We start from the raw sequence: 144,179 nt of genomic DNA on the forward strand, positions 1-144,179 counted from the left end.
ATGCTATCTTTAGTGGACAGCATGTTAAATTGCACTGATACGTTCAGTAGTTATTGAAGTGTGTTGTAATGCTATCTTCTGTAGACGGAATGTTACAATGCACTGATACCGTGATACGTTCAGTAGTTATTGAAGTGTGTTGTAATGCTATCTTCTGTAGACAGCATGATACATTGAACTGACTACTGATACGTTCAGTAGTTATTGAAGTGTGTTGTAATGCTATCTTCTGTAGATAGCATGATACATTGAACTGACTACTGATACGTTCAGTAGTTATTGAAGTGTGTTGTAATGCTATATTCTCCAGACAACATGTTACATTAAACTGATACGTTCAGTAGTTATTGAAGTGTGTTGTATTCTTCTGTAGCTAGCATGGTATATTGAACTGATACGTTCAGTGTATTGCTTATTGAAGTGTACAGCTGTCTGTACAACTGTATACAGCAGCTTGTTACATTGCACTGCACACCGTCGACGTCCTATACGATAAATATAAATTTAATACTCCGTTGGTGAGCGACGGGCGAGTGGTAGTGAGCGACAGGCGAGTGGTATTTCACTGAACGCAAGAAAAGGAGTTCTATCTGATTGGCTAGCAATCGATCGCTTAGGTCGCTCAGTAGTCAACTACAAACTCAATGCATTCAATTCGATTGAAATCGATTATTCTATTATTGACGAAGATAAAGAGCGTGATAGTGTGTCAATAATGTACATTGTATTGCAGCTGGATTTTACATGCATTCTTTTATATAAATTTTTTCTCAAAGAGTTGAATATGATCAAAAATTTTACTCAGGATTTCAAATTTTTTACCCGCAAATTGCAGTTAAACATATCCACAGCAAAATACCGGTCCTCACTAATTAGTACATTTAATTTCCAGTTAGTACATTTAAACGAAACCTGTGATTTATGTGACAACAAATAAAATTTTCTTACAATAGAAATATCATATGGGATACTGATATGGTAGGCCGCAACCGCCACAACGTGGAGCTGCTACGCGTAGCTGACTTTTTGTTCCGTGGAGCCAAATTGACCAATCATGTTAGAGTTTTTCATTACTCGGAGGTAAAACTGACCAATCAAGTACGACTTACTCATTACGTGAAGCGAATTTAGTCATTAAGAATTTGCCAGACGAGCTTCACGTAGTTGCAAGATATCCTCGGTCACGATAGTTATGATTCAAAAAGTAATTTATGAAAAGTACGAACCGACTTATTATTAAGATGGACATGCACTCACAAGAAACTCATACAGTATTGTACACAACTATATAGCTAGGCAGAGTGGTGGTAAACCATGCACACAATTCTGCGATCTGCAGTGTATCGCCGGGAGCTGATTTGTACATCTTGCGCGGCGTGGCCTGCGGAATTCGACCTTCAGCAAACCAGTTCGGATTTACTTTATATACTAGTAGTAGGCCATACATACTGTAGTTACGGTACTGCCCGTTTTCCTATACACAATACTCAGTGCGCTCACCATTGACGCGTGACCTAGTGTATGTTAGAAGTATTATGCCATTGCCTATATGACGTCACTGTGTAAAAAATAACCAGTCAATATTTAAAGTATTCTCTGAAATTCTAGAAAATATAGTTTTGTAACATTTCCTAAATTTTTAGCTAATTTAGGTTTTTGGAAATATTGGTACTTTTGTGTTTTAGGAAGGATATGTAAACGACAGATAACACCAAAAAATATGAACAAATTATTTCTAAACCGTGTTAAGTCTGCAAACCATTATGCTTCTCATTTTCAAGAACGCTGGTTAACAATAAGCAGACTATTGTCTCATTTCGTAAACAAAAGCCCAGACAGTATTGTTACCTTGCGTTCGCTTTATAATCATTCACCCAACTGAAACTATAATACCAGCTCATTGTTCATTGCACAGGTAAAACAGACACAAGTGCAGTGTGTATTTAACCAGAGAAGATCTGATGTAACATAGTTGAGCTGTTTTCATTGAGTGTTATCTTGGTTTAATAGCTTTTAATGGGGTTTAAGTCCTTCAAAGGTCGTGGTGAATTCTACTGTAGACATGACTGCATCATGATTATTTTAAAGTCAACAACATTCAACAATATGATCACCGTGATAGTATGACAGTATCAGTACCGTGGGTGTCAGTGATCCTGGCCTGACACAGTAGACAAACAAACAAACACGCCACACACATGGCACATGCATGCAAGGTAACATTGACTATACACTAATCAAACAATGGTATTGATCCTGTACAACTGTTGGTGGTTTATTTACATTCGATTCATTTAAATTCCACATAGTAAACATTAATTTTGGCAAGAGTTTTCTCTCTCTGGAACGATGATGCATCAACTGGCTCCGCGTAATGAAAAGATCTAACATGATTGGTCAATTTAGCTCCGCGAAGCGAAAAGTAAGCTACGCGTAGCAGCTCCACGTTGTGGCGGTTACGGCCAGCCATATACTGATCATGCGAAAATCGTAAAACATAGAATAGAAACAGTGTGGCCGGCTCTCAAAATCTCAAATTGTATGCATAGCCTGAGTCGCACGGCCTATCTCGAACAAAATCACCATGCGTAGTTGTTGAAAAACGTGAGGATTTATCGTACTACCACGGCAATTTTTAACACGAAGATATAGGGATGATGACGGTGTGCACTGTAGCAGTAGCGTATAGCCCTTTTAACGGGGGCGCGCGCCCCGGGTATCAAAAAAAGAAGAAGAAGATAAATCGGTGAAAAAGATGAGAGAAACGCATGTGTAGGCTGTATGCATGTGATTTTGATGATAAAAAAACAAATTTAGGCCTGCTTCACGCGAATTATGTTCCAATTTTAAACCATATTTGACCTTTAAGCTTCAATATATATTATATTTACATGTTTCATGATTATTTCTTAGCTCACCTAGAAATTCGCGCCCCCGGTTGCTGGATTTCTGCATACGCGCCTGCTGTAGACAGTATTTTCATGAATTTTCATGAAATTGCAATCTCTGTAAAATTTAATGATCACAGAAAATGTTTAGAAGGGTAGGTTTTCATTTAAAATGTTAATCCATTTAATTGAATCTTCGTTTTTACTCGATGAAAGTACACAGCTGGTATACTTATATCAAATTAAACGGTATTATGTTTAAAAATCAGTAAAATATTAATTATGAAAATGAAAAACTCATACAAACTCTGTATTAAATGTTGCATAAAATACACAAAATGTGATAAGATTTCTGTAATTCCGCAATTTAAGGGCTGGGGTATGAACGTTTGGACAGTATTTATTTTGGGACATTAGAGCACATCAGACATATCGAATTGCATTCTGAATACGAAGAATGTCATTCTGATATCAAATAATTTTGATTTTTGAAATTCGCAATTTGATACACATTTTATGGCAAATCATTAAAAATTGATATTTTTGATATTTAACAGTACTTGAAGTAAACTTTATAAATCTGATGATTTATACTTAAAGTGTATGTAGGTGGGATGAAAAGCCGACGATCAATTGAACATTTTGACCTTTCGTATTGAAGATATGGATTTTTTACCCAAAACACCAAAACAAATTAGGTCTTTTTGGGAAAAAATCGATATCTTCAATATGAAAGGTCAAAATTTTCAATTGACCGTCGGCTTTTTCCTCCCTGCTACATACACTTTAAAATATATCATTAGATTTATATAATTTACTTCGAGGACTGTTATATATCAAAAATTTGAAAAATATCAATTTTTTTATAATTTGTCATAAAATTTGTATTATATTGTGATTTAAAAAAAGAAGAAAATTATTTGATATCAGAAAGACATGCTTCGTATTCAGAATGCAATTCGATAGGTCTGAGGTGCTCTCATGTCCCACAAAAAATACTGTCGAAACGCAATAAACGCTCATTTTGGATCCCTTAAAGCCATATTATAACATTTGCTGAGGAGAACGCCCTCAAAAAAAAATTTAATTCTGGTTTTTACATGATTGTAATGTACTTTAGTCAATAAAGATACTCTACAAAAATCAAGACTTTAGGTGCTAGCTGTAGTTTTGTCAAAATCCAAGATTTTGAATAAAACGATGGAACCGGCGTTTTATTATTACGATGGAAATATTAGTCGAACACGTATGGACAGTACGTACACGACGTGCGGGATACACATACACACACACCCGAGGATCGTGCCGTATTACAACCGCGGGAGTAACATGCATGGGCGCTGGTAGTAAATTCCAATTTTCTATGCTTTACTTCACTTGTTCGGCTCAAAATTAAAAGGGGACATATCTGACAGTAAAAGCTAACATTTTATGGAAAATAAATACTAATATATTTTTACTGAAATGTTATAATATGGCTTTAAGTGATTGCAAAGGTGCAGAAAAAAAAATCGGCAAAGTTACATTCAAATTTCACAATTATGAACGAAACGTCTTTAACTAATTTACTAATTATCATGATTAAGCAGCAATGCTTTTGTTCTCTGATTATGATTCCGGTGTATTAATATGTCGCAAATAAATTATATGGCCATAAAGGGGGGGGGGGGTGGTCTTGAGCATTTTGAGGAAAGCCGCTCTTTTAAAGCCTTAATCTTTTCTCAGAATATACCTTCATTTTTTTTCAAACCCGATTTTTTGACATATTTGTAATACTTACACATGTTCCAACTTAAATATATGAGCAAACTGTCAAATTCGCCCTATTTGTAGTAAAACGGGATGATTTTCTGTTGGTCCGACATATTATCATAATTTTTCAGATTATGATAATATTTCGGAAATACGCAAATCGTAGTCTCCTACGAAGCCAGTTTGGTTACGCTCCCTCCACACAAACAGTCTGCCAATTACCACGTATACGCCGTTTCTGATTAGCTAAGAGGGCAACAATGCAAAGTCTATGAGAACCTGATCAGAAGCGATGCATCCGGGAACTTGATTGCCAGTGGGTTGAACTTCTGGCTGAATAATCAGATACACGACAGCACGTGCTGAATGATGTCATTGAAAAAGTGCTAGCCAAGAATATATGCCGTTATTTTTGGACTTGCAGTTGAATATGTGATACAAAAGAATATGGTAATCTCCTGTCAGTGGATTGAACTTCCAGTCAGTGTATTAGAAACAAAAACTGACCAAAAAAAATCGAATTTTCTTGAGTTGGAAACGAAAAGGATAATGAGTCATTTCAGATCGTGAACCGTTTTATCGTATATAGTGGTGTGCTTAGCCTGAGTTGTTCGACCTATCTCGAACAAAAAAAGAAGAACTAGTGGATTCGCTCTACTATCACGGCAATTTTTGACACGAAGATAATGGGATGATGCATGACGCTGTGCTATGTTCACTCCTCGCTAAAAATGAGGAAAGTCAGACAAAATTTGACCTCATAATATATTTTAATATAATTCATAGACAGCGTGTACAGTAAGGCACTATTTGCATACCGAGTACTGATATGGTTAAACCAGGGATATGGTTAAACCCAATGATATCCAAATATAGACAACCATGGCAGCGGGTGCAAATCAACTCGTTTGTGTGGACGATTATGAGAAGAAAGCGGGACAATTGCTTCCTAAATTTGCGTTCGATTTCTATGCTGGTGGTGCCGATGATCAACAGACATTGCAGGACAATAAGGAAGCATTCACACGGTACGTACAATTAATATTTCACCTTCATCACGCCCGGGCATCGCGCCTGGCAATTTTCTCCATTGCAAAATCAGTACTACATAACCCTACCCTAGTAATATAGCATAATTTGTCACACATAGTACCCGTTCTGAAATGTTTGAATTTCTTGTATGCATTTTTTCTGAATGATTTACATCGGGCCTTACATGGAGTATTGCAAGCGTAAAAAAGAAGTTCCAACTATGCACACGTGAAATACTACCTTCATCATAAAAATGTTTTGCTTCTTTGATCTTTAGATTCCGATTGCGCCCCAGACTGATGCGAGATGTCAGCAATAGGGACATGTCCACTACCATATTAGGTCATCATTTGCCTCATCCTATTGCTATTGGACCATCGTCTTTCCATAAAATGGCGCATCCAGACGGCGAAATAGCAACAGTTAAAGGTAGTGTATAATTTATAATTATGTAATAATGTTAGTAATTTAGAGAACGTTCTCTAATCAAGTCATTTATAGGTTTGATAATAAATTATTCAAATTCATTTAAAAGGATAGTATGGCATTAAGTTTGAATTATGAAGTGCTAGCCCCTGTAGGGCAAATAAAAACTATAATAATAATCGGGCCCAAGCACCAGATCTGAATCATGAATGGTTATGTTACAATTTCCGCTAGCGAGTCTTAAATCATCTGAATCATCTGAATCATCCAAGTCTTTTGTTCGAGAACTGCATAATGAAAGTTTTGTCTTCTTCTTCAATTAATATAACTCCTAAATTCTATTATATTTCACAATTCTTTAAAGGAAGGTGACCTGATATATTTGGAAAATCAAATTCTTTAAAACTTATGTATAACATAAAATGTTGTCCCTTGCAATCATTCATGCAAAACAACCATGTAAATGTTCCTTGTAAATGCGACTAATTCTTTATGGAATTACTGACATTTAATACCGCGTAAAACTGGTAGTCTACAGTGTTTTTATAAATGATAATCATCATGATCATGTAATAAATTGATATCAAATAAAAGATTTTACTTTTCTCATTAACATATTGAAAGTAGGAGTTCCAAATCGGTGTATTTCTAAAGATATCATCAAAAAAATGCTGAATTAGTCAAAAATGTGGTATACCACATTTGAATCTAATTTTTTGTCTTTTGACGATTTCTTCTGAACTATACCGATTTAACATTAACGATTATAGATACATTATTATAATATGGAATTGTAATGTTATTATACTTCCTTCCAGGGGCAGCCATGACATCCACACCAATGTGTGTTGCAGGCAGTGGTTCCAATGAAACTCTTGAAAATATCGCTGAAGCTGTCAAAGAATCGACAACACCGCTATGGATTCAATTCTTTATCTACAGAGATCGACAAATATACGAAAGGCTCATCAAAAGAGCCGAAAAGGCTGGTTACAGAGCACTTTTTATAACGGTTGATCTTCCATGCACGTCAAAACGACGATTGGATATTAGAAATCAGTTCAATTTGCCGTCAAACCTGAGGTAGGTCACGGGCTATGTTTAATTTAAGGTACAATCTGGTCAAAAATTCCCTCACAGTATGCTTCGACTATATGTGACCGTACGCGACGAATGAGCCGTAAAGTTGGCCTTCGGTCAATTTTGTTTTATTTCGTGTTTAGACATGTTAGAAAATATATATCATAATCTTTAAAATGATATATCATTTGACTTCAAACGATATCCAGAAACGGAATTATGGTTTGTTTAAATTTGCTCCTTCAGCAAAAGTGTACTTTATTTCGGTGCTACACCTGTCTCTTTTTCCTTAATGCTGGTAATAAATATCAAACGGTCACTTCAAATCATCCCCAGGTCAGCGTGGTTCAGGAATGTCCTCTCATTGTTAATACATACCTAAACAAAATACAATGCTTTGCATCCCACCACTTGAACAGGATTTAGCCAATGCAAAGCGCAAACGAAGAAGAGCTATTTCAGAATTCTATACATAGGTATAATTAAAGACAGAGATAAAAAGAATTTATCGCGTCTGATGTCACTGTCAATTACGATCTTTGATTGGTTTACACAGGTTAATAGCGCGTAAGACCGATCTATCTGGTACTGATCGGAGAAAAGGAATAGCAGCAAATGGCGAAAAATACGTACTTTTACAAGGCAAAAAGCAGCTTTTCTAGGCATTGTGAACATGGTGCCTTCGGTTAAGAAGGTTTCCTACCTATAAAGACCTAACTTTTGATATGGTTTGCATGTCGAAAGGAGCCAAATTAACAATAAGGCGCCCGGTTATACCGCCGCGTTCAGCAAGTCATCATCATCACGACACTTGTAAACAAACCGTGCTCGAATTTGATTGACAGATGACGTCAGACGTGATAAATTCTTTTTATCTCAGTCTTTAATTATATAACTTATTATCCTCTTCAACAATAGGATTAATGATTGGTTTAAAAGGTGTTTGACTGGCAATTCCAAAAATGAGATACATGTAGCATCAACTTGAGGTACCTATGACTAGAACCTTTATGCACATTTTGCACTGTAACTCAGAATACAATTTGCGTAATTTACGGCTCATTCGTGGCGTACGGTCACATATTTATAAATACGTACGTGACAACCTCCGCGCTGACTTAACTGCCTGTAGACAGGAAGTCTGGAAGTGGCCTTCGACACAGTGGGTGGTCTTCCTGTACATTTTGATGCAAAGGCGGTAAACAACACCCGACTGTGCGGCAGAAATTGTCTCTTTTGTTCAACGTTGTGATATTACGCCTATTGTAAACCAAATTCGGAATCCCCCATGTGCTATTATTTATACTTAAATTTGATGATATTATCTAAAGAGTTCCTATCCTTTTCTGTACAGTGCTCAATAGCATGAAGATTTGGTCACGCCTGCTAGTCTTGGTATGTCGTACCCATGGGTCACATGCGTATTTATAATTACGTATTTATAAATATAGCCGAAGGTAGATGCTTAAGAGCAAGGGCGTAAATTGGGTGGGGGACAGGGGGACACGTCCCCCTCACTTTTTAAAGTTTTTGGTCCCCACCCCTAAAAAAAAAAAGGAAAAGAGAGAAGAAAAAGGGAGAAAAGGATAAGGGAAAAGGGAGAAAAAAGAAGAGAAAGGTTAACTTGCATGTAATTGAGTATGCCCATCACTGCCCATGCCTACAAAAACCGCACAGTCGGTACCGGCATAGGCCTGTGGTTATTTTAGGCATTGTGTGAAGGTGGGTGGGCGCGCCCATAAGCGTGTGAAAATTCAGGGGGCGGGTCTTATAGTTATAGGCCTAACATATCAGTGGACCTGTGTAACATTTAACATTTTGCTAATTGAGTTCGGACCCTTTTTTTGTTTAAGCAATGATTTAAATAGTGTAAATATGATGCATCAAATGGTTTCAATTGGACCTTCATTTTGCAAAATTGTCCAACTTCTCAAGGTGGAACATCCCCCCTGACACCCCCTGCGTAGTGGGTGAACAAGTAGCCACTTTCGGTTCTGCTTTCCACATTTGCCAATTTATGTAATTTATAGGCCTACAATAATAGGGAAAACTTTTCCACGAAAGGCTTCATGGACCGTCATTTCACAACATTGTGGCTTTTTTAAACTAAAATTTTCCACACTATTAGTGCCAAAATGGACCACCAAATCGCTTCAATTAGGTATTCATTTTGAAAAAGTTTCTTACTTCTGACGGGGCACATCCCCCTCAGACACCCCCTATGTAGTGGGTAAAGAAGTAGCCATTTTCACTTCTGCTTTCCACATTGCCAATTTATGTAATTTACATACATGTATAGGCCTACAATAATAGGGAAAACTTTTCTACGAAAGGCTTTGTGGACTGTCATTTCACAAATTTTTGCCTCTTTTAAACTAAAATTTTACACACTAATAGTGCCAAAATGGGCCACCAAATCGATTCAATTAGGTATTCATTTTGCAAAAGTTTCTTACTTCTCAGGGGGGCACATCCCCCCTCAGACACCCCCTGCGTCGCGACGCGATGGCCGCTTTGCGGCCATTTTTTAATGTATTTATTGATTTCCCCACTGTCAGTGTGTCCCCCCACTTTCAAAAACGGATTTACGCCCCTGCTTAAGAGGGTTTTCTCCCTCGAATAAGCCGCCAAATGAATTTGGCCAATTATGGGGCCATCCCCCGGGGCCATCCTTTCCGATCAATTCAGCGGTCACAACGCTCTCATGCATAATAGGCTTATGAGAATCTTATGCCACAGTGACCTGCGTAGGTATATACAGATGGGAGAAACTGTTGGAATTCTGCATGCTCCCCAAGTTGACAGTTTGTAACACCCACTTCCAGCATAAAGCCTGTAGAAAGGTAACATGGACTTCACCTTGTGGGAAATACAAAAATATGATTGACTTTGTCATAACTCAACAGGAGAACCTAAGTACCATCCAGAATTGCCGATCATACTGCTCAGCTGATGTAGGCTCAGATCACATTCAAAATCCTTGTCATTGTTTTCAAGTGCCTAAATGGCTTTGCTCCATCATACCTTGCCTGCAACTTGTCTCTGTACTCACCTGCACGAACTGGCTTACGATCTTCAACTGACACTACCAGACTCACTGAACAAACTTACACACCTCGCACTCTTCAATCTGCTGCCGACAGATCATTCGCATATGTTGCTCCTCGGTTGTGGAACACTTTACCACCTGCTCTGCGTTCTGTGCCATCACTTCAAATGTTTAAGAAAGGACTTAAAACACACCTTTTCACACAGTGATTTTCTTTTGTTCCATATTATTGCTTGCTTTTATTTTTTGTTTGTTATTTATTTATTTATAGTGTATCATCACACACGCTGTGATCTCTATGAAACAGCGTGTCATAAATACTTTGTATGTATGTATGTATGTATGTATGTATGTATGTATGTATGTATGCCAATCCCCGTCCAGGCCTATGTTGACGATATTGCCGTATGTACACGTGATCCTCGGCAAATTGTTGATATGGGAATAAAAGTTGAAACATTTTGCAATTGGGCCAAACTTGACATCAAGGCTCAAAAATCAGCTCTTTTGTACGAACGTAGATCAGGCAACAATTGGTATAAGCGTGGTCAAGCTGATAAAACCATCATCAATTTGCAAGGTAACCCAGTGGAAAAATATCAACGTGATAAGTCATATGAGTACCTTAATTATTCAATCAATATGACGGGTGATTGGACTCATCAAGTATCAGAATTATTCCAAAAATTCAAAAATTTATTGCAAAAACTCGACATTGCTCCGCTTGCAATCTGCTTTAAACTTGAAGCAATCAATACATTATGCATTTCAACAGTTGAAGGATTTTTCAGCATTCTGCCTATACCATTTAAAACTTTGACGGCAATGGAGGATTTAATAATCAAGTATGCCAGATCATGGTTAGGCCAACATACTAATTCTAACCGCAAGTATGTTTTTGTCCCAAAATCATCTGGAGGCCTTGGAATCCGAAAACCATCTAGTATTTATTTCGCTAAAAGGGTTGCGTCATATGTACAGATGTTGAATTCAGATGATGATGTGGTCCGGAAGACTGCTGAAAAGTCCCTCAAACTGCACATGCAAAAAAGAAAAGTTAAAGAGACTAATGATGAAGGTAACAATTTTGCTGGGTATGAAGCTGATGAAAATGGTATCATCATAAAAAATATTCAGACTTGCTTGAGCAAGTCAGCCTGGGTTGAGTTAAACGAGATCTGCTCAAAATTAGCCATCGAGTTGGTTAAATCAAACAACGAAAACTTTGCGTATGCCATCAAGGCAGGTGAAACTGTTATGGTTTGTCACAAAGTAATTTATCATTTTATCATAAACAGTTAGCAACCTGGACAACCGATTCTTTTGTTCTGCAAGGCTCACTCAGTCATTTAATGAGGCAATACAAACGATCGAATTTGGTGTTGAAATGAGCTAAATTTTGCGTTACACCTTTTCATTGTAAAATTAATTTTCTCGGCCAAATGAAAAGCAATCCTTTTCATTGTTTCAGTAAATGTCAGGAAAAACTGTAGTGCTTGATAATGTATTTTTTTTAAAATCCTAGTGTTAAACTTAGGCGTGAAATTTAGTCATTTAGTGTAAGATTTTCGATTTTGATAGGCTTAAACTCTGCCCGCGAGCCTTTTTTTTGGATCAACCTTTTAGCTTTTCAAAGTAAGATAGTTCGCTAATGAAGGATTTTTCCCAACTTTCTAACGCACATCACCGTGAGCGATATATCATAGTTTTGTCAGAATTTCCGTTTTGATTTCACCATCTTTCACTGTCGGCTGAAAAAATTTCAAAATCAACACGTGAAATCTAAGGCTAGTACTAGCATTGTGGATCGATATCCCTGGGTTTAATAGGAATACCGGCATGGCTATAGTGTTGCCAGAACTTCAATATAGCAAAGAAATTCCCAGACCTATAGCGCTCCTACTGATCATGTTTAACCAGAACACCCAATTGGGGATTTAATCGCTGGTCGGGCAATTTGCTTTCAATGAAAAATTGACCTGGATAACAACAAAGGAAATATCGACTATTTCTGCTGGTTGCTCTCGAGATAAAAGTACTCACCATTACCTACTTTTACTTAGTTTGACATTTTCGGAGCATGAATGGAAAAAGGGTAAAACAAAAACGGAAATTCTGACAAAACTATAACATATAGACCCACACGATGTGCTTTACAGAGGTGGGAAATATCTTTCTTTAGCAAACTATGTTAGTTTGAGACGCTAAAACATGAATTCCGTAAAAAGCTCGCAGGCGAATTCAAGGCCTATAAAAATCAAAAATATCACACTAAAAGACACAATTTGATGCTTAATTTTAACACCAGGATTTAAAAAAATGTATATCCAAGCACCAAGTTTTTAACTGACATTACTGAAGAAAAAAAAAATATTACTTTATATTTGACCGAGAAAATTAATTTCATAGCAAAAAGGTGTATCTCTGAATTGTGCTGATTTTTACATGTATCGATCGACTTTTAGCGCGACTAAGCATTTCTAAAGAATTGGTTGTCCAGGCGGCTGACTGTAAAGAAACTGACTGAAACTTGTTACGAGTCGTACTTGACTCAAGGCCAAAATCACCTTTTACCCGAACTCACACGAATGCACAACACAAATACACTGTTCGTTTAAGCTAACAAAATCTAAGTCTTTAATTGAAAGCAAGTTTCGTTTGGTACAATATAATGACTACAAATGCACATATACATTAATCAAATATAATCACTCTTTATCTATTTTGTACTTAGCCAGCATTCTTCTTCTTGGTGATCATAAAGTTCTTGTAATGTTCTGGACGACTGATGTAATATATCCCTATTCACTTGTCCTGCGACAATCAGCTAAGTCCTTTGTACACTTGCATTGATAACTCCTTGCGTATAAAATCCTTACACGAAAATGGTGTTCTCCAAACACGTTTACAACTCCTTGCGCAATTCTCCTATACTAAACTCCTGGCGCCGTCCTCCTATGCTAAACTCCTTGCACCGTTCTCCTATGCTAAACTCCTTGCGCAGTTCTCCAAATTTAACTCCTTGCGCTGCTTTCTCCAAACTTGGTGCTATTTCCACCTTTCACACAATATCTTCAGGAAGCAGGACTGCGATGCAGTTGTCCCCACTTATTTTGACAGTTGCGTTGAATCAAAATACCAGACTTCAGCAAGTCGACAGAAGAATATATTTCCTTTCTTGGAAGAATAACGTTCTTTGACGTATTCTAGATCTTCTCCGACAACACTGGTAAATAGTAGTACTTTGACTACATAAAATATTTCTGGCTTGCAATTTCCTTTCTTTGAAGGAATTGGACTGTAAGCATAGCCCAGATCAACACTATCAACTGTGACAATAATAAAGGCTATTGCAGCCTGTCAGATCTGTATCCAGATGATAATAATTGTAACAAAATTTCATAAAGTCGCCTCTACAATCCGCAGTAGACCCTGATGTCTTACTTTGGTCCATTTTCGTAGCTCCGAAATAATAATCATAATTTCAGTCAAGGCTGAACTTGTAGCACTGTAGGAATCCTCCATGGCCACACTTTGTAATACTCTCTGAGTACCCAGCTTAACTACACCAACCACATTACAATCACATCGATACAGGTCTGCCAAGAATTACTACCAACATGATGTTTTGTAGCATATCTTGGATTTTCCCAATGTTCTATTAATAGACTTTCACCTTTAACATTACATCACTTCCTGTGGGTTTTTCCCACTATTATGTCCATTTCACAATCTGTCTCAGGGGATTTTCCCCTTGACATAAATAGTCTTCACAAATGATGTTGTTATTGCATTCATCTGGGTTTTCCCCCATGATGTCATAATAAACAAATTATTGCATGATTAGAAAGGTAACTTCCCCTAGTTCATGACATAGAATTATACAGGGTACATCACAAACTGAACTAAGCAACTGGAAAAATCTTGAATCACAGGGAAGACTTGCGGACCTCGAGAAAGCAGATTATGCATGTTCGATGGAGCATTTAAAGAATGGCGATTGAAGTGTCGACCTGATTAAGTTCATCACCAAAGCTAGACTCCAAATCGCTGAATCAAATTCATTGCGCCATGTAATGTTTCCTCAGGTTAGCAAGTCGTGCCCTCTTTGCAGAAATCCATATGATACAATTTCACATGTAGCAAACGGCTGCATGCAATTTCGTTACAATTACATTTCAAGACATAACCGGATCATGAATATCCTTGAAAAGGAAATTAAAAAATACAACAGGTGTGATATCTACCGTGAAAAGATCAACTCGGGTGCCCTGATCACGAATGACGATGATGAAATTGAATTCGCAAACATCTTTCAGGACATTCAAGCAAGAAAACCAGACCTATTTCTCATTGATCACGAAAACATGAAGTTTTTCATCTTGGAAGTAACTTGTCCTTTTGACGCTTTCATTGAGGAAAGTTGCAACACAAAGTTCCAAAAGTATACTCCTCTTTGTAACTTGCTCACATTGTGCGGATTTGATTGCAAAATCCTTGTCTTCGTGATTGGGTCACTCGGCCATATTCACCACCGTTTCCGAAGTGGGTTGAAGAAACTTGGCTTCCCCAAACGTGTTGCCAAGGCTGTTGCCAAGTATGCTTCTGTCAGTTCCATGATTGGAACCAACATCATTTGGAGACTGCGATACAGGCTCACCAAAATCAATTAATTCTTCCTGTTCAATTTCATGTTGTTTGTAATTTATTCATGTAATGATTTATAATGCCGCTTTGGTGGCCCAAATGTATTTGTTCATTATTGAATAAAAAATCGTATATGTATGTCTAGTGATCGCTAAAGTGGTGTCAGCACCAGTCAGAACCAAACGCCTGAAAACAACTCCAAAAAGCTATGACGTCAGTAGACTTACCAACCCCCTGATTGCAGAAGAGTTCAGAGCCAAGATTGGTGGCACTTTTGAACCCCTGCTTCAACTGGAGGATACTGATGTAGAAGACCTGTGGGCTAAGTTCAGAGACACCACAAACAAAATTACTGAAGAATCAGTTGGCATTAGGAGGGCTCGCCAAGTGAAGGGATTGCCTGAAGAAGTCAGGAAAATGTGCCACTTGAGAAGAAAAGCCAGAGTCTTGATGTTAAACAACCCCTCAGCTCCAAACAAGAACTGCTATCGGAAGCTGAACAAAGGGGTCAAATATCAAGTGAAGCAGTGGAAAAGAAAACTTCAAAAAGACGTTCAAGAAATGGAAGAAACCCATGCAAAGAACATAAGCCATGATCTCTTCAAGAAAGTCACAAAACTAGCAAGTGATAAAACCAAAGTTCAAACTGCAGCCAAAGACAAACATGGTTCACTGAAAACAGCCCCAGAGGAAGTAATGAAGTGCTGGGAGGAATACTTCAGTAAACATCTGAATACAGAATTCCCCAGAGACTGTAATATACTAAACTCCATCCCGGAGCCTATTAACCCCGCTACAGCAAGTTTGCCCTTTTCAATAGGTGAAGTTGAAGAGGCCATCAAGAAGCTTAAAAACAACAAAGCGTGTGGTTGGGATAAGATCTCAGCAGAAGTGTTGAAAGCAGGAGGACCCATGTTGAAACCAATGTTGTTGAAGATCATCAACACTGCCTGGGCTGAAGGAAAAATCCCTGAAGACTGGAGTAAAGGTCTAATAACCCCTGTGTACAAAAAGGGGGACAAACAGGACCCAGCTAACTACAGAGCTATTACCCTCCTGTCAATCCCGGGAAAAGTATTCTGTAGGATGGTTCTTAACCTAATTCAACAGACTGTAGATAACCATCTCAGAGAGGAACAGTGTGGGTTCAGAGGCACCTCAGATGCGGTATTTACAGTACGCCAAATCTTCGAAAAGGCTAAAGAAAGACGCATTCCAATACACTGGAACTTTGTAGACTTCAAAGCAGCATTTGACACCATATGGAGGGAGGCCCTTTGGAAATGTCTGCGATCAGTAGGAGTAGACGCCAAACTGGTGAACCTCATTGCAAATATGTATGAGCAAACCAAATGCTCAGTCGTGGTAAATGGAAAGATCACCGATTGGTTTGAAGTCCTAGTTGGTGTTAGGCAGGGATGTCTTCTCTCACCATGCCTCTTCAATCTATATCTGGAGTTTGTCATGAAGGACATCCAAAATCTTGGCTCCGGTGTGCAGATGGGTGACATGTGCATTAACAACATCCGATATGCAGATGACACCACACTCATGGATATCGACTTTGAGAACCTGCAAATCTCCACGAATGAATTGGAAAAAAAGCATGCAGCAGCTGGGGAATGAAAATTAACCCAACAAAATGCAAGATCATGTCTGACGACCCAAGAGATATCATGCTGAACCAAATGCCCATTGACAAAGTAAATAACTTTGTCTTTCTGGGTAGTAGTGCCCTCAGTGGAAGAGGATATTAAACGTCGCACAAAGTTGGCAGCCTGGGCATTTGGTAGATTGAAAAATACCATCTGGTCTAACCATGACATCACCAGATAGCTGAAAGTAAGGATCTACCAGTCGCTCATCCTCCCTATTGCCACCTATGGGTCAGAATCCTGGGCGTTACGTGAATCTGATCGACACAGATTGGATGTTTTTGAAATACGATGCCTTAGGGCAATGCTTGGAGGTGCACTCGAGCCAAAATTGTGGAAGAGAGAGGGTGCTTTTTTTGGGGTCATCCGAGGTCAAATTAGTAAAAACTGTCGCATGGGCATAAAACTTGGTGGGTACAGTCAACATATAGAGCCAAATTTTTGGAAGGTCATTTTGGGGTCACCAGGGGTTATCTAGGTCAAATTAGTAAAAACTGTCATATGGGCATGAAACTTTGTGGGTACAGTCACCATCAGCCAAGTAATCGCGCCCAGCCGAGAACCGCCAAATATGGGTAACCGCCTAGTTATAGCATATTGTCAGATACCTGTCACTTAATGTGGACCTTGCATGCTAAAATTGAACTTTTAATGTGGACCTTTTTAATTTTCATTATCTCGTATTTTTGGCATTTCATCCCCTCACAGTCCTGCCAACATTGCGGGCGAATTAGACTGCCAACAACTTTATACCAAAGGCAAGGGATCCGGCTTAGCAAATTTTGCTAACACCCATTGTGACCCATCAGTTACGTGGGAAGATATCAAATGGCTCCGTAGTATCACCAGATTACCAATAGTACTCAAAGGCATATTAACTGGTAAGGTGATGGTTGTGGGATTTTTACGTAGTTAAACTAAAATTAGTCATTTGTACTGGATATAATTCTTAGACATTTGAGAATGAGCAATGTATATATTGCCATTTTGTTATTAACAGGTAAAGTTTGATGTCATTGACAGAGAAGCACAATGCCCTACACATTTTTCTATGTAAATCTCTCTCTCCCATGTAAGAGGTTCTTTTTCATTTCAAGTACATAATATTATCATACACGTATATAAAATGATACTAACACAAGAGTTATATCAGTTGTAGCAAAAAGTGCTCGATGCATCATTTGCAGAGCTTATTACAACATAAAATTGTGGTTTATTTTGCAACCATCGGTTTCACGCACACTTTACGTAGCGATCATCAGGCAAAATGATGACACTGTACTTCTGGTGACATGCTTCAGACATTTTGCCTGATGATTGCCTCGTAAAGTGTGCGTGAAACCGATGGTTGCAAAATAAACTATAGCCTATATATTAAGGTGTATCTATTAGTCCTTCTATTGTCTATTAACATTTAGTTTTGACTGTATTTGTAAAGCCGAAGACGCGAGAGAAGCTGTGAAATATGGTGTAAACGGGATACTCGTGTCCAACCATGGCGGAAGACAACTGGATGGAGTGCTAGCAACGGTAACTCAACTTTTCGGTATCTATTATACTTTTTGGTAACTGAATAGTATACTTAATATTCCGAACGATATGACTTATGAGGGGACAATTTTTTCGCTATAGAAATGGTCGCACATAATTTGACACCAAAAGGCAAGCATTTATTAGCAAGAAACGCCACCCGATAAAAAATCTTTAAAAACGATGACGAACTGAAACATGCTCAATCTAGTCAAGGGAATATAATATAACGTTAACTTATAGAAGTGCTTAAAATATCTGTAGTAATGTTCTACTTTCTGTTGCCTATCATTGAATGAAATTAAAAATTCCAGATCGATGCCTTGTCTGAAGTTGTAGAGGCTGTTAGAGGGTCTAATGTAGAGGTGTATTTGGATGGAGGTGTGACGAAGGGCACGGATGTACTGAAAGCTCTCGCATTGGGTGCTAAAGCTGTCTTTATCGCCAGACCTGTATTATGGGGATTAGCTTGTGACGTAAGTATAATTGTAGCAAATTGCACGAAACGTATATCATGTATATATATTAGGCCTACATATCGAAATATACTCGAAAAATATATGAGATATCGACCAAAGCATGATTGGTGGCCCATTCTTAAGTTACACCGCTACATCTCTAACGCACATGTTCCTGAAATTGTGCCAAATTTTGAAGTCGTATGTAAGCACTCCTTTGTTTAATATACTTCACTTTACGCTTGTTTATTTTGTTGACCATAAGTGCGGTAACGTCCTACGACTTTTATGCAATTTACATAAAGCGTATTACATAACTCATATTATTTAGATTCCTGTCATCTAATATGTAAAATGTGGGGGCATTGTTTTAACTATACCATGCATTTGATAGAATTCATGAAAACGAACTATTGACCGGTGTGCGTCCCGATTAAAATCTACGCAATCGCAACATCCACGTACATCCACTTAACAGCGTATTGGCTGTTGATAATCAGTCCATGTAAGAGATGGGGCAAAGTTGGTTGGGTCGCAAATTTTTAACCCGCAGACAACTACATTGAATTGGTACTGGTACAAAAACACGGAAAGTAAACGGGAATAAATACAAGAAGAAACGTTACGAAAATGGCCGAATCCTAAAATATAAGCTATTATCACATAAAAAACAAAATATTGACTGCCTTATTCGATCATTGTGCTGCGCCTCGAGTCGTAAAAATTAATGGTTTTAAGATCACCCTGGACCTATAATTTAACCATGTAATATACGTTTGCCTGAACTCACTCAGATGTCATAGGAAGAAGATATAGAGATATAGGGTAGGACAACAATCTATTTGCGGACAGAGTCTGTACCAAACTGAAATAAACTGATCCCAATACTCATAGTAAAATTTTAATGCCCGCCCCTATAAATGTGCGAAGAGTGTCTCAAGTTCTTTAATTTGAGATTGCTCAAACGATATATTTCAAGATAACAGTTTATTTTGTGTTTTATCTTTGTTGTTGCTTCAGGGACAAGAAGGAGTGAAGAAAGTTCTGGACATTTTGAAAGATGAATTAAGTCTTGCTATGGCATTATCAGGTGAGCAGGGGTCAATGCTTTATAAATGAAATACCTATTACCTACCACTTCCATATTGTACAAAATAATATAGAAATGACAATAAATGCTTGATATACCTGTCACATAATTATTGAAATATTTGATAAAATATATTTTCCTACTTTATATAGGTTGCACTAGCATTGAAGATATATCCAGAGACATATTGCAGCGACAGTCACAGTACACTGCCAGACTTTAACACATAAATAATCAAAAGTATTGTCTTAACAACTATTGGGTGAAGCAATTATCAGCTGCAATCATTACTATCATGAAAGATGCCCATGACAGATATTATACTGTCTACAAGTATTGAATAATGATTCAATAATGAATAGTAATAATGAATAATAATGAATAATAATTGAATAATGATTGTGTGTCATGGAGATCTCTCAAGGTAATAATTATTTTACTTGGTGTAGGGGTATTAATATAAAGGCAGTTGTAATTGATAAATCTGAAGTATGTGATAAACTAAAATTCTTTGTAAATCAACAATTATCACTGTTGTTATATCAAGTTTAAAATCGGTTTATGACTCTAATTGGTATTCTTGTATTTCTGCCGTTAACTCTAAGCTTAGAACTAATTGTCAATTTAAAATAACTTTCCAGCAAGATAATTATGGTCTGTTTTTAACCGTACTTTCCGATTAGCTTTCTCTAAAATATGTGGTAGTGCACATTGTCTTTAGAATTGAAAAAGGAAGATATTCTATTCCAAAAATTCCACCTGAGAATAGAATTTATGAAGTCTGTGACCTGCACGAAGATGAAGATGAATACTCTATGAGCGTCACCGTGAAAAGTTATTTTCTAGTATCTAAAAATTGTTAGATATTGATAATCTTTCTCTTGATCAACTACCGGTATTTATTTACTTTAATGGGGATGGGGGTATGAACGTTTGGACAGTATTTATTGTGGGACATTAGAGCACATCAGACATATCGAATTGCATTCTGAATACGAATAATAATATCAGAATAATTTTGATATTTTGAAATTCGCAATGTAATACACATTTTATGTCAAATGATTAAAAATTGATATTTTTGATATTTAACAGTACTCGAAGTAAACTTTATAAATCTGATGATTTATACTTAAAGTGTATGTAGGTGGGATGAAAAGCCGACGATCAATTGAAAATTTTGATCTTTCGTATTGAAGATATGGATTTTTCCCCAAAACACCAAAAAAAATTAGGTCTTTTGGGAAAAAAATCCATATCTTCAATATGAAAGGTCAAAATTTTCAATTGATCGTCGGCTTTTCCTCCCAGCTACATACAATTTAAGAATATGTCATTAGCGGGGGGGACAGGGTGGACGAAGTCCATGGGCCCCGAGCGTTCAGGGGCCCCGAGCACAAAAGCGAAAAATTAAATAAGGGCTGATAATGGAGAGCAGGTAAGGGCCGGATTTTTATACCATTGGGCCAGATGGGCCCGCGGGTCCAGGGCAATTTTGGGCCCCCAAATTTGGGGGCCCCCCAAATTGCTCTATGAAATTTTCCGCGCTTCGCGCGCATTCAAATACCAAAATTTATGTTGATCTAAGACCAAAATAGTCTGAAATTGAATTGAACAAAATATGTTACTACCCCTTGGTCCCCCATTAGTTAAATCAAAACTTGGCCACTGACTTGAGCGCACATACCTTCCTCGGCACGTGAGTTCGGGGCCTCCCAATTTTGGCCCCAATAAGGTAGGCTAAATCCTACCCTGGTTAAAAGGGCCCGTACTGCTCCTTGTCCATGGGCCCCTGATGCTCTTGCTACGCCCCTGGTTACATACACTTTAAGTACATATCATTGAGTTTACCTCCAAGAGCTTTTCGTCCCAGCTTCATACACTTTAAGTACATATCATTTATAATATTTACTTCGAGAACTGTTAAATAAATACCAAATATAAAAAAAATAATAATTTTAATAACTTTCCATAAAATTTGTATTATATCGCGAATTAAAAAAAAAATCAAAATTATTTGATATCAGAAGCACAGTCTTAAGGTTACACAAAGAGACGTATAAAAAACGTATAAAAGACGTATAAAGTTGTTCTCTAAAACAGAGTTTTCTCAGTAATCAAATATCGCAGCGAGTGAAATGTTGGTGCATTGGATGTAACAACATTTTTGTGTGTGTTATATACACATTATTAGCATAAATTTGAAAATCCTTCGTTTAAAGCATTTTTACCCACCATGTTCACAAGATCAAAAACACGTTCCATGAGGTTTTTTTTTTATGTGCGCTCCGTATAAATCCACACCGAGGATTGTTTTCTTCTTTTTCGTATTGTATTACAAATCGATCAAAGAAATAATGTTGCCATGGGGAAGAACCAAATACAGTACCGATTAAATTTTAAAAGCCCGTTTTGGGGAAAATTTTGGAGAATTTGCTTGAGAAAAAGCTGGTTTGTGAAATTATCGATATCTTGATTACGAGACGTTAATTTAGACATCTGAATACCTACATTATTTCTCAACATTCTGCCAATTGCTATTCCATTTGATTTTCACTCCAAATTGAAGCTAGTTTTGCAAAAACGAGGTTTTCCTCCATCAGTTCGTTCAAAATTTCAGCGCCGACATGCGTGTTTATTCTAAGAGCCATAATGCGGACGCGATTGTAATCATGTAATCCAATTACAATTACAGTTAAATCATCCGCTTTGAGAACATTGAATTGCGTAAGCTGATCTATGGCCGAGTGGATAGAGCGTTGGACTGGGAATCTAATATGAACTATTTTTGTGGGTTCGAGTCTCCGTGTGGCTGAATTTTCTTTTTTTTTTTCTTTTCTCATTTTTACTTCCTTTCTTTCCTCTTTTCTTTCTCCCTTTCTTTTTTCATTTCTTTTTTTTTTCTTTTCTTTCTTTCTTTCTTTCTTTTTCGTTCATTTTCTTTCTCTCTCTTTCTTTTTCTTTTTTACTATTTCTTTATTCTTTCTTGCTCCTTTCTTTTTAGTTTTATTTGATTGATTCGCTGAGTGCAGTGAATCGTGATTGATGTTTTCACTTTATATAATTCAGAAATTTGTAGGCCTGCTAAGTCTGTCTTGTTGATTTTCATCCCAAATTCGATTTACAAATAATTGCTTTTTGATATTGTTGTTGTTGCAATTGTTGTTGTTGGAGCAATCCTACCTTTCAAATACCGTTTGTTTCATTCATTTTGGTTTCGGCAAGAGATCTGCTTCACTAAACACAAATGTATGAAAACCCTTTTGTGCCACTTTTTAGAAACATTTAATACTATGTTATCATGGTTATATCTAAATACCTGTACAGTACAGTTAATAAAGGAACATTCATTTGTAGGATTAGAGATGCCTATGTAACAATTGCTCAGTAAAATTTCAAAAGTATACGATATGCAATATTTCGCTGACATGATTTTAATTTTACAACAGAGTGTGCAATATTTGTTTGCCTTTTAACATGTCTTGAGTGACAAAGAGAACAGTATTTACCATGATAAAATCATTGACATATGTATGTATTTAATTTTACAGCAGAATGTAAAATATTTATTTATCTTTAATCTGTTTTAAGTGGCAAAAGAGAAAACAGTAAAAACAATTTTGTATTGTTGTGTAATCAATGCATTCTTTTGATTTCACGAAGGAACTCTTAATAATAATAATAATAATATGGAAATTTATAATGCGCAAGTATCCGTCAGAGCCGCTCACTGCGCAACAACAGAAAAAAGACCACAAAGGGGAACATGAAGAACAGAGCAAATGCTATCATTTTAATGATAATCATGTACAGCCCTTTTTAAGGAGGGTGCTTTTTTACTTACACAATGTTTTTTTTTTCAGTATTATAGGTATTAAAACAAATATTGTTTGCTTATTCATGTATACACTTATACTCCCCGCTCATAACATTGTTTGACATCCATAGGCCTAGCTATATTCACTCCTCGCTAAAAATGAGATAGGTCAGACAGAATTTGACCTCGTGTACAGTAAGGCACTATTTGCATAGTGAGTACTGATATGGTTAAGCCAATTATATCCAAATATAGACAACCATGGCAGCGGGTACAAATCAACTCGTTTGTTTGGACGATTATGAGAAAAAAGCAGAGCAACTGCTTCCTAAATTTGCGTACGATCACTGTGTTGGTGGTGCCGATGATCAACAGACATTGCAGGACAATAAGGAAGCATTCACCCGGTACGTACCATTCATATTCACCTTCATCAGGCCTGGCAATTAGCCTGTCAAATCAGCCTGTTGTAGGCCTACTACCCACATGTTACACCCGGTATAGGTGAGTTGCTTAGCAGTTTGCTCGCGCATCATCACAATTTCCATTGTTTTTTTTTGCCTGGCAGTACAGTATGCGCGCGGTTTTGTTCAGGGCCCGTGACTAAACCAACTATCATCATCTGTGAGAAGTGCAGGTCCCGGGTGCAGGTATAATAAATCCTGTCGATATGTCGAATACGATGCCATTCATGCCATAAAAGTCCTATAACAGCTTAATGCTTATAACTAAAGTAGCAATCAATCAATCAATAATCATTCAAGTATTCAAGTAATCAATTAATCGATAAATAAATACAATTAAAATAAACATTAATAATAGTAGTAGTAATAATAATAATAATAATAATAATAATAATAATAATAATAATAATAATAATTACAAATAGCGAGTTAGGGCATACGCCCTAAATGGGCAGAGCAACACTCGACTCAAAACTGTTTCATATTAGCTAATTTCAGGGATTAAGTACGCTAAACGTATTTACGTGTCATACAGATAACTATTGTGTAATATAAGTATTTTTTTGTGAAGTTAATTTCAATTTTTCATCATGCATGTTTTTTCAAAAATGCCCTAACTTTGTGGGGATGAGATTATTAGTATAAATTAGGACTTAGGGCATCCAAATGACCCAGGGTCACCTGTGTTAAAAGTTCCATTGCCTCAAACCCAGCTCTATGACTGGCAACTTCTGACTTCCGGACCGAAGACCTTGTTTATCAATCAATCGATTTCATCAGCTCAGTCACGGGCTCAGTGTAGCTGTGTCAACAACGCTGTCATGGCTGTGTAGCTCTATTTTTGGCCCTACTGATTTTATATCTGGTGTTTCACTTTCGACAAAAACCCGCGTCCGTGGTTCGTGGAAAATGATTCGTCATGACAGTTTACATGTGTAGGAAGGTCTTCAATCGATCTAATTCGTAATGTACTGTATAGACGAGGTGTTTGAATGATGTTACAATTCATGAATCATGTGAATTTATACATTGCAATTCAGGTAAGCTTAAATTTTCTTTAATGTCATGAATGATGAATGTAGACACATGTAGAGGTGTACCATGCACAACTGCATGATGCTGTTACATTGATACTACTAAGCTTAATATTCTCATGTATAACTGTAAATCATTTGCAAGGTCTCTGGTTTCATACTACCCTGCCGCTTGCTGCTGAGAGGCGTGGCGCAAGCGCATTGGCATTGGCAGACATACTATAAAGTAATTCTTGGCCAAGCTCGAACATACCTGTTGCATCCATAGCGTACAAATCATGTACCATATGCAATCATGTAACATGAGTGCATGCTTTCTACTGTACCTCACTTAGCGCACTATGTTCCAGCTTGGCCAAGAATTTAATATACTTAGATAATAGGCATATAGTTTAGCTGCAACTCTATGTCTATAACAGACTAGATTAGACATACCGTATAGTTTCTGCAACGCATAGGCCTAGATATAAAATTGTTAATTCTGATTTTAGCCAGTGGCTGTGGTTTAGCTTGTAAGCACTGCATTTCATTGAGTTCCTGTATGTCGTCTAAAACACGGTAAAGGATATGGTGCGCGTACATGCATCATTACGCAACACACGCTTGTCGAGAGATGCGCACTAGCTGCATGAAGTTCTCTTGATAATCATACACAGTACGCAAGCGCAACTGAATTTGTTAATTTTAGAATAAGGGAAGTTTTCATGGCTGTTTGTTTTATAGTTAATTTATTTTCCCCTAAATGAAACTAGTTTTAGTTAAAATAATAATTTACGGTAACTGACTAAAGAATGACAACAAATGATAGGAATTTTTGTTTTACTATCCTCTACGTATGATGGACGACAGACAGGTCCAATTTTTATCGTAGTGTGCTTGCATCCACTACGCATAAATATTGGTCTTGCCTGTCGTCTCTCCTCTGATAAGCAAAACTCTTGCCCCCCCAACCCAACCCCTTGCCCCCCCCAGTAAAAAGCCAAAATTACGAAAATGTCACCTTTTTGCAGTAATTTTGCACAAAATTTGTTGGTTTTGCCCCCCCCCAAAAAAAAAAATTCACTTTGCCCACTCAATGCCCCCATTGGATGAGAGCATGATTTTTGGCATTGGGTGGGAGCAAAATGTAAAAAAATTTGGGTCATTGGGTGAGAACAATTTTTTTAATGGAACTTTTGTGTTAGAGCCGAAACAGCGCCACAGAAACCTCAAACATCAAATTTCTAGTTCTAAATCTAAATCTAAATGGCTAAAAGTAATAAAATCAGTGATAAATGAAAGCTGCTGTTCAAATTGAACTTAAGGGTCTTTGGTTGACAGATCAAATGCAAAAATAGGGTGTCTTCCGGACATCCGGTGACAGAGCATAATTTGTTAGTAAAAAGATATGGGGTCTTTGGGTGACAGCGAAAAAAAAAAAGGGATCTTAACAGCCCTACATATGCATCACCTCCAAAGTGGGAGTGCCCCCGGATTGCCAAACTCAAAAACTTTACAATGTGCACAATCTTGGTCATACTGCAATGATGATTGTTTTAAATTCATGCACACAGTTGTCAGGATGATATAACTTCCATGGTTTGATTGACACACATTTATGTTACAAACATGTGTGTCAAACTGTTTAAATTGAACTCCTGTCAACTGTGAGCATGTTTAAAAGTATCAAGTGAGGTATGGGACCCACCCACAGGGTCTACACTCCCTGGGCGCCCATCAAGTTACGCAGAACTTTGGTCCATGGATGAGGGCTCGATCAGTCCCCCATGTTGGAAAGGCTTTCATGGGGCATGTTCCCATTATTAGTATTTTTTAAGTGGGAGTAGGTCCTTTTGAGAGGTCAAATATGGTGAGTTGCCAAAATCAGATCATAAAATATCCTTTCCTTTTTGATCAATTTTCAATACATACAATCAAATAAAAGTCTGAGTCCGCTGCTGACAACTCACCACACGTAACTTTCAAGTTAAATGACCCTCCACACTTTAAAAGTAGGCCTACAAACATATCCTGTGCATGATACACATCACAGTTTTACCAAACACAACTCCAGTATGGTACTCTGACTTAACTCACCACATTAAATTAAGAACACACTAATAAGGTTCTTTCACTTCCGATTCCAACCATAACCAATGCACATAAAATGCTACATATCCAATCTTCTACATTAGCTAACTCTTGATTTCCAATACTCTGAAGATAACAACTCACCATATTTGAACTCACATTGACTACATTTTTGTATCCCCACTCAGTGAGAAAGCCCACTATTCAGAAAACAGAAAACCTATCACCCAAGGTCCGCTATTCAGAATTGTGGGCTTATTTTCCTTTTAAAAAATGACATGCTAACCAGAAGACCCGCTAATCAGAAAACCCATTAATCAGAAGGCCCACTACTCAGAAAATATATTCTGAGTAGCGGGTCTTCTGATTAACGAAATTGAATGAGCCCTTTTGAAGAATCACACCCAGACAACCTGCCACTCAGAAAACCCAGTTCTCAGGGTAACATTAGAGTTAGAGGTTAGGTTAAGGTTAGGGCTAACTCAGTTCTTTCAAATGATAAAAGCAGGCCACTATATTATAGTCATAGTGGGCATTCTGCGTAATGGGTAAAGGATCGGATACTGCCCGCTAGCCAAAAAATGCTAGTCGGGAAAAAAATTCTGAGTAGCGAGACTTTTACATAAAATACAACAAAAAGCACACTATTCAGAAAGTCCATTATTCAGAAGGCCTGCTGCTCAGAAAATTCTGACTAGCGGGCCTTCTGAAAAATGGGTTTTCTGAATAGCAGGTCTTCTGACTACCAAGTCTTCTGAGTGACAGGCTGCACCCAACATTCTATGCCATGACCAAATCTCATCAAATATGTTTGTGTAACTCCTAATGTGACATCTTAACATATTAAAACTCTCCAAATATCTTCCCCAGGAATGGCATCCACCATGGGATCAAAATTAATTGATTAATTTGAATTAATAAAAATAGCACTACTTTTCTTGCTGAGTTCTAAAGATAGACCATTGTCCAGCTCATGATACAATAGTAATATGCTTAAAATTATTTATTTTGTATGTTTTACATTATGTTTGCTTTATATACACTTAGAATGGCTGAGAAATCTATTGTACTGGTCCACCAATTTTTTGAATGGGAATTATGACAGTGACAAAAGATACTGAATTTTGATTGCATCTGCAAAACAAGGTAAATCAACATTTGCATTGGCTTAGGAAGATTTTTAGCACATTTGCAACGCAAATGATGCTATTGTCATGGTCCAGATTTCTGCATGTTTTTTCTTTCTCTTGCTACATCGTTTGAGCAATGGATCTGGTAATTTGAGGCAGCAATCTTTGCATGATCGTTCATGATTGTTACTTATTTAGCTAGGAAAATTCGGACGGAAAGTGTCATTTTTGGAGCATTTTGTTACGAAAATTTTACCAAATTTCATGGAATAGTCTCCTATGCAGACTATTTGTGGTGCTTTTCATATTACAAACACTGTACAAACTCCTTGATCTGGCGATTTTGTAAAAGTGATGTTGAACTTTACTGCTTCAGTGCGGCTACTGTTTGCTTTTCAGTGTTGCTTTGCCTTGCATTTGGCAAGTCAATAGATAAAGCACCAATTGGGCTCGTGCTGTCTATAGGCCCCTACTTCTGTGCGCGAGCCATGAGCAATTAGTGTCTCAAATTCTCCAAATTAGTGCACATTCAGAACGATTGTAGCAAAACTTAGTTTATATCATTGGCACTGACACATTTAATGCTAGTCCAGACTTTGTGTCTTTGTAACATATTAACACCTTTCTAGTTTTTCAATTAACACATTTAATGCTACAACATTTAATCATTTATTGGTCTTGAACAGATCCTGTACACTGTAAATATAAACTTAGAAATGTGAGGAAAAGTGATTGACTATAGCATGTAAGAAATTAATGTCCAGACTTGATGTCTTTTTAACATATTAACACCTACTTGTTAGGTCATTGTTAAGGTGGTGTTAAAGGCAAGGTTTAGGGAAATCATGAATTCCAACATTTTTGCAAATATCTCCAAAACCTTTCATGATACAATCTCAAGTCAGTTTGTACTTATGTAGGGATATGTTGGCCATGTTATGAAGGTAATAAAACCATTGCCATGGTAACCAAGCAGTCGCTATTGGCTTCTGACCAATCACATTGAAAGTTTTTTGCTGTTTTTTCGAGTTGTAAATCACTTCATTTGTCCCAATAAAAGTATACTCACATGTTGAGTCATGTTCCTGCGCACCTCCACTGATTTTCCCGTAAAAAAAATACCAGTGGAATTCCCCGGGGTCAAAGTGAAATTTTGTTTTTTGGCCACAGATTCCACATTACTTACAAACTTTTTACGGGAAAATCAGCAGGAGGTCATTTGTGATGTTCTTGAACGATTTGACACCATTTCCTAATTTATTTGGACATGTGCAATTTCAACCATATGAGAGCAGTATCCAGGTCTGAAATTTCTCGGTCCCTGGAGAGCAATAATCAGAGGAGGTAGGGTGCTGAAAACACTGCCGAAAATCTTTAAAAATAATTATCTTCTTCTGTGCCAAAGATGAAGCGATCCATAGATCTTTAATTTGCATTTTAAACCACCTTAAGTTGTAAATTTCTCAGTATCAATAAAATTACTGAGCAAACATTGATAATGGAATTATCTGTGGAGTAAATTAATACGCTTAATTCCAATCAGTTAATTTCAATCATTTACAATCTGATTATATTATCTTCTGTGCCAAAGATGAAAACAGTCCCGTGTAGATCTTTAATTTGCATTTAAAACCACCTTAAGTTGTTGTACATTTCTCGGTATCAATAAAATGACTGAAACACAGATAATGGAATTATCTGTGGAGCAAATTAATACCCTTAATTCCAATCAGTTAATTCCAATCATTTACAATGTGATTAAAAAAACTAAATTCACGTATAAAGGGCTGTAACTACAGATCTATAATACACTGTAAATGAAAATATCTACATGTTTCAATAAAAAAAAATGGATGTAACTGCTCACAGCAAACCCAAGAATTAAACCACCCATATTTAGCGGCACACAAAGTACACAGGTTCACTTCCCACATACCTAGTTTATGCATATTTTTAACATAATGTGACATAAAATGAACAAATATGCTACAATTTTTATTGAACCTTACCTCTGGCAAAACTACATTTTCCCAGATTATTGTGCAATATATTATATATTTATTTGTATGGGCGCAGTTGTATACAGGTTACTGTATATTGGTTACTATATATTGGTTATAGATGGTACATTTAACTCCACAACTTCAAAAATACGCACTCACACAACAAAAGTCCTAACATTCCCAGCAACCAACTCCACACAACTCAACCCTATAAAATACCCTCAACTATAAACTACAAACCAGCAAACATGAAACAATCCAATTATACCAAATCTACATTGCCTGCCCAATGCAACCAGCCAAAAACCTGTCAACAGCACCAAATACACTAACAAATATCTACAATCAATAAGAGAGGTACACCACTACCAACTACATCTTAAATTAACTTGTCAGTATACCTACTTTGTGCAATTTCACTGGTGCTTATTTGAATTCTGCGATGTCTTGAAGTAATTTGGCAACTCAATTTTAGTACAATACTGTATTTCTAATGTATTTTATAGTGTTTTTTAAATGTGTTTATAATTATGTACTGTGTAATTTTAGTTCTTTTACTTGGTGTGTGTATAAGGGACCCCATCTAGTGGGCCTGCGTGCCTGTTCGGGGTTGCCTTTTGCAGCACACCACAATTTGATATTTTTATGTGCAATGAAGGTAATAAACTAAACTACACTCTTTATCACAGCCCTGCCAACAAACTAATATAAATTAACAACTGCACTTACAAACAACATAACAAATAAAACCTGCACACTGTAACCACCAACACAATGAATTTCAATTCCTGACCATAACCCATAACAAACCTACTACAGCACCATTGGTGCTCTTGTTTACATTTGGGGAGCTAAAAATTTAAAACTTTTTAGTGGGCCAATATAGGTCACAAACACTCTTTCCTCGATTTTATCACAATTTGGTAACTCCACCTATAGGATTATTGGGCTGTAAGGTATTCAGGCTCCCACAAAATTAATATTCAGGGGCTGAGCCCCCTCCCGTTCAAAGCATATGATTTATGTGCTCTTTGACATCTGTGGTTCAATGCTGTTGCAGTGGTACAAACCGCATGAGCGTACTAGTGCAGCGCCATATATTAAAAAATTGTGCACCTATTGCTATATATGGTAGCTAGTTAATCCGATTATTACTACACTACGAATAGTAATTTCATATTATGCCGAGTCCATTGCAGCTATGTTTCAAAGAGCGGTATTATATATTCAATCAATGATTGAGCAAATACACAGGTGGTGAGTGTGGCCTGATTATAGTGAAGGACAATTACATTCAAAAATAGTGTAACTTTGTTATGGTAATTAATCCTCATTATGTTTCACTCACCTACCTACCTACATACATACATATTTAGCATTTATAAAGTGCTGCTACAAGAGCGTAGGCGCTGCACAGTGCACACAATATTGAAGGTGGCAAAACCGGTGTCAAAAAGCCCAAAATACACAAGCAAAATATATAGAGAGCAACAGAGCAATTAGAAAGAATTATACAAATGTTTCTTAAGAGCCTTCTTAAAAACAGCATTCACGGATATTGATGGGTAAACGATTCCCCATGCCGGGAGCATTATAGTAGAAGGCCCTGCGCTCCGCAGACTTCAGCAGTTTAGATGTACAATGTATTGTGCTCTGTCAGTCGTGTTGTGTCAGATGCTGAGCACAGTCCAGCTCTACCAGGTTGATTGAGAGTGATACAAGAGGAGATGTAATTATAGGAGCCATATGATTCATGCATTTGTAAATGATTAAAAGTACTTTAAAACAAATTCTTTTTTTTTACAGGCAACCTTAATGCAGTTCTTCCAAACATGGAGTGGCATGATCTTGCATGTTTACGCACTTGACATATCATCTTCACAGCCCAGTGGATGCGTTGAATACACTGAATGTCAGTTATGTTTGACCCTATAGGAGCTAGTCCATAGTCGATTTTAGACAAGATGAGGGCACGGATGACAAGATGGCAAGTATCACAAAGAGAATTGATCAAAAAATGATTCCCTCCTGAGGTTGGTATCTGTCAATGAGTTGACCACATCACCATGGCTGTCATTATAGCTAAAGGCAGTATGGCACATGGGTCAATGAGTTAGGGACCGTTCATTATTTCCACGGAGGGGGCGGGAGAATACATGGGGGGTCAGATAGTTTTGTCAGGCAAAAGGGGGGTCAGATGGTTTTTAGTTATTGAAAGGGGGGTCAGATGGTTTTGCATCTCAAAAATCCTGGAGCTCCATTAGATTTGCGCTCTGCATGTCGGCCGACACTTTGGTCCTAGTCCGGACATAAGTCGGGCCTCAACCTGTTTTTCACCTGCCACGGTGTGAATTGACATAAATTTGCACCAAAAGTAAGTAATTTATTATAACATTTTGAAAAAATGGGTCATTGGGTAAAACATTCCACAAAATGGAGACAAATTCTAGATTTTGCTTCTAATTTGCCAAATGTACAATACAAATTTGCTGAAATAAGAGAATTTTGAACCATATTTCATAAATATACATGTACATTGCCATTTTCGTGATAGAGAATTAAGAATAATCAAGCTGCTGCACAGTAATGCTGTGGTCATCATCATCATCATCATCATCATCATCATCATCATCATCATCATAATAATAATACTAATAGAAATTCACCCCAGAAATTATATTATGGTTGTGTGATGGACAAAAGTTCCAGACAAATGTGCAGTGACTGCCACTGAGTAGTGAACACACACAAACCACAGCCACCCTAGCCCTATGGGGTGTACATGTCTGTGTGCATGTTTTCTCTCTTTTAGGAGTTTAATGAATTAGAAAGTTCCATGAAAGAAATTTTAGATATAGTCAAAATATTAATTATCAATTATTTCATTAACGATAACAGTAATGATTCTGGGAAGTGATAGATAAATCTAAATAATTTTGTGGATATGTTGGATATTATGACAACAAATTTTGAGATCTATTTTGACATTTTTAGATAATCATTTCACATTTTACATGGATCTAATTGGACCTGTGTCCAAGTTTGAGCCGAACCAAGTCTGTTTGTGTCCGAGTCCGGCAAAAACTGGACTTGAGTCCGATCGATACATCACCATAGGCGTAGATCCCCCGCCAATATTTTGCCAGGGGGGATGCTCCATACAATCATCCCCCTAATGTTGCTGAATATTTGCCCATTTTAGCCCCAAAAGTGCAAATTTCTGTGTGCTTGGCGCGCATTTATTCCACTTTTGCACCATATTTCATCAGTTTAGGGTCAAAATATCAAAAATTTTCGCGCGCTTCCCACGCATTTGTACCATAAACTTATTTTGTCGCCAAAAGGTGCTGGATTCACTATACTTCAAGAATTTTTTCCAACCCCATCCCCCCATGTCAAAAAGAAATCTACGCCACTGTACATCACTGATTTATGGTAAGATGTCACAAACTACTTTTTATTCATTTTAATATACTGATGAAGAAGATTTTGCAACTCATTCATTTTACACCAAAGGGGGCTATGTACTGCACCCAGTATTAACATGTATGGTGCATACTTTTGAAAATTAATAAATCAGCTTGATAGTTTATTAAACTCATTTGATTTTTTATATTCTGTATGATTGAATTATTAAAATGAAACTTAAAAATGAAATAAATTCGTTTTACAGCCATTTGACATGAAATTAATGAATTATAATAATTTTGAAAGATTGTTCTTGGTGCAAAAAAACTGTAGTCTATGGATGATATCACTGTGGTTTTTTCAGGGACCTGTGGTATTGAAGTACATGTACATTATACTAGCTGGAGTACAGGGTGGCAGTTTGAACCAAAAAATGTGTACATGCATGTGAAATAAATAATATTTTAGAAAAATAAATAAAACAAGTTAAAATACCCTGTGGGGTTCTACCTAGTTGAAGGTATATGAGGATGTGCCACATTTTGGGGTCCTTTTCAGTGATTTTGGTATATTGATGGGTGGCTATTCACTAAAGACCAATATTTGGAGAAAAGTGCCCAATTACTGCAATTAGGGTAAATTTAGGTGCTTTTTGTGAAAAATTACATACTGATAGCCGGGTGGCAAAAACAGTTAAGGCATACTTTGTCAGCCTGATATGTGGCAGTGCCGTGATGCGTTGAGGCAGCTGATCCATGCGCCGCATCGATTGCGGCGTCATTGCTGGCGATGCATACGTCAGGTGGGGGGGGTCATATGGTTTTCATGTAGCTCGGAGGGGGGGCCATAGGGTTTTTTTTTTCGGAGAAGGGGGGGGCATATAGTTTTCGGGAGTGACTTTCTGTCTGCTCCCGGCCCCCCCTCTGGTAGAATTAATGAACGGTCCCTTACATAAAAATGACCTTGTGTGGTATTTAGTTCCCAGGATGTGAGTTTTGCCTGAGGCAATTTATGATTAAATGTTGATCCCTCACTACAAGTGTTACCATCGATTTGGTTGAAAAGGAGGTGGGACATTATCAAATCTCTCCAAGTTACAAAACGTAATGTGTAACATCACTACTTCTATCACGAATATCAAACACTTCCTTCACCTTTTATAGTCAGTCTACTCTGAAGTACAAAGTACCGGCGCGGACGCACACATTGTGCCGACTTTAAAGGCACGCATACCTGCAGCACAACCAGCTGTTAACGCATACGCGCGCGTGCGTTGGCACTTTGTACTTCAGAGTGGACAAACTGTAGGAGACAAAATGATGTACCGTGATTGTATATATACTTGTAACTCTTAAAATAGATGTCTGAACAGCTCTGAACCCCATTATCTATATAGTATATGTAGATCAGTGACAAAAGTGGGACTTAATCCCAGGGACTATCACTTGTTGGGAGTGAAATTGTACAAAATAATGCAGCGTGCGGAGATGTTGATGCGTCTAATGCACGAGCCCCAAAGGGGAGTGCATTAGACGCATCAACATCTCAGTACAAGTGCATTATTTTTACAATTTCTCGAGTAACTTCTGCGATAAGTATTTATTAACCTATTTCATACACGACTAAAAAAACCTGTGATTTTTGCAATTCTTATAACAAAATTGTCAGTAAAAATGTTGGAAAATGCAAACAAATATAAATGCATCCACCCGAAAGAAAATAAACACGTCCGAAAACACTGCGCGCCAGTGCAATTATACCATATTTATGCACAGCTAGTAATTTACTAATGCTTGCTCTGATTGGTTCTCACTATATGCTTTTTATCATAACACCTAAAATGTTGGCCCGTTTTTGATTTGGCGCTGATTGAGATTTGTCAATTTAAAAGGTAAAGCAATATTGTAACATAGTTCATAGGGACACCCTCAGTGTTTTCAAACTCTACCACACGCATACACATTTACCAGGACCAGGAAGAAGAATACTTAGATTATAGGGATTTACTTAGTATCAAAAAGTTATTCTTTCCAACTCTTATAAAATGATTATTCTGTTATACATATGCAATTTGTTTTTTTTTTTTTTCTTCTCAGGGATTTGTTTCTCACTTGGTCTGGTTTTGCATGGCACAACACAGCTAGGCTACACAGCTATTGATAACTGGTGAAAAAGTGCTTCAATGATTCTCTTTACCGACACAAAATCATCCAACCTGGTATGTTCACAGCAAATCTCGACCAGCACTGGAGTCGGACGAAACATTATATGGGTCAGATAAAGTGAGTGCTAGCACTGGACTAAAGCCATAATGTGTGATTTTCATAGATTCCTAAATGTTAGTTTTCACTTATCACAATAATCACATTGCCCCTTTTAATTTTGAGCTAAACAAATGAGGTAATATGAAGAAAATTGTGATTTCACTCCAGCGCTTACAATGTGTGTATTTAGCTTGCTGTTCAGTATTACATTGATCTATTATTGCACCAAGCATCGCGCAGCTGGGATGTACACAATGTGTGCATGAAGAAATTTGCAGCACTTATCCAAAGGGTGCTCACTGCGCAGTTTACTTTAAGCGTGCAAATAAATAGCCAGATAATAGAAGTTATCCACTTAATACTCATGCGTGACTTGAACAAAAGGCGCTGGTTCCGTAGTATTCCTCATTCAAACTAATTCAATGCACAACCTCGGAGTTACCTGCATGACTTTGGCGGGCTATTTTGAAATAGTCACGGTTGCACATGCAGGTACTTCTTTTGAAAGTCCTAAACAAGGTATAGGAGTCAATGTAGGATATGCAGCTTATAGAACACAGATAACCTCTATTAAAGGGAGACTCCGGCAATCATAACATTGTTTATATGTTAGAAAAATAATTATCAAGCACAAATCACATTGTTTTATTTAAACCAAACTCATATTGACCATAAACACGAATAAAAACAGTCGGCTCTCAACACGCGATATTCAAAATTCCCGCGCGAAATTGTCTAAGTGCAATGACGTAATGGTTATTTTGTGTTCAATTGCCGTCAGCCTTCATTGTATTACTGGGACATCATTGCACTCGGCGCCTGGGAATTTTGAATATCGCGTGTTGAGAAACGGATGTTTTTATTCCTTTTTATAGTCACTATGAGTTTGTTTTAAATAAAACCATGTGATTCGTGCTTGATAATTATTTTTCTAACATATAAGGAATAATGTTGTGATTGCCGGAGACTCCCTTTAAATACATTTTGAATTTGGTACTGATCAGTCCCACCTCCCATGTAACTTTGGAGCTAGGATTCTTTTACATGCAAGTGCAGCATGGAGAAGCCCTTTTTCAGAAACCTGGAGGATAAATGCTTGTTCTTGTAAAAGGTTGCTCCATTTTATAAAATCTTATTTCTTGAATTTCCACACTAGGTGATATCAGTGATGTCAACTTGAAGTGAACTGTTTAGTAATGCAGCAACTGGCTTACAAATCAGAATGTTTACTGTTTTAGTGATGAACTCAACTGAACATCAAAAGTCCGGTATGTACAATGCGTAACTGCTTTATTGGATGATAAAAGGATTAGGTCATACAGCCTAATGCAAATAGACTTCATAAATGTATACCTCAAAATGGTCCAGAATGATTACTGATACCTCAAACAATGGTCCAGAATTATACCTTGTTTTTGTTCATGGAGTGAACTTCTAATTTCACTTCCACTCTCATCTCCTATGCACAATTTATCCCTTATATACCATGTGTCTTTGAATAGCTATTGTAGCCCACCAACCCTGTGGTTAAGAGGCTAGGAAATATTTCCTAATATCTCATACCCTCGTTTGAATGTCTTTTCTAATCCTGCCTCACATGTCAAGAACAATTTAGCCCATTTAATCTAGCAATGTGACTGTACAGTGTATGAGGCTGGGTACACTGGACTTTTCATTAAGCCAATTTACTACCAAAAGCCGGGGCCACTGTGAGGTGGGGCCAAATAAAAATTAGTTTATAATTCTTGAACATGATTTAACCATAACCTTCATGCTTCATAGAAATTGATACATATCTACCCATAATATTTGCTTATATTTTCTGTCAATAATTGGGGCACTATATAATGACAAATTTGGACATTAAACTCTCTCATCTTCCCCTGGTTAGGTTAGGCTATAGTATGATAGTTGTTCCGTTATATGACCTATGACACATAACGCGCCCTGTTATATGACCTCTGACACATAACGTGCCCCGATATGTGACCTATGACACATAACGCACCCGTTATGTGACCTATGACACATAATGCACCCGGTTATGTGACCTGTGACACATAACATGCCTTGTTATATGACCTATGACACATAACGCACCCGTTATATGACATATGACACATAATGTGCCCGTTATGTAGCGTATGTCACATAACGCCCCGTTATGTGACCTATGACACATAACGTGCCCGTTATGTGACCTATGACACATAAACGTGCCCGTTATGTGACCTATGACACAATGCACCCCATTATATGACACGTAACGCGCCCCATTATATGACCTATGACACATAACGTGCCCCGTTATGTGACCTATGACACATAATGCGCCCAGTTATGTGACCTATGACACATAACATGCCCCGTTATATGACCAATGACACAAAACGCGCCCCTGTTATATGACCTGACACATAACACGCCCCATTATATGACCTATGACACATTACGCACCCTGTTATATGACATATGACACATAACATGCCCATTATATAACATATGACACATAAAGTGCCCCGTTATATGACCTATGACACATAACACACCCCATTGTATGACCTATGACACAACACGCCCAGTTATGTGACCTATGTCACATAATGTGCCCTGATGTATGACCTATGACACATAACATGCCCCTATGACACATAACATGCCGTTATGTGACCTATGACACATAACATGCCCTGTTATGTGACCTATGACACATAATGCACACGGTTATGTGACCTACGACACATAACGTGCCCCGTTATATGACCTATGACACAACATGCCCCGTTATGTGACCTATGATGCATACCATAACGCGCCAGTTATGTGACCTATGATGCATAACATATGCCCCGTTATGGACCTATGATACATAACGCACCCCGATATATGACCTATGACACATAACGCGCCCGTTATATGACCTATGACACATAACATGCCCTGTTATGTGAACTATGACACATAACGCATACCCGTTATGTGACCTATGACATATAACGTGCCCGTTATATGACCTATGACACATAACGCACCCGTTATATGACCTATGGCCACAGAATTAGAGAAGGAGAACCGGGACTCCCTATACCGCCACATACAATCGCTCCGTCAGCTAGGGGAGAAAATTGGGGTATTCGGGTCCTTGCCGACGGTGCTTGGAGACGAACGAAAACAATGTGGCGTCTCACCTCAGACCTGAAGCATCTTAGTACTCGTGTGCAGGTCGCATCAAGTGCATCTCTCAAATGCACCCTTCATCCATGTCGCACTTGCATGACAACGAATGCCTCGAGTGCATTCCGAGGGAAACCGAATACCCCCAATTTTTGCTCCATTCATGCCTGTATTAATATGGTGGTCAAGTCCCTATTCTGTGTCTTTAATTCTGTTCGCTCAGTTATGTGACCTATCATATGTGACCTATGACATGACACAACCCGCCCTGTTATATGACCTATGACACATCACGTGCCCTGTTATGTGACCTATGACACATAATGCGCCCTGTTATATGACCTATGACACATAACGCATCCCGTTATGTCCAGTCATATCCATAATCATTTTGATACAGCCTGTATACCTGATCCGTGAACTTTGTCTTTAATGCCTTTTAAAGACAATTCTTGTTTCAAGTTACACTTGCAGCTACCTACTTTACAGTTGAATTGTAGCTCTGTAAATCAACTACTTTGATAAATAGTTGAATTGTAGCTCTGTAAATCAACTACTTTGATAAATCATAAATGTAAGTTAATTTCTTTCTTAAATTGATGGTTTTACCTCATCCCTAATGCTTCTACAACTTCTGGATACAATTAAAATACCTCTATGATGTCATTTTTATATATTGCCAAAATTCACCTTCAAGATGTAGAATGCTACAGGTTTTTCCCATGATTTTACCAAATATTTTCTTTGAAAATGTAAAAACATGTTTCAATATTAATACCTGATAGGATTAGCATTATGTCTAGCTTTTCACTGGTCTCTTTTGACTCTATCATGGGGTATAGTTCTCGGAATAAAAAAAATTAAACAAATCAATATAAATAAAAAAGAATCGGATCTAAATAAAAAAAATCACATTTAAATTTGAACAATCTGATTTTCAAAAATGAAATTTTTAATTTATATTTTGGTTTATTTCTTTACAGATGAAATTTGAACTTGGAAGGAATCATCTGCATCAACAAGCTAAAGCAAGAGATAGATCGAGATGATGATACTGTAGTGATGAGTGATGACGATGTGTAAAGTAAATGCAAACACCTGTGCCATATAGCATGTTGGCACTTCAACTAGGCAAGCGAATTAAAATTTGACAGAAATAGACAACTTGTCAACAAAATGGCTGGTAGGATCTGCATGTAAACATGTACATGTACAGTAGGCCTATACCTATCAATTAGGCTTAGAGGACTAGCTAGTAGTAGTCACCTGCTGTTAAACTTTTAACCCAAGACTGAGTACAAAGAAACGTAATAACAGAATTAAGTTTTAGAAGAGAATATGTTGATCTCATATACATGTATAAGTGCAATCTGGGATTATATGACATTAATCTAGATGATTATGTAGTTTGTTACTGGTGGAACCAGCTCGCTAGTATTAATTATTAGTTCCACAAATTATGTTGCTTCCTTTAAAGGAGTCTTTCGTGATCCTAGCATCCTCTATTTATGTCATTTTTCATTAGATATCCACGAAAAAACATATTCCCAAAATTTCAGTTGATTCCGATTTTATGCTTCATGAGTTATGCATGATTATGTGTATTACACTGCTCCATAGACAATGCGTTGTAATTTCGTTCTGGTGCACCAGAACGAAATTCAAATTTCACGATATCTTTGCTAAACGAATTAATCTGCAAGAAATATTTTGTACATAAACATTATGTAGCCAGAGGTTTCCAGTGATATAAAAATCTCAACTTTTTTGAGAAAAGTGGGGGATGAGGCTGTGGATCACGAAATGCCCCTTTAAGGGTATACGATGTATTGTTGGTTGAAGCAGCAAAAAAATGCAGTTCACAGCACCTTGCGAATGGTAGTGAGCTTTAGCAACAATTGCATTGCTCAATTCACAGGGAACGTGTAGAAGAATTCAAATAACTACGTTGTGTCCTCATTTAAATAAAATTCTGTCAACCATAAGGTACCATAGGCCAATTCTAAAGAATGGTTGCAGAATCGAACTGAAGACCTTTCCCTCTGTCACTTAAAACTGTCCACCAACAATATCTGCTATTTCAATTGTTATAGTACCGCTCCAGAGTGAGTTTATTTGATAGGGTCTATACAAGGAACTTATTAGGTCTAGCAGAGATAGATGTGTTGTAGGTTATTCATGTACCTGTAGTGTATGTAACAGTGGATGCTGGACAATATTAATTATAAAGTCTACAAATATACTGATGTTTGATATAATGCAGACATGACCTTAAAATAACAACATACATGTATGTAAACAAGAGCTCATTTTGAGGCCACCCCACCACGTATGCCACATCCGCAACCAATAAAAATGCTATTTCTGTTATTATTTTGAGATTTAACATCTTCGAAAGCTTTAATTAGAAATACAATGTACATCTTTGGCCCGCTATCAAATTTTAAAAAAATGGCTAGCCCACTTTGGCCATAATTTTTTAGTGTTGCGTATGTGACAAAAGTTGCGGATGTCACCATGTCTTAGGTTGCCCGACCTAGATTTTGCATTGCGAAAGATTTTTATTTTTACTCTTGCCGAGTTACTCAATTAATTTTTTGCATTTTTTGGCCAAAATGTATTGATTTTGACTGGAAGTTTTGAAAATAATTCCGAACATTTTCTAAATTTGTTTTCAAAAATCAAATGTTTATTTGGGGTTTTTTTTTGCCAGCAATATTAGTACTAAGAAAGTTTTTAAATGTGTTCTCATGACCCTGGACATGAAGTTATGAAGTTTTAAAATGGTCTGCTGGTAGTGCAAACAGGAAAATTGCAACAGTTGTGCACACTGCTAAAAAATCTATACTTTGGCAGAATAGTATATAGTCAAGACCACAAAGAATATTTTCAGGATAGAAACCAATCAACCAAGCTGGTTAGGCCCCTGGTTAAGTTGGGTAAAAAAATTGTATACGCTGGCGAAGTTACGTAATAATCGGATTACCGCGCTGCACTGATACGTTCACACGGTACCTCTGCATTGAACCACATCATGCTGATCACTTGCACCTGTAAGATTAGTATCTTTGAAAAGACCAGTATTGTATTCAGTGATGAGTGTAACCTGCTTGTAGTGCAGCGCGATATGTTCAAAATTGTTTTCACGTACCTATTGCTATGGTAATTAATTCGATTAATTACGTAACTTTGCCAGCGTATAGTGGTCAAAAATGTTCATCTAGTCCTGTGAATGAAATAAGGATGGTATAATCAACGGCATCTCCACTTCTCCTCATCAAAATGGAGATCTTTGTATCAGCGGAAAGTGCATATTTTCTAGTTTCCTATTGACCCTGATTTTAAAAATAACATTTTTAATATAAAAATGTATCACTTGTTTTAGGTTTGGCAAACTTGTGTATTTTGTGTCTGAATTATACACTGACTACAATTTTGGAGTAGTTACTTTTGTGTGTGTTTTTGCATGTTAGAAAAATAAAATGACATTGAATAAGAATACAAAAGAGCATGTATCTATGAGTTTGTTTTCATGGTGACTGGTGTTTAGGCAGTATGCAGACTCTGAGTATTAGACGTATAATATTTGATGTATCTACGTTATATAATCTAGTCCCATTCTATTTCCAGTAATGTTTAAGTTCTAACGAATGTTTGATGACGTAAAATCGATAATATGTTACGTATAATATCTGGTAGAAATATATTATCGCTTTTACGTCATCAAACATTTGTTAAACATTACTGGAAATAGAATGCCAATAGATTAAATAACGTAGAGATATGTTACATCAAATATTATACGTCTAGTAAAAAGTCTGCATACGGCCTACAGTAAAGGACTGATCAATTATTAGACAATTTTATGGGTGAGCTTTTTTTTCATGGAAAGGTGTGATCGAACATGAAAGAAAACGCAAATTTAAAATTGATAGGATCTTTTTCTGTGGAGGCATGGGTGTAAAATTCGGCAATTTATTTTTGCCCGAAATTGTGTAGTTTTCAGTGAAGGTTTGTTCTGATGGGGGTTGGGGGCCCGGGGTGGCAAGTTTTTAGGAAAAATATCCAAATTCGAAAATGATTGGTCCAATAAAATCAAGGTGTCAGGAGGAATGGACACAATGATCCAGAGACGCTAGACGGCTACGAAGGAGTGAGCATTTCCCTCAATCATGGGCTTTGCCACCAAGCAGCAGCGAAGCCAGGAATTTTTCAGATGGGGAAGGGACATTTCGAATGTTTTTGGATTCACCCCCCCCAAATGGTTTTTGTGGCAGAGCTAACCGTGGAGTCAAACATACATGTATTTTTCCTGAACCATGAAATGGTCTCAGCCTATTATTCTAATTTACTTTCTTCCTTACTGACGTAGTCAACAACGGTCTGAAATGGACATATCTCCAAATCCGGGGTGGGGGGGGGAGGCACTCCCACTTTGGAGGTGACGCGTATATATAGGCCTGTTAAGAGCCCCTTTTTCAGCACCACTGTCACCCAAAGAAACCCCGGAAAGAAACCATATTTTTTGATGTGCATATGCTCTGTCACCCAAAGACCCCATATTTTTCCTTTCGATTTGTCACCCAAAGACCCTATACTAGTATACTTACATATGAACACCAACGAGTCATCTAAATTCAATTTTCGAGGCTTTTTTTTTGCTCTCACCCAGACCCCATTTTAAAAAGGTCCTATTCTCACCAAATGCCCCTAATTTTGATCCAAATGGTTCGTCTCTCACCCAATGACCCCATAGTTTGTACATTTTGCTCTCATATGGAAAGGTTTCTATACAAAAACGTTTCTCTTATAAACCATCATGCGTTCAGTTTCCACCTCGATACACCTGAGCACACATTTTCGTCCAAGAGCTTCCAAGCAGAGAACAAGCAGTGAATGTCTCCACCAGTCTTTGATTACACTACGCGGTTGAGTGCATAGCAATAAGAGAGCTGTGGAGCTTCTAGCTGAAAAATGGGCCTCTTTGATTGGTTTTTATATCAAACGAAAGCTAACACTTCCCCTAAAAACAGATAACGCAATTCAATGTTATAGCAAGGCGAATGCGGTAAATCTGTTGAAAACTACCTGTCCAAGCACATTTTTTGACCAAAATGTAGGTTTAAAAGTCAAAGCCTCAAGTGTTCCTTAAAATATTTGTCAAATTTTATGTCACTAAATGAAAAAGCACACTTATATTGTCCATACACTAGCGTCACTAGAATAAGCAATGCCCAATTCTCTTTAAATTGCAAATCTTGTGCAAAAAGTTACTATTTTCGCCTGTTTTGTCATGCGGTTATAAATTCAATGAACTGTGATAAAAGAGCGCTTACAAATTGATATGCACCTGAATGCCAGAACACATGCTCTTACGCAATGACCCCATATTTTGCTGAACCATGAAATGGTATCAGCCTATATTAGTGTACGTTACTTATTACTTACTTATAATACTTACTTAATTACCAACCTTTTGGTCTGAAATGGACATATCTTTATATGCCACGATGGTATGTACCCCGAAGTGGTGTCAAATGAAAGAGGAAGAAGTAAAGAATATAATAAAAATATTTTTCCACCCGGGTGGCACTCATAATAAGCCCTGGCTCAATATTTATATGGGTCCTTTTCATATCTCAAAATGCCAAGAAGGTATGTACCCCGAGTGGTGTCAAATGAAAGAAAACAAAGTAACGAATATGAAAATAGTTTCATGAGTCAATAATTATACATATTTTGGGTCCTTTTCATATCTCGAAATGCCAAGAAGGTATGACCCCCTGGGTGGTGTCAAATGAAAGAGAAAGAAGTAAAGAATGTATTAAAATTATTTTCCCCACCGGGGGTGACACTCACTCATAAGCCCCGGATTAATATTCATATTTTGGGTCCTTTTATCCTTTTCATATCTCTCAAGAAGGTATGAGCCCCCGGGTTACAGTGATATTCCACAATACTGTTGAAGCATCATGGTTCAGCTATGGTGCAGTAACCGCTCTAGTTTTATATTTTGCTCTCACCAAATGTCCCTTACTTTTGGGTCCTTTTCATATCTCGAAATGCCAAGAAGGTATGGCCCCGAGTGGTGTCAAATGAAAGATAAAGAAGTATAGAATGCATTAAAATTATTTCCCCACTAGGGGGTCACACTCCTCATAAGACCTGGGTCGATATTCCTATTTTGGGTCCTTTTATCCTTTTCATATCTCTCAAGATGGTATGAGCCCCCCGGGTTACAGTGATATTCCACAATACTGTTGAAGCATCATGGTTCAGCTATGGTGCGGTAACCGCTCTAGTTTTATATTTTGCTCTCACCAAATGTCCCTTACTGCGAAAGTACCAGCCCTACACCTATATCCATTTCATATTGAAGTGATCCCGGCTCCAAATGTCGAGAAGGTATGACCCCCCCCCCGAGTGGTGTCACATGAAAGAGAAACTTAACGTAAAGAATATAATAACAATATTTCACAACCCGGGGTGACATTCATAATTGCGAGTTCTTATGTTATGTTATGTTATGTTATGTTATGTTATGTTATGTTATGTTATGTTATGTTATTTATTATTTATTTATTTATATATTTATTTATTTCTTTATTTAATTAATTATTTATGTATTTGGCCATGCGTTTTGAGTTGGGCCGGTAATGTGTAACATTTTTCGCGAGATGAAAATTATGGCACAGTCTAAAATTGCTTACAGTAGGCCTATTCATGGTATTATAAACATATCCATAACGTAGAACACCCAACAAACACAATACTATAGAGAATTAATAAACATGATGCATCCATTAAGTGACCTTGTAAATTAATTCTTAAAGCACATCTATTCTAATCAGTCATACAGGGTGTCTCAAAAATAAATATTGATATTTTTTTCAATTTTTGATATTTAACAGTCCTCGAAGTAAACTTTACAAATTTAATTATATGTACTTAAAATACTTTAAAAATCTTGACATTTCATAATTGAAGTATTATGTGCAAACGTTGCTATTTGATCCTTTACAGTGAATCATGTGTTTTCGCTCATAGCCTAACTTTTTACAAACAAAGGCGCACATAGGCCTACTTATTACCATGATTGCCAATTCGAAGCTAAAATATGGCGTGAAATGGAACTTTTCCTCTCAGCTACATACACTTTAAGTACACAGGCCTATAGGCTATATCGATAGATTGATAAAGTTTACTTCGAGGACAGTTTAAATCTCAAAAATAAAAAATATATAATTTGCCATAAAATTTGTATTATGTCGCGAATTTAAAAACAAAAATCAGTCTCCTATGTTTTAACCATGCCTGATGCAATTTAGAAAATAGCACACAGTCACCATTTTTAACCCTTGGTCTTATTTTCAAATTGGGTACTTGAAATGCCCATTTTCTCCATTCGCCAGCTGTATGGCAAGTATGATAGGACCTGTGCCAGATGATAATATACTACAAAACATCGTCTCAAAAATTACAATGTTGTCCCAGCAAACGCAAAAACGTTTCAAAACGTTTTAAACAAGTTATTTTTTGGGGTTTGTTTTAGATAAAAACGTTTTAATAACATTATAATGTCGGACCAGGGGTCATGAAACGTTTCGTTTGAAATTCCGATGATACACTAATAGGCCTACAACAATGTTTTTAAAATGTTTTCAAAATGTTATGTTATAGGCCTATAAAATATTTTTGCAAACATTTGTTGCCAAATAGTTTGCCAACACTTAATTAAATAACATTTTTCTAACCTTTTGCGGATCATAAGTCGAAAATGTTTTGTGTTTGCTGGGATAGGCCTAAATGCAACATAATCTAAACTTTTAAACCCGACAAACAAGGTTTGGACAGTATTTATTGTGGGACATTAGAGCACATCAGACATATCGAATTGCATTCTGAATACGAAGAATGGCCTTCTGATATCAAATAATTTAGATTTTTTGAAATTCGCAATGTAATACACATTTTATGGCAAATCATTAAAATTTATATTTTTGATATTTAACAGTACTTGAAGTAGGCCTAAACTTTATAAATCTGATGATTTATACTTAAAGTGTATGTAGGTGGGATGAAAAGCCGACGATCAATTGAAAATTTTGACCTTTCGTATTGAAGATATGGATTTTTTCCCCAAAACACCAAAAAAAAAAGGTCTTTTTGGGAAAAAAATCCATATCTTCAATATAAAAGGTCAAAATTTTCAATTGATCGTCGGCTTTTCTCCCAGCTACATACACTGTAAGAATATATCATTAGATTTATAAAATTTATTTCTAGGACTGTTATATATCAAAAATGTTAAAAATATCAAATTATCAAATTTTAATAATAAAATTTGTCATAAAATTTGTATTAGGCCTATATCGTGAATTTCAAAAAATGAAAATTATTTGATATCAGAAAGACATGCTACGTATTCAGAATGCAATTCGATACGTCTGAGGTGCTCTCATGTCCCACAAAAAATACTGTCGAAACGCCATAAACGCTCATTCTAGATCCCTTAAAAGTACAGAGAAACTGTCGTGTTGTAGCATAGCATACGCGTATACGGGACATAGGCTTACGGCTCGTTTAGGGTACCGCTTGTTTGAGTCGTTTCACACAGTGTGGGCTCGATTTTACGTTCATTTCATCAGAAACATACCGCCCTCTATTCGCGCTACGTTAAGTACAGAAAAATCTTGTCGGGTTGCATAGCATGTATACGGGATATATATCTGGGCACGTTCATTTCATAACGCGTGTACCCCGGCGTGTACCAGGAGTATTTTTATGATTCTAGTAGACCTATCCTCTTAATGTTTGAGTAGGCCTATATCCACAAAAACTTTTATTCCCAAAATTTCAGTTGAATTATGCATGATGAATAGGCCTATGCCTCATTTTTCCTACATAGGCCACTGTGCTGTAAGTTTCTTTGACGTTATTTTGCTTAGTAGGCCTAAATGAATCTGCAAGTAAAGTCGCTGAATGAACCCTAAACATAAAATGACTTTGTTTTTAAGAATAGGTAAAACAATGAGTGATAAATGAAAGTTGTTATTAAGATGCAAATTATGTTCGACTCAGGAGCAGTGGCGTAGCCAAGCCCCCCCCCCCCATGGTGGCCGCCCGGTATTTAAGGTTGTTAGGCCTTTTTTGTACTTTTAGCCCATTTTGAATTTGGACCGTTTTTGTCAATGTTTACACCCCCCCCCCTTACAATTGGTCCTGACCCCCCCCCATTCACTTTTTGTTACATAGCCCTATTTCATGAAAGCATGTAAGGAATTACTGGGGTCTCCATTGCACCTCCTCATCAAAATTAATAAGTCTTTCTTGATTTAAAAATGCGTCTCAAATCCCTTCTTTTTTTCTTTTTCTTTTTTTTACTTTAGTTTTTGCTAAACCATGAAATGGTCGTAGTCTTTCTCACTTCCTTACTCAGCAACCTTTTGGTCTAAAATGGACATATTTCCAAATACCAAGAAGGTAGGCCTATGACCTCCTGAGTGGTGTCACATGAAAGAGAAAAAATTAAAAACTGTTTAAATATACAGGGTAAGTAAAAAAAAGTGCAATAGAGCAAAGAATCGATATTTATGTACGAACCAGACCACCAAGTTTCCCATCATTGAACGTTTTTATAAATGCCACATTCAATAGTTATACCTTCTGTGAAAAAATGAAGTGACTCGCTACTATAGGCCTACCGTTTAATTTTTATGTTTGCTGCGTGCGTTACTTTAATTTTTTTTCTGTTCAAACTAACTTTCTAACATTAATTTAAGCCCTTCCTACCTCACTCGACTCCAACTCCAGTTTTTTTTTAAACTCCAATATGTCCAACTTCCTGGATATTTTGGAATTTACTCCACTTCAATTTGCGCGCATTTCATTCCGACATTTGAAAAACCCGCCTACAAATTTATATGTTTTTGATAGAGAATAAACATCCGGCTTTAAAGTAAAGGGAAAATGAAAATAACAACAAATAAATGTTTCTTCTCCTTAAACAAGACCAAGGAATTTACAAATTTCTTTATGTCACTAGTTACCAGTTTCGATTACCAATCTGCTGAATATAATACGGTAGCTAAATGAATACATGATATAATATGTCACGTCATGGGAGCCTCAGTGAGGCTATTTTTAAGCCTGCAAAATCGTTTTACTGAAGACGAAGAAAATGCATGTTAAAACGAATGAGAGGCTTGGCTTGGCTTTTTTTAGTAAAAGCCCAGCACATTTTACACTATGCATCAGTGCTTGCGTGTACGCTTTCCAGTCCCGGGAACTTACGTTATGAATATTTTGGTAATATTTTCTGATATTGGCACGCTAAAACGGGACAAGAACAAATAATAAAGTGAATGTTCATACGTGTTAGTGGTTTAAACAGCAATAGTTTAAACAGTCTGCAAGAAGAATCGCTGAATGAACTCTAAAATAGCTTTGTTATAAAGAATAGGTAAAAAATAAGGGATAAATGAAAGTTGCTATTCAAATTCAAAATCATTATGTTCGACTCAGGAGCTAAAATTCTCCTCCCCCCATTGTCCCCAGCACTTTTGTATTATCTTTTCTGATGTAGGCCTATATTATGGTAGTGACAAAGATGCCAAGTTTTCAATTATACATGAAATAACAAGAAACACCCCCCACCCCGAAACATCCACACGCATAATGCTCTTTTTACCGTGTTTGCTATTATAGTTATTTATATAGGAGTTATCAACGATAATGTCAAATTGGTTCATTATTTTGTGACATTCACTTTTTGTTACATATTAGCATGTAGGAATTCTCCTTTAGGGCCTATTTCTCCCTGGGGTCTCCCTTGCACCTCCTAGTCAAAATATATAAGGTCACCTTAATTTAATAGTTCGTCTCAAAACCCTTCCCAAAGTGAATGCGCCGGAATGCGCGTGCGGTTTTTAGGGCTGTTTTTTTTTTTTTTTACTTTTTTTTTACTTTAGTCTTCTTTAATCTGTGCGATGAGCTTTTTTTGTTTTTTTAATTAATTTAGGTATAATTAAATTTATAATTTTTCTACTATACTCGAAAATTGCCCCCAAAATGTGATACAGTACCGTTTTCGGTCCTTCGGAGAACCTTTAGGTTCTCCAAATTAAAGAACCTTTTTGAGAGGTTCAAGAGAGAAGGTTCTTCTGAGAGGACAAAAAAGGTTCTATTTCACATTTATTTCTTAGATGTACACTCCTCCTCAGAAGAACTAAGTAATTCCGTTAACTTAGTCGTGTTTAACCAGTGGCGTAGGATGGGTGGGTAACTCGCCCGTGGGTGTGTTCCGGTGGGCGGGGGTGGTGGTCGGTGTTTCATTCAGGTCTCTGCAGTGGTTAATTTAAAGGAGTGTTTCGTGATCCTAGCATCCTCTTTTTATGACATTTTCAGAACATATCCACGAAAAAGCCTATTCCCATAATTTCAGTTGATTCCGATTTTGCGTTTGCGAGTTATGCATGATTATGTGTATTACACTGCTCCATAGACAAAGCGTTGTAATTTCGTTCTGGTGCACCAGAACGAAATTCAAATTTCACGATATCTTTGCAAAACGAATTAATCTGCAAGAAATATTTTGTACATAAACATTATGTAGCCAGAGGTTTCCAGTGATATAAAAATCTCAACTTTTTTGAGAAAAGTGGGGGATGAGGCTGTGGATCACGAAATGCCCTTTAATAGATTAACTTACGGCCAACCAAAAGTTTTTAGCAATCAATACTTTATATCTTGGTGTAAAAATTCAATAAATTCTTTAACATGTTCAATTATTTCTTTCATCATGTTGATCATTGTTGTTTAAGGGGGTATAATACCCTGATTTTCATCAGTACCCCTCTTCTTTTTTCCTTGCAAATTTATGATGTACATAAATATGTTCATCACTGCATGTCCTGAACTTTATCCTAGTAACTCAGATGTGTGTTTCATAACAAACCATAATTTATTCTATTCAACATGTTCAAGTAGAGTACATGAGTAGAATACATTAAATCCTTTGTTATACTCTCTATAGAAAATTTATTCAGCGCGCGGTGCATGCAAAATAACACTGAATAAATTAAATAAACTCTAACCCAATGGATGCATAGTCAATTTAGTTACTATATGTACCTTCTATAATGTGTTGTTTGGAAAAGAGATTTAAAAGAGGTCATCATAGGTCAGGTTATAGGTCACCTGGTTCAGGTCAAATTTAAGCATCCATTTTGAATACATGTGAGAGTCTGTGATATCCTAATGAGGCGTAAAATTTGATATTCTGTCTTTTACTGGATATTGAAAAGTGCAAGGTGGATATACTAAAATACCTTGGGATGTAAATGGTGAGTACAATTTAGATTGCCTAGTTGAGATGGATTGGACAAATAAATATAAAATAGTTACCAAAATCACAAAACTGAAGCTTACGGAAAACGACCTAAATATGGTGGTATAGGTGACAAGAAATACAAGTTTTTCAACATTGCTGTAGTGTGGTTGTGGTAACCTGTTACCTATGGCTTAATTAAGTTTCAGTGAAATAATGTCGCAAGTTAAAAATACAAAATATAGCTCAACATTGTAAATAGAAGCATTTTAACCAGTTCGTTTTTTGATAGGTGTGGAGCACCAAGTTCATGAAGTCATAAAAGAAATCAGGAACCACTTATGCCCTATTCCCATTCCAAAACTTTAACGAAATCCGTTGATAGTAAGCTGTCCAAAATGAAGTGAATTTAAAACATCAGTGATGTACCACCTTTTGCAGGCGCGTATCCAGGAATTCGTAGACCGGGGGGCGCAAAATAGATCTTTGTAAAATATCATATGGCCGCGAAGCGGCCATCCCGGAGCGCTTGCGCGAGGCAGGGGGGTGTGTGAGGGGGGATGTGCCCCCCTCAGAAGTGAGAAACTTTTACAAAATGAAGACCTAATTGAAGCCATTTGGTGGACCATTTTGTCATAATTTGAGTTTGCAAAAGCCTAAAATTTGCGAAAAGACGGCCCAATTGAAGTCATTTGTGGACAAGTTTGGACTTTTATTGTATGAATTATTGCTTTATAATTATGTACCCATGAAGTTGCGCATGCAGGGGGTGTGTGAGGGGGATGTGCCCCCTCAGAAGTGAGAAAATTTTGCAAAATGAAGACCTAATTAAAGCCATTCGGTGGACTTTTTTTAGCCCTATTGCGTAAAAATATTCCGTGGTAAAAAAGTTTGAGAAAAAAACTTTTGGAAAAAAATACCCAATTGAAGCCATTTGGTGGACCATTTTGTCACTATCATTGTGTAAAAGTTTAGTTTGAAAAAGCCTAAATTTTGCGAGAAGACGGCCCAACTTATACGTGCAATTTTTCTCCTTTCCTCTTCTTTGGGAGGGGCCGGGGCTGGGCCCGCCGGCCCCCCTGAATCCGCGCCTGAACGGTATCATTAGTTACAACTAGTAACTGCTCAAAAATGCTCAAAATATTATACTTGCCCGCCCCCTGGCCCAAACAATTTATGCCATAGGCATAGGCATACAAGTGTGCTCTTAAATTGCCAGCGTGCTCGGAAAGTAAGGCCCCCTATCACAAAAATAATATAGGCTAGTATAAGGCTATCTATAGTCGCATAAGGCCATTGACTTCTATTTTGAAGCCTGCAAAATAATGTCCCGTTCCCCTAGTTCGATCTCTCCTCTTTCTCTCTCCCTCCCTCCTTCCCTCTCTCTCTCTTTTTTTTTTTTTTTTTTTTTTTTTGGTACCCGGGGGGCGCGCGCCCGTTCAAAAAGGGCTAACTTTTGGCTTCTACCTTTAAAAGCATGTAAGCTACATTGATACCGATGCCACCAATAAAACAAGAAGATTAGCCCCGTCATTTTGCATACCACTTTGTTAATTTTTTTTTTTTTTTGTAATTTCTTCACAAAATGCAAAAAAAAAAAAAAAAAAATCAATGGGTGTAGTACCCCTTAATCTGTCTTTTACAGCTCTGTGATATGGCCACATAAAATTGACATTCGTTTCATGTCCATACCTTTTTGGAAAGGGAGCAGGAAGGGTGTTGTGTGTGTGGGTGTGAGTACGTGTGTGCTAAATTGTGCAAAATACAGCATTTTTCACGTAAAATTGACATTGCGAGCAGTTTTCAGCATCTGCTATAGGAAAATGATGAGACCCTTTTGTACTTATTATGAGGAGTTTTAGAGTTCCACAAAAACAGCACTTGCAGGATTCATGCTAATTAATAAACTAGTTTATTAGCATTAACATTTTACTATTTTAGTATATTAAAACTGAAAATTGAAGAAAAATATGGACTGATCCCAGAAAGTGACATGGCGGGGGAGGGGCATGAAACTTTTTTTTTTTTGGCCCATGCTCCTGTAGTCTTGTTTATCACAACCACAGATATTAGAACATTGTGCGTACAGATATTTATGGTTCAACTGTGAGGAGGTAGCGTAAAATGGTATCAGCCTATAATAGTATAATGTTACTTGCTTACTAACTTATTAACGTTACTTACTGACTCTACCTTTTGGTCTGAAATGGACATATTTTTGAAATGCCACAAGGGTATGACGGGGGTAATGACCCCAAGTGTGTCAAATGAAAAAGAAGAAAGTAAAGAATAATAATTACAATAGAAATATTTCCCCGCCCGGAGGTGACACTCATCATAAGACCCGGGTCAATATCCATATGGGTCCTATTCATAGGCCTATCTCAAAATGCGAAAAAGGTATGACCCCCGAGTGGGGTCAAATGAAAGTGATAAATGTAAGGAATATAATAAAACTATTTCCCAACCGGGGTGAAATTCTTCATAAGACCTGTGTCAATATTCATTTTGGTTCCTCTTCATATCTCAAAATGCCAAGAAGGTATTACCCCCCGAGTGGTGTCTTGTCTTGTCTTGGTTAAGTCGGCAGGTTCAGTCTTGCTGTACTTTCGCCAACTTTGATGCTGCTCAAGCTGATATTGATATGACTACATGTACCTAAATTACTTTTGGACTCTAAGTTTTTGAAGATATCAAGTGTGGCTGCTGAAGTGGTGTCCCCCTGGAGCTTGTTCCAGTCTGTCACAGTGCGAGGAAGGAAGGAGTTCAAATAGATGTCCTTTGTTCCTTGCATCTTGAGGATTTTATGTTGGTGACTACCCCTGGTTCTGGTTTCCGTTGACATGGTGATCATGTCGTCCCTGTCGATTGCGACCAAGTCGTTCATGATTTTGGATATCCCCCCCCCCCTCCCATGGTCAGTCTGTTTGTTCTGCGTCGGTCTTCTAAGGTCTTCCACTCAAGTTTCTCCAGCATTTTTGTTACACTGCTGCGCTGCTCGTAGTCTTTCAAGCAATCTGGCTGCTTTCCGCTGGACTTATCTCCTCTTCTGTATGGATCCCATACACAGGAAGCATATCTAATACAGGTCTAACCAGCGCTGTATAGGCTGCTACTTTAGTTTCCTGTGATGCAAACCAGATGTTTCTCTTAAGGAAGCCCAGGATCCTGCTTGCTTTTGAGGCTGCCATCTTGATGTGCCCTTCCACTGAAGACGATTGTCGATTTGAACTCCTAAATATGGATGGCTAGTCACTTCATTGCGTTCTTCTCCACAGAATGTGAGTTCATCTGCGGTCTTTCTTTCTTGAGGGTGATCTGCATATGCATAACAGAGCACTTGCTGGGATTGAATTTCATGCCCCATTTGTCTTGCCACTCCTGAAGTTTTGTCAGGTCGTCTTGCAAGACTGTCAGCTCCTCAGGTGAACTGCTAGATGTATAAAGCACACAATCATCTGCAAACAACCTTGCTGTACTTGTGAGGTTTGCAGGAAGGTCATTGAACCACAATGGTCCAGTGACTGTGCCTTGTGGAACCCCTGAAGTCACATTTTCAGCTCTGAAGGTGTCCTTCACAGACCACTCTCTGATGTGTACGTCTAGTAAGGAAGTTTGTTACCCATTTGTGAATGTCACCCCTGATGCCATAATGCTCAAGTTTCTTGAGGAGGCGTTGATGTGGCACTTTGTCGAACGCTTTGGCGAAGTCTGAGATGGCCATATATGCGTGACTTCACCTCTTTCGATGCTCTTGGTCAGGTCATTTAATGTCAGGATAAGTTGAGTTTCCGTCGAGTGCTTTGCACGGAACCCATGCTGCTTGTCAACAAGAATACTGTTCTGTTCCAAGTGTCCCATTACATGAGAATGGATGATGTGCTCCATCACCTTGCACGGAACGCTGGTCAATGAGACAGGCCTGTAGTTTTCAGGCTTTGATTTTTCTCCCCTCTTGTAGATGGCACTGACGTTGGCTTCACCCCATTGATGTGGAATCTCCCTTTATCAAGGGTCTCTTGGAAAAATTTGGTGAATATTGGTGTCAATTCCGTCGCCGCCATCTTGAGTAGCCATGTTGGAATGCCGTCAGCCCCAGATGCCTTATTTGGATTAAGGTTCTGAAGTTGCTTGACTTGAGTACCCCTTCTTCTCGTATGATCAGCTTCTTGATGGGAGGAATGGTGCTACTGGCAAGATTTGGTATAGTAGAATCCTCCGTAGTGAAAACACTGCTGAATTGGTCGCTGAAAGCCTCAGCCTTCCCTTTGTTCGTGCTAAGGATTTTGTTGTTCACTTTGAGATCTGGTACTCCTGCTCCATCCTGGCGAAGCTTCTTGATAAATGACCAGAATTCTTTGGTATTGTCCTTAAGACAGCTTTCAATGTAATCTTTAACATGTTCCTCTCTTTCGAGCAAAGTTTGTACTTCTCCCAGTCGGTTGATTTTCCAGAACACTTTGCCTTGTTGTAGGCCATTTGTTTCTTTCTACACAACCTTCTGTGCTCCCTCGTGAACCAAGGCAGACTGTGCCTGTTAGAGACCATTTTGATGGAACATGTTTGTCCATGACAGATTTGATTTGATTCTCAATGGCATCCCATTTCTCTTGGACAGTTGACCCAGTCAGTTTCTCGTAAGTTTCTTGGAAATGAGTCAGGTCCTCTTTAATTTCGTCTTCGTCAGCTTTGTTTTTCAGGTAGATTCTGCGGGTGGATTTCTTTTTCCTTTATTCAGCTAAATCCAATTCAAGTAATACCACGCTGTGATCACTCATACCAGGTACTACATCAACGGTCTTAATAATTCCTTTGTTGTTTGTCCAAACCACGTCAAGTATGTTATCTCCCGGCCCCTAGTTGGTTTGTGAACCACCTGGTCCAGCCCATTTTCAAAGACTGTGTCAAGGAGTTCTTCAGCTACCTCCTTTGAAGCATAACTGTCTGGAATAACGGTCTGGTTTATTCAGTTAACATTTGGTTGATTTGCATCGCCACTCAGAATAATGTCAAACTCTTTATGTTTGGAACTGATGGTTGCAAGTGAATTTTGGAGACCTTTAACTGCGTCCATGTCGTTGTGGTGGGGCTTGTAGTAGGTGCCCAACAGTAGGTTTCTCCTTCCCTTTACTTCCACTTGGCTCCACAATAATTCACATTCAGAGTCAAACTCGGTTCTATGCGTGACTATAAGGTCCCTTTTACAAGCAAAAAGAACACCCCATGCCTGTCACCTTCCTGTCTTTCCTGAAACTCAGAGTTCTGTATGTCGAGAGAGCCACGTCTCTGTACCCTGTATGATGTCAGGGTTATATTCCTGGATTAATGCTTCCACTTCAGCCACTTTATTCATGATGCTTTGGAAGTTTATCACAAGGATTTTCAGCGAGTTGAGGTGATTTCTATTACTAGTCTAATGTCTGTTCTTCCCTTCCTCTTGAATGGAGTCATCTTCATCCGCGCAACTTGTGTCCCCTAAATCGAAGAACGAGTCTCGAAAATCAAGGACTTCACATTCGGGGCATTTCCAATCGAATGTCTGCCCAAGCTTGTCAAATGAAAGAGGACAAAGTAAAGAATAGGCCCTATATTAAAAAAAATCCCCACTGGGGGGGTAACACTCCTCATAAGACCTGGGTCAATATTCATATTTTGGGTCCTTTTTGTATCTCGAGTGGTGTCAAATAAAAGAGACATAAAAATAAAGAATGTACCGGTACCCTACCCCCTCCCGGTATTAAAATTACTTTATAAATTTCCACACGGTGACGATCCTCATAAAACTCTGTTCAAAATGCCTATTTTGGGTCTATATTTCAGAATCCCAAGAAGGTTTGACCCCCGGGGGACAGTGGTATAATCTGTTCTTCCCTGGTAAAATACAATAACATGGTTCAGCTATGGTGCGGTAACCGCTAACAACCCGACAGGAAGATTTCGTGGATTTAGAGAAACGACTGGTAAAGACTAAGAGGCAATTATTTAAAGATGGATGCTCGCGAACCCACACGTAAACATTAACCGTGATGGAATAATAATGCTGCAAAAAGGTGTTAATATTGCAAGAGCAACTACAATTTCGAATCGAAGGTAATTATTTGATCTAAAATATTCTTGAAATGAATTTGGTTTCATCATCAGCGATGAATATTTCATGAAATTGTACATTACTTTGCACCCAAGTTCCGATAGTCATGATAGTAGGCATATATATACCGGTATGAGTTCCAAATCTTTCTGAAGTTTTCAGAATTTTGGGCACTTGGTACACATTCTTTTATATCTGGTCTCGTATGCAAGTAAATAAAACGAGACCGGCCATGCATGTACGGCCATACATGTCTGAGTCAGTGAGTGCTATGCGGGGTGCTATGCGCATGCCATGTAAATGGGTAGGCCTATAATGCATGTAGAACCATATTGCATAGAGATCACAATATTCAATATCAGACTGAGCAGCTGGCTATATTTGTTGGGTTGAAGTAAGCTTACTGTCTGTGTGTCATTTGATCGAGAAATCTGCTATCCACGATGAGACGATAGTTACTGTGTGGACAGAGATAGAGCATGGAACTATAAACTACTTCAGTCACTTACAGGAGTATTTCGTGATCCTAGCATCCTATTTTTATGACATTTTTCAGCAGATAACCACGAAAAAGGCTTATTCCCAAAATTTCAGTTGATTCAGATTTTGCGCTTGTGAGTTATGCATGAATATGTGTATTACAAGTACTGCTCCATATAGGCCACTGTTAATTGACGATATTTTTGCTAAACGAAATAATCTGCAAGAAATTTTGGTACATAAACATTATGTAGGAAATTGTAGCCAGACGGTTCAAGACTTCAAGTGGTATAAAAATCTCAACTTTTTTGAGAAAAGTGGGTCACGAAATGCCCTTTTTAATCATTGTAAATTTTCAAATGCATTAAGGGGTACTACACCCTGGCCAATTTTATGCCTATTTTTGCATTTTTCTCAAAAATTATAAGCGCATAGGTGACAAGTAAGATATGTATATTATAGGGCAAGTAGGCCTACTATAAGTTAACTACTGCACTGAAAATTCAGCAACTCAAGGCAAGTACCATAGTTATTGACTTATTGATCAAATATTGGTTTTCCCTCATTTTTGACTATAACTCTACAACTGTTGTCTGTGCTGAAATAAAATTTCCAGTGCAGTAGTTGTAGTCCTTGCCCCAATAATATACATAGGCCCTATCTTACTTGTCACCAATGCGCCATAATTTTTGATAGAAATTTATTCATTGCTAGGCCTACTGTGTGGGGGTGGGCAACTTATAAAATGAGGTACAAAAGTGCACCTAAAGGTAAAAAACAGGGGCCGGCAAAGATTGACTGAATTTTGACGTCGTCATTGGTTTTACACGTAAACACGAAAATGTCTCAAATAATTCCAAAAGTGTATGCATCCCAGCAAACACAAAACGTTTTCGACATCATTCGCAAAAGGCTATAAAAGGTTGTCAGAAAACGTTTAAATGTCGGGTTATATAAAGGGTATATTAAGAGTATAAAACGTTTTCATAACCTTAAAAAACATTTTTTGATAATCTACTGCTCAGCAAATAAAAATGCTTTACAGAAAACGTTTAAATGTCGGGTTATATAAAGGGTATAAAAACGTTTTAATAACATTCCAAAACATTCTTGAAAACTTGATACAAAACATTCTAAACAGAATGTTATTTTGGGGTTGTAAAAATATTTTGCGAAAAATGTTTGCCCAAAATATTTTCAATAACGTTTTAAAAACGTTTTCATGACCTTTGTATAACCAGACATTTAAATGTTATTAAAAGGTTTTGAAGAAAATATTTTAAGATCATTTCCGTGTTTGCTGGGTTCAAACATTTTAACATAATGTTATTTAAGTATTGACACAATATTTGGCAAAAATGATTGTAAAAATAGTTTACAATAACATTTTTTGAAAACATTTAAAAATATTTTTGTAGTGTGTTTTCATACAAAACGTTTTAAAACGTTATCATGACCTTTATATAACCCGACATTTTAATGTCATTAAAACGTTTTTACCTAAACCAAAAGCCAAAATATAACTTATTTAAAACGTTTTTAAAACGTTTTGTGTTTGCTGGGATGTTATCAAGCACTATTTTATCAGTCTTAATCCGTTGAGGTTCGACAGTGAACCTAATTTTAAGTACTGTTTTTTGAATTTTTTGTATGAATAACGCACAATATATGTTATGTACAAAAAAATTCCCCCACATGTATCAATGTATGCGTGGTGTAACGGTTAACGTCTCCGCCTGCCACGCAGAAGGTCCCGAGATCGATTTCCACTACCGGCTATAATATTTTTTTTTTCTTCACATTAATTTTGAATCCAAATTATTGATTTTCATGTGAAAATCTATACATTGCACTGGGAAATATATTTCGTGCATTTTTTTTCTCTGTAACGGGCCAATAGAGCTAAAAGCGCACCATGGCACGTACAGGGCGTCAACGTGCAGGCAGTGTTGCCATCATATTGTCATCATTTGTTTACGCTATTGGCTGTTGCCGTATTAAATTACTGTCGGCCACCGTCGTCTGGTAAAAACAAAACAATTTGAACACAGCATTTGTTCATAAAGAATATTATTTATATATTATTTATGCTTGATTTTGACAGTGAACTAAAGCCAAGGACAAATATGTTAGTGAAGAAATTGAAGGTGATGTCCCAGCTTTTCTGCAAGCCATTTGGGTGCAAGAGCCAAACATTTTAAAGAGAAGATTGGAGAAAATGGGAGGTAAGAGCATTATACATTCATTACAGTACAAATATACACTACTAAACACTAACAAAGTTCTCACTCAAAAGTTAGGTCTTCATAGTAGGAACTTTCTTTCCTGAAGGTACCATGTCAACAACGCCTAGAAAAGTTGCTATCTGCCTTGAAAGAGTAGGCCTACATACTATTTTGCCATTCTCTGTGATTCATTTTCTCGGATTGGTACCAGATAGAAGTGACATATTACCACCAACAAGTGACATATTATTAATAAGTGACATATTATATCACCAACTAGTAACTAGTGCCATATGGGTATAATCAGAAATAATGGCACCAAAGTGTGACAAAAGCGTCAAAAATACAAACAGTGTTCAGAGATGTAATTGTTGTCTTATTGTAAGCACAACCTATCTAAAGTTAAGAAAAAATAAAAAAAATACTTCAGTAATGTTACTAAATGTATTTTTTCAACTGGTTTATTGGTAAAAGTAGTCCAAAATTTTTAGAAACATAACACAAAAGATCCATGCCATTCCTTGTTATATTTTGACAAAATTATGCAAATGGCTCAAAATAAGCTAAGGTGTCATAAAAGTGTAACACACAATTATTTTTCCAGCTCTTTTCTTTTGGTCTCCAACCAGGTTTAAATTATAGTATGCACATATATCGCTCATAATACACTAAAAGAAAGATAAGTTATAGACCATTTACTTCACAAATTTAATTTTCTAGCCCTTGCGTACGTTATATTTGACAGACACAATTTTGATGATTTTCTGCAATCAAATAAAAATTTATAAAGTATTACATAAGGTATTTTGTGGTTATTTAGGTGTAGGACCTACAGCAACTGATTGTGGAAAAAAATGTGTCCAAATATTACAATAAGGAGGATAAATTGTTATAAATAAAATATGTGTGTCTGTCAAGCCATAACATACAAAGATGTCTGTCAAATGTAACATACAGAATAATAATTTGGCAAAAACAGTAGTTCAAGATGGGAAATTGAATAAAGATCACATGCAGTTTATAAATCACATGTTTTAAAACACTTTTATAAACTCTAAACTATCATCATAATGTGAACATCAAGTGATTTTTAATTTTTTTAAACAAATTGCGTATGTTATTTTGACAGACACATACAAATCTTATGTATGTTACTTATGCGTACAAATGTTTGACAGACAACACTTAACAATGGATTGTGTCATCAAAAAGCTTCTCCTCACAAAGTGATAGTGCCACAAAGCTAGGTGGAAAAAAATGCTATGTCATGTAGCATAATTAGCTGTATCACCCTAGTTTAGCAGGAATTACAGCACCATCTTGCGTATGTTATATTTTGACAGACATTTCAAGAAAAATTTTAAAATTGTTATATGTTCAAAAAAGATGGCAGCCACTTACAAATTGATTATAATATGGAGAAATGAAGTTATTTACAATAGATTTACCCTTTAGTTTATGCTTCAAGTCTTTGTTTATAAAAAACTGAGGGACTTCAAAATCAATCAAAAGTTTGACAGACAATAGTAACATACATGAAAGGCAAACTTTTAAATCCTTTTCTTGATCTGTTAACTTATAATTCATAATGCCTCTTTCTGTTTTTTTGATTGGTTTACTGCACCATTTTGGGAAACAGGTCACATGAATTTCTATAAGGATCCATAAAAAAAATTAAAAGCTGTTGAAAAAAGGCGTCTCTTGGCATGTTACAAACAAAAGTGTAAAAATAGGCATTTTACAGCTTTATTTTTTTATTATTTAGAGTGAAAGGATTTTACTTAAATTGTGTATGCTATGTCTTAACTACCTAAACTTGCCACTAAACTAGCAAATATTCCATTTCTATAATTATTATTTTTAAAAAAAGATGTCAAAATATATGGCTATAATATGACACCTTAGCATATTTTGAGCCAAATATGTAATTCTTTGAGTTTTAATTTTACTTAGACACTAAACTATAAGATAGTCATGTAGAATTTTCCCGGAGAATTTTTCTCATGGAAACAAAGTTTCGAAAAAAAAAATTCATTAAAACACCTAAAAATTTGTGGAAATCTGGAATAAAAGTTTTTATTTGTGACCATCCAGCACAACTGAGCCCTGAAGTCACCAATGATCATTTTTGAGACATTCAACCAAAATATTCTGCTTGAAATTAGCTTTAATATGATGTATATCATGTCTATAGTACTTGACATTTAAGTAGTGAAAAATCAATAAAACAGTCAACAAAACCTTTGTTTCCTATATTGTTTATTGTTTTGAGCATATCTCAATAGTGGCACTGGAGACATCCGGGCTCAGTTGTGGTGGATGGTCACATTTGTCAAAAAAAACATCTTAAACGATTTTCTGTTTAAGTTTGTATAATGCAATATGATGTGCAAAAACTGTGTTGAAGTTTTTAGCATCACTTTCTTCTTCAAATTGATGTAAGGATCCATCAAACTAGTGCTATTGTGTAACACTCCTGACACTGTATAATACCTGTATGGCCTGAAATATTTTATAAACTACATTTTCTAAAACAGTGTTTGTAATTTTTTGTTGACAAAATCTATGGCCCTCTCAAAAAAGGCACAGAATTTAGGTGATTTACGTTCAATTTTATTTTTTGAGCCCAGCTTGCATGTTGTTGTAACACTCCTGACACTTTGCTACAGTAGGCCTACCGTAAGCCTCAAATATATATAAATTTGCAAATCACATTTTCTAACGTAGTTTTTGTAATTTTTGGTAACACTATCTGGCTATCTCAAAAGGGGCAAAAAATTGAATTACATTAGTTCAATTTTATTGTTGAGCCTATATTACTTACAATTGATTGTCAGGAGTGTAACATTTTGGTCGAGCTATGAAAACCATGTTTTATGTACATATTTCTTGAATATGAAGGTCTTTACATCATGATTACAGCAGTTTGGCTTCAGGAATAAATTTTCAGTGCTAAAAGAACACCAACAGACTGGTAATTTCTTCAGAAATTTGAATTATTGCCAATTAATTCTCGCTATTCACAATAAGGGCGCCGCCAGCGGTTTGCGATGTAACCATGATGTATCATGGGAAACGGTCGACATCCAAGTCCGTGCAATTATTGAATATTACCATGCTATTATAATATTTTTTTAGTTTGTCAAAATAAAGACCTTGTTACACGCGAATCTATACTCAATAATACTTAATAATGTGATTTGAAATGTGCACAATTAATTTTTTTCTCTATCGATTTGCGTGTAATACCGTTATATTGACAAACTAAAAAATATTGTCACGTGTTCCTATGTAATAGCATGGTAATATTTGTATTTTGCGGACTTGGATGTCGACTTTTACCCATGATACATCACGATTATCGCAAACCACTGGCGGCGCCTTATTGTGAATAATAGAATTAATTCTGTGTAACACTCCTGACATTGATTATTTAGAGAGCTGTAGCAAACATGTTCAAGCAATGGTGAATATTTTTCTTGTTTTTGAGTTCCTATCACAATGCACTAATAAAATAAAAAGTAAAACATGAATATTGCCACCTTGGTGTATGAAAAAAATCAAGTTGAATTCTGATGTAACCCTCCTGACGAGACAGAATTTCTCTTTTCAACCCGCTCTAAAAAGAAAACGGTTTTGATATCATGCAAGTTTTATTTTTTCCAAGTTTGGCCCAAATGTTGTTTTTACTAAAAACAGACTGAAATAGATAATTACTGTCATCATTACCTTACAATGCTACACAATCTGGTGACGAGTGATTTTTGGAACATATTTTATTTTTCGCACCATGTGGTCTTCACATGTTCATAAGTAAGTGACTAATATGAAAGAATTTGGAACTTAATAATAGCTGACACTTCACAAAATGTCATGAAAACCAAAACTTTTTAACTTGTAGATTTTTTACATACATGATTAAAATACAAGTACCTCTTTTCTTGTCACGCTAACATGTAACACTCCTGACCATATCAGTCCGGTCCGACTGCCTGATCAGGAAGTACTGCCGAATCAGGCAGCATGTTGCCGAGTTAGGCAACACAGGCTTTGGTAACCCTTCCGAATTCAACAGACTAAGGACTAAATTGTTCATGGTGATTTTATAAAAGATCGGGGGAAATTTTACTTTGACAAACATGAGCTGCATGTAAGTTGACAATTTTTCACCGGGCGAATCCACCGGGAGAAAAATAATTTAAATATCAAAACAATTTCTAACGGTATTTTAAAAATTTGATATAAATATGCAAATTAACTTTATTTTAACTAAAATTGATAAAAAATTATTACTAATTGTACATTCATTGATAATTTTATATATTTTACCTACTTCTTTACTCTAAACCAAGAAATAACGGTATATTAAAAGATGCTCTATTTGAAATAGAGCATTGCATTGTGGGATACCATACTGCCTGACTCGGCAACATACTGCCTAATTCGGCAGTACTTCCTGATCAGGCAGTCGGACCGGACTGCATATGGGAAAGAAAATTGGGCATATTATTTTTTACATGACAGCTGTGACACTACAAATTGCTGTGGTTAAAGGGCCAATCATAAAACACATTTTAAAAGATGAATTTCTTTGCTGGTCTTTTTCATTTGCACAGCAGGCATCAGCAACCTAACGGTGCCATTATTTTTGACTTTACCCATATGCGACAGTGTTGGAGGACTCCTGACAACCTTGCACTGGCTTCCAGTTTGCCAATAAGTACTCATTAGTACTGTTTAAAATCCCTCTGTATGTAGATAGGTCCTTGCAACACCCAAGTCCAAACTACACCCAAGTCCAAACTAAATTTTGGACTATACCGTTTATGTTCCTGCTCATACCTTGAGCTCGTTTTCTGACAGTATCCGGCTCGCTATTCAAAGACATAGCCACAGAATCACTGGCAAAAGCAGATTTGACATTGCAGCTGCTACGGCATGAAATTCGCAACATGTGAACATAAATCTGCCACGACCACATCTCTGTTTTCTTGAACTGTTCTCTTGTTTTTTGACTTTTGTGTATATTTCTTGTAAGCGCCATGGTATTTTCTGGTGAATGACACCATAAAATGACTGTAAATGTAACCAAAGAGATGTTTGATATAAAAACAGGGTTTCTAGCCAATCAGGGAATTTTCAAAAAATGGGAAAAATCAGTGGATTTTGTTTACCCAATTAGAACATGCAATTGTTTTTACCCCCTTTCATTGTTGTGCAGAAAATAAAGTGTCATGCAGAAAAAGTGATATCATAATTTCGCAACACACAAATTGGAATGTGATGCAGCGTATCTTATATGAGATGCACCCAAAATGTGTCACATCACAGTGAACCAATTTGACATGTTTGTAAATAAATAGTACATCATTTATTGATATATGCTAAGAAAAGTGGTATGACTGAAGAGGATAAACCTTAAATTGTATAGAGAAGTTCAATTTTAATGGATATTCACTTGAAGGTGTCAAGGACACACATCTTATTCCACACATTCTAATCTGAATTTTGGATTTAGAAACAATTCAAATCTTATGTTGCAACCAAAATTGGGCAATAGCTGCATTATGGGAACTTTCATGTATTGATGATCTCTCTGTATGTATTCTCTGTATTGTTTAATCATTTCATTTCATATTTCAAGCAGTAAATTATGTATTTTAAGTTAGATATTAGAAGATTCAAGATTTACAAGAAATGTTGGCCAGATTAATCTTGTCTTTGATGTTGTTAGCAGGCTCAGTTTAGCCAATCAGTTTAATTAACAGAGCATATTTACTTATACTTTGTTACATATGCATGGAGAATTATGTACCTTGCTTTACAGTTTATCCTTTACATAATTTAGGTTTAGTTTAATTTATGATATTTTACTGTATTGTTTTTTGTAGAAAAGTCAAGACTACAGGTGAAAACAGCCTTGTTTGTTTTGCGGCATCTGAGAAGTTAATGAGGACAAAAAACAAACACCTCGATTTCACTCATTTCACTCAAGTGATGGCCTCAGGACTAAACTGTGCAATACCAGATAACTGAGTGTGCTGAATCTGTAAGTAAATTTACGGGTTGGTAATTTACGGTGAAATACCATAATTTAAAAAATGGGGAAAATAAAGAAAGCAAATATTTTGAGAGCATTGGGCTATTCCAGCAAATAAGTGCACACCTCCCAAGCTTATCCCTCCACAAAAGTCTTAATTTCTAGTCACGAACAACCACTGCTAAAACCCGGAAATCCAAAGGCTTTGTTAAAGGTGCAAACATCCCAGAAATTTTAACCACTTTCATCTTGAAATTGCGGAATTCCAAAATATTCTACACAAGGGTTATCATCACATTATAAAAGCAACCACTTGGCTTCAGAAATGAAAAAGGAGATTTAAGGAGGCTGTGTACTCTCAGATATGCATGTAGTAAAAGTGCAATAACTTTGTAATTCGTCGCGCAAGACATATAATAAAAGTATACATTTTCATGAAGGCAAGACATCAATAAATCTTAATATAAATACAGATTTGGGGTAAAAACAACAATTTTGAAGAAAATCACAAAAAAGTGAGTTTTTTTTTATTTGTTAGGTACATCATAACAAAAAAACACTCTTTCCAAAATATTTTATTTTGTTTTTAGCTCAATCTTGAGGCTCCATTCCAAAAACGTTTTTTTATTTTTTTGATATTTTTTGAGATATTGACCATTTAGGGAGAGCAAGGAGTGTTAAGCCCTAGGGGCAGGTTCGCCCACCCTTGTTTCTCAGCACTACGGTATCGGGGAATTTGGTGATGGCAAAATTAGGTGACATATGTTATTATAAACTTCTCATATCGGCACCGCGATATACAGGAACGAGTTCATCAAACTGCAGCCAAAACAAAAAAATTACACCAAAACATAATTTTTCTTGCATTAATAATGTTGTATTATCATTGATACATAAATACAGATGGTTTTAATGGATCTATATTGTATATGGATTTGTCAAAGATTTAATGCAGTTAAAACTCCTTATTCGATTTGTATTTTGCATACCCTTTGAAAATACAAAAATGTATGTCAGGGGCACGTTAAGCAATTTTTTGAGGATGGGGCAAAATATCTTCCCCGGGCGGAACCCCAAACTTAGGGCGGACCTGCCCCATCAGCGTATTATGCAAAATATATAATTATACCATTAAACAAGGTAAAACTACTGAAAAGCATGTTTTTAAAGTTATTGGTATCAGTATTACTCATACCAATAATCCATAATCTCCCGAAGTTGTAATCATGATAGGCTCACTTTGAACATTTTACCCTGACCCGACCCCTGCAACAAATTTATAGTCACTTCCCAGAAAAATGAATGCCCTGTATACTCTTGCTAAATTTTGAAAATGTTATTGTTATGCAAGAAACCTTTTTTTGTGATTAGGGTGAACTTACCCCAATATGGGGTGAACCTGCCCCAATATGGGGCAAGTGCCATTTGCTGTTTGCTCTATCCTGTTGTGTAAGACCTATAGTATTGTGGCAGATAATATAAGACATGTTACTTGGGCTAATCAGGTCATCCCAAACCTTAAAATGTAAGCTAGGCTGGTCAGAAAAATATAGGTGAACACTCCCGCTCTCCCCAGGCATCAAATTGAACTTTTTAAAATTCACAAACGCCTATTTGCACAAAATGATGCCTAAAATCGGAAATAGGCCAAAATATAAAAAAATGAGAGAACCGTTTCTTGAGTCGATCATGCTTTTTACGATGATCATATTTGCTTAACTCTAGATGCTGTATTTATTGAGTTATCGTAAATTCACTAAACCGTCATTTGAAAAATGAACATTGAAATAATGGCCGTTGAAGTTTAAAGTGGTCACATTTTACACTTTCAAATCTCGCAGGAGAATGGCACGCGGCAGTTTTATTTTTCTACCTTACATTACATTAACATCGGGTAAATCCACGGCCCCTTGAGAAGTTTGAGCGAAATCCATTCATAACTTGATATTTAAATCTGGGGAAAGGACTTGAAAAACCCACATTTTATCAGCTAAAACGGAGCCATTTGACCACTAGGTTTTTGTGCTTCCATGGTGTTTCCATAAGATGCGCCGCGCATGCAGATAAGCGTCGCATACGCCGTAGCGTATTTGTGCGTTAACAAATTGCGCGATCACATAGCGCGATGCGTTGTTGTCTTGCGTGTACCCTGCTGGTACAACAAAGATTTTCTTTCCTTTTCAATTTCAAACACGAGTGGAATAGTGAAATAAAATCCTTAAAATATTGCAGTTGGAGTTTATAAATCTGGATTTTCATTCCTTGTATTTATAAAAACATGACAAAGTACAAACATATCAAAAAAACTCAATTTTGCGAAAGAAACAATGTCTAGAGTACACATCTGCCTTAAACACTATAGGATAAACTTCAATTTTTAAATGACACCTTGTTGAAATCAGATACATTAAACATCTAGGCTTAGGAAGATTTTCAACATGGGGGAGGGGGCTGACAAAAAATTGGTGACCTATACTGGGGTGCCCTCGGTGTCAGGAAATTTTGCAAAAAATAGGTCAAAAACACCCATTTTCCCGCTATCTGGTCATATTTTTTTACTTTATCTAAAATTATAGGAGGGCCTGAGCCCCCAGACCAAAGTTATTGAGGGGGCTGAGCCCCCACAAGCCCCCTTCCCCATGGTTCCGAAACCTATGTTAAAAATGTTTTGTGAGGCAAAACAAGCTCAAGTTTCTTTTTATTTTCTCTCATCTTCTTTCATTGTTATCTGACCATGACAGGGATTTACTAGGGTCTGGTGGAATGTACATAAATGTAGAATTCATGCCTAAACCATAAGCATTGGGCTGTTCCAGCAAATAAGTGCTCACCTCCCAAGCTTATCTGTCCAAAAAGAGCAAAATGTACAAAACCGTTGAGTCATTGATTGAGTGAGTCAGACTTTTTAGACTTTATTATGTGAAACCTTTTTAAAATGAGGTCTTTGTGTGAGAGCCAAAAGAAGACTGAAACATTGAATTTCTAGTTCTAAATGGCTTTGTTATTTCAAAATAAGTAACAAAACCAGTGATAAATGGGGGAAAATGGGGTCTTTGGGTGACAGCAATGCTGAAAAAGGGGTCTTAACAGCCTTAGATATGCGTCACCTCCTGGGAAATGCTCAGCACTTTTAGTTGGTGATTTTCATGCCATATATTTGGATGAAAATAATTGGATTTGAAATTTCAAAATCAAATAATGGTTGGATGGAAATTGTTATAATTTGGTTGGAATTTCAATATCTTCTACACCATTTTCACAGTTTCATGTTGAAAATATTGGATCTGGAATTGCTTTGCAATTTCTTCCTGTTTTCTTTCCCTTTCCTCCTTCCCATGTAAAGCCGCCCATGCGTACAGCCACAGGTACCAAATATAGGTGACACCTGGGAATTCAACATGTAAACTACATGTAGGCCAGGCCTACTACATGTCCTGGTTACATGTGTATGGTCGAAGAAATTAACGATTACATAATGCGCGCATCAATGCAGTTCATTCCAAGTTTGATCAGCAGGCGCTTTTTCATACTCGCTCACCGCTTCCTAAAGTTTGTGTATCTCATTATATTTAGTCCACATTATCTATTTTATAAATTGACAGTGTTATGTTTTTCATGCTTTCACTGAAGATAAATAACAGTGTGTCGAAAAAAACTTTGATTTCTGCAATTGGAAGCTTTCCAACTTGAATTTTTTAGGTTGTGCAAATATGTTATATTTTAACTTTCCAAAGAATATTTATGCCAAGAATGATTTGATAAAGTGCTTACAGTTTTACGTGTGATTTTTGATATTTCTTGGAAATATTCCAAAAACATTAATGTGTGTGAGAAATTTTTAAAGCCAGCTGGAATTCTTTTTACAATAATTCTTTATGCAAAATTAATATCAACATTAACGAAAAAAGACATTTACAAGTACCGAGCAATCGAGCATCATCTTACATGCAAAGCTTTTCAATATCATGCAGGTTTTCAAATTTGAACAAAACCTAACTAGATGTTTTGAAAGAAACAGATTGTTTAAAAAGAACGAAAAGGATTTCACCGAACAAAATATGAAGGCCACTGACAGTGTTAACCACTAGTGCGCATTGTGTTGAATGATCTCTCTTTCAAACTTGGAATGAAGTGAATTGAGGCATACATTATGTAATTTCTTCACAATCAGTCAACCGATTCAAGTAAAATTAGTGTATATGAGGCGGCGAATGAGATGGGCTACACGCTAATTTTTGAGTTCTGATGTCTATTTCTCGACTTATGTCCAAATTTATTAGCCCGATAATTTTTTCTGGGACACCCTGTATAGCACACGAGATCTCATATCTGGTTGCCAGCGCCGAGATGGTGGCTCTGCACAATGCGCTGAGAATTGTATCATGTTTTGTTGAATGTTTTTGACTTTGCATCATGAACATAGTATTATACTCATACAAGCTATTTTGTGCAACTTGGGAACATATTGCATTGAGCACCCGTGTTTTTCAAGATGTACTCAATGATAGCCGGTTCAAATTTGCTAGTTGAACAACCACTCTAGTTCAATATACATAGCAGATCAATACAAAAGTGCTTTTGCAAAAGGTTTGCACATCGAGGGAAAGAAGGAAGGTTGCTATGTGTGTCTGCCAAGCACTGCAGGGAATTGATCCAATCTGAGATAATGATAATTTTCTGCCCAAGTTTTGTTTCAGTTCTGTGGATCAAGCAGGGCTCAAAATACTTCTTGGATGATGAGGACTATTTTGATCTGATTTCATTCAAGGTCCACTGACTGGTAAAATCATGTGAATGTATTATGTGAACAATATGATTTCATAACTGCATTTTTCTGTATTTTATTGCAGTGCCTCAGACTAAGGAAGAAAATGATTGGTGAAATGGGCAATGGATGACATTCAGTAAACTACCAGAAACATATCAGGTGACATCATGGTCTGAAAAAAACTGAGAAACTTCACGCACAGAAAATTATACACAGTTTAACTTTGGAAGATGACCTATTCAGAGGTCAATGACTGTGCAGTGTGCACCAACTGTTTGAGGGTATTGTGAAAAATTAAAATCTGAATATAATGCAGTCTAAAATGCCAGATTTATTAATTATTAATATATAAAACCAGAGCGGTTACGGCACCACAGCTGAACCACAGGCCTTTGCAGTATACCACTGTCATCCGGGGGTCATACATTCTTTGGATATCTAATATTATCTAGATATGAAAAGGACCCAAAATAGGAATATTGACCCCAGTCTAATTATGAGTGTCTCCCCACAGAAATTATTTTCATATTCTTTACTTTTTTCTCTTTTATTTGACATACATTCTTTACTTCTTTCTCTTTCATTTGACACCACTCGGGAGCTCATACCACCTTGGCATATCGAGATATGAGAAGGACCCAAAATCCTGCCATTGTGGCCTTGTGGCCTGTACACTATCCGTGATAATCAACTTTGGAAAGCACCCTAAAAAAGGATTTAACGCTTGGCTAAAACGATACCTTAAACAGGTGTTTTCACACGTACCCTAAACGGGGATATTATTCCTTGCATCAAATTTCATACCCTAAATTCCATTTCCGCGTATTTAGCAATTGCAATTTTGCTACCCTTTTTCCAATATTTCATGTTTTTGACACCCTAAACACGTTACGCGCGTATCATGCTTACCCATGAAAAACTACCCTTTTTACACGTTTTATTTTCGCGGATGGTGTACAGGCCACAATGGGAGTGATCCCCCCGGGCCCAAAATATGATTATTGACCCAGGTCCTATGAGGAGTGTTACCCCCAGGTGGGATAATAATTTTATTATATTCTTTACTATGTTCTCTTTCATTTTACACCACTTGGGGGTTCATATCTTCTAGGCTTTTGAGATAGGAAAAGGACCCATATGAATATTGACCCGGGTCTTGTGTTGAGTGCCACCCCAGATGGGAAAATATTTTTTATTATATTCTTTACTTTTTTCTCTTTAATTTGACACCACTTGGGGAGGGGTCATACCTTTGTGGCATTTAGAGATATATCCATTTCAGACCAAAAGGTTAGTCAGTCAGTAAGCAAGATACACTAATGTAGGCTGATACCATTTCATGGTTCAGCAAAAATATGGTACAGGGTGTATCAAAATGATTGTTACCCATATCAATATCCAGTGAACATGGCCAAGTCTGCTTCATCAAAATGCATCTAAACTGGCCTCAAATAGAAACTTATAATTTTTCACAAGGTCATATCTTAAAAAAAAATGAATAAAAATTGCACACAGGATTACTTCAATACTCTACTCTAAACACATGTCAGTAACCAAGCAGTTGTCCAACTGACACAACAGCAAAATGCACTGACATGGAACACCTTTCTGGACCAAAATTCACATCCCAACAGATTTCTGTTGTTGGGTTCCAATTATTCGCCTGTGAATGTGGTCCCGGCAGCTGTTCCGTGTCAGTGCATTTTACTGTTGTGTCAGTTGGACAACTGCTTGGTTACTGACATGTGTTTAGAGTAGAGTATTGAAGTTATCCTGTGTGCAATTTTTTATTCATTTTTATGGAGAGGATATTAAGATATGACTTTGTGAAAAATTATAAGTTTCTTTTTGAGGCCAGTTTACATGTAAATGTACCTTGTTTGTAGATTTGTGTCATTAAACAATAAATTGTAGTAATTTCAAGAGGATCTAATGCTGAATGTGGAAGAAGCAGGTATTTGAATAGACTAACAATCTGATGGGTCCCAATCATTTTGATACACCTTGTATGGATTTCTTCATATCATAATTAAGCCATCTTTATAGTTTGTAATAAAACAATAAATAGCTAATGAGGAATATGAGGGCCATGTTTAATTGTTTTGTCTGCATTTCCACATTTACGCGCAAAATTTTTGCAGACTTTTTGTAATTAACTGCATGAGCTGGTAAATAAAAAACTGGTAGCCAGGAGCCCCCCCCCTCCGCCCTTTGCTTAACCCTATCACGTCTGAGTACTACAAAATATTACTTGATATATGCGCTGTTTGTGCGTGCATCCCATGTAGTGTGATGATGCAATATCGCCCTATGATATAGGCATGGTTTCGCTGGCCAGCGAAGCCCAAGACCCATGGCAAAGTGTCGCTGAGCGAGTGATTGGCATGTGAGGGGGTCTCTGGTTTTAATCCCACCCAGAGCTTTGTTTTCTCTCTTTATTCCTTCCTTCTTTCCCTTCCCGTCATCTAAAAGCCCCTAGCGGGTTAGGGTTAAGCTACCAAATTGAAAACTGATGTTTGAAAATGTATAAAGCTGCTTTTACATGGAGTGTTAAAATATGTCTAGTCTAGATGAGTTATGAGTGCTGCGTTGAGTCTGTTTCACATCGGGTCTAGATGAGTTATGAGTGCTGCGTTGAGTCTGTTTCACATTTGGTCTAGATGAGTTATGAGTGCTGCATTGAGTCCTTCTTCCTTCTTCCTTATAAGTGCCTCCCTCATATGTATGAGTATTGTCGCCCTGCGTACATCCAAGCTGTACTTATTTTTTACTCTGGAACCTAGAGTAGATGAGTGTATTTTGAAGTACAGTCAACATGACCGGGATGATCCCCTGCTCTTTCGAATAGCCTGTGGCGTTCTTTAACGTGCACACTACATTAATGTGAGAAAATATGCATGTACACGGGACAGGAGTAGTGAAACCCAAGGTTAAAGTTTGGATGAAAGTTCAAAGTAGATTAAGGGATCTAAAATGAGTGTTTATTATGCGTTTTAGACAGTATTTTTTTGTGGGACATGAGAGCACCTCAGACCTATCGAATTGCATTCTGAATCTGAAGCATGTCTTTCTGATATCAAATAATTTCCATTTTTGAAAATAACAATATAATACAAATTTTATGACAAATTATAAAAATTGATATTTTTCAAATTTTTGATATATAACAGTCCTCGAAGTAAATTATATAAATCTAATGATATATTCTTAAAGTGTATGTAGCAGGAAGAAAAAGCCGACGGTCAATTGAAAATTTTGACCTTTCATATTGAAGATATGGATTTTTTCCCAAAAGACCTAATTTTTTTTGGTGTTTTGGGGAAAAATCCATATCTTCAATACTCTGAAAGGTCCAATTTTTCAAATAATCGTCGGCTTTTCACCCCACCTACATACACTTTAAGTATAAATCATCAGATTTATAAAGTTTACTTCAAGTACTGTTAAATATCAAAAATATCAATTTTTAATGATTTGCCATAAAATGTGTATTAAATTGCGATTTTCAAAAATCAAAATTATTTGATATCAGAATGACATTCTTCGTATTCAGAATGCAATTCGATATGTCTGATGTGCTCTAATGTCCCAAAATAAATACTGTCCAAACGTCATACCCCAGCCCTTAAGGGACACCCATCAAAATTTCCTTTTGTTAAAGTAGAAAATGATTATTAAAGGAAGGTGACCTGATATATTTGGAAAATCAAATTCTTTAAAACTTGTGTATAACATAAAATGTCATCCCTTTCAAGCACTCATGCAAAAAGAAAATGTAAATGTTTTTTGTAAATGTGACTAATTCCTAATGGAATTACCGACATTTATACAGTGTGATATTGGTAGTCTACAGTGTTTTTATTAATGATTATCATCATGTAATATATCATAGTGATTTCAAGTGAAAGGCCTATTTTTCTCATAAACATATTGAAATTAGAAGTTCCAACTCAGTGTATTTCGAAGATATCATCAAAAACTGCCTAATTAGTCGCAACTATATGGTATACCATAGTTGAGACTAATTGACAGTTTTTTGATGATTTCTTCGAAATACACCAAATTTCAATATGTTTATGAAAAAAATATGAGCTTTCATCTGATACCAAAATCAGTATTTGGATGAGGTTAAGTGGAGGATGAGATTTTCAATCAGGTTACCCACCTTTAAAATACTGTTTACTTTGGGCTGAAATTTTGGCCCAAAAATATCAACATTTTTGAACTTCGTTATTTGGGCGACTTCCGACCTAATAACCACTTTCATGTATCGATCAAGTGTTCTGGGGTATTGTGACACTATTTTTGATATTCAAAATTTTAGCCAAAAATGTCACAAATTTGAAATTCAGTTATTTTGGGTGAATTTTGACCTATATCCCACTTTTATGTATCGGTCAAGTGTTCTTGAGTATATTTTTACACATTTTTGGACATTCAAAATTTCAAAATTTTTGAACTTGTCATTTGGGTGAATTTCGACCTATATCCCACTTTTATGTATCGATCAAGTGTTTTAGAGTATTTTGACACCATTTTTGGACATTCAAAAATTTTGAGGTCGAAATTTGGCCAAATAACGAAGATACAAAATTTTGAAATTTTTGGCCACATTTTTTGAATGCCTAAAAATGGTGTCATAAGAGTTGTTTTTAGGGCAAAATTTGGCCAAATAACTAAGATACAAAATTTTAGCCAAAAATTTCAAAATTCTTGAACTGTGTTATTTGGGCGAATTCCAACCTAATAACAACTTTCATGTATCGATCAAGTGTTCTAGAGTATTTTGACACCATTTTTGGACATTCAAAAATTTTAGCCAAAAATTTCAAAATTTTTGAACTTCGTTATTTGGGCTAATTTCGACCTAAAACCACTTTTATGTATCGATCAAGTCTTCTGGAGTATTTTGACACTATTTTTGAACATTCAAATATTTGAGCCAAAAATTTCAAAATTTTTGAACTTCGTTATTTGGGCTAATTACGACCTAATAACCACCTTCATGTATCGATCAAGTGTTCTGGAGTATTTTGACACTATTTTTGGATATTAAAAAATTTTGGCCAAAAATGTCAAAAATTTGAACTTTGTTATTTTGGGTGAATTTTGACCTATATATGGTCGTGTGTCTTGAGCTCGCCACCAAAAAAAAGGTGGCGGCGTTACATTTTGCCAAAAGTCGACTCAAAACAAATGATGATATCTCTGTCAAGCAAGAAGTTATTGTCATGCTTGTGGTCTCATTTTATTGCTGAATAAAATGTACTTTCAACCCTGTAAAAAGAAATACTTGAACTTTTTTAATACTGACACTGTGCTTCATAGAATTCAGAATGGGCAGGGTGGCGGTGGTGGGGGATGTGGTGGTGGGGGATGTGGTACACACAAACTCTATGGGATTGGTATTTTACTGCGTAATCTGCTTCTGTAAAGGCTGTAAATTGGATTTGGACTCTATTTAGCATCTAAACGACTCACGGCCTTACAGCTAAACAATTCTACTAGTTGTTTTTAATCATTTATGATTGGTTTAGTGTAGAAAATACAAACTTTTCCATACAAAACTACCCGTTGTCATATTAAACACTGTAGTAAGTAATGCAGATGTCTTCAAAATCTGAAAGTTACTGTAAAATTTTAATTACTTATCCTATCATAGTCAAAGTATAGATTTTCTGAAGGAAATTTGACGAGGAATCTAAATATGGACATATTTTTTCTGTATGGGTTAGGGGAAAATGTTTAGGTTCAAAATATGTTGAATTGTAAAAAATCTAACATACTTTGGGACACCCTATATTCGAGATTACCAAACAGCTGTGATTTTGGTTTCTTCCGAAGTCAGTTGGCTCTCCATTTCCTCTAACCAAATGAATGTTGTTTACTTCCAGTTTATTACTGTAATTTGGTAATAAGCAATGCATTGAGTGACCCATTTGTTGTCAATTTTTTTTATTCCACCCTGTATAACTTGCAGGTCACCCTGTATAATGAGTTGAAATGTATATATTGGAATTGCTGATGCCTTCAGCTTTCCAAAAATGTATACTTTTGCTAGTTTAGGGTTGATGATTGTCGAGATAATCTAATTAGAAACACGGTTGGTGTAAAAATTCATAATATTTGTCATGTAACGCTAAGGGTGGCGAGTTCAGGACACACGGCCATATCCCACTTTTATATCGGTCAAGTGTTCTCGAGTATATTTTTACACATTTTTGGGGCATTGAAAAATTTTAGCCAGAAATTTCAATATTTTTGAACTTCGTTATTTGGGTGAATTTAGACCTATATCCCACTTTTATGTATCCGTCAAGTGTTCTCGAGTATTTTTAAACATTTTGGACATTCAATAATTTTAGCCAAAAATTTCAAAATTTTTGAACTTTGTTATTTGGAAGAATTTCGACCCAATAACCAATTTTATGTATCGGTGAAGTAGAGTATTTTGACACCATTGTTGGACATTCAAAAAATTTTGAGGTCGAAATTTGGCCAAATAACGAAGATACAAAATTTTGAAATTTTTGGCCAAATTTTTTGAATGACCAAAAATGGTGTCAAAAGATTGTAGTAGATTAAATTATACATAAGAGTTGTTTTTAGGGCAAAATTTGGCCAAATAACGAAGCTACAAAATTTTTAATTTTTTGAATGCCCAAAAATGGTGCCAAAAGATTGTAGAAGACTTCAACTATACATAAGAGTTGTTTCTAGGTCAAAATTTGGGCAAATAACAACGATCCAAAATGTTGAATATTTTGGATGTCCAAAAATCAAGTAGTGTCAAAAACTGTAGAAGACTGACTGTACAAAATGAGTTGTTTTTAGGTCAAAATTAATCAAAATAGCGAATTTCAAAAATTTTTTATTCAACGTATTGAATTATTCAATTGCGAATGTTTAATTTCTAATCTCGAGCCAACTTCTCCACGCTGCATAAGCAAGTAGGCATATCCACTTCTTGTATGTAAGGTCTAAATAAGATCATTGTCTGTATTTTACTCTACATTATATAATAAAGTAACTTGATTGTTCTATGAACATGCATATGGGATATGAGTACTCATTTAGAGGTCATGTCTTTCAAATTCAATGATTTAAATAACTGAGAAATATCTAATTCATCCTTACTTTTTTCTTTTTTGACTAACATGCTATGTTTGCCATAATATTACTACTGTGGTATATGCCATGTCCAGGGTGTGATTGAAAGCTCGTGAAATATCCTGAAAGTACTAGAAAAACAGTGTGAAATTGGGCTAAAATACCCCAAAATGGGCTGAAAATCAATCAGAACAATTGTGTAAATTTTGGCCATAAAAAAATCCTGAAATCAGGTAAAATCCAGAAGAACAAACCCCGGAACAAACACACTCTTATTCTTGGGCACATAATCAGATTAGCTAGCTTGGAGGCTTGCCCTCAACCAACCAACCCTAATTTTTCTATTTACTGTGCAAAAGAATACCAACCCTATTTTTGGAAATTCCTGAAAAACTTCCCTCAAACTTGGTGGGTAGGTGCGACTTGGTCCAAGCCAGAGCAAGTTTGCATTTGTTAGGTTGTCCAAGTCAAATCAAATTTAAAGTTGCTCAGATTGGGCTGTAACTTTGGGGAACTGCAAAGATCATCCGAGGTCAAAGGTCAGGTTAAATTTATAGTTGCTCCGATCGACCTGTAACTCAGGTAAAATGACCCCAACACTTGGGGAAACTGCAAAGGTCATCTGAGGTCAAATATCAGGTCAAATTTTATGTAGCTCCTATCAGCCTTAACTCGGGGGTGGGGCCGGGGGTGATCCCTGACACTTGGGGAGTATCCAAGGTCAAAGATAAGGTGTGTTCCGGCTGGGCTGTAACTTGAGAAAATTGATACCTGATACTTGGGGAGTATGAAACCGCAAAAGGTCATCGGAGGTAATTGGGCTGCTAACTTGCGGAAAATGATCCCTGACACTTGGGGAGTATGAAACCGCAAAGGTCATCCGAGGTCAAAAGGTCAGGACAAAATTCAAGTTGCTCGATCAGGCTGTAACTTGCAAAAATAATCCCTCACACTTCTGGAGTATGAAACTGCAAATGTCATCCAAGGTTAAAGGTCAGGTAGGGCTCAAACTCGGTGACAACAAACCTCATGACCAGGGATACATTTTGGAACATTTTGCAGGGGTCAGATCAAAGGTCATCTGGGCCAAATTTTAGAATTGCCTTTTCAGGAGATCTGTATATAGCACATGGCTCAAACTCGGTGACAACAAACCTCATGACCAGGGTAATATTTTGGAACATTTTGCTGGGGTCAGATACCTCCAAAACACCAACATGCCCCGGCTAGGTTTGTGGTCTAGTATGTAATAATATGGAACACACTTATGGGTGCCATTTGAATAAAAAGCTTATGAAAATAGTATGGAAACCTTTAAACATGCAAAATTTCCTGCTCGCTGCACTTACAGTATATCAAAAACATTAACATTTACAAACTGGGATCTCAAAAAATATCTCAAAATATGTGCAGTATTTTCAAAGCGTTTAAGAATGAACTGAAGGACACAGGTACTGCTTGAGCTGGCTTCACCACTAAAATGGTCCAACGTATGGATTTTATGTGTAAAAAGCCCTGGGGGGTCACTCCCATTGTGGCCTGTACACCATCCGCGATAATCAACTTTTGAAAAGCACCCTAAACAAGGATTTAACCCTTGGCCAAAAGCGACACCCTAAACAAGGATTTCATTCCTAACATCAAATTTCATACCCTAAATTTCATTTCCGCGTATTTAGAAATTGCAATTTTGCTACCCTTTTTCCAATTTTTCATGTTTTTGACACCCTAAACGCATCTGCTGCGTGTCGTGCCTACCCACAAAAACGACCCTTTTACGCGTTTTCATTATCGCGGATGGTGTACAGGCCACAATGGGAGTGACCCCCGGGTAAAAAGTTCCGTGTTTGATCCATGTATAGTTGGATGCACACATTGATAAGCTTTGATAGGAGGATCATAGCAAGTCGCTGCTGTCTAAGGAACTGATCTTCTAGACAAAAAGTAGGGTCCTGGGAACTAAAAATGTCCCAATAACTCAAAAATGAGGGTCTTCAGAGCTAGTAAATATAATTATGGTTAATGAAATAAAGCACTGGACACATTCTTTTGCTTTGATCTACTTATATTCAAGGCACATTAAAATCAAGCTGAAATACTGAAATGCTATTAGATGATAAGAATTCTGTACAGATTTTGCCAAAACATCATCTTCATAATTTTAACTTCAGACAAATGTTTTATCATCATCATCAAAACCCAAAATAAGCAAATCTCTTCATACTTTATTTATTTCCTTTCCCTTATTTGTAAACATTAGGCTTTGTAACAAGTAGCCTAATCATGTGTAAAAAATAAGTACATATTTAGTAACTATAATTTACACTAGGAAACACATTAGAACAGATATACATACATACTTTAGTATTTCAAGTATTTTATTAGATTATAACTGCAATTATACAGGGTGGTCTAAAAGAACTTTACCCAATTTGAAAGGTTCAGTTCTCGAAGTTTTTAGCAGCTATTCTCAAAAGTGTTACATATTTTAAAAATATATCTTTTTAAGAATATGTGGTGGAAAAATGAGAAAAAGACGCCAAAGTAATGAAATGGCAGCAGTTTTATGTCAGAGTCGAAAATCACCTTGTCCACCGAAATTCAATGGGATGTATCTGATTACCAACAGGGATACCCTAGGCATTGCATATTGGTAAACACCCTCGGCTTGTCATTCAAAATTTTACATGCATGAGAGAATTTTTATAATCCAAGATATTAATCCTCACAATTTGATTGCATTTTGTGACTGTGGATTTCTAGACAGGATTTCAAGGTGTCAAGATATGGCAATTTACAATACAAGAAATTATTTTTGGCAGAAATATACTTAAAGGGGCATTTAAGTGATCCACAGCCTCATCCCCCACTTTTCTCAAAAAAAGTTGAGATTTTTATATCACTGAAAACCTCTGGCTACATGTTTATGTACAAAATATCTCTCGCAGATTAATTTGTTTAGCTAAGATATCGTGAAATTTGAATTTCGTTCTGGTGCACCAGAACGAACAACGCATTGTCTATGGAGCAGTGTAATACACATAATCATGCATAACTCGCAAAAGCATAAAATCGGAATCAACTGAAATTTTGGAGAATAGGCTTTTTCGTGGATATGTACTGAAACATGTCATAAAAAGAGGATGCTAGGATCACAAAATCCTCCTTTAATAACAGATTTTTTTTGACTTGTTAGAATCCCACCCAAACCTATCATAAGAAGTACATTTACAATTAGTAACTATTATTTTTGTTGAATAGATGTGAAGGACTGAGTCGACATAATAGAACTAATGTTTTTGCATATTTTTATGAAAATCTTTTTGAGATATGAAAAAGTTATTTAAAAATAAATTGTGATTGATTTGTTAATTTCATAAAAAGTCAATCACGGAATTGAAGTTCGGGGTATCACAAATATCCTCCTTTAATAAACTTAAACAAAATTTTTTTTGAATGACAAAGGCGAGGGTGTTTACCCATTATGCCTAATGCAATGCAGATAAATTATTTAAAGTTTATGAAACTTGTGATTAATTTGTTAATTTCATAATTCTTTGGATCACGGAATTGAAAACTATTGTATCTAGCATGAATAGTATTAAAATCTTGGATTGTAATTCATTCCTGTAAAAATTACTTTTGAATGACAAGGCGAGGTCGTATACATCCCATTGATTTATTTATTGCGTGTGGACAAAGTGATTTTCGACCCATTTTTAGACAGATATATATTTAAAATATGTGAGTGGACACTACTGAATGAGCCGTAAACTCTGCAAATTGTATTCTGAGATACATAGGTGTCTCAATAAGTGCGACATGTTTCTCATTTGATAGCGTTTAAACCAATCAATAATCCTATTGCTGAAGAGGATAATAATCTTCTACATATAGAATCATTAAATAGAGTCTTTATTTGCTTTGGCTAAATCCTGTTTATGTGGTGAGTTACAATTACATTGTATGTTGTCTGGGTATGAATAACCAACAATTAACAATGATAGGATATTCCCGAAGCTTGTTGACTTGGGGATGATTTGAAATGACCGCCAATTATGACTTAATTACTTGCAATGTGGAAAAAGAGATACATGTAGAACCGAAAAAAGTACCATTTTGTTGAAGGAGCAGAGTTCAACACACCATAACCTTGCTTCTGGAAATCGTTTGAAGTCAAATGATATACCATTTTAAAGCTTGTGATATATATTTTCTAAACACGAAATAAAAGTTTACGGCTGATTCGTAGTGTCCAATCACATATGTAACAATATTGGGAATGACTTCTCTGAATTCTGAGAAATTAAGCTTTCAAATTGGGTAAAGTTCTTTTTGGACCACACTGTATACAAACTACAGAGAACATACATAAAGCTCACAGAGCAGGCAGCAAATTCAAAATCTAATTACAAGCAAAAAGTGAGAAACCATGGAAAGCACATGAAAAGCAAAAATCCAAACCATGGCAAACCCATAGCCAAGCAAATGGCAACCAGAAGAGCGAAAACTAGCTCTGTGCATGGACCGCACAGACCAGTGGTGTAGGCGTCATAGGGCACATGCCCCCCCATATCAATCTGAAATTTTTAAAATCCCATAGGAAAATTGCTGAAAAAGCGACTTGTGCCCCCAATTAGATCTGGTGCCCCCAATCATGGTCGGTGCCCCCCCCATGTGATGGCCCACGCTACACCACTGGCACAGACATGCATTTGCCACACAAATTTTGAGCCAATGGCAGCACTGATGCTCAAATACTTAGCAATGGCTTTGAAATTCAACTATATATGCCTTTTTCAATTGTTCATCAAGGATGTGTTTAAGTCCGGTTTTCTATGTAGGCCTACATAATGACATACATACATACACACATACACCCCTACAGTAATATTGAATTGTTATATTTAATTCATCCAGTAAAAAATATCAGTAGACCTGTAAAAGGCAGGCAAACCTGCTTGGGCACTTAAAGGCACACTATAGAACATCTTAAATTGTGATACGAACTGGTCCATGGAGGCCAAACACAGCAAATTTGAAATTGAGATAAAAGGCAAAATATATGGAGTAACTAGAGCGGTTACCACACCATAGCTGAACCATGGGCCATTGACAGCGGTTTCTGAGAATTGCAAAAAAAAACCCATGAAAATTGAAGGAAAAAACTGGGGGAAAAATCAGCCAATCCACAGTGTCATCCACTACCTCGATCTCAAGGGCTCAACACCCAAGCAGGTCCACTAAGACGTAGTGACCACACTTGGGGGTTTCTCTTCGTACAGCATGAAGTGGGCTGTCGAGTTCAAATGTGGAAAGGAGAGACTGGAATACGACCCCTGCCCAGGAAAGCCAGCCACCATCCCCACAGGGTCTAAATTGACAATTCTTAGAAACAGCTGACTGCCAAGGTTCAATTGTCTCCAACAGAAAAACTAAAAAAAAAATTACTTCAAACTTTCTATTTAATCATTCAGTGAACTGCAAAGAAAATCAGTTACAACTGTATAGCTCATCATTTCTACTTTAACATCAATTGCCCCTCATAGCACATGAATACAAAACAATCAAAGTGCTCTCTTTAGTAGATATCAATCAATAAAAAAAACAAACAAAAAGATAGCATGCATGTAATACAAAACAACAATCTAAGTTATGATCTTCAGTAGTAAGCGTGTGTGTAATACAAAATCTACCTGGTGCGTGCTATCTTCAGTAGTAAGCATGAGTGTAATACAAAATCTACCTGGCACGTGCTATCTTCAGTATATAGCACATGTGTAATATAAAACAATGTAAGTGATATCTTCAGTAGTAGATTGCATGGGTTTCACACAAAACAATTTAGATGCTAATATTAAGTGCTAGTGACAAACCAGCAGTGGCGTAGCAAGCACTTTTTCACAGGGTATGCAAATAGGGGGCAAGGTGGAGCCAACTTTTAAGGGGGCAAAGATTGACAAAATGGTCAAAAATGAAGGAAAAACTAATCTTCAGTAGATAACATGTGTAAAATACAAAACAAACTATGTGCTATCTTCAGTAGATAGCATGCATGTAATAAAAACGACAATCTAAGTTATGATTTTAAAATCTGATCGGGGATATGTTCATTTCAAGTGAAATGTTTACAAAAAAAGGCCATGTGTCGTGAACTAATAATAGCAAAAATTATACATTTTCTTTCAAAATAAAAGGCAAAAATATGGAGTAACTAGAGCGGTTACCACACCATAGCTGAACCATGGGCCATTGACAGTTAGCGGTTTCTGAGAATTGAAAAAAAAATCATGAAAATTGAAGGTAAAAAATTCCATGATTTTGGGGAAATTCAGTCAATCCAAGCAGTGCCATCCACTACCTTGGTCTCAAGGGCTTAACACCCAAGCACATAATACCCTTGTATCTACTGAAGATAGCACATGTATACAAAACAATCAAAGTGCTATCTTTAGTAGACAGCACCATTATGGCATGCAAAACGATCCAAGTGTTACCTTTAGCAGGCTTTTAGTTTGTGAATTATGAGTGTTAAGCTTAAAGATTAAGGAGTGTGATAAATCACACTCCTTATGATCATTTAAGGAGTGTTGTGGAGTGTGATCACACTCGCACTCCTTAAAACTCAAAGCCTGCTTTAGTAGATAGCATATTTGAAATACAAATCAAACTATGTGCTACTGTTAATTTGTAAGCACTCTTTAGCAAAGTCATAGCTCATTGAAAATAGTAACCTTTTGCACACGATTTGTAATTTAAGAGCCAGTCTTCCTTATTATGTACCCAACTGCGATACAAAAAATAATAAAATTTTTTCTAAAAAATTATATTGGTACATATTAACACCAACAACTCACATGCGCCTTCATTCAGCTGAAAAAAAAACACTTAAAATTTCGGCCTCTGTGAGCCTAGTTTACAAATGGCAAACTTTGGAGGGGCATAACATCATCATCCCAACCTGCGTTTTGCATTTTTTTTTGAAGTACCAAATGGTTACATCACAAAAACCAAGAAAAAAAGTTCTTGATGGTACATAAAAACAGCAAATCCAATGTTTTGATGAAAAGCGCCCTCAGGCAAACTTCAGCATCATAATGGGCCACGCCATCGAGATCCCAAGTCCAAACAAGTTTGTAATTACAGACCTCCATGGTAAGTTTCATTTTCCAGCAAAAACTTTTTTGGATTTTGATGGCGCTGAGAGTTAATAAAGGTCAAAGGTCAAAATTCCCAATGTCATGAACAAAGACAAGGGGATCCACTTTTATAAGTCATGTGAATGATCCACTCCTAACTAATAGTAATAAGACACCATCTTCAGTCAGGATACATCCAAAATTAGAACATTTCCACTTTTTTCAGCTATTTTGCACAAAATTTGTTGATTTTGCCCACCCCTCTTACTGAAATTCACTTTGCCCACCCCTGAAATTCACTCCCCCAATAAAATTAATTGTGCTGTCACTGACCATGATAGGTGAAACCGTCAATAATCAATTTTGATCAGAAGACAAGGACCCAATGTCATGAACAAAAAGACAAGGGACCCACTTCATAAGTCATGTGCATGATCCACTCCTGCCTTATAAGACACCACCTTCAGTCAGGATACATCCAACTGGAGGAATCACCAATCATCATTTTGATGATGCCCATCGATCATGATCAGTGGCGGAACTACAGGGGGCAGGAAGGCATTTCACCAAAATTAGAACATTTCCACTTTTTGCAGCTATTTTGCACAAAATTTGTTAATTTTGCCCACCCCTCACACCGTCATCATCCCTATATCTTCGTGTTAAAAATTGCTGTGGTAGTACGATGAATCCTCACGTTTTTCAACAACTACGCATGGTGATTTTGTTCGAGATAGACCGTGCAACTCAGGCTATGCATACAATTTGAGATTTTGAGAGCCGGCCACACTGTTTCTATTCTATGTTTCACGATTTTCGCGCATGATCAGTATATGGCTGGCGTAACCGCCTGGCGTGGAGCTGCTACTGCCAGCGTAGCTTACTTTTAAACCATGAGCTAAATTGACCAATCATGTTAGATCTTTTCATTACGGAGCCAGTTGATGCATCATCGTTCCAGAGAGAAAACTCTTGCCAAAATTAATGTTTACTATGTGGATTTTAAATGAATCGAATGTAAATAAACCACAAACAGTTGTACAGGATCAATACCATTGTTTGATTAGTGTATAGTCAATGTTACCTTGCATGCATGTGTCATGTGTGTGGCGTGTTTGTTTGTTTGTCTACTGTGTCAGGCCAGGATCACTGACACCCACGGTACTGATACTGTCATACTATCACGGTGATCATATTGTTGAATGTTGTTGACTTTAAAATAATCATGATGCAGTCATGTCTACAGTAGAATTCACCACGACCTTTGAAGGACTTAAACCCCATTAAAAGCTATTAAACCAAGATAACACCCAATGAAAACAGCTCAACTATGTTACATCAGATCTTCTCTGGTTAAATACACACTGCACTTGTGTCTGTTTTACCTGTGCAATGAACAATGAGCTGGTATTATAGTTTCAGTTGGGTGAATGATTATAAAGCAAACGCAAGGTAACAATACTGTCTGGGCTTTTGTTTACGAAATGAGACAATAGTCTGCTTATTGTTAACCAGCGTTCTTGAAAATGAGAAGCATAATGGTTTGCAGACTTAACACGGTTTAAAAATAATTTGTTCATATTTTTTGGTGTTATCTGTCGTTTACATATCCTTCCTAAAACACAAAAGTACCAATATTTCCAAACACCTAAAATTAGCTAAAAATTTAGGAAATGTTACAAAACTATATTTTCTAGAATTTCAGAGAATACTTTAAATATTGGCTGGTTATTTTTTACACAGTGGCGTCATATAGGCAATGGCATAATACTTCTAACATACACTAGGTCACTTGTCAATGGTGGCGCACTGAGTATTGTGTATAGGAAAAGCGGGCAGTACCGTAACTACAGTATGTATGGCCTACTACTAGTATATAAAGTAAATCCGAACTGGTTTGCTGAAGGTCGAATTCCATGAGGCCACGCCCGCAAGATGTACAAATCAGCTCCCGGCGATACACTGCAGATCGCAGAATTGTGTGCATGGTTTACCACCACTCTGCCTAGCTATATAGTTGTGTACAATACTGTATGAGTTTCTTGTGAGTGCATGTCTATCTTAATAATAAGTCGTCGTTCGTACTTTTCATAAATTACTTTTTGAATCATAACTATCGCGACCGAGGATATCTTGCAACTCACGTGAAGCTCGTCTGACAAATTCTTAATGACTAAATTAAGCTTCACGTAATGAGTAAGTCGTACTTGATTGGTCAGTTTTACCTCCGAGTAATGAAAAACTCTAACATCATGTCAATTTGGCTCCACGCAGACAAAAAAGTCAGCTCTGGCGCGTAGCAGCTCCACGTTATTGTGGCGGTTGCGACCTACCATATCAGTATCCCATATGATATTTCTATTGTAAGAAAATTTTGTTTGTTGTCACGTAAATCACAGGTTTCGTTTAAATTAACTACCTGGAAATTAAATTAACTAATTAGTGAGGACCGGTATTTTGCTGTGGATATGTTTAACTGCAATTTTGATGTAAAACATTTGAAATCCGCTGTAAAAATTTTGATAATATTCAACTCTTTGAGAAAATTATTTTATAAAGGAATGCTGGTAAAACCAGGTGCAATACAATGTACATTATTGACACACTATCACTCTCTTTATCTTCGTCAATAATAGAATAATCGATTTCAATCAAATTGAATACATGAGTTTGTAGTTGACTACTGAAGCGACCTAAGCGATCGATTGCTAGCCAATCAGATAGAACTCCTTTTCTTGCGTTCAGTGAAATACCACTACCTGTCGCTCACTACCACTCGCCGTCGCTCACCAGCGGAGTATTAAATTTATATTTATCGTATGGGGCGTCGACACTGTGCCCCTCTTACTGAAATTCACTTTGCCCACCCCTGAAATTCACTTTGCCTCCCCCAATAAAATTCATTGTGCTGTCACTGACCATGATAGGTGAAACCGTCAATGGCAAGTGAAAGTTTTAGTTTTGTTCAAAAAAACCTTTCATATTGTCTACCAATAACCTTGATGAATCTATTTATATAGCTAGCACCTGTGCTATCTTCAGTAGATAATACCTGTTTAATACAAAACAATCTATGTGCTATCTTCAGTATATGGCATCTGTGTAATACAAAACAATCAAAATGCTATCTTCAGTAGATAATTATATTGTTTTGTATGATAAGTGATATCTTTAGCAGATGCATCCTTGTATAACATATAGAATGGGGTTCGAACCCACAACCTTACGATCATGAGTCAATGCTCTAGCTACTGCACCACAAAACCGGAAGTGTATCTTCAGTAGAAAGCACTGTGTTTAAAAGGCCATGTGTAAATGAACTAATAATAGCAAAAATTATACATTTTCTTTCAAAATAAAAGGCAAAAATATGGAGTAACTAGGCGGTTACCACACCATAGCTGAACCATGGGCCAACTTTGAGAAATTTGCACCAAAATGGTCAAAAAATGCTGATTTTTCAAAGAAAAATCATAAAAAGCCGATTTTGGCCCAAATTTCAAATCTTTTTGGTGAAATTGGTCAAAATTCAAAAAAATGAAAAAGCGGGTCATAGATATTTTGATCTAGTTTTTAAAAATTGATAAAAAAAAAAAATTGTTAAGGTGGATGCACGAAAAAGAAGTGGGCCAAAAACCGTTATTTTTGGGATTTTGGGCCAAAAATGGCATTTTGGCCCAATTTGACCTCACAGATGAAATTATCAAGTCTTTGCCATTCTAAATATGTATACTTTTATATACTTTAGACTAACAATTTAGAAGTTATGAGGCCCGAAAGTTTCCATAATTCCAGGGTTCAGACCAACCTTAAATACAAAACATCTTATCTTAGAGTAAACATTTCATTTGAATGAACAAAGCTGCCAACAGTGCGATGATTGTCCACGCATACTGTGTGATTAATTATTGCATGTGTCTAACAAGGAAGAGAATCCAACTCACTTGTGATTAGCTAGTGTTTTTCATTAAGTATGCAAGGTTGTGCGTTTGCATTGTATTTTGAAATAAGATCGGGGATATGTTCATTCAAGTGAAATGTTTACTATAAGGCCATGTGTCATGAACTAATAATATCAAAAATTATACATTTTCTGGAAGGAAAAATGGTATCTACATACAGTAGTAGGGGCAAGTCTTAAGCAGTCCAAGCAGTATTCTTGTACAGTCCTCACCTCTAATGAAAATTTTGTGTATCATAACGATACATCAACTTGGTGCAACCTAATCAAAGTTTACAATTTTAGATGAGCCATTGCCCCCACTTTGCACCAATAAGGTTGTTTTTTATAGGTGCTATGGTTTTGATGCTACATATTTTTGATGAGAAGCTACTTTGTGACAACTTTGTGATAAAGTTAAAACTTTATTTTGTTTTCAAATTTAAAAGAAGAAAATATGATGCAAAGTGAAAAGTGGCTGTTATGTTAAGGAGAATACGAAGAACTGTTGATTCTTGAATAATAATATTATTTTCAAGAATCAACAGTTTTGAATGTATTCTCTGACTTAAACCATTGCTTTATACTAACAACTTAATATTTTCTAAAACTGTGGATTAAGTAAGTTACTAGTAATAATAAATGGAAAAGGCAAACATTACATTTTTTTCCATTGTAATTTCTTTATCTGTTGATTCGTATTATTGATATATTACATTTACAAAGTATCTCACACCTGTAATTTCTATATCTATAGATTCGTACATAATTAGACAATCAATAGTTTTTTATACCATGCACTTCTGATGTATAGTACTGAAGTAGATGCGTTTATAGGTCTCTATTTTGCATAACAAGGAAAATGGTCATAATAGTCATGGGTTCATATCAAATGGCCAATAACAAAATCATTGCAGTGTTACACCTGAAGATAGCTAGACCTGTGCTGTGTTCTGTATATTACTATACACGATTTTATTGAAGATGAAGGATGTCCTATCTTCATGATGATTTGCAGTCATTTGCCATATGGAAATTATCGAAAATACTCAGAAGAAAGGATACAAAGCAATGAAACTCTTCTTCCGTAAATCGAGTGTTCGGTTTAGGAACAACCATGCAATTATGGAAATTATTTATTATCTTCGTTGAAATGCATCCCGTATTCATAGTAATTTGGATAATTACAATTTTTCAATGGAATCATTCAAAGGATATATTGTTGATTCATGGGATTTGTTTTGAAGATGTCTTTTGAAAAGGGAAAAAGGACCTAAAACAATATTCTACATTTAGCAGAACAAAGGTAGGCATATGTCCATTTTAAATGTGTAAATAGAGGAAGAATTCCTTTTATTTGGTTGGTCCTATTAATAATAATAACTTGAGAACACGGTGGCCTAGCTGAGCGGGCACTGACTCATAATCGGAAGGTTGCGGGTTCGAGCCCGGCGACGCCATCGTGTTGTGCCCTTGAGTAAGGCACTTTATCTCGATTACTCCTCTCCACCCAGGTGTTTAAATGGGTACCGGCATTCTTAAATGCTGGGAAGGTAACAGACTTCGCTGTAGAGGAGGTGTAGCGATCCCCTATAGCAACATTACATGGAGGAGTCTGGCCCAATCGCCAATGAAAGAGAGATGGGCACTCCGATCACTGTTTATACAGGATTGTCTCCTAACTCCTTTACCTTTACCTTTTACTATTAAGTCTGCTGTCATGTCAAATGATGAATTAACCAATCAAGGGATCACAGATTTTCAGGCCTCTCCTTGGCCTTTCCTGTGATTCCTTCACTCTCACTTATATTATTATTTTGTATGTATTCTAGCTTTTTGTAATTTGATGAGTGAAAATAATAAATGAATGAATGAATGAATGAATGAATAATACCTACTGTCCCTGAATTTCAGCAGCAAAAAACAAACAAACAAAAAAGAAACCACAACAAAACTTAGCCGCCTTCCGACAGGGAAAAAAGCCTCGACCTCAACTTCCAGCCCCTGGAATTCAAATGGAGTGTCCCTATAACCATGCTAACATTATAATATTTAATTATCGGATAGGCCTACTGATCGATATAAGTAAATATTCAAGCGTGTAAAAATACCACCAGCTGAAACAAAATGCAGTTTGTACCCACGAAAGACAAATAAAAATTAAACAGAAAATAGATCTCACGGTGGCTTTTATCATTACTAAACATGTGCAAAACAAACAAATAAATAAACAAATAAATAGGCCTAAATGCAAACAAATAAATAGGCCTAAATGCATTGATACAGAATGTGTATTATGTAGCAAAGTTTCCTAAATAAAAAACATGTAAGCGACTGAAATGAAAAGGAAGAAAAAGAAAAAAGAACATAAAAGAAAAAAACCGACAAAAGATCAATTTTTAATTAAAATAAGTAGAAAAAACAGAACATATAGGCAGCGACTGCCAATTACTCTCCTAATGCTCTCCTTAAATCTGATATTGGAGAGTGTTTAAGCTCTCCTTAGTGAACCATTCTGTCCCTACATTCTATTATAAATGATCCGAACAGCTCTCCTTGATGGCCCAGAAAAGCTATTTAATGCTCTCCTGAAAATTTCAAATGCCAGTCCCTGCATAGGCCTATGCAAATATTGGTGGAATAATAGATTTATGACACAAATGAAAGTGTAATGGCCAAGTTACACTAAAAATGCCAAATTTGCGTTGTTATTTTACAATACAATTTTGTCATGTTTGTGTTTGTAGGCCGTAAGATCAGCGCATGTACAAATAAAATACTACGGTATTCATTGTATTTTTAGTGTAAAATGGTTTCATAATTTTTGAATGTCGTTCATTTTATTTTATTTGTTCATGATAATGTTCCTTTTCCTATCACTTAATTTAGAAACAGCCGTAATTCTATTTAATAAACTGTAGATTACATGTTTAGTACGAATCCACATTTCTCTGTACGAATCCACACTTAACTGTAGATTTGTGCAGAAAAGTGTTGATTCGTAGAAAATAATCTACAGTTTATTGAATAGACTGACGTCACAGCAATGGTTTAAGAATGTGGTTAATGACTTTGCATCAGGTATTTTGAGGGTATTGTAAAATATCTAAACATTGTGCTTTGCACTGCTCCTGATATTCCTTGATTCCAAAGCACAATGTTTTAAATAAAATTATTTTACAATACCCTCAAGACAAATGATGCACAGTCATTAACCTCTAAACAAAATGGACTATATTCAGTAGCACCTGTGTAATACAAAACAATCAAGTAGATAGAATCTGTTAAAATAATAACATATGTGATGCGATCAAGCAAAATCAGTCGAACTTCGAAATATCGATTTTGAGATATAGCCACACAAAGTAAATATTTCCTTTTGTTTCTGGTTGCTTTGGAAACTCTTTAGTTGCTCATATCTTTGGAATTGGTTGTTCACTTTCAATGCTGTTTTCTGCAAAATCCAGATTTGTAAATGTTTTTACTATCCTATAAGAAACAGAAAATTTAATATTTCCAAGTTCCATCTGATTTTGCTTGATCACATCACATATTAATAACAAATTACAATATTGCTATGATCTTCAGTTGACAGCATGTGTGGAATGAACTACTTGGCATAGCTTCAGTAGATAGCATACAGACTATCCTGATAGCATATGAAACATACTTAGCATTAGCTTCAGTAGACAGCATGCAGACTATCTAAGTGCTACTTTTAGTGGGATAAAAGTTATGAGTTTACAGAAGCTTGCCGATTATAGTTCTGTTCTCTACCGGGGGCACTGGTCATTGACAAGGGGGTATCATGCGTGGCCACAAAGTTTCAAATAGCACCCTAAACAAGTATTTACGAGGTCTGAAAATGCACCCTAAACAAGTATGACAAGTGCAATTTCATACCCTAAATAAGTATTGACATTATTTTTGCCCCCATTAGAAGCAAGTAAATCAGTCATATTTTGACTCTAAAACCCTTTATGATAACTGGGAAAATACAAATTCAAAAATTCATAACTTTTAACCTTTATTACAATACTACATTTGTCTCAAAGTACCCTAAACACTGATTTATTGTACAAGGTATACCCTTTTTCTCAAATTTCCATGTTTTAGATACCCTATTCACGATACTTAAGTACAGTGCCTGATCATGAAAAAAGACCCTTTTTACTTGAATCTTTGGCCACGCATGATACCCCCTGGTCAATGACCAGTGGCCCCCCTGGGGTTCTCTATAGACTATTTTAGTCTCAATTCCATGAGACTATTAAAACCAAACTACCAAGCAGCCCTATATGAATATTCTTAAGGCAGCTTCCTTTCTTCGGTATAAGGTTGGCTAGCAAGTGGATGTCATCAAGCGCCCATCACCTCTATGGAATTCTCCTCTTTTGAGACAAACAGCTGCACCTCTTGTGTTCGACGCATTGTGATTTTGGTATGGCGAATATGATCACCTGTGATAAAATGAAGATTTATGGAAATTAAAATTAATAAAATAACAGCTCAGTGGTTAGCCCATCTTTCTTGGAATCATCAGGCTTTCAGTTCAAGTCTATCACATAACACAATACATAATATAGGTTTTTTACTCTTGTTACTCTCATTAAGAGTTTAAGTAATGTTGTTTGTTTAAACTTGCATTTAATTAACAAAATTAAGTTCTTGATTTGAGATTAACGACTAGATATGATTTTTATTGTAGTTCAAATGACAAATATCAATGTAAATGCTTTTTTTCCCTATACGATACAACCCCGAAGGTGGAGTGCATTGTGATGGAAAAAAAATAATGTGCAAGGGCATCAGTATTTTGACTGCTCAGTGCCAGAAGTAGGTAAGCGCAATAGCTGCCCTGTGAACATTTTGGCAGTTTACACACAGTACATTGTACTCATACTTCACATGGCAGCTATTGCACTTACCCACTTCTGGCACTGAGCAGTCAATTTGGCATTTGAACATCAACAAACTTGTTTCAAACAAGCCCCATACTAAATAGGGACAGGTACATGTAGCAATCAGTAACTATTGATGTGACGGGTCACATATTCTTTATATTTTAAAAAAAGGTGAGGAATGGCATCCTGGGCAAGTTTGGCAAGAAATGGTGAGGTACTAAATTCCAGCACATTTTGTCTGGAATACAAGTAAAACACCCAATTAACACATTGTTATCATGTTGACTCAATTGGTCATAACCTTCCTGGGCTGTCTGGCAGGAATTACTGTAATAAAAATTAAAATTGTTAATGACCAGTCAAGATTAATAGGAAAATATTCACGGGAAAATTTTCTGGACACGTGATACCCATGGACGCAGAAATATTAGCATTATGGAATGTGACCCAGAGCACAGCGGGAGGGCTTCCCATGTATTTGAATAGGAAGAACTTCTCCTTGGATGCAAAATAAGTTACTTGTCGGAAGTTTATAATATTATAACAAGAGTTTCCGTAGATAAATATTTTTTTCCGTAGGTAAATATTTTTGAAATTACGTTTTGATGATATTGTGAAGAAATCAATAATTTTGCAATGCTCAAATTTCTATCGAAACTGCGGCCAAAACTAATTTTTCAATTCAAAATAACTAAGACTTGAATAGCGAGGTCACCGCCAGGGGTCAGAGATCAGGCTCAAGGTTACACTTACATTGATACGCATTGGTCACGTGTCCAATTTTCCTGTGAAAATTTACCTATTAATCTTGACTGATGACCAATTGAGTCAACATGAAAACAAAGGTGTTAATTGGGTGCTACTTATGGGTGCACACCACCAAATAGATTTCCTATTCATTTATGTGTTAAAAGGTATGGAGGAATTGATCGTTTTCTCATTGTTAACCCTCCCTGGTTCATTCAAAACACCATTTTACCTAATGTTTATGATATCTTCTACAATATAACCAACAAAAATTGGGTAGGTAAGCAGCTCAATGGTTCTTACAATAAAAACACTGATTTTTTTTACCAGCCATTTACCTTGGTGGTGTGATTTGGTGGTGTGGAATCTGCAGGGTTAAAATTTTTTCTTAAAACCCCATTTTACATGATCTGCAACCTTTCTCAACATATCTTGACCATTAAAAGTGAAATTATTCAAGTTTAAAGCCATATTATAACATTTTCAAACAAAATAGATTAGCATTTCTTTGCCATAAAATGTTAGCTTTTACCGTCAGATATATCCCCTTTTATTTTTGAGCCGAACAACTACGGTAAAGCAAAGAAAATTGGAATTTACTACCAGCGCACATGTAGCCTATCGTACCACTCCTTCGGTTGTGTTGTGAGTACGACCCTTTGTTAATGTATATCACCGTCCATACGCCGTGTACGTACTGTGTGTTATGAACATTGTGTATCGTTCATCTAATAATTCCATCGTAATAATAAAGCGCCGCTTCCGGCGTTTTATTCAAAATCTCGGATTTTGACAAAACTCCAGCACCTAGAGTCTTGATTTTTACAGTGTATATTAGTTTAATAAAGTACAATTTAATCGTGTAAAAAAAGGAATTTTAAAAATTCAGTGAATGTTATAATATGGCTTTAAGTATTGATGCCGACTCAAATTAATGCAGCATGTGTATTGCTAACCATGTGCTATCTACTGAAGATAGTAACATGATAATCAGGCAGGGCCTAATTTGTTGCTTCTCAGCCTTTCAGATGTTTTTAATTGAGTCACAGAACACATGTTAAAGTTGAAACAAAAGATTAATATAGCCATACCTATTGTCAAGTAGGCAAAGTGATAGTTCAGTGAGTTGGACTTACCCATGAAACACAGCATCCCTTTTTAAAGGCTTTTCTTGTTTTGGCGGTTTTCTTAAATAGTCAAAGGGATTTTTTCTGTAACTTCATCATGATGCCAGATGGTCACATACATGGTCATATCTGAACAAAAACAAAATTGAAATCAGACAGATTACTGCAGCTGCATTAATTAAACCAAACTTCGGTCATGTCTCAGAGTCAGTAACTAGCACCTGGCCAGGCTACTTGACAAAACCCCAATTTTTCAGGTTAGGCTTATAGGCCTTAATTAATATCTTGTGCAAGAAGAATGGTCTAGAACTAGCTGATAAATAATTACATGTACTTGAGCATGGTAAGAATACTTTTGCAGGTAAGCTTAAAGCCGTATATACGATTTCCTTCAAATTTTAAATTTGAAGGAAATCTTTAACTTTCAAAATTCAATCTGAAGCCATTTTTGAGCATATTTCCAAATCCTCATATCTAGCCCCCTGCACCCCCATGTAATGCAAATTAGCAAAAAACTTACACCAAAACAGACAAATCTGGTTGTATACTATTCCACAATTTGTATTTTATCTTGCTCAGTGATCTACATGTACATGTAAATATAGTGCATCCCCACACAGTGTTTCTAGAGTGTCTGTCATACATGTCAAATACTATTAGTTACCCCCTGTCTGTTCAAATGCAATACGAAAAATATCACTGGTTTTGAGGTGTGATCGACCTCAAAACCAGTGATATTTTAATATACATATAACAGACAGGGGGTAACTAAATTATCATTCAGTAGACATGAATTTAACATAAATAAATAAATAAATAAATAAATAAATAAATAAATAAATAAATAAATAAATAAATAAATAAATAAATAAATAAATAAATAAATAAATAAATAAATAAATAAATAATACCACAATACAATCATAAAATTATCAAGTTATTGGCCTACTCCACACTCTTCCATGTATGCTTTATTTATGTTATGCAACTGCCGCCAAGCCATGTAATACAGCGCCATTGCCAGCAGCGTGGCCTTACGCTGACGTGTCGCGTAATTGCCGTCTCTACCGCATCTGCGATCAGCACAGTGTACAATACAACGCGAGTATACAGGCCTGTTAATTGCCGGTACTGATTAAGAGCTGAATAATACGGCTATATATTGTGCGGTAATTTATGAGCGCTGAACAATACGAAATTATATTATTTGGCTATTAACCAATGAAATGTAGTTATTCATGTCTACTGAATGATAATATTAGTTATCCCCTGTTTGTTCATGCAATACGAATGCGGCCTCGTGTGATACGACCACAAAACCAGTGATATTTTTCGTATTGCATTTGAACAGACAGGGGGTAACAAATTTATCATTCAGTATACATTTAACACAAATAAACACAAATAAATAAATAAATACATTAATTAAATAAATAAATAAATAAATAAATAAATAAATAAATAAATAAATAAATAAATAAATAAATAAATAAATAAATAAATAAATAAATAAATAAATAAATTATTATTAATTAATATTAATTAATTAATTAATTAATTAATTATTTAATTAATAAATAAAAATAATAATTAAATAATACCACAATCATAAGGTGATCAAGTTATAGGCCTACTCCAAACTCTTCAATGCATGCTTTACAGTTTTCTGTCATGCAACTACCGCCAGGCCATGTAATACAGCGCACTAGTGCCAACGTGTGAAGCCCACTTAGCACACCACGTGAGGTAGCGCGTAATTGCCGTCTCTACCACATACGCGATCAGCACAATACAACGCGAGTATGCATGCCCGTTAATTACTGGTACTGATTAAGAGCTGAATAATACGGCTATATATTGTGCGGTAATTTATGAGCGCTGAACAATACTGAAATTATATTATTTGGCTATTAACCAATGAAATGTTGTTATTCATGTCTACTGAATGATAAAGGGTCATAGCCTTTCTGTAGCCTTTCTCAACATATCTCGACCATTAAAAGTGAAATTATTCAAGTTTAAGTATTGATGCCGAGTTGCTGACTAGAATTAATGCAGCATGTGTATTGCTAACCATGTGCTATCTACTGAAGATAGCAACATTAAGATAATTATGATAATCAGGCAGGGCCTAATTTTTTGTTTCTCAACCTTTCAGATATTTTTAATTGAGTCACAGAACAAGTTGAAACAAACATTAATATAACCATACCTATTGTTAAGTAGGCAAAGCAATAGTTCAGTGAGTTGGACTTACCCATGAAACACAGCATCCCCTTTTAATGGCTTTTCTTGTTTTGCGGCAGGTTTCTTGATAGCAGATGGTCACATACATGGTCATATCTGAACAAAAATAAAATTGAAAGCAGACAGATTACTGCAACTGCATTAAACCAAACTCAGTCATGTCTCAGAGTCAGTAACTAGCACCTAGCCTACTCCACAAAACCCCAATTTTTCAGTTTAGGCTTATAGGCCTTAATTAATATCTTGTACAAGAGGAATGGTCTTGACTAGCTGATTAATAATTACATGTACTTTAGCATGGTAAGAAGACTTTTTCAGGTAAGCTTAAAGCCTTAATGTATGATTTCCTTCAAATTTTAAATTTGTTATTATGCACGTTAAAATGCTAAAATAATGCTACTCATAATTATCGGGAAAGTTTCTGTCCATTTGAGCTGAAATAACAAGGTAAAGTGAAATAAACCCTGCTGGTTATTATGGCGTTTAACATGCAGTTATATAGGAGGACATAATGTCATAATTCTTGAATTATGACATTATGTCGAACTTTACTCTGATGACCTACAATTACAAACACAACAAATTTGGCTGATTCCATTTAGGTGCAAGTTGGGACATGTGTAAACATGACAAATATGCCAAAAAATCAGGTGTTCCACTATTCCACAATCATGACAATTTGTATTTTATCTTGCTCAGTGATCTAAATATAGTTTTTGCCAGACAGTGTTTTTAGAGTGTCTGTCATACATGTCAAGTACACATGGCCAAATAGAGTTCCTATTCATGTATGTATTAAAAGATATGGAGGAATTGATCGTTTTCTCATTGTTAAACCTCCCTGGTTCATTCAAAACACCATGTTACCTAATGTTTATGATATGTTCTTCCATATAACCAACAAATATTGGGTAGGTAAGCAGCAGCTGCAAGCTTGATTTTTCACAGTGACATGTTGAAAACTATGTACATCCTGTCAATCTTACAGCACACTGATTATATGTAGTGATGTCATCTGGTGAAGAAGAACAAAAAACGTGCCTCAAATTTCATAATTGTAACAACCCTTACCTAAAAAACTAGCATTCCCTAGCACTCACTAGGCATTCCATTGAATGGTAAAGAACCAGTAATGAATGCCTAAATGGTGAATGCCTCCAATACTGTAACATTGAGTTAATAGGCGGTTGTTAGCACTCAACCGCCTGTTTGCTAGCCCTCAACCGCTTATAGCGGTTCATAAGTGGTTCATAAGTGGTTCATAAGCCCTCCTCAGAGGCGAAATATGTAAATGAGCTAAGCACTCGAACCACTAAGGAGGTATTCGAACCACCAAGGAGGCATTCAAACCGCCTAGCATTTAAACCACCTAGGAAGCATTCGAACCGCTTGGTAAGCATTCCAACCGCCTAGGAAGCATTCCAACCACTAGGAAGCATACCAACCGCCTCAGAAGCATTCCAACCGCCTACAGGTTAGCACTTTCGAACCACTTAATTAGCCCTCAACCGCTATAAGTGGTTAAATAGCGATTCTTAAGTGGTTCATAAGCCCTCCTCAGAGGCGAAATATGTAAATGAGCTAGGCCCTCGAACCACTTAGTGGCATTCCAACCGCCTATGAAGCACTCCAACCGCCAAAGAAATTTCCAATCGCCTAGGAAGCATTCCAACCGCCTATAAGCATTCCAACTACCTATAGGTATTCCAACCGCATATACATGTAGGTATTCCAACCCTACAGGTGAGGCAATCGAACCATTATATAATTATATAGCTAAGATGTGACTCAAAGTTCTTCTGGTTGAACGATATAATTGTCCAATTCTTATCAACAACTGTGGAGGTCCAAACTATTCCCTTCATAATAAATTAAATCAAAAGTGAAAAAAGACAATTTCCCTAATGCTTTTTCAGATCAAATGAGGCTCATGATAATACTTTTCCATATGATTTCCCACATTTTTTTTCCTTCAAAAAATAGAACTTAAACCCCTATCTTATAGGGGTTGCTATAGGAATTCTAGGAGAGTAAGGATTAAGAATATGCACAAATTGAACTTGAATATATCAGCAAGTATATAGCCATGTGCATCAGCAAGAGCCACTAAATTGCATCAAATTCATAATGATAAATTGAGTAACATATCCCAGTGGGCACATGTTAGGATTTTGATGTTTTAACGTTAAAACAACATCGAAGTTTCAACCTAACCTGATTTCAACCTAACGGTTAGTTGATATCATGTTGAAATTTCAACGTTAATTGATACAACATTGAAATTTCAACCTGACTTCAACCAACTTTCAATGCAAAAATTAAGGAGGTTGAAATCAGGTTGAAGTTCATTTGCAAATACAACCTGATTTCAACCAGTCGACATCGATATTTCAATGTGATTTCAACGTTAGGTGCGCCCAGTGGGATCAGTGTGTTTTATAAATATGTACACAAAATAATTATAGCTACATAATGATATAATTTGTTGTTGTTGTTTGGTTTCATTGAGGTTTCATTGCTCTGCTTGAGCTCTTCTTGCACCATACATTGTATGAGTGCTTTTTAGTGTATTTGTGTGTGTGGTATAAATGTACACTATTATTATTATCAATAATAATGCCCCAATATACTAACTAGCTCCTCCTTCCTAGCACCAGACCATTTCATATTTCAAGAAACTGCCTACATTACATCTAGTCATATTTAAGCTTACCTATACACCATCCATCATTGTGGCATATTATTGCACACAAAGATAACTACATGGATCACATACATGTATGATGTTGTCCACATAATATGCATTGTCATGTAACATCCCAAATGTAAAAAGTAGACAAATACGGCCTATAATAAAGCTGGAAACATGAAAGGATAAAGAGTCCATCATCTCTGCATTCACACCAGTTCAAAATGGCAGTTAGAAATATATTCCCATCATGCACCTGTTTGACCCTTGGGTCAACCACTAAGGAATGCTAGTCAAGGCTATTAGCAGAATGCCTAATTGAATGGAATGCCTATTACTTAGAAATTTTTTAACCGAATGCCTATTACTTAGACATTTTTCAGTGGAATGCCTATTACTTTACAAATTTGTTAACCGAATGCCTAATACTTAGAAATTTTTTCAGTGAAATGCCTATGACTTATCCGAATGCCACTGAGTGCCTATAGCAAACCGCCTAATCCTAGAACCACTAGGAATGCCTAAGTTACGAATGCCTAAGTTAATAGATTGAGCTTTAATGAGGGCTTAATGAGTAAATAGGCATTCGGTAGCATTCTTGTGAGGCATTCAGAATGCCTGTGAACCAGCTCTATAGGCATTCATTAGCTGCTGAGTGCTAGTGACCACCTAGTACCGCTATCCTTAGCACTCGAGGGCTTGGCGAATAGCTACAGAATGCCAAATAGGCATTCATGTTTGGTAAGGGAAATGTAATCTTTTTATGCTTAGATATTGAGAAAACCATCCACAAAGTACAGCTATCACAAAGATAGGCACGTGAGCCTTAATTCTTTTGAAATCAATCCCGGTGTGGTTCTTACAATAAAAACACTGATTTTTTTTTACCAGCCATTTACCTTCATGGTGTGATTTGGTGGTGTGGAATCTTATATATTCCAGACAAGGGTATGGATGTGCTGGATGTAATTGCCTTTCCTTGCCAAACTTGTCCAGGATCTGAGCAAGACTTAATCTGAGCCATTCCTCGCCTTTTTTCAAGGTAGTGAAATTATGCCACTTGCACCCACATCTCATATTATGCACAGTTTGTCCCTTACATACCCTGTGTCTTGAATATCTATATAGCCCACCAACCATGTGCTTAAGAGGCTAGGAAATATTTCCAATATCTCACACCCTAGTTTGTATGCCTTTATCTAATCTTGCCCAACATGACAACTTACTATTAGCACTTAACCTAGCCAAGAGTCTATCCAGCGTAGGAATTTTTTAGCCTTTTTTAGAAACATGTTTGTAATTGGCTTATAGCCATCACATGCTGACAATACACATAACTGATTTGGTTAATCAAAACTAGCAGGTCGAGGTCAGGCCTCATCACAAAAGGCCTCATCATTCTGTATAGAAAACTGTGTAGCATGTTATTTACTTCAGATAAAGTTCAATATAACTACATTGCACAAAACTAAGTCCATCATCTATAGTTATAATTGAATGTTTATTAACGCTTGTAATAACCCATGTGTATAAACCTGTATAATATTGACAAAGACAAATATCCCTGACACCCTGACCCTAACAAAAGCTAGCAATGAGTTAATAAAAAAAAAGGAATGTAAGGGAAGGTTGTAAGAGGGGATAGCCTTTTCCAGGCACGGATTGGGCCATATATAAAGAAAGTTTTGCTACTTTGCAAAATGAGATCCTGTAGGTGGCTCCCGAGGTGGCTTAAAAAACTAAATGCAAAATGAGCTTTTTAAAAAATATTGTTTTCCAGAGTCAAGACGCAGGTATCATTATTAAGCCTCATATCACCATTTTATTGTCGAATAAGTGCAGAGTAGGTTAGATATGAATATTAAATGTTAGATCAAAGTACATGTACTATACACTTGATCCGTGAACTTGTCTTTTTTAAAGACAAATTCTTGTATTTTTATGCTACCTTGTCTTTTACCTTTTCTCGCCTAGCCTCGCCAGATATGAGCACTTTCTTGTCTTTGTGGGTTTCTAGTGTGTTTGGTCTGTACTGGGTCTGTAAGCTGTAGCCAGTACAGTAGTTACTCGTGGTGTTGTTACATTTTCAAACAAAAGGCATTTATTAGGTCTTTTTCACAACAGTAATTCAAGAAAAATAGGAAAGCTTAAAAATCACACTAAAATGACTAACTATATTTGGGCTTCTGGTTCAAATGTTTCGGTAGAAACAAAGGATGGTGCAATGATAGGGGGAAACAAAAATAGTGTAAATACGGTCTATAATATGTTCAATATCTAGTTGGAGCGAACATCACTTTTGTGCAGGTGGTGCCGGTGGAATGGAGGGGCTAAATAATGTTAAAATTGTAGTGGACTTCTTATACTGAAATAAGGCCAAAAAAAAAGGTTGTTTGTTTGTCCTCCACTGCCCGCTCCTCAGATCAAGGCCTGACCAATTTTTTTTTATAAATTTTTTTAAAATAAAAATAAGTAAAATTCAACTTCAGATTTGGAGTATCTCTGGACCTAGCTAGAGCTAAATACTAAGATATTTCATGGTTGAAAGTAAAAAAAAGCCCCCCAAAAACATTTTGTGTCTTCAATATATGCAAAGTTATAGCTTGTGTTCATGTCATAGTCTATTATTTTTAGTGACTTCAAAATACATTGGATATGAAATAATTAAAAGACTATGTCATGAACACAAATTATAACTGCATATTAAATACACAAAATGTTTTTTTTTTAAGTCACCATTATGAATGTGGCATTTATTTAAAAAAAAAAATTAATCAAAAAAAATCCGCCCGCCCGCACATCCTCTTTCAAAGCTGTGGAGGACAAACAAACAGTTATTTTTTTTGGGCCTAACAATTGATTTATGTTAATATCGCTAAATACCGGATAATCTGGCTCACTATAAACACGCACATAGAGTAGTGAAGTAAAAATAGTCCTATAGTAAAATAATAAGCTAAGCACAATTTTGATTTCATCATCATCATCAGCTGTATTCAGCCCACTGCAGGGCGAAAGCCTCCCCAAGTTGGCGCCAAAGTTTCCTGTCATTTGCTTTTGCCATCCACCAGGGCCGATATTCATAAAGCCTTGCTAAATTAGCAACCAACTAGTGCTTAGCAAGATGCTAAATCCACTAGTTGATAGCTACGTAGCAATCAACTAATTTCTTATTCATAAAACCTTGCTAAACACTTTGCTAACTAGCTATCAACTAGAAATATTTAGCTGATAACTTATTTGGGTGTTTTGGGTGATATGGCCTTCAACAGTTGTGTAACATCTAATACAATAGGCTTATATAATACATGTCTATTATACTTGAGCTCTGAACCACAGTCAAAATGATCAAAATGTAATGACTCATTGCTGATGGTCTTCATTGAGATTTCAGTTAATAAAATTACATGTGTATTTTGTAAGCTATATAGGCCTACAAGGTTGTTACGGCAAATTAAATTAAAAAGATACTCTGAACAAGTAAAGTTCATATACATGTTAAGTCCTTGGTTTGTTGTAAAAACATACTATACATACTATATTGCTTCATCAAATAGAAAACAACATGCATCCACTTAACTATATCATAATCATTTTTCTTGTGCAAATTTGGTTAAACAATACTGGCTTAGTTCAATTCACCCTAAATTTGTTGTGTGTTTTAAGACAGTTTCTTATGTGTAAAACACACTGAAGACCTCAGAAACAGAATATTCTGAGAACATTATTTTTCATAATTGACAACAGTTAATATGAAATTAAAACAATAAATCATGTCAAACTTAGTTCAAAATCATTAAGACTAGTTGTCAACTAGTGACTTAGCGCTGCCCCAGATCAACTCTAAGTTTTGGCAAAATTTTAGAATGTTGCTAACTCTAACTGGGTTTTATGAATAAGAATTAGCAATCAGCTAGGCTTAGCAGCTTGCTAAAGTCAATTTTAGCTGTCAACTAGGCCTAGCGTGGTTTTATGAATATCAGCCCTGATCCCTATGAAACTTGCTATCTCATCCCTCCATCTGACTTTCTGTCTGCCTTGGTATCATTGCCCAAATCAATATAAAATTCAAATAACATGGTGAAGTTTTTAACATGGTGAAGTACATGATTTAGGTCTATAATTATGTCAACAAAATTATAGTTGATTGTACTAACAACATAACTCCTTTTTCTTTCATGGCAAGTTTCTTTGAGACGCGAATCAGAAATTGATAATATAAATCTTAATGACCAATAGTCTTAATGACCAATCGTCCCCTATTTGGGACAATGGTCGAGGTCCAATGACCTTTACCTTTTCCCATCGCTCCAACATGATATGGAATCTATATTAGTATCAGGGAGCACAGAGATTGCCCGGGGAGAGATTGCCCCACTGCAATACTGGCTTGCTTTTCAATTTCTTACCTCTGGAAACCTCAAGTCTGTAACTTGTTACTTGTGATATACTGCCATTTCGGAAAAAAGCTCTCTATATATACTTTCCTTCTACATTAAGGTTCTTCTAGCTGTAAAATCAAAAAATACAAATTAACAAAGAATAATGAAGAATTAAATTTTACACTCCTGTGTAATAAAATAAAAGATCTATTCCTATTACTTGGCAATTAAAGCAATGTTCAACAGTTTTAGTCACAGGTTTTAAGAGCCTATGCATATGAGCCTAGTCCCAATTCTGCTACGAAAAAGGAAATATGTTACTCCTGCTGATCCCTATACATGAAGTTGACAAGGACTTACAAGCATGTCCACTAATTCAACGTGTTCCCGGCGTAAAGTTACGCTAACATTGATAAAAATGCCACAAATATTTTCGCTACTCCTACAGCGTGTCCACACCTAGCCTACTCCTAGCACTACGCCGATCCACCAAGCATTCACTTCTGGTCGGTGTAAACATCGACTACCACTTCCAGTGTTTCTGTGACCTTTTTCAACCACGCAATATGTAATACCAACAAAAGGTGAAACTTACACCGGGTGTCAGGAGTAGCAGTGTTTACATTGCAACTTACACCTGGCGGAGGGTACACCCAGCTAAATCGTCGATGTACGCGCCTGGCGGAACTTACGCTGACCATCGTTCACACTGCCACTACTCCTGGCAAAGCCTACCGCTACTCCCGGCCAAGGTCCGCCGGGCGTACGTCGGACAATGTAAACACAACTAATAATCATCCTTTTCAGCCTATTTACAAGTTGACCTCAAATGACCTTTGACCTTGAATACCACCATTACATGCAAGCTCTCATATCGAGATTTGGCTCAAGTTTGGTTGCTTTTGGATGTAAACTATTCATTAGTAGCTCGTTCACGTAGCGTTTTCGTTGTCCCACTGGCCTAGATTGCCTGGCGATCGGAGTGTTATCGTCAGAGCACCTCGGACTAATTCATTAGATACATGTACCAGATTTTTTATTTTCAGCCTACAAGTTGAATTGTCAGAGCTAAACCAGATGAATTCTCGTGTCTTTCTTGTTCTTTACTCACATAACTGGGTATTAATCAAATCTTAGCTCACAAAATTACTTCACAAGGGCAGTGGTTCAGCTCTTCTTCTTCTGTAGTGCAAAATGGGGCAATTTCTTTCTAGCCATGTTATAGAAAACTGGTGAAATTTCGATGACAACATGGTGTTTTTTTTTTCTGAAAATTGTCCTTGCTATCCGCAGCCCGTAGCCAAATGTCTAAGGGCGCGGACCACCAACTTGCTATTATGTAAATCGTGTAAAAATCGGAATTTTGACAAATAAAAGGGGGGGGCTAACTCATCATATTTTTACAATATTGCTATAACAAGTTTAGCCTACTTTTATACAAGTGACTAACTTTGGAATTTAGAGTGCTCAAACCCATTACATAAATATATATATTTTTTTTTTATGAATACCGTATCTAACTTTACGAGTGCATTTTTAATTAATTAATTTTTTTAATCTTCCAAAATTTGAGAGCTTATAATTAGCAAAAAAAATATTTGTCTTTTTTAATTGTCACTGTGCGTGTCAACTTACATTAAAGGAGGATTTTGTGATCCTAGCATCCTCTTTTTATGACATTTTTCAATAGATATCTCTGAAAAAGCTTATTCCCAAAATTTCAGTTGATTCCAATTTTGCGTTTGCGATTTAGTGTTGCTAAATGCACTGATTTAGTGTTGCTAATGCACTGCTCCATAGGCCACTGTTGTAATTTCCTTCTGGTACATACCAGTTCGAAGAAAATTCAAATTTGGTGATATTTTGGCTAAACAAATTAATCTGCAAGAAATTTTTGGTACATAGGGGCTGTGCAATCCCGGGTGTACAATAATTATGAGGCCCAGGGGGGGGGTCTCGATCTCCATGCATGATGATGCATGATAACAGTTTCATGGCAAGCTGCGCCCTGCGCGTAGTGTCCGACGCATGAACACGCGTATCATTTGTACCCACAAGATGGCGAAAGGCTGACGGCCTTAATTCCCAATGACCAATAACATGAACAAGTGGAATAATTTGAGATATGCTTTTAAATCTCAACTCCCTCAAACAAATAGCTTGCCAACGTACTGCATCGAGACGACGGCACTAGTTTTCTGCCGCTTGCCGCTGCGGCAAGCGGCAGGGCGTTTCAACCATTGACAAGCCTTGATTGTGTCCGTTTGTTTGCAATGCGCGTGCGCCACGCCTCTCAGCGGCAAGCGGCAGGGTAGTATGAAACCAGCTTTAGCGTGGACGCCGTGGTTAAGTTGTGTTCACATAATTTTATGCGGCACATTGATGCCCGCATAAAAGTATGTACACGCACCATGTAACGCTCTGACGCGGACACGCTAAACTTCAAAGCTAGTGCCAGTGTCTCGAGGTAGATAGACTATGACGCATGCATGCCGGTGAAACTAAAACCATGAATGATGAAAACAATTATAAGTAAAGCCATACTGTACACACTGGTGCAGTTCATGTGTTGCTGTTATTTGTTTAAAGCTAAAATATACAAGGTGTATACTTACTTTGCTTAAATCAAATCTGTTTTGTGCATCGACTGTCAGTACAAGGTTACAGATTTGAAGTCGCCATGTCCGTACATACACATGTACATGCATGATGTATCCTGGAGATATTTATGCCACTGAGCAGCGACTTCTGAGGTACCCGGTATGTAGAGATCAGTGCTTCTGATCCAGAACGTGACGTCGAACGGATCTATCCAAATAACATGGCGGGTGCGGGTTGACTATTGTATACGTTCTTAATTGATTTAGGATTTCGCTGTTTAATTTGAAATGAATTCTAGATGCTTTTACAGCCATTGCATATGTTTAAAATTCTACAAAAAATGTTTACAAAAAATAAATTTTATAAATGATTGAAAAAAAAAAATGTTTATGCAAAAACACATAAAAATTAGGCCCCATGAAAATATTACGGCAGTACGGGGAATTTCGAAATCATCAATTTGGCGACACAAAATATCGGGAGTTATTGATAACAACATCATCCCAAAGACAGACAAATAAAACCTTTTTATAATCAAATTTGATTTTTTTGTGACATTTTTATACACAATTAGTATTTGCAGTCGCTCAAGTTAATATATTGTATCGTAGTTTCTCAATAATAAAGGCCACTTTTAATGATATCATCGAATTTCATATGAATGCCCTAAGTCGCCGTCTATACTTTGAACGTAAATAGTATTTAATACGCATTTTCTAATAAAACATTCTTTCTTCCTAATTTCTTGGAAAAAACCTTACAAATACAAGATAAAATCTTCGAAGATAATGACATTAGTTGGCAGAAGTAACATGACTGAAAAATAATAGAGATTACGTGAGATACACGGAAGTGAAAATTAGGGCGTATGCCTTAACTGCTAGTCAACTTACAAATCGCGAGTTAGGGCATTTTTGAATGCCCTAAGGGACCGATCGTTATTTACGGCAGGGGGGAATGGGTGTTTTGGCAAAATATCGACAAAAATTTCGCGTTCCCCCTCGCGTCCGCTCAAAATTTTCGCGTTCCCCTTGTTTTCCCAATTTTCTCCATTTAAAATTTAACAATCCCCCTCCTGGTTCAACTAAAATTTCAGGTTCCCCCCTCAAGATCACAAAAAATTTCGTGTTCCCCCTAAATTTACCCATTCCCCCCCTGCCATAAATAACGATCGCTCCCTAACTCGCTATTTATAATAATAATAATAATAATAATAATAATAATAATAATAATAAAGCAGAAAAAACAAACAACGTTTTCGACATTATTCGCAGAAGGTTAGAAAAGATTGCCAGAAAACGTTCCTGGGAAGGTTTCGAACCAGCGACGATCGTAACTAATAGCTCGACCACACACTTGCACTGGGGGTGTAGATAACTTGTTTCAACCAGATGCCATTCGCTACTTGCACGGTTCCGCCATTATGCACTATGTGCGGGAGAGCCTCGAACTGGCAGCATACATGAAAGGAAGAATTATGTAACCTTACACAGAACGTTATGACTAGTTCAATTCCCATTCATGTATGCTGCCAGTTCGAGGCTCTCCCGCACATAGTGCATAATGGCGGAACCGTGCAAGTAGCGAATAGACAGGTCCTTGACCACAAATCGAAGTATAGACGAATCCATCGAGCCAAGTGCATGGTCAGAATTCAGTCGGCCATATCCCGTCTGCACCAAACTGGTGTTGTTACTGCCCAATTGGGTGGATTAAATTTGCTTAAAAATCGATGTTGAATTGTATTATGTTGTAAACTTTCATCATTCTTTTGTCTACATGTAACACGGGTGATGGAATGCAGTTTAATACCCCCCCCCCAAAAAAAACCCACACCATTTCACATTTTAGGTGGGATAGACCTAAGGGGACCCAGCTATGGCTGCCATTGAGGTGTAGGAATGCGTGAAAATAGATAATTCGTCTATACATGGAAAACTTTGAGATCGTCTGCTCCGCAGCCGAACGATGTTGAGTGACTGCACGGTGGATGGGAAACGGAAGGTCACGTGATTTGCATAGGGGAAGGTGGGGCATAACGGAACACTTAACTTTGAGGATGCTCTGTGACGTCACCATAAGTAATATGACTGTAAAAATTATATGTTCAGTTGAAGTTTGTATTTACCTTTAATATACCATTAACCAATATAACTTGAATCTTACAATTTTTTATAAAAATGAAGAAATATTTTCAACAACAAAAAACCGTTTTGCCCCACTATCGGGGCAAAACGGAACCCCCCTATGGGGCAAAACGGCACCCTGGGTGTAAACTTATATCAGTTGTTCCATCGGTAGGCCCTAGGCCTAGTTATATGTAGGCCTATATTCAGTTACAATATTAAGTGGGCCTACCATCTCTGTGGAGTGAGTAATTAACTTCTTATAGGCCTAGTAGGCCTATAATATGTATGACCAATATTTGATCAGAAAGAAATATTCAGTAGGCCTACCATCTCTGTGGAGTAAGTTTTAACTTTTAATCATTAATTCTATCTGTAGGTCTAGTTAGGCCCCTATATGTCTATGTTTCAGCGAAGTGTTTACCATGTTCGAGTAGGCCCCTAGATAACGCCTATATTTCCTTGAGTGAAGACAAGTTATGTCCAATTGGGGCAAAACGGAACCCATCTGTGGGACAAAACGCCCGGGGCAAAACGGAACCCTGTTCCGTTATGCCCCACACCTAGGGTTCCGTTTTGCCCCATACCCGATTTTTTAGAAATAGGTTGCATGCATAATACATCGTAGCATATAGGCCATGCACTTAATACAGCTCATGGCTAGTACCTTCGTGTTTACAATATACACAATTATTTGGGAATCCGATATTAATGAAGTAAAATTTCAGCGCATTAAACATCTACATATCTTACACCAGACGGGTAGTAATTTTTTGACTCGATCTTGCTCGAATGTCAGTGGATTGTTTCAGATAAAATTTTTGTTGTAAATCCTCGTAGCCATACTTGTGTTCCTCAATATAATTTGCATAGACGGCAGTATTGCGAAGGCCTATTTTTCCAGGTGGTTCCGTTTTGCCCCGGGGGTCCGTTATGCCCCACCTTCCCCTAATAGAAGCCAACATTTTTAAAGTGCCATATTTTATCAGTGGAAAAGACTTATACAGATACAATGATTTGTTTATAGGTTAATAAATGCGTATCACTTGTTGGGATTGAAGTTGTACAATGCACGCGTACTGAGATGTTGATGCGTCTAATGCACGAGTCCCGAAGGGGTGAGTGCATTAGACATCTCAGTACAAGTGCATTATTTTGTACAATTTATCGAGCAACAAGAGATACGCATTTATTAATCTATGGAAAAATCCATGATATTTGCTATTTTTGATAACAAAATTAACACTAAAAATGTTGGAAAATACAGCAAATATAAATGCATCAACCCACAAGAAAAATGAACGCGTCTGAAAGCACTGCGCGTAGTATGCGCCCGTGCATATAATACACAATCAATAAATGTTTCGAATTTTTCTAATGTTTGCTCTGATTGGTTTTCGCTATCTAAGAGTGTATGAAAGCAAGTTGATTGATAGTCATAATTCCTATTTCATCTGACTTGTGTTGTTAATGTTATAGTCTGTTAGTTTACTTGTTTTGTTGCATGAATAAGTGTTTTGCTTCTTTGATCTTTAGATTCCAATTGCGCCCAAGACTGATGCGAGATGTCAGCAATAGGGACATGTCCACTACCATATTAGGTCATCATTTGCCTCATCCTATTGCTATTGGACCATCGTCTTTCCATAAAATGGTTCATCCAGATGGTGAAATAGCAACAGTTAAAGGTAGTGTGTAATGTTGAATGCCCTTACACAAAAATGTATAAATCATCTCAAAGTCATAATACGATTTCCGTTAAATTTGTTAAATTTAAATTTCATAAAAATGCTGAAATAATGTTAGTATTTTAGGGAATGTTCTCTGTTCAAGCCATTTGAAGTCAAAATAATGAGATTTAAAAAGATAGTTACATTGTAGCTTAAAGTTTGAATTATCAAGCGCTAGCCCCTATGGATCAAATACAACTTTTAATCATACATTGTGGATCGGGCCAAAGCACTATATCTAAATCATGAAAGGCCATGTTACGATTTCCGCTAACGAGTCTGAATCAACCAAGATGTTACCATTCCAGTATAATGAATGAATCGAATTTTGGCAAACAATGCCTTAATTTCAAAGTTTTGTCTTCTTTGAAAATTCTTTAAACAAGAATATGACCCGCGTGCGACCATTACACGCATGTTGCACATAACATACTTACTCGAAAATCAGATGTTATACACAACAATTCACTTATTTATTTTATTTATTCAACAAATCGATCTTATAGTTGAAGACATGTTTATATGAATATCCCAAACATATATTTGGAGCATTCATTCAATCGTAATTGTTTGTTAGTAAATATAACATGAAACATGGCGATTTATACGTGTAAGTAAAATCATTATGATAATATGGCATTGTGACGTTATCATATTTCCTTCCAGGGGCAGCCATGACATCCACACCAATATGTATTGGAGGCAGCACTTCCAATGTAACTCTTGAAGATCTCGCTGAAGCTGTCAAAGATTCAACAACACCGCTGTGGATTCAATTTTACATCTACAAAGATCGACAAATAAACGAAAGACTCATCAAAAGAGCCGAAAAGGCTGGTTACGAAGCACTTTTTGTAACGGTAGATGTTCCGTGCCTAGGAAAACGACGATTGGATATTAGAAATCAGTTCAATTTGCCATCAAACCTGAGGTAGGCCACAGGCTGTGTTTTATTTAAGATCCAAACTGATCATGTAATTCCCTCTCTGCTCCAAAGGAGTTTTGTCTCTCGAAGAAGCCGCCAAATAGCTTTGGCCAATCGTGTAGTCATCCTTTCCGATCATTCAGCGACAAAATCCTTTCCGATTAATTCAACAACATAGACAAGCTCTATTTGGCTTATGTCACAGTGGCGTGCACAGGGAATCCGTTGAGGAGAAAGTTTACTTCTTTCACCACTGAATTTTTTTTATTACGTTCGGTATTATCACTTGCAGAGTATGTTAGCACACGTCCTTCTCAAATTCAAAAATCTGAACTGTATAGCTCTGTATCACTGCCTGCCTATTATAACATTATTGTCAGTAACCAATCATACCTGTCACTCAACTATGATCATTTTGCGGACCTGTGTCCAAAAATAAGTCGTTTGTATGCAAAAAGTGAATACCCTCTAAGATGGCCCTTTTTAATCTATCATTTTGGTATTTCATCCCCTCACAGTGCGGCCAACATTGCGGGCGAATTAGAAATCCAACAACTTTACACCAAAGGCAAGGGATCCGGCTTAGAAAATTTTGCTAACACCCAATTTGACCCTTCAGTTACATGGGAAGATATCAAATGGCTCCGAAGTATCACCAGATTACCTATAGTACTCAAAGGCATATTAACTGGTAAGGTGATAAAAATGTTTGATTGTGTGGTTCTGTAGTGTGTAGGGGTGTATGGGTGTGTGGGTGTGGATAGTTTATCTGAAATTTTGATTTTGAAAAATTGGTCATTTGGACTGGGCATTTGGCTAACTCGTATACCTGCGTGATTTATGTATTGTCATTAATCCTCAGGTAAAGCTTGATGTCAATGACAAAGAAGCACAATGTCCTATATATTTTTCTATGAAAATCTCTCTCACACACATTATATTCAGAAATAAAGTATGAAAGAGGCTCTTTTTCATTTCAAGTACATATCATATACGTATATAAATGATATATTACGATGTACCCATTGTCTATTAACATTTGTTTTGACTGTATTTGTAAAGCCGAAGATGCAAGAGAAGCTGTGAAATATGGTGTAAACGGGATAATCGTGTCCAACCATGGCGGAAGACAACTGGATGGAGTACTAGCAACGGTAACTCAACTTTCCACATCATTTTTGGTAGCTATTATTCTTTTCGGCAGCTGAATAGTATACTTAATATTCCGAACGAAATGACTTATGAGGAGAATGTTTTTTCGCTATGGAAATGGTCGCACACCCAAAAGGCAAGCAAACAAATCTCTAAAAATGATGACGAACTGAAAAAAGCTCAATTGTAATTCTCTTATCAAGGGAATATAACATAGTAGAAGGTAAACTTATAGAAGTGCTTAAAATATGGGCAGTTATTTTCTACTTTATATTGCCTATTATTGATTGAAATATTTCCAGATTGATGCTTTGTCTGAAGTTGTAGAGGCTGTTAGAGGGTCTAATGTAGAGGTGTATTTGGATGGAGGTGTGACGAAGGGCACGGATGTACTGAAAGCTCTCGCCTTGGGCGCTAAAGCTGTCTTTATCGCCAGACCCATAATGTGGGGATTAGCTTGTGACGTAAGTATATATAGCAATTATGGTAAGTTGCACAAAACTAATATTATGCCTCCGTATCGAAATATAATCGAAGAAAATACGAGGTAGCACACAAATCTCGATTTGTGGCCCATTCGATTTGTAAGTTACATCACTCCATCTCTACGCACATGTTTAGTTCAATTTCTGAAATTGTGCCAAATTTTGAAGTCGCACATAAAATCCTTTTTTTATTACTTCACACTATTCTGTTGACAGTGAGGTAACGACTTTAATACACATAGTGTAATATAAGTTTGCCTCAAGCCACTCAGATGTCATGGGAAGAAGCTATAGGCCTACATGCTATAGGGGATGACCACAATCTAAACTGAGTTTAAAAAGAAACTTATCATTTTCACAAGGTTATATCTTAAAATCATGTCCATCAAAATGAACCAAAATTGCATATAGGATTACTTCAATACTCTACTCTAAACACATGTCAGTAACCAAGCAGTTGTTCAACTGACACAACAGCAAAATGCACTGACATGGAACAGTTTCCTGGACCACATTCATAGCATAGTAATAGGCACCCAGCATAAGAAATCTGTGTGTAAGTGGAATAGCGTGGAACAAGACCTGTTTCTTGAAGAAAGTGCATGAAAAGCAGAAAGCAACCCCGTTCCACAATATTCCACTCACTCTTTGAAAATTATCACCTGTGTAAGGATCTTGACGCATTCTCACTGAATTTGTGTGCTGAGTGCCAATTATTGGGCTGTGAATTTGGTCCAAGAAGCTGTTCCATGTCAATGCATTTTGCTGTTGTGTCAGTTGAACAACTGCTTGGTTACTGACTTGTGTTTAGAGTAGAGCATTAAAGTAATCCCTTGTGTAATTTTGGTTCATTTTGAAGGATAAGATTTTAAGATATGACCTTGTGAAATAAGTTTCTTTTTGAGCTCAGTTTATTTTTGGAGAGAGAGTCTGTACCATACTGAAACAAACTGATCCCGATGCCCGCTCCTATAAATGAGTGAATTCAAGTTCTGGTATTGGAGGTTGCTCAAACAATATATTTTAAGATAACAGATTTTTTTTTGTATTTTACCTTTATTGTTGCTTCAGGGACAAGAAGGAGTGAAGAAAGTTGTTGACATTTTGAAAGATGAATTTAGTCTTGCTATGGCATTATCAGGTAACTAGCCGCAATGCCTCATGAATGAAATACATAATCTACAACTTCATAATTATTGTACAAAATACAATTTTTAAAACCATGCATCATGAAGTGCCCAAACTGTCGTCTCACCTAGAAAACGTAGACAACTATCACTTTTACCTGACCTGAGTCAAAATTTAAAATAATAATAAAGAAATAAAGGATTGCTTGATATACCTACATAATATTGAAAGATTTGATGAAATATATTTTCTTACTTTATATAGGTTGCACTAGTATTGAAGATATATCCAGAGACATTTTGCAGCGACAGTCACAGTACACTGCCAGACTTTAACACAGAAGTGTCGACTTAACAACTATAGGGTGAAGCAACCACCAGCTGCAATCATTTCTATCATGAAAGATTTCCATAACAGATATTATACCGTCTACAAATAAATGCTAATATTTATCAATTATATTCTACCATGAGACAATAAACTACCGTTACGTTGAGATCGATCACCAAAAGATTGGGGGCTTCTGGAGATCCAACCCATTTCAGCATTCTCCAGTTTCTCGAGACGCACTCAGCTCAATTTAGCAAGCTCCGCATTTCAAGAATCCTTTTCAAAAAAAAAAAAAAAAAAAAAAAGAAAAAGAAAAAGAAAAAAAAAAAAGAAAAGAAAAAAAAAAGCCGAAAGCTGGACCTTGCCGAGATCTCGAGAGCAGCGTAACTGGATATGGTGGTGGACAGAATATTACATTATATCATGGATATAGTAGATAAGACTATTTCCATGATTATATTTATACGTTCAGTAGTTATTGAGGTGTGTTGTAATGCCATCATCTTACAATGCAACGATACGAGTACATTCAGTAGTTATTGAAGTGTGTTGTAATGCTATATTCTGTAGACAGCATGGTATATTGCACTGATACGTTCAGTAGTTATTGAGGTGTGTTGTAATGCTATCTTCTGTAGACAGCATGTTACATTGCAATGATACGTTCAGTAGTTATTGAGGTGTGTTGTAATGCTATCTTCTGTAGACAGCATGTTACATTACCAGACTTGTAGTGACTCGACTCGAAATGACTCGACTCGACTCGAGTTTTGGTGACTCGATGACTCGACTCGAGGCAAGGTGACTCGACGACTCGACTCGACTCGAGGGTTGATGAATCGATGACTCGACTCGACTCGAAATTTAATGACTCGACTCGATGACTCGAGGCTTGTGACTCGAGTCACTGTGGCTGAATCGACTTTTAAAAAATGACTCGAAAATATAAATTATACCTTAATATTTCTAATAATACCTGCACGTTTTCTTCCACACATCTCAGTGTATTGTGATTCTTATATTTTACAAAGTGGGCTCACTATCTCTCAGCATCTTTATAATAACTTAAAATATAAATTATATAACATTACGCTGATACGTTCAGTAGTTATTGAGGTGTGTTGTAATGCTATCTTCTGTAGACAGCATGTTACATTACGCTGATACGTTATTGAAGTGTATTGAAGTGTTATATTATGTAGACAGCATATTATATTGCACTGGTACTATATATACGTTCAGTAGTTATTGAAATGTGTTGTAATACTATCTTGTGTAGACAGCATGATGCATTACATTGCACAAGCGCTACATAAAAACACTGTATGAAAATAACAACAGAACAACAAGACGTTTAAACAGTTACCCTGGTTACAGGCATCATCCCAGCAAACACAAAACGTTTTCGACATCATTCGCAAAAGGTTGTCAGAAAACGTTTAAATGTCGGGTTATATAAAGGGTATATTAAGAGTATAAAACGTTTTCATAACCTTAAAAACATTTTTGATAATCTACTGCTCAGCAAACAAAAATGTTTTACAGAAAACGTTTAAATGTCGGGTTATATAAAGGGTATAAAAACGTTTTAATAACATTCCAAAAACATTCTTGAAAACTTGATACAAAATATTCTAAACAGAATGTTATTTTGAGGTTGAAAAAATATTTTGCGAAAAATGTTTGCCCAAAATATTTGCAATAACGTTTTAAAAACGTTTTCATGACCTTTATATAACCCGACATTTAAATGTTATTAAAAGGTTTTGAAAAATACATTTTAAGAACATTTCTGTGTTTGCTGGGTTCAAATATTTTAACATAATGTTATTTAAGTATTGACAAAATATTTGGCAACAATGTTTGCAATAAAAGTTTAAAATAACATTTTTTGAAAACATTTAAAAAATATTGTTGTAGTGTGTTTTCATACAAAACGTTTTACAACGTTATCATGACCTTTATATAACCCGACATTTTAATGTTATTAAAACGTTTTTACCTAAACCAAAAGCCAAAATATAACTTATTTAAAACGTTTTTAAAACGTTTTTGTGTTTGCTGGGATAATATAGAATGAAATTAAGCAACTTAATTTAAACATTAAACAAGTAGTCTAAATATATAATTTGCGCGTAGCAAACAAGAAATTTTGCATATTAGTTCGTTTCTGTACCGGAGCATTTTATTTAAAAGGTATCACATGAATGTGTGCCAAAATATCCCCCCTCGACCTGATAAAAATTGCATGCCCCCGATCTGATCATTATTGCACAGCCACTGAGTTAGGCTATATTTTTATTTCCTCTTCCATCTTACTTTTTCATGACGAATAATTTGAGACCAGTTCGGTTGAAAATCGAAGCACTTTTCAGTTTTTGATCCCCGCAGGCCCAATGTTACATATCATAATTCTCGAGTATAGGCAAAGTTCTAGTCATACATGCCTCTTGCACATTTGTCATTGTCTCGCCCTGTTCCTTTTTAAAGGAATTTTTATTATGTCTACTTTTCTATCTACCGTTTCATAGCTCACATGCTCTAGCCATTAACTATTTTATTAAAGCTTGTATAGCCTCGACGACTACACGCGGGTTTAATTCATCTCGTTTACTTCAAATACAATCTGAAATCTGAAAGGTGAGCTTCAAAATGTATTCCATGTAGCAATATTTAAAAGTACTTGTTGATGAAAATCTCTCAATATTATTAATATACGGTATTTAGCCATTAGCTGGGAGAGGCTGCACAGAAGTTGGATAAGAAAACGTGATAAGAAAGCGGTTTGCACGACCTCATTTTAATGAAGGGAGCGGTGTATGCTGCTGAGGAGTGAGGAGTTACTTAAATACTTCAAATCTAATTCTTGCTGCCGCAGATATTTAACTCTGAAAACGGTGAAGAAAAGAAAAGAACGCTAGTTGGTAAGTTTCACTACAGGGTGTCCCAGAATGATTTGTACTGTGTTTGCAAAAATAACTAAAAATAAATTGATACCAGCATTATAATGTTGGATATGTCTCCTACCTATTCTGTTAATTTCAGCACGCTACCTTTATTTGTTTTGGCGTGGCATGCAATAATGTAAAATCGATGAAAAACGACTCGCATACCTTTGAAAAATGGCACGATACGATGAAATGAAGAACGTGGGATGTTTGGCACAGCATTTCGACGACAACTACTGTTGGGGTTGCGCCTTAAAGCTTGCCGGACAGCTGCAATGTTCGCTCTAGTTCTTACAGTCTTACGAGCACCTGAAGCTTCACTCTGCCGATTCCTGACAGTTCCGTGCTCGTCAAACTTGTCTCAACATAGCTGCCGGTTTGCCAGTAAGTTTTTGAAAGAAATCCACGCTGCTGTACAGTAAATTGAGGAGCCGACTTTTCTGTACCACAACCAATTCGATCTCTGCAAGCATTTCAAATGACATGGACCTCACACCACAATAACTATATTTAAAACTACCGCCAAAGAGAGAATTGGATCAGGCCACAAATCCTTAATTCCATATAATGATTCCTTCGTAACGTCATAAATAATAGATAGATATCGGCTATATAGTGGAAATATGAACAGTGCACAACTAAAATACCTGCATAACTTTTTCCAAATAACTTTGTGCTGAACGGTTAGTAATGTTACAGATTTTCAATATAGGTTGCGTTGTCAAAACTTAGAATTCATCATTTTTACGCAATCTTCTATAACTTCTACTAGAAACGTCAAATTTTTAAAAACTAAAAAATCTGAGAAAGCTAACTATATGCAGAACTTAAAATGCAAAACAATATGACCATTCAACATGCCCTTCATACCTAAAAAATTCCATCTTTCCCGGTACAGATCATTCTGGGACACCCTGTATATAGATTAATTTGTTTTCCTTATATAGTATTGCAAAAAAAGTCTTACGTTTAACGAAGATTAATATTTGGAAGAGTCCTTATTAGGAAGGTCCAGTCGGCCCTGACAAGTATAATAATATGATTTTTTCCTGCACAAAATCTTGATAACTATAGATAAGCAGTTTGGTTTCCGAAACAACCATTCTACTCAAAGATGTTATTTGCGGTGTACCTCAAGGTTCAATACTAGGTCCCTTATCGTTCATGCTCTATGTAAATGATATTATCAACACATCTGATATATTAGACTTTATATTATTCGCAGATGATACTGCTATACTGTACTCACATAAAGATGTTGAAAGTAAATCTCAATTAATAATAATGAATTGAAATAAATAAATTAGTATTATTAATGAACATTTGACGTGGAAATACCATATAAACTGCATAGCAAGAAACATCTCACGTAATACCGTAAAACCCCGTCTACAAGCATATATAGTGTTTTTTATAAAAGCTTAATTAATTCGAAGCAAGCGTTAATATACCAATACAATTGATCGGTCTTAAAATAATACTTGTTTGTATATGCTTGGATCCGTAATTTATTTGCTCAAACTCCATAATGGCGACTGGATTAATGTAGATTTCATCAGAAGCACACTATATGCTTGTAGACGGGGTTTTACGGTATTGGACTCAAATTCTATGTACTTAATCGTATTCTCTTTATCGTTCTCTTGTTTTACTTTATTTAAATTTTTTTTGAATACTGATTTGGGGGATGTCAAACATACTTAGATTATGAAATTACAGAAATGGCCTGTGCGGGCAATAGCAAATAGTCGTTGTAGAAGCCATTTTATTACTCCTAGTTACCAAATACAATAATTTAACCTACTAGCTTGTATTTATGTACAAGCAGGAATGTGCCACTCGCGTATTGGATGATTTCTTTACACTACGTTCCAATATTCATAATTACCAAACGAGGAACGCTAGTAAATTTAACTTTATAAAAAACAATAAAAACCATGCCATTAGTACTGCTGGTCCAATATTGTGGAATTCATTGCAAATGGCAAATTCAGTGAAACATTTCCGATAAATATATAAACGTGACTTGATTTCAAAATATGATTTATTCTGGAGCATTGTGTTTCTTGTTTGTATGTTTTGTTTTTAATTCTTTTGATGGTAACATTTCTTTGTTAAAGACGATGACTTCCTCTGGACTTACTGGTCTTCTGGTCATGCCCTACATGATTCGTTTGTTTTATATTGGTTTTGTTGATTTCTTTTTAAAATTTATACTTGTGTGATTTATTGTGAATTTTGGAAATTGAAAATTATCTTCTATTTTGTAATTATCTTGACCCTCAACACCCAATGCCGCTTTATATTTTAACCAAATTTATATATACCAGAAGGTGTAGTCGTTAAAGGAAGGGGTATGAACGTTTGGACAGTATTTATTGTGGGACATTAGAGCACATCAGACATATCAAATTGCAGTCCTTCTGATATCAAATAATTTTGATTTTTTGAAATTCGCAATGTAATACACATTTTATGGCAAATAATTAAAAAATTATATTTTTGATATTTAACAGCACTCGAAGTAAATTTTATAAATCTGATGATCTATACTCAAAGTGTATGTAGGTGGGATGAAAAGCCGACGATCAATTGAAAATTTTGACCTTTCGTATTGAAGATATGGATTTTTCCCCAAAACACCAACAAAAATTAGGTCTTTTTGGGAAAAAAATCCATATCTTCAATATGAAAGGTAAACATTTTCAATTGATCGTCGGCTTTTCCTCCCAGCTACATACACTTAAGAATATATCATTGGATTTATAAAATGTACTTCGAGGACTGTTATTATATCAAAAATGTGACAAATATCAAATTTTAATAATTTGTCATAAAATTTGTATTATATCGTGAATTTCAAAAAATCAAAATTATTTGATATCAGAAAGACATTCTTCGTATTCAGAATGCAATTCGATAAGTCTGATTTGCTCTCATGTTCCACAAAAAATACTGTCGAAACGCTCAAAACGCTCATTCCAGATCCCTTAAAGACTCCATTATACGAATACGGATACGATTTAGTTGTCAGTCTTACATAATTTTTTTCTTTAAAAAAAATTTTTGTACTTGTATTGGGCTATTCCATTTAAAATCCACACTACCCCTGTGGAAGATTTTGGAAATATCTTCCAAAGAGGGAGTATGTTTTTCAAATGTAATTGGTCAGGGTTAATCATTTTGAAACCCATACTCCCCCTGTGTATTATGGCATTGCATATATCTTCCACAACTGGAGTAAGTATTTCAAATGGAAGTTACCCAATTGTCTATTCTTATTCAAAACTTAAATTCCCTCTGTGGGATACTTTAGCTCAATCTTCCACAGAGGTAGTGTGGATTTAAAATGAAATAGCCCATTTCATTAAAGGAAGAACCAAACGCTAAAAGCTTTTATTTGTAGTATAATAATAGTAAATGATTATTTAATTTTGTAGCTACCGGGCTGTGATATGCTCTGAAGTGGACTTAATTTCACATAACATAAGGCAAAACTGCTTCTCACTATTCAAAGAAAAAGACACGAACTCTAAAAGCTTTTACTATGATATTCTGTAACAGCACGTAAGGATAGTAACAATTGTATTTAATTTGTATTTATCTGTGTCGTGCCTTTCAAATATAATCAAGATTAATGTGCGCCATACAGACACTGTTAAATTTCATCATTCATATGAACGAACTGACAGTTTTAAATTCACATTTTCAATAGATTTCCTGTTTATTTTGACAATTTACCCTCTCATGTCAAGGACCAACTCTTGATGAGTCTTCCTAGTTTTTTAAGAAGCACTAAAAGTACTTAAATGAAATCAGCTGGCAGGTCCAGATCTAATCATGTTTTTTGTCTTTTTGGGTGCAATAACTATATAATAATTATATTTTCTTTACCTTTTGTATTTTTGTTCTTTTTAATTAGTGCTCTTTCGTCCCGGGAAGGGCTTCTCCAGTGCTGTTTGTGTATCATCAAAGAGCCATACGGTTAGCTACTTTGAAAGTTGACTACTTGTCACTATTTGGCTTTCCCTTGCTGCTCCCGCCCACCGTCCCGAGCGGGTGGTGCTATCTGACCAACAGGCCGGGTTGCTCAGTTCCCACATGCTGTTCTTATTTCATTCATTCATCATCAGCCGTATTCAGCCCTCTGCAGGGCGAAACCCTCCCCAAGTTGGCACCAAAGATTCCTGTCATTTGCTTTTGTCATCCACCTGATCCCTATGAAACTTGATATCTCATCCCCCCCTCTCTGACTTTCTGTCTGCCTTGGTGTCTTGAGCTTAGCAAAGGCCTCCATTCTGCGACATTCTTTGTCCATTCTATTATATGTTGATCTTGCAAGATACCAGGACACCAAGACAGACAGAAAGTCAGAGGAGGGGGCCTTGCAGTTTGAGGGCTGTGATGACTGCCTGGATCTCAATGCTATCAAAAGCTTTTTCGTAGTCAATGAATCCAAGGCACAGTGGCTGTCTATATTCACCCATCCATCTTTACCACAATTTGGTTGATGACATGAAGGTGATCCATGGCGGAATAGCCGCTCCGAAACCCCGCCTGTTCCCTGGGTTGGTTGAAGTCAAGGATGTTGATGATCCGATTTGTGAGAACTTTGGTGACAAGTTTGTAGGTGTTTGAGAGTAAGCTGATTGGTCTGTAATTCATCAAGTCTTTGATGTCCCCTTTCTTGTGGATGAGGATTATAAGGGCATTATTCTAACTGTCCGGTGTCTGGTTATTCTGGATGTAGTGTGAATAGCTTTGCAAGCTCTGTCTTTACTGCGCTGCCTCCATCCTTGAGAATGTCGACTAGCACTCCATCTTCTTCTGGTGCTTTACCACTTTTCATATCATAGAAAGATATTTCAACTTCATCCTCTCAAATTGGTGATTATTCTCTTCTGCATTTTCAACGTCTATAATTGAGTTATTTGGACTTTGCTGCATGGAGTAGAGATCTTTGTAGAACTCTTCTACCCGCTTGATTAATAGTTCTCTTTCTGAGATTATGTTTCCGTCTTCCCCCTTCAGTGCCATAATTTGAGATTTTCCACTGGCAAGCCCTTGCTTTACTTTCTTGTAGCTTTTGTTATCTTCATGAGTTTTCTGGACCATCTTTGTGTTGTGTGCTCGGATTTCATTTGTCATTCGCTTCCTTAGGCTGCGATCACATAGAAGTATACGGTATACGGTATTCGCTATACGAAATACGCTCATTCGATCAGGCTGAGTTCATATAGGAGTATACTATGTGAACTCAGCCTGATCGAATGAGCGTATTTCGTATACACATAGCGAATAGCGAGTATAGGCATATAGGTCAGTTTACCAAGTTTCTTCGTCTAATCAAATGCTTGTAACTTTACTGCTTGAGGTCACATTGCATTCAATGAGGTGTCATAATGTGCAGAATTAGATAGTGCATCTATTAAAACAAATGAATTTACCCACATATGGTTTAGTTTTAAAATTAGGACGGTATACGCTGCACTAAAATCGAACACGCACGATTCCCACTATACTATACTATACTATACTATACTATACTATACTATACGCAGGTATACGGCCTTTTCGAATCGTGCCCTCCTAGTCCTATGAAATTACCTTGGTCGATTTAAGCTATACGCGTGCACCTGCAAAACGTGCACCGTATACCCGAATAGTATACTTAGATGTGATCGTAGCCTTATGTGACCCGGTACTATGAAATTGCCTTGCTCGATTTAAGCTATACGCGTGCAGCTGCAAAACGTGCACCGTATACCCGAATAGTATACTTCTATGTGAACGCAGCCTTATGGTTTTGCATAACTCTAACTCCTCTCTTACCCCGCCCCACTTTGGTTCATCTTTGTGCATTAATAAAGCGCAATATAAAAAAAAATCTTAACATGAATATGTTAATTTTGGGTCTGTTCATTGCTCAACATGCTCAAGAAGCAAAGTCAGTCGAGGAAAACCAAACAATTTGCCTAACAATAATGAATAACTTTAACCCTAATCATCAACCCTGACCTGATCAATAACCTCAACCCTGATCAAAATCCATAACCACAGGTCATCTACATGCATCGTCCCTCAATCAATGTTCACAGCTGTGCCATCATGTGCTATTGTTATTGTTTTGTTTAAAAAAATGCAAATGTTAACATAATTGAGTAAAACTGGGTTTAATGTATATTAACATGACTAGCACCTAAATATTAACACAGTACGGTAATATTTGAATTTATCAGAAAGCACTCCGATCCTCATTTGAAGTTCACAAGTTGGGAGTTCATCAGGCAAAATCGGCTTATTTTTGAAAATCATCGCACAGATGTATAACTTAATTACGTATATGAAAGATAAGGCAGTCAAATGACTTTATTCATTTTAATATAAGCACCATATATGAGCACATTTGATTTTTTTTATTGTCTGTGTTTCACATTTGTACAGGTCTTTAGGGGCGATGTATAAGAAGAACAGTCATCTAAAGCATTCCAAAACAGACATATGGATGATGTTAAATCTTGTACTCATCTTGAATATTTCTACCGGTTGGAACATACTAAGCAAAGTTTAATGTTAACATTAACGTAATTTCAACCTGAGATAAAAGCCGATTATTCATCAATACAATCACGAAGATATTTCACTAGTTTCCTGGAGCTATAACAGAGACCATTGTAGACCGTTAGAAGCTACTGGAGGGTTTCGCGCTGTATGATTATAATATTAAGTTAAATAAATATGCTTAATGGAATAAATGTTTACTTATAAATAATTTGATTACATTTGCTAAAACTAACAGTTACTGTACTAGTATTAATAGAAAACCAGGTCACGTGTGAATGATATGACCCGGGGATATAACTTGTACGTGTATAATAATATGTTCGTATTTGTACTGAAATAGTAGACTAATAGTATTCTCACAAAATTTCATAACATTGAATATGGAAGTAAATCGGGGTTTCCTCATCAATCTGGTAGCTACTGTTTTGATAGTAACCTGTTACCAAGAGTTAAGCGCTGGTGCAGACTTAGTAGTTGCTCCTCTTTGGAATGTTACTGCTACTAACAGCTCTAAGGCATGCCGTCTCATAATGGGCAACATTGGTGGTCAAAACACGACTACACTTATTGGCGATCTAAGTGAAACGTGCAGTGTGCAGTTGCAAACATCTGTTGGAACAGGAACTATGATACAAATACCTCAACAAATGCCACCTGATGCATTTATGTATGTTGAAAAAGAAGATGATCTACTTAACTGTCAAAATAGATATGTTGTTATTGCACCAGGTGAATCCTGCTTCATTGAATTTACGCACACAAAGCTGCAGCTATTTCTGCAAGGTAATACCAGCACCCTTATCAGCAGCAGCGATATACCAATAAATCAGTCTCTGTCTATGTGCCCAAACCAAGTAAGTAACACAGAAAGTAAGAAACACGGTTCCGGAATACATGAGATAAAACATTGTCCTGTGACTGAATTTAATCTCACCATTACATGTGCCCTATTTTCTGATCACGTTTGTTCTTTTGATTTTCCATCTCAGTGTAATGCCAGCCTTGCTAACAGATATGTAAAATTTGCGTGTTACAATGGTCAGTTAAGTAACACAGCTCTCATAATTTATCCAGATAATATCATTACATTAGACCTTTCAGAACGAAATCTAGTTGAAATAACTAGAAACGCCTTCATCACTCTGACACTTTTAGAGCAGCTTGATATTAGTTATAACAGATTATCTGCACTACATCCTCAAGCATTTGCTGGTTTAAAATCTCTCCGCAAACTGAACTTGCGTGGTAATCAGTTAAACACATTAGAAACGCACGTTTTCGATGGTTTAAATGGTCTTATTGAACTATTTCTTGATGATAATAAGTTAACTGCTTTACCAGCTGGGTTGTTTAAGAGTCTAGAAAAACTTCAAATGTTGTACCTTTATGCAAATGAGATGCATATATTAAACGAAAACATTTTTGATTATTTACCCAATCTCATTCGATTAGACCTTGACGACAATGAACTGACCATATTACCAATTGGGTTGTTCAAAGGGTTGCAAAAGCTAGGTGGAAACAGTAATCTGGTTTATCTGTATCTGAACGACAACAGCCTGACAATCTTGTCAGGAGGTTTGTTTAACGGGTTGACAAACCTTGAAAGGTTGTACCTCTATAGAAATCAGATCAATTCATTAGATGAGAATTTATTCAACCAGACGAGTAAACTGACTTTACTGTCTCTGATTGATAACAACCTGGCCATATTGCCAAGAGGGTTATTCAAAGGATTAACAAATCTTGCAGCATTGTACCTCGATGTAAATCAGATAATTTCATTACATGGGGATTTGTTTAATGAGACTATTAAATTGGTGTATTTATCTCTGCGCGACAACAACTTGGCCATTTTACCAAGAGGGCTGTTCAAAGGGTTAACAAACCTTGAAAAAATATACCTCTATGGAAATCAAATACTTTCCTTAGAAGGCGATTTATTCAACGAGACAAGTAAACTGATTTTACTGTCTCTGTTTGATAACAACCTGGCAAGTTTACCAATTGGGTTGTTTAAACAGTTGATAAACTTTGAAATGTTGGACCTAAGTAGAAATCAGATAATGTCATTGGATGGGGATTTGTTCAATGAGACAAGTAAGCTGAATTACCTGTCTCTGAGGGACAACTTCCTGACAATTTTACCAAATGGGTTGTTCAAAAAGTTAACAAACCTTAAAACATTGGTCCTCTCTGGAAATCAGATAATTTCATTAGATGAGGATTTATTCAAGAATACTAATAAGCTGACTTATCTGTTTCTGAAAGATAATAAGTTGCAACATCTACCAAAGCAGTTTCACGGTCTGCATAACCTTATTGAACTACACCTTCATAAAAATAAACTAACATCATTAGACAAAACATTGTTTCAAGGACTACCCAGTTTACAGGTACTCATGTTGCACACAAATATGTTTGCAGAAATGAGTTATGATTTATTTTGGAAGCTGAATTCTTTGATATTACTTCATTTGGGCACAAATCAATTAACACATTTGAATCATCGAATGTTTTTGGGATTGATAAACTTACAAATTCTGTACTTGGAGTACAATAAACTCCGTACATTAGATGGGCATCTATTTAAAGACACGGTAAATCTCCGATTTCTAGAATTGTCTGGCAATCATTTCACAAACATTCCAAATATTAATAACTTAAATCAACTTGCCTTCTTCGGCTTACGTGAAAATAGGTTGACTATGATAGACAAATATACATTTATTGGCCTCCCAACACAGGCTGAAATAGTTGTAAATCAAACAGAAATCTGTGAATGTTATGTACCAAGAGGCATTAATTGTAGTGCAATTGATGTGCGATCCCCATATCTGACCTGCGATAGATTATTGTCAGACAGAGTGTTGATGGTGATAATGTGGATTATTGGTTTGAATGCAATAGGTGGGAATTTGTATGTTTTGAGCCGAAAGAAAACAAAAAATGAAAAGAACAAAGTTCAAACATTTCTGCTCAGTAACCTGGCAATATCTGATTTACTCATGGGCATCTATATGCTAATGATTGCATCTGCTGATATTTACTTTGGTGAATATTTCCCGATGCAAGCTGAAAACTGGAGATCCGGTATTACCTGTAGAATTGCTGGAGCAATGTCAATAATATCCAGTGAAGCTTCTGTTTTCTTCGTGACGCTGATAAGCATCGATAGATTCATGAACATTCGATTTCCTTACTCTCAACGCAAGTTAAGGAAGAAGTCATCAGCTGCAATAGTTGCATCACTTTGGCTCATCTCTCTTGCATTAGGAATCATTCCTTCTGTTATAGTTGGGGAAAACGATGAAGTCTATGATAACTCGCACGTGTGCATCGGCCTCCCCTTGGCTCAAATCGAAAAATTCTCAAAGAATGTATCGGTAGAATGGATTTGGCCAGAGAATGCAAATTACGGGTATCCAAAGTATTCCGTCAAATCTCAATCTCTCGGTCATGTTCCCGGTTTGTACTATGCAATAGCAGTATTCCTAGGTGTTAACGGAATATGCTACGTTATCGCACTGCTTTGCTATGTCGAGATTGTGCAATTTGTTTTCAAGTCATCGAAACGCGCAGGTTTAAACAAGGATATGAAAGAACAGATCAGATTGACTGTCAAAGTTGCTGCCATAGTCCTCACGGACTTCTTTTGTTGGGCGCCGGTTATTCTACTTGGTATTCTAGTGCAAGGTGGGGTACTGACTCTGCCTCCTTCAGTATTCGCATGGTCTGTTACTGTTATCTTACCCATAAATTCTGCAATCAATCCATATCTGTACACTATCGCGGGCATTATCAGCAATCGCCGCAAACAGGCACACATTTCGCCAGCTGAAAATCAAGAAGCTGCTACACCTGGTCAATCACATCGGCAACAGACAACTGGTACGCAAGATACAGAGCTGCAAAATACCTCTGCTGCCCAACAGCTGCATAGTAATGTTCATGATCGACCAGAAGAGTTGCTGCCCAATGCACCCACTAACTTAGCCGAGTCAAACATAGGCCTACAGGCCGAACTTAATTATGATAAGGATAATGAACTGAGTGCAATGCATTAGTCAAGATAATCGCACGCGCCGTGGAGTTATTGCCGGCTCGAGAGCTAAATGCAATAACTCCATGGCAAGTGCGATTATCTTGACGAATGCATTTGCACGAGTACATTATCCGTCATATGCCTTGAGTGTATTAAAACAATAGGCAATATTAATTGCTGCATTCATTATATTAGTTTGAATATTAGGTAAAATATCTTAAATTTTAAAAACACCGTCAGGTCATATTAACCAGGTAGCATTTACTAGTACCTGGTCAAGAAAATCAATCATTGTATAAGTTAGCTATCAATGGTATCGATTGCGCCATACATGACATACGTCATACTTTAGTAACTTATTCACGCATGGTTTGTATCCAATTGACTTTATGTTGTGATCATTTAATATCGTGGTTCCGAACACAGAGAGCACTGAAGCAGTTGAAGCAACTTATATATCAATATCAACTGGACTTTATAGTTCTACAATTTGAACTTTAAAATCTACTAATATTGTTAAAACACACGACAGTGGAATTTTTCAATTTGTTCAGTATTATAAAGCATGATCATGATATTATGCGCTACTGTGTGTTTCCCAGGCGTGTTTATGTTATCTTAGATATAGGCCTACATGTAATTCATTTGTAAAATGCTGAATATTTTGTAATGTTGTCATCTTGTATAATTATGGTCCACCTGTTTTTAGCCCTTTTTAATTAATAGAAGCTCGATTATTCTCATTTGATGTTTGATTTATTTGAGTTCATTAATCATAATTTATGGCAATGATAGTTGCAAAATAGAACAGTTTGTAACCTATGATTTACAAAGTGCGCATGAAAAAATACCATACCCTATAACTATTTTAACACCACAGAATGTATATTCGTACTTTTTTGGTGGTATATATATATCGAACATAGTTATATAAGTTATATAGTAATGTGAAAGTAGTATTTCTAGTATTTGAGCGTGCACGTATTATCTAAAATCTATTGTTTAGCGTGCGGGTTTTAGATAATGTATTCACGAAAATAATGCACGGGAGAAGAATACATACGATGAATAGAAACGGGCACTAGAAGTATATGATAAGTTTGTTTTTTGTTTTTTGTTTTTGGTAGAGCGTAAATGTGATTTTTGAATTTTGAATGCGAGTAGAAGCATAAGTGTGTCATTTCCGCCTTATATATAAGGCATCTAAACCCCAGATAATGCGCCGTAACCCCAGATAAGGGACGTAGACCGCCAACAAAGCAGTCCAAACCCCAAATAAGGCGCTTTAACCCTAAATGAGGAACATAAACCTAAGATAAGGCATCTAAACCCCACATAAGGTGCCTTAACTCTACATAAGGGTCGTTAACCCCAGATAAGGGTCGTAAACCTCAGATAAGACATCTAAATCCAAGATAAGGCGCCTTAACCCCAGATAAGAGACGTAAACTCAGATATGGCAGTCTAAACCCCGATAAGGCGCCGCAACCCCAGATAAGGGACGTACACCTCAGATAAACCAGTCCCAACCCCAAATAAGGCGCCTTAACCCTAAATAAGGAACATAAACCTAAGATAAGAGAAGTAAACCCCAGACTGCGCCTTATCTGGGGTTTAGACTGCCATATCTGAGTTTACGTCTCTTATCTGGGGTTAAGGCGCCTTATCTTGGGTTTAGATGCCTTATCTGAGGGTTACGACCCTTATCTGGGGTTAACAACCCTTTCTAGAGTTAAGGCACCTTATGTGGGGTTTAGATGCCTTTTCTGGGGTTTATGTTCCTTATTTAGAGTTAAGGCGCCTTATTTGGGGTTTAGACTGCTTTATCTGGGGTCTACGTCGCTTATCTGGGGTTACGGCGCATTATCTGGGGTTTATATGCCTTATCTGGGTTTAGACTGCGATATGCTAAGGTTAAGGCATCTTAGCCACAGGTAAGGAACGTAAACCCAGGATAAGGCCGTCTAAACCACAGATAAGGCGCCTTATCCCTAGATAAGGGATGTAAACCCAAGATAAGGCAGTTTAAACCCCATATAAGAGACATGAACCCCAGATAAGGCGGAAATGACACACTTATGCTTCTACTCTCATTCAAAAATCACATTTACGCTTTTCCAAATGGGGGCCATCTTGGATTTCTGGGCAAAAATTATTTTGTAACGTCAAATTAATGTCAGATTCGGATTTCTTGAGGTCGACTTACCGGAAAAAGTGTCTTTGTACACGATTTTAGGTAATCTGGTTCAAAACTTATTTTTTTTCAAGATGGCGCCGGCGGCCACCATCTTGGATTTCTGGGTAAATATGAGTTCGTAATGTCAAAGTAATGTCAAATTTGAAATCCTTGTGGTCGACTTATCCACAAAAGTGTCTTTGTACACGATTTTAGGTCCTCTTGTTCAAAACTAAATTTTTCAAGATGGTGCCGGCCACCATCTTGGATTTCTGGGTGAAAATGATGCCGTAATGTCAAACTAATGTCAGAATCGGAATCCTTGTACTCGACATATCCGAAAAAGTGTCTTTGTGCATGATTATAGGTGCTCTGGTTCAAAACTTAGATTTTCAAAATGGTGGCGGCGGCCATTTTGGATTTTGGCCTCTAGCGAAAAATGCCGGGATTTTCGCGAGGGACATGGTGGCTATTTTTTTTCTAAATGGTCCATAGAAGTCAAACCTTACTAGCCAGAGAGTGGTCACCAAAGTGAACTTTTCCCCCTAACTACTATTAGTATATAGTTGAACATGGTTCGTAGGCTAAATAGATTAATTAATTGATATTATATTTGTGAAATATTTACATGTTTCTCTGGTAGAATCGTGCATGTAGAGCATGGTTGTTGTGGTAAATAGATTATGTCATTGTATTTAAAAAAAATATTTGTGTAAGATAACAGTGGTAATTATATCTCAATATGTATTATTGTATTACTATTACCAGAACTGTGGTAAATAATATAATGTGGAACATAATACACAAGACATAGGTGACAAAAGGTGAAATTTGGCAGATGAAAATAAGGTGATTATGTAAAAAATAGTAATATATACTAGATGTATTAATGCTTCTGGTAGAATGAACATGAACTGTTAATGCTAAATAGATTGTTATAATATAAGATGGTTATATTTGCAGAATAGGAATGTATCAATGTTACACCGTGGTAAACTCATCAGTAGACAGGTTATTATATAAACTACTCACTTAAGGGCTGGGGTATGAACGTTTGGACAGTATTTATTTTGGGACATTAGAGCACATCAGACATATCGAATTGCATTTTGAATACGAAGAATGTCATTCTGATATCAAATAATTTTGATTTTTTGAAATTCGCACTTTAATGCACATTTTATGGCAAATCATTAAAAATTGATATTTTTGATATTTAACAGTACTTGAAGTAACCTTTATAAATCTGATGATTTATACTTAAAGTGTATGTACGTGGGATGAAAAGCCGACGATCAATTGAAAATTTTGACCTTTCGTATTGAAGATATGGATTTTTCCCCAAAACACCAAAAAAAAATTAGGTCTTTTGGGAAAAAAATCCATATCTTCAATATGAAAGGTCAAAATTTTCAATTGATCGTCGGCTTTTCCTCCCTGCTACATACACTTTAAGAATATATCATTAGATTTATATAATTTACTTCGAGGACTGTTATATATCAAAAATTGAAAAATATCAAATTTTTATAATTTGTCATAAAATTTGTATTATATTGTGATTTTCAACAAATGAAAATTATTTAATATCAGAAAGACATGCTTCGTATTCAGAATGCAATTCGATAGGTCTGAGGTGCTCTCATGTCCCACAAAAAATACTGTCGAAACGCAATAAACGCTCATTTTAGATCCCTTAAAGTCATAATGTACGATCTTATAATACGAATTTGGTTAATTTTTTTTAAACCTGATTTTTTGGCATATTTGTAATATTTACACATGTCACAACTTGCACCTAAATGGAATCAGCCAAATTTGTTGTGTTTGTAGGTAAACAGAGCAAAGTTCAACATAAAGTCATAATTCAAGATTATGACTTTATGTCCCCCCATAGAACTGCGTGTTAAACGGCCAAAATAACAAGCAGTGTTTCTTTCACATTACCTTGTTATTTCAGCTCAAAATGGACAGAAACCATTCCTGATAATTATTACTAGTACTATTTCAGCATTTTGAGTAAATAATGACAAATTTAAAATTTGAAGGAAATCGTACATTAAGCCTTTAAAGAAAGTGAGTAGTTTAACGAAACACTTATGTAACCCGTCCTACACCAAAACCTGATCATGTTATGACAATTTGATTGATTAGACCGTGAGCAGAATCTTGTTAGCTCTAATTTGATACCAAATTTGCTACCAGACACTCTAAATTGACAAAGATTGTTACCGGTATATGAAATTTCATTTTGCATTTTCAAAAGTTGCAAATCAAAACGATGCACGCGGTCGAAATTGCTTAGCGTGGTAATGTGGTCAAGATTGCTTGCCCACGATGGGCCTCTGTCGACTATCTCAAGTGCGCGCTTTATTCAATTGTTAATTTAAAATGCATGGATTGTTACAATGCTTTAAAGCTTTAATGCTTTAGGCTGAGTTCACATAGTAGTATACGGTATACGGTATTCGCTATACGAAATACGCTCATTCGATCAGGCTGAGTTCATATAGGAGTGTACTATGTGAACTCAGTCTGATCGAATGAGCGTATTTCGTATAGCGAATAGCGAGTATGTCAGTTTACCCATTTTCTTCGTCTTATCAAATGCTTGTAACTTTACTTCTTGAGGTCACATTGCATTCAATGAGGTGTCATAATGTGCAGAATTAGATACCGTAGTGCATCTATTAAAAAAATTAATTTACCCACATATGGTTTAGGTTTTTAAAATTAGGACGGTATACGCTGCACTAAAATCGAACACGCACGATTCCCACTATACTATACTATACGCAGGTATACGGCCTTTTCGAATAGCTCTTATGTGACCCGGTACTATGAAATTACCTTGCTCAATTTAAGCTATACGCGTGCATCTGCAAAACGTGCATCGTATACCCGAATAGTATGCTTCTATGCGATCGTAGCCTTATGTGACCCGGTACTATGAAATTGCATTGCTCGATTTAAGCTATACGCGTGCACCTGCAAAACGTGCACCGTATACCCGAATAGTATACTTCTATGTGATCGCAGCCTGCGTTCACATAAAAGTATACGGTATACGGTATTCGCTATACGAAATACGCTCATTCGATCAGGCTGAGTTCATATAGGAGTATACTATGTGAACTCAGCCTGGTCAAATGAGCGTATTTCGTATAGCTAATAGCGAGTATACATTTGTAGGTCAGTTTACCAATTTTCTTCGTCTAATCAAATGCTTGTAACTTTACTTCTTGAGGTCACATTGCATTCAATGAGGTGTCATAATGTGCAGAATTAGATAGTGCATCTATTACAAAAAAAAATGAATTTACCCACATATGGTTTAGTTTTAAAATTAGGACGGTATACGCTGCACTAAAATCGACCACGCACGATTTCCACTTTACATGCTATACTATACTATACGCAGGTATACGGCCTTTTCGAATAGTGCCTTATGTGACCCGGTACTATGAAATTACATTGCCCGATTTAAGCTATACGCGTGCACCTGCAAAACGTGCACCGTATACCCGAATAGTATACTTCTATCTGATCGTAGCCTTATGTCATGTATGTGACCCGGTACTATGGAATTGCATTGCTCGATTTAAGCAATACGCGTGCACCTACAAAACGTGCACCGTATACCCGAATAGTATACTTCTATGTGAACGCAGCCTAATGTGCAGAATTAGATAGTGCATCTATTAAAAAAATGAATTTGCCCACATATAGTTTATGTTTTTAAAATTTGGACAGTATACGCTGCACTAAAATCGAACACGCGCGATTCCCACTATACTATACTATACGCAGGTATACGGCCTTTTCGAATAGCTCTTATGTGACCCGGTACTATGAAATTACCTTGCTCGATTATACCCGAATAGTATACTTCTATGCGATCGTAGCCTTATGTGACCCGGTACTATGAAATTGCCTTGCTCGATTGAACTATATACGCGTGCACCTGTAAAACGTGCACCGTATACCCGAATAGTATACTTCTATGTGAACGCAGCCTTAGGGCAATTATGTCGGGGATTATAGGACACAATCGATGGGGAGAGATGAGGTCCGACCAGGTCCGACCGAGTCTCCTACACAGGTTACGCTCCCTGTGGAGGGGCGGAACCAAACTGGCTGATGTGGAGACCAGAGGATGATTTAAGGAAGCCCCATCATGCACCGTAAAAGTGTTATCACTAGAGTTTCAACTGCCACTTTACTTTTCAAATCCCATTGAACTCTGTGCAAAAGATGTTGTTTTAGAATTGCCCGTGTGTCGTCATTACTTGGTCGATTTTAGATCTAAAGTGATGTATTCATGAAGGATAATTCACACCTTCTGTAGATAACATAAAATGTGAAATCGACCAACCTTTTGAAGGTGTTTTTATTGTAAATATATCTGTCCAAATTCAAATTTAACCATGCACGTGTGTATGCAGTGGGCGGGCAGTAGTGTCATGTTCACTCACACAGCTGTGCTAACCGCAAGACTTCTGGGAAGTGCTTAAATCATCCTCTGTGTGGAGACTAAGCCAGTTTGCGTCGGTCTGATACTCGTCTTTGACCATGCGCAGATCTGGCTGGTCAGGAAGATATTTAATATCCCGAATTTATAATATGCCTACCAGTTCCATCTATAACCGATTTGCTAGAGAATATTTGTTACCATGTTTAATAAATTCGTATTAATCGTATAATAAAATGTGGCCAAATGTATATTTGTGTATACATAGTGTGTGGATCCACTCTTCTACGGACTTGGCTAGTGCTACTAAGCATGTCGGAAAGGATATGGCGGTATGCTGACCTGGGTCAATATGTTCTGGGCAGATGAGGCACAGTGACATCGCCCCGATATCTTCATAGTAGAAATCGCCATGGTAGGTTGAATCCACAGCCACACATGGCTATTTTATTCGGACCTTATGAGATGCATATTATTAGCGAAGTGACCTGACTAAGGCTATGACAATAGACGGGGTAATTGATTTCTCGCTGTGTGACGGCCAATTTTCAAAGCGCACGCTAACGACTATAATATCTGTTCAACACGCATTTTCAAGTGTATGAGACCACATCTGGTTTCTTGAGAAAAATTCATTTACGGGAGATATTCATCATTTTCTAACTCAGTATCCGAAGATTTTCGTCTGATATCAAAATCGTGCATAGCAATTCACGTGTATCGATCCCGTGTATTCATTTTAATGTCTCTGCTGCACCAAATAATTATGAGCCAGGCGATGTCGGTGTGTGAGGTCCGACCAATTGCCTACGACCTTGTGTGCGATCATGTGTAACAGGCAATTCCCGATAATAATAGAGGTTCCCTGGCATGGTCCCATGGTGCGACTGCGATCGATATGCACTACCGGTTGTTTAACGGGCTATGTCAATAATGGTCATGTTCCGTCATTCATCTTTACAGCCAGGTCCCCGTGGTCCATTTTTAATTTGCAACGTTTACAAATGCACTAAATTTCATATACTGGTATCAATCTCTGTGAATCATTAGAGTGTTTGGTAGCAAATTTGGTATCAAATTGGAGCTAACAAGATTCAGCACACGACCTTATCAATCAAATTGTCATAACAAGATCAGATTTTGGTGTAGGACGGGTTACATAAGTGCGGACTTTCTTTATGTGAGTAGTTTATTTTGAGAAAAGGTTATGGTATTTTTTACCTATGGCACATGAATATTAATTATTATGCTTATTATTTGTAAAATATTAAATGGTAGTTGTATCACTATAAATATAGAAAATAATTTTTGCACTGTAAACCGACCTTGATGCTACATAACTGAATGCATAAACTGCAAAAAAAAAATGCAGTAAGGCTGCGTTCACATAGAAGTATACTATTCGGGTATACGGTGCACGTTTTGTAGGTGCACGCGTATAGCTTAAATCGAGCAGGACAATTCCATAGTACCGGGTCACATAAGGCCACGACCACATAGACGTATACTATCCGAGTATACGGTGCACGCTTTGCAGGTGCACGCGTATAGCATAAAGCGGCAAGGTAGGCCCTACCGGGTCACATAGGCACTATTCGAAAAGGCCGTATACCTGCGTATAGTATAGTATAGTGGGAATCGTGCGTGCTCGATTTTAGTGCAGCGTATACCATCCTAATTTTAAAACTAAACCATATGTGGGTAAACTCTTTTTTTTTAAAAATAGATGCACTATCTAATTCTGCACATTATGACACCTCATTCAATGCAATGTGACCTCAAGAAGTAAAGTTACAAGCATTTGATTAGACGAAGAAAATTGGTAAACTGACCTACAAATGTATACTCGCTATTAGCTATATGAAATACGCTCATTTGACCAGGCTGAGTTCACTTAGTATACTCCTATATGAACTCAGCCTGATCGAATGAGCGTATTTCGTATAGCGAATACCGTATACCGTATACTTCTATGTGAACTCAGCCTAACTGCATATATGGCATTGTGGAAACTATAAGATGGACACTGTCCCGGGACACTGTGCTAAATGCATGAATGTAAACAAACATGGCAGTTGTATCGATGGATCTGTAGTAACATGGTTGTAGCTAAACATATGAAAAAAGGTGATTGTAATTGTAATATATTTGTCAAATAATAATGGTAATTGTGTGGCACTGTGGTAAAATCGTTCATGATTGTCAAAATATTAATAAATGTTGTAGGTGATAGTACTTGTAAAATATTTTGTGAAATAATAATGGCACTGTGGTAAAATCATTCATGGTTGTAACCAGAGAAGATGAGAAAGACATCTTCTCTGTTGTAACACATTAATGAAAGCTGTATTATGGACACCATCCACAAGGTTAATATGTAATTCCATGACTCAATCAGGAAGAATAAGGACAATGGGCTTTTCCACTTAAAATCCACTGCCCCTGTGGGAGATTTAGCTAAAGTCTCCCACAGAGGGAGTATGAGGTTTGAATAGAATAAACAATTGGGTAACTTCCATTTGAAATACTCACTCCAGTTGTGGCAAATGTAGTCATCATACAAGGGGAGTGTGGGTTTCAAAATGATTAACCCTGACCAATAACATTTGAAAAAACATACTCCCCTTGTGGAAGAGTTCCAAATCTTCCCCAAGGGTTGTGGAAGATATTTTCCAAATCTTCCACAAGGGTAGTGTGGATTTCAACTAGGATAACCCAATGTCGCCACGCGGTGTTTTCAACAAATATTTGGTTTTCTTGAATCACTTCTGGATGACATTTATATCAAATAAATGCTGATCGTGAAAAGTTCGGTATCATATGATGCAAACATTTGAAAATTTTACTTCCCTTTTCTTACGTCATCATCCTCATTTTGCTTGATTTGGGCACATTTGTGGCACATCTCTTTTGCAGAACAAGGCTACATTTAAACAAGACACAAACATAGTTGGACTAAAAAATGGTTATAATTCAGAGTTTTGTCCTCTGCATAACATTAATTGACTCATAATTCTGTTATTGCTTATTGCTTATTGTAGTTTATCTGAGGTAAAATCATGTATGTAGAACATAGTGCAATGCTAAATAGATGAAAAACAAAAGGTCATTGGAAATAATAATTATGATTGTATTTCTGGTACTTTGGTAAACTCTTTCATACGAGGGTCATTCAAAAAGTGCTACCTCCATCATCACATTTCTAAATCTTATGTGCCAGGATATTGGAATTACCAATGACTACATGTATACTGTTAAATGAACCACTTATTATGACTTGAACCAACAAGTACAAACCCGATCAAAGTCAACAACCTATGGAAAAGGGTCAATATGAAGGCTATTCTGAACATGTTTCAGTTTTGTTGTGCAAAAGACAAGATACCCAGTAAACCTGTACTATCTGCATACATTAGATATTGATTGAATTATTTGGGCAGAAATAATGCAATTTAATCATTTTCAAAAGTAAATCTGTTGATTTCCACATACATGGGCAACTTTTTAAATCAAAATTAGGCTTTCTTTTCAGACCGTTTCCGACCCACCAAATCTGTATTCACTTTAACCAATACATCTTAACAACCAAAAATGTCATTTTAATAAAATAACTTTTATTTTGTAGCCAAGATTTACAGGTATAATCATGGGTAAGTTCAATTTCCTGGCATGTAAGATAACAGAGATGTGACGATGGAGGTATAACTTTTTTGAATGACCCTTATATCAGAATCAGATTAAAACTATCATTTACATGTAAATATTTACATTATCATTGAAACCATGTATTTTTTGATATAATTGTAAGCTATTTAAATGAAAGCATAATACACTACTCAAAAGAATTAAAGGATCAGATGAATATATCAGCATTTTTGAAAACATAGGATATGATGATGATATTATTGATAATTGTGCTTGATCTTTCATTACATCACTTGTTCCTTAAGTTGTAGACAAAATTCACTCTTTATAAATATCCGCTATCACCCACATCTTGAGGGGAGGGGGCAGCTTAGAGAACAAGTGATGTAAGTAATGAAAGGTCAAGCACAATTACCAATAATATCATCATCATATCCTATGTTTTCAAAAATGCTGATATATTCATCTGATCCTTTAATTGTTTTGAAAAGTGTAGGCCTATATTAAACAACAAGGATCTTTAATGTATCTATGGCACTATTAAAAGCACATGGTTGTCATTGTTGTTGGTATAAATAAATGAAAATAACAAATATAATTATGTAGTTGCATATAATATGACTCGATTGAGCAAAATAAGTCATTTCTTTTTGAGCTGTGAACTGATTAATACATAATTATACAGTCCAACCTCTCTTATCCGGCCATGATGGGAACAAGCATTGGCCGGATAAGTGAAAAATCTGGATAAGTGAATTACATGTAATTCTGCATTGAATGTCTGAAGTGCTAACATTGAGACAGCAAAAGGTTACTCAAAACTGGGTAATAACACTGAAATATGGTATTTGAGTTATGTATGCCACATAGTTATGTCCTTCTTAATGCTTCTGTGCATGAAAAGAAGTTCTCAAAACATGAAAAACATGTTTTTCTATGAAGATCACATATCCGGATAACAGAGAGATCCATATAAAAGAGGTCCGGATAAGAGAGGTTGGACTGCAACTGTTGATATGCATATTCTTAGCTTCTGAAACTGCAGAAACTTGTTGCAAATGTTTATAGAATCCAGTCTAAATGAGCGTTAGAAGTGTGCTTTATCAGCCAAGGTCACAACAACCGGTTCAAAATTTGAAGATAAAGACACGGCGGCAATGCGAGTGCCTTCAAAAGGGAATAATACCAAATTTGCTACCAAACACTCTATAAATGCACAGAGATTGATACCAGTATGTGAAATTTGGTGCATTTGTAAAAATTGCAAATTAAAAACGGACCACACAGACCTGTAGAGGTGAATGGCAGAGCGCAACCGAAACAATCGCTAGGTCATATCGATCGCATCATGCCCTATTATTAATCAGTAAAGCATTGTAACAATCCATGTGTTCTAAATTAACAATTAACTAAAGTGTGCACTTGGGATAGTTGTTTGACAACAGGCATCGTTTTGATTTGCAACTTTTGAAAATGTACCATATTTCATATACTGGTATCAATCTTTGTCAATTTGGAGGGTTTGGTAGCAAATTTGGTATCAAATTGGAGCTGGCTTTCCACACAACCTGTCATAACAAGATCAGATTTTGGTGTAGGACGTGTTACATAAGTGCGGACTTTCTTTATGTGAGTAGTTTGTTATGTATCAAGATACCCCAGAGAAGCCCACGGTTGAACAACTATGACTCTACAAACTAGCATATTGCTGTCTTGTGTTTCTTTTTGGATGCTTGAATTTACATAGAAGTGACTGGTGTATCATATTCCATTTTAAGGGGATTCGATCTTTTGTGCATAATTATAGAGGGCCAGGGGATTCACGCTATCATTAAAAAAAATTATTTGAAGAAGTCAAAGAGCCCTAGGAATAAAAACTGTCGTGTAATTCACGCCAGATACAATTTCTTTATCGACAAAAATTAATTTTGTAATCGATCAAAAACAAACGCTTTTATATCAATTTTAAATTTAGCCCTTTTTTAGGTCAAGGCTATTTTTACCATTATGCAGCGAACCATTGTTGAAGCTATTTCACATACATGTACAAAACATTCTAGAGAAAGAATGAGGACATTATAGTGTTGAAATATCTTTTGTTGATTTCGAATGATAATGTCATGAATTAAGTAAATTTTAAGGTCAAATTCCTAAAACCAAAACAAAACATTGCGGCGCAGATAATTCCCGACTTACGCAATTTCATCATCACATCAGTGTCTTTATTATTTGTTTGAAACCTTTCCCAAACGTTAGTGCTATTTATGCATAAAACGGCTAATCTATCTTTACAAAACGCGTCTTTTTTAGTAAACAAAAGGCTATAAGATGGCATAATGAGATTTATCTTTTATCATTACACTCATCCGCTCAACTGCCACGGTGGCCGAGCGGTAAAGCGCTAGACGCGTAATCAAAGGAAGTTTAGAATCGCTGGTTCAAGTCCCAACAAAGCCTCTGGAAACTTTTTTTTCTTCAAAATTCATGATCGCATTCCGAAATGAGTCGCTTGTCGGTAAATCATGTATCGTATCCTTAATGCCCTTCTTCACCAAAAACCTTAGTTTAATCACATGATATGATCATTTCCTACCATACCCATACACAAAGAACAAACATCACAAGGAAGTTTATTTTCTCAATTTATTTACTGCAACATGTAATAACATACAAAATCATAAATACAGAGTCATTCTGGAATAAGATTAGTGAACAAATATTACAAAAATACAAATATTATTATACTAATAATGCTATAAATATGTGACATGATCTGGTACATAGGGGCAAAGGAGGCATTTTTGAGTTACTATATAATTATTACATTATATAAACATTAGGCTATCATATACTGAAAACACCAAAGGTCTAGCATACTTGGTTCCAAAGTTATGAAGTTTTACGATGTCTATTTTCTTATGTATTTAATTGTTTTTTCCTCCATATTTTGCCTTTATTTTCACTTCAAATTTGCTGCCTTTGGCCTCCGTGGACCAGATTGTGTCACATAAACAGATATACATCAGATATTAAATAATTATTGCATTCTGTTACTGCAAGATTCCATTAAAGCTTATTTCATTTTCCAAAAGGTTCAAACTTTACAGGTCCATGATGAAGTACATAATTATGCGACCTGCTCCCACAAAATGAGGGTTAAGTAGCAAGTTGGGAGTTTTGAGACATTCCAATTGTTGAGTTGTTGTTCTTTGTTTGAAGACACCTGTATAGTCAGTGGTATGTCCTTTGTGAATGGGGACATAATATGCTGTACTTGGTATTCAATTCTGTCCCCATTCATAAAGGACATACCACTGCCAATACAGGTGTCTTCAAACAAAGAACAGTAACTCAACTGTTGGAATGTCTCAAAACTACCAATCTAGAGTGTCGCTGGACTGAAATTTTGCATGGAAGCGTACACTCGACTTTCTGTTTATTCTTTTCTGTTTGACACAAGGGATTAACATTTTCTTGAGCAGAAACTGGGAGAATATTATTATCAAATGGACCAATATGTTAGAAGTTGGAACTTTTTTGTGAAAAAATGAGGCTGCTGTTTCAAATTCTGTTAACTTTCCCATTCATCGCAACAGCAAAACTTTCACACTGGTGTCAGAGGGAGGTGGGGAAACATCCACGGAATAGCCAGGTTATGACAACATTCTGGCTGACAGAATACCAAGAAAATAATGTTGATGTTTATTTGTTCTATTTTGATTTACTATCATTTGTTTCTGAGAGACCACATTCTGAGCATCTGCCCTCAAAAGACCCCAGTTTTGAGAATCTGCCCCAAAGACTCCATCTTTTTAGTATTTTCCCCCAAATGAATTTGTGCTTGAGCACTGCCCCAAAAGACCCCATTTTTAGCATCTACCAAAGTATAGCCCATGGTTGAGCATCTACCTGCTCCAAAAAGACACAATTTTTTAGCACCTGCCACAAAAGACAATTTTTTAGCATCCACCTCCTAAAGACCTCATCTTCCCCCTAAAGACCCATTTTTTTAGTATCTGACTCAAAAAGGCCCCATCTGCATCCAAAAGACCTAATTTGAGCATCTCCCTCCAAAGACCCCAATTTCTCATCATCTGATGATGAGACCAAAATGTACAAGAACCTTATCAGGATACTCCAGAAATCATTTCCAAGCCAAATCTACACATAATTCATTGACAGCAATGTATTTTAGAAGTTGAGTGAAGTGGCAAGTGTATGGAGAAGAAGACAAGTGCAACATTTGCATTTTGGTGCACCTATTCAGCCATGTTAAAAATTCTTCTACACTTGACCAGAAGTTCCAGAGAGGGAAATTGGCAATTGCACTTGACAGCCATCAGTGCTATGCCATATATATTCAGCTATAATGGACACAAATATGCTTAGTATCTTCTTATCCACTGGATGGAGATGAAAGACCTGCCCACATTCATCCAGCAATTCAAGAAGTATTCCTAGAGGGAAATTTTGTAATACAGCGACAAAGAACATATCGGCAGCGACAGGATACTCCCTGCTTTACAACACAAAACCTAGGCATGAGACTGCATTTTCCTAAAAAAACCTGAAGAAACTGAAAATGCACATGAAATTGGACAAAAAGTACCCAAAACAGTCTGAAATTAAATTAAGTTGCAGAAATTTTGAGGAAAAAAAAACCGAATT

The 144,179-nt window shown here is 36.5% G+C and overlaps 2 protein-coding genes and 3 long non-coding RNA genes across 5 annotated transcripts; all 5 read left to right on the forward strand.

Annotated features, from left to right (window-relative positions):
• The first annotated feature begins 5,522 nt into the window (after window positions 1-5,522).
• LOC140152332 (2-Hydroxyacid oxidase 1-like) lies at window positions 5,523-20,006 on the forward strand. Its single transcript, XM_072174635.1, has 8 exons — window positions 5,523-5,668; window positions 5,950-6,101; window positions 6,917-7,181; window positions 17,238-17,410; window positions 17,968-18,059; window positions 18,374-18,535; window positions 19,538-19,607; window positions 19,760-20,006. Exons 1-8 carry the CDS (start codon window positions 5,523-5,525, stop codon window positions 19,828-19,830), a joined length of 1,131 nt encoding a protein of 376 aa, XP_072030736.1. The 3' UTR covers window positions 19,831-20,006.
• A 3,551-nt stretch (window positions 20,007-23,557) lies between these two features.
• Window positions 23,558-115,779, forward strand: LOC140153553 (2-Hydroxyacid oxidase 1-like). Its single transcript, XM_072176332.1, has 8 exons — window positions 23,558-23,831; window positions 111,449-111,600; window positions 112,309-112,573; window positions 113,086-113,258; window positions 113,630-113,721; window positions 114,022-114,183; window positions 115,276-115,345; window positions 115,597-115,779. The coding sequence occupies exons 1-8, from the start codon at window positions 23,686-23,688 to the stop codon at window positions 115,665-115,667; spliced, it is 1,131 nt and encodes a 376-aa protein (XP_072032433.1). The 5' UTR covers window positions 23,558-23,685; the 3' UTR covers window positions 115,668-115,779.
• Window positions 24,491-32,186, forward strand: LOC140153556 (uncharacterized). Its single transcript, XR_011859120.1, has 3 exons — window positions 24,491-24,928; window positions 28,040-28,138; window positions 31,932-32,186. It is a non-coding gene; the product is annotated as an uncharacterized lncRNA (long non-coding RNA).
• Window positions 35,729-40,262, forward strand: LOC140153555 (uncharacterized). The gene is made up of 3 exons (XR_011859119.1): window positions 35,729-35,815; window positions 36,954-37,065; window positions 39,955-40,262. It is a non-coding gene; the product is annotated as an uncharacterized lncRNA (long non-coding RNA).
• LOC140153554 (uncharacterized) lies at window positions 57,185-71,519 on the forward strand. The gene is made up of 4 exons (XR_011859118.1): window positions 57,185-57,389; window positions 59,972-60,092; window positions 65,984-66,141; window positions 70,983-71,519. It is a non-coding gene; the product is annotated as an uncharacterized lncRNA (long non-coding RNA).
• Window positions 115,780-144,179: the final 28,400 nt, after the last annotated feature.

The sequence above is a fragment of the Amphiura filiformis genome, chromosome 5, assembly GCF_039555335.1.
Source record: "Amphiura filiformis chromosome 5, Afil_fr2py, whole genome shotgun sequence".
NCBI lineage: Eukaryota > Metazoa > Echinodermata > Ophiuroidea > Amphilepidida > Amphiuridae > Amphiura > Amphiura filiformis.

What these genes read in the sequence shown, in the direction of transcription:
- LOC140152332 (XM_072174635.1), top strand. Translation starts at nt 5,523, where the DNA reads ATGGCAGCGGGTGCAAATCAACTCGTTTGTGTGGACGATTATGAGAAG. An exon ending in CGAAATAGCAACAGTTAAAG is followed by an intron (nt 6,102 to 6,916) that starts GTAGTGTATAAT and finishes ACTTCCTTCCAG; the next exon opens with GGGCAGCCATGACATCCACA. An exon ending in TCTTGCTATGGCATTATCAG is followed by an intron (nt 19,608 to 19,759) that starts GTGAGCAGGGGT and finishes TACTTTATATAG; the next exon opens with GTTGCACTAGCATTGAAGAT.
- LOC140153553 (XM_072176332.1), top strand. Translation starts at nt 23,686, where the DNA reads ATGGCAGCGGGTACAAATCAACTCGTTTGTTTGGACGATTATGAGAAA. An exon ending in TGAAATAGCAACAGTTAAAG is followed by an intron (nt 111,601 to 112,308) that starts GTAGTGTGTAAT and finishes ATTTCCTTCCAG; the next exon opens with GGGCAGCCATGACATCCACA. An exon ending in TGTGGGGATTAGCTTGTGAC is followed by an intron (nt 114,184 to 115,275) that starts GTAAGTATATAT and finishes TTGTTGCTTCAG; the next exon opens with GGACAAGAAGGAGTGAAGAA.